This window comes from Loxodonta africana, chromosome 5, assembly GCF_030014295.1.
Source record: "Loxodonta africana isolate mLoxAfr1 chromosome 5, mLoxAfr1.hap2, whole genome shotgun sequence".
Classification (NCBI taxonomy): domain Eukaryota; kingdom Metazoa; phylum Chordata; class Mammalia; order Proboscidea; family Elephantidae; genus Loxodonta; species Loxodonta africana.
This window is the reverse complement of record NC_087346.1, coordinates 102,382,780-102,526,958: the sequence shown is the minus strand read 5'-3', so window position 1 is coordinate 102,526,958 and position 144,179 is coordinate 102,382,780. Positions and strand designations below refer to the sequence as shown.

At 38.1% G+C, this 144,179-nt stretch overlaps 2 protein-coding genes across 6 annotated transcripts; both read left to right on the top strand.

Moving 5' to 3' along the window:
- Window positions 1-19,141: 19,141 nt before the first annotated feature.
- Window positions 19,142-43,377, top strand: EXOC1L (exocyst complex component 1 like). Its single transcript, XM_010595724.3, has 3 exons — window positions 19,142-19,877; window positions 32,510-32,640; window positions 43,111-43,377. The coding sequence occupies exons 1-3, from the start codon at window positions 19,757-19,759 to the stop codon at window positions 43,375-43,377; spliced, it is 519 nt and encodes a 172-aa protein (XP_010594026.1). The 5' UTR covers window positions 19,142-19,756.
- Window positions 43,378-77,714: 34,337 nt separating this feature from the next.
- Window positions 77,715-141,816, top strand: EXOC1 (exocyst complex component 1). 5 transcript variants are annotated; one of them, XM_023555070.2, is made up of 20 exons: window positions 77,715-77,828; window positions 84,699-84,832; window positions 89,374-89,504; window positions 93,347-93,506; window positions 98,685-98,872; window positions 101,340-101,567; window positions 101,762-101,894; window positions 102,772-102,881; window positions 103,854-103,907; window positions 115,064-115,213; window positions 120,321-120,426; window positions 125,452-125,496; window positions 126,805-126,968; window positions 127,527-127,634; window positions 129,089-129,165; window positions 129,698-129,926; window positions 133,360-133,543; window positions 136,032-136,231; window positions 138,961-139,155; window positions 141,136-141,816. In XM_023555070.2, the coding sequence occupies exons 2-20, from the start codon at window positions 84,709-84,711 to the stop codon at window positions 141,286-141,288; spliced, it is 2,739 nt and encodes a 912-aa protein (XP_023410838.2). In that variant the 5' UTR covers window positions 77,715-77,828; window positions 84,699-84,708; the 3' UTR covers window positions 141,289-141,816. The 5 variants fall into 5 exon arrangements, with proteins under 5 accessions (XP_023410838.2, XP_023410840.2, XP_023410839.2 ...); XM_023555072.2 differs by lacking the exon at window positions 103,854-103,907; XM_023555071.2 differs by lacking the exon at window positions 125,452-125,496.
- Window positions 141,817-144,179: the final 2,363 nt, after the last annotated feature.

Below are 144,179 nucleotides of genomic sequence, written 5' to 3'. Positions count from 1 at the left end.
TGACTCATGGTGACCCCATATGTGTCAGAACAGAACTGTGCTTCACAGGGTTTTCAACGGCTGATTTTTGAGAAGCAGATGGCCAGGTCTTTCAAAGTGCCTCTGGGTGGACCCAAACCTCCAACCTTTCAGTTAGCAGCCGAGCCCACTAATTATTTGCACCAACCAGGGACTCCAGAAACTCAATAGATATGATTAAAACTGAAAAATCAAAAACTAGCAATTTAAGCATGTCAGTAGAGATACAGAGGTAAATACTAAAATAAATAATTATAGGAGTTGCATCTAGTTGCTTCTGAGGATGGGAAAATGACAAGGGTGTGGCTGCTGTTTTTCAATCAAGCTTTGTAAAATATTCATCTCTTTAAACCATGTGCATATAAAATTTAATAATACTATAAACCAGTGTTGCTCACTGGTCCAGTTGTGAGGATTTTAGTTTTCTTTATGTTGTGGTGAAATTCACACTGAAGGCTGTGGTCTTTGATCTGCATTAGTAAGTGCTTCAAGTCCTCTTCATTTTCAGCAAGCAAGATTGTGTCATCTGCATAACACAGGTTGTTAATGAGTCTTCCTCCAGTCCTGATGCCTTGTTCTTCTTCACATAGTCCAGCTTCTCGGATTATTTGTCCAGCATACAGATTAAACAGGTACGGTGAAAGAATACGAACCTGACGCAAACCTTTCTGACTTTAAACCACTCAGTATCCCCTGTTCTGTCCGAACAACTGCCTCTTGATCTATGTAAAGGTTCCTCATGAGCACAATTAAGTGTTCTGGAATTCCCATTCTTCGCAGTGTTATCCATAGTTTGTTATGATCCACAGAGTCAAATGCCTTTGCTAGTCAATAAAACACAGGTAAACATCCTTCTGGTATTCTCTGCTTTCAGCCAGGATCCATCTGACATCAGCAATGATGTCCCTGGTTCCACGACCTCTTCTGAAACTGCCCTGAATTTCTGGTAGTTCCCTGTCGATATACTGCTGCAGCCATTTTTGAATGATCTCAGCAAAATTTTGCTTGCGTGTGATATTAATGATACTGTTCTATAATTTCCACATTCAGTTGGATCACCTTTCTTGGGAATGGGCATAAATATGGATCTTTTCCAGTCAGTTAATTTTACATGGATCCACAATCAACAGCCATGGAAGCAGCAGTCAAGAAATCAAAAGACGCATTGCATTGGGCAAATCTGCCGCAAAGGACCTCTTCAAAGTGTTGAAGAGCAAAGATGTCACCTTGAAGACTAAGGTGCTCCTGACCCAAACCATGGTATTTTCAATCACATCATATGCATGTGAAAGCTGGGCAATGAATAAGGAAGACTGAAGAAGAGTTGACGCCATTGAATTGTGGTGTTGGCAAAGAATATTGAATATACCATGGACTGCCAGAAGAACAAACAAACCTGTCTTGGAAGAAGTGCAGCCAGAATGCTCCTTAGAGGCAAGGATGGCGAGACTGTGTCTTACATACTTTGGACATGTCGTCAGGAGGGATCAGTCCCTGGAGAAGGATATCATGCTTGGCAGAGTAGAGGGTCAGCAGAAAAGAGGAAGACCCTCAACGAGGTGGATTGACACAGTGGCTGCAACAATGAGCTCGAGCATAACAACGACTGTAAGGATGGCGCAGGACCGGGCAGTGCTTCGTTCTGTTGTGCATAGGGCCGCTATGAGTCGGAACCCACTCAACGGCGCCTAACAACAATAAACCAATAACAATAATAATAATAAATTTGAGATAAGTTTGTTTAAATCCCTCAATCTTATAGGTAGCCAAACCATGGAAAGGGTAGGACCTTTGACCAAAATAACCTAGATTAAGGACTTAAATCAACATTCTCTAAATCCAAGTTCAGTGTCCTTACCAACACCACACATCGTTCCCCATAATAACATCCTCCTCAATGACCTAAAATAAACTTTTTTGGGGAGTCCTGCTTTATGCCTTCTTAAATCACTTCATATTTTATTGAACACCTAATAACACTACAGATTTTTTCCATTTTGCCTAGCATAATTTGTAAATAATGATTTTTTTTCTGGTTCAAAACATATTGGAAATAACATATCTTCCCGAATTTTCTTCTCTGTCTGCATAATTCAGATTGACTGGGATTTTTGATTTCTTCATTGCTCTCTAAATGGTTGGTGAGTCTTTGCTATTGACAAATAAGATACTATCCTTTATCTCTTGTGTGAAGTATTTTGCACTGAGTCCAAAAACCTAGCAATGATCATCTTCATGGCAGCAAAAAGCATTTCAATTAAACTCAAGTGACCAGTCTGATATGAATTTTAATGTTTACTTTTTTCCATTAGAAATATAGTATAGTATGATTATAAAGAGCAGTTAGAATGAGCCATGATGTATAATTTACCACCCTTCGGATTTAGAATAAAATCCTTATGTTCACAGGGCTTCCAACAATATCCCATTAGTTATCAGTTGAACATATACTAATGGGCATCTATAAAATAATTTTTAGAGAATTATAAGGACCTGTCATAAGCATATTCTCCAACACTGACAAGATACCTTTTCCCAGAAGAATGTGCTTGATAAGTCATCACTCTCAGGACTCTAAGTAAGATTTATTATGCTTTTAAGATGCCACTCCTTATTGCAATAGAATAGACTACTGTGCATGCATTTCCAATCTTTTCCTATGTGACTGTCTCAACCTGTTTGTGTGCTTCTTGAGGTCAAAGTAGTACAGAGCTACACACATAATATGTTCTTGTTAAATACTTGTAGTAATTAAATGTAATAATTATAAATATTTACAGTGTGAAATGTTTGGATTGCAGTTAAGTTCAATGATGAGGGCCAGGAGCTCTCTCCCCTTTTAAAGCTAGATTTTTGTTACCTCTCTGATCCTGGAGGAGAGAAGGGACTTAACTGATAGAAAGAAAGGCTCAGGAGAGCTACGGGCAGCGTTGAGCCAGGAGGCTAGTGGCAGAGACAGGAGCATGTGGCTGTGGCTATCTAGCTCTGCAGGGCACCTCGAAAGAACTTAGGCAACGGGGCACCTGGTGTGGGCACTCCTGGGGCGATAATAGCTGCTAATATTTACTGGGCACTTCCTGTCTGACAAGCATTACTCTAAATGTTTTACAAAAGTTAACTTACTGAATCTTCATCACAACCCTGTTGTTGTTGTTAGCTGCTGTCGAGTCAACCCCTGACTCATGGTGACCCCATGCACAACAGAATGAAATGCTACCTGGTTCCGTGCCATCCCCCAATCAGTCGCAAATCTGACCATTGCGATTCATAGGGTTTTTATTGGCTGGTTTTCAGAAATAGATTGCCAGGCCTTTCTTCCTATCCCCAGCATAATAGCTTAGTCTGGAAGCTCTGCAGAAGTCTGCTCAGCATCATAGCAGTATGCAAGCTCCACTGACAGACAGGTGGTGGCTGTGCTAGAGGTGCATTGGCAAGGAATTGAACCCCGGTCTCCCATATGGAAGGAAAGAATTCTACCACTGCTCTGCATCACAAGCCTATTAGGTAGGTAATGTTATTACCCATACTTTATATATAAGGAAATTGACAGGAAACTGAGATAAGGAAGCATGGAGAGATTCAGTAACTTGCCCAAGTTCACTCAGCTAGAAAGAGGCAAAGCTGGGATTTAAATACAGCCAAACTGACTCCAGAATCTAATCTCTTAACCACTGTGATACTGTCTGTCAGACAAGCTGCAGAACCACCACCTTCACCCCAGCCCCATCCCCAGCATATGGAGGGGACAGAACAAAATCTCTGTCTGTGGCAATTAAGTTATTGTCTCTAAGCTTTAAACCCATCCTTCTATATAGGGCTTTGTGATGCTGGGGCTGGGACTCTGCAAACCACATTTTGGCTTTGCCAACTGACCCCTTATCAGGCTTGCCAATAGAGGGCACTGAGGGAGACTTGTAAGACTGGAAGAGAAGGAAGGGGCCTGCTCCTTCCTGTCTTCTTCCTGTGGGCTTCTTGCTTTTCTTTACCTTCCTGTTCAGTGAGAGTAACCCCAGAAATACCTTTCCACCCTGTCAGGGGAAGCAGGGGAAGTTCCTTTCCATAGCAGCAGCTGAATCCAGCCTGTAGTTTTTCCAGCACTGATAGAACCAGCCTCATCACACCCTCATTAGAGACTCCAGCACCAATCCTCTGAAGGACCTTTCTAGGAGGTCAGAAGCCCAGTCCTTAGGGCCCTCATTTGAACTCAGTAACCTAGCCCAGCTGAACAGCCCCCTCCTCAGATGCCCGAGTTTCATCTCCCTGGGGCCCCTCCTCTGTTTCTACGTTTTAATAATTTCAACCTCTTTCTTTTGTTTCCCCAGTCCAAGCGATGGTGGCTGCTTCCTGAGGTTGCTACTTCCATGATACAGAGTTCTTTTATCTTTCCAGTTAACAGTTCTTTAAACCTAGTTAACAATTTTTCTTATTAAATTTTTTTTATCAAACAACTGTTGTATCTTCTGTCTTTTGACTGGACCCTACCTAATACACCATCTTATGGTTCATCCTGGCACTCGGATTTGCATCAGAGTTTAATAATTTTATCAATAGCTCATGAGATATTGCCAAGTTTAGGGGTAGGGTAGGTTTTTTTTTTAGTAAACATTCTGGGAAAACAAAGAAATTCACATCAACTTGCAGTGTGTTATTCTCAAGAAAATAATGCTAAATTCCTCATATCTGCCAATTCTTCATCACACGCATCAAGAATATTCTAAATCTTCACTTTTTATTAAATCAATATTGGAGACATACCCAAGCATATGTTGTCAATAAAGGTCATGACACATTTCTAATCTTATGAAAATTGAGAGCATTCCAAATATATATATATATACATATTACATATAATGGAGAGTAAGATTTTTATTTTTTTAAGAGCTTGTGCTGTGAAAGACTTCTCAACAACACCTTTATCTTCCTAGCACAGAGGAATAACTTGGATATGTTAGCTATTATTGTGATGGTGGGTGGTGGAAAATACTCTGGAGTAGGTGGGTGGCAAAGTGTGTTCTAACCTCAGCTATGCCACTTCATTCTAGCATTGACTTCTTTGAGCCTCAGTTTCTATATTTGTCAAATGGTGTTATTAATACTTATTGTACCCATGGAAACCCTGGTAGCATAGTGGTTAAGAGCTATGGCTGCTAACCAAGAGGTCGGCAGTTCGAATCCGCCAGGCGCTCCTTGGAAACTCTATGGGACAGTTCTACTCGGTCCTATAGGGTCGCTTCGAGTCGGAATCGACTCTACGGCAGCGGGTTTGGTTTGGTTTATTGTACCTATCTTGCAGGCTTATTGTATTCACTAAATATTTACAGATTATCTATAATCTATAGATTTGACGAACTCACTGATGAGGGTAAAGGACTACAGCCTTCAGTATGGATTACATCTGAACATAAAGAAAATAAAAGTTCTTACAACTGGACCAGTTAACAATATGATGAATGGCAAAGAAATTGAAATTGTCAAGGATTTCATTCTTCTTGGATCAACAATCAATGCCCATGGAAACAGCAGTCAAGAAATCAAACGATATATTGCTTTGGGCAAATCTTCTACAAAAGGCCTCTTTAAGATGTTAAAAAGTAAAGATATCACTTTGATGACTAAGGTGCACCTGACTCAAGTCATGGTCTTTTCCATCACCTCATATGCGTGCAAAAGCTGAACAATAAAAAAGGAATACCAAAGAAAAATCTATACATTCAAATTGTGGCATTGGCAAAGAATACAGAATATTCCATGGAAGACTGTAAGAACAAACAAATCTGTCCTGCAGGAAGAACAGCCAGAACACTCCTTGGAAGCAAGCATGGCAGGACTTCATCTCATTTACTTTGGACATGTCATCAGGAGGAACGAACCACTGGAGGACATCATGCTTATTAAAATAGGGGGTCAGAGGAAGAGGGAGACCCTCAATGAAATGGGTTGACACAGAGGCTGCAACAATGGGCTCAAACATAGCAACAATTGTGAGAATGGTGTAGGACCACACAATGTTTAATTATGTTATACGTTAGGTACCATTAGTCAGAGCCAACTCGAAGTTACCTAACAACATCTATAGGCAAGGACTTGTGATAGATATTTCAGTATATACAAAGAAGCAAAATACAGTCCCTGCCCTTAAGGGGTTTATTATCTAGTATTTATATTTATTCATTCAACAAACAGTTATAGAACACCACCTACCGAGCAGTGTGCCAGGAGCTAAGAATACAAGGATGGCTAAGATACAGTACCATCCCTCAAGGAGCTTAAAATTTAATTGAAAAATAAGACAAGAACACAGATAATAAGAAGAAGGGGCAAACGGTGCAATGAGAGGTTGAGATAAATCAGTTGACGATTAAAGAAACAGAAACCTGCACATAGTTGGAGATCAGGAGAGGATTCCTGAATCTGGTGTTTGAACTGGCTATTATGAATTGAATCATGTTATCCAAAAAGATATGTAGTCCTGACCCCTGTACCTATCTATGAATGTGACCTGTCTGGAAATTGGGGTTCTCTTTTATTATGTTAATTAGGTTACACTGGAGGAGGGTGGGTCTTAAACCTAATCCCACTTGAGTGGTGTCTTATAAAGGAGAGTACAGACACAGCAACACACAAGCACACGCACACACAAGCACACACACGGAGGAGACAGACGCCCTATGACAGTGGAGACAGATGCAGCTACAAGCCCAAGAATGCCAAGGATTGCCAGTAGCTACCAGAGCTAAAAGAGTCAAAGAAGGCTGATCCCCTGAATTTGAACTTCTACCCTTCTGAACTGTGAGAAAATAAATCTCTGTTCTGGCAGCACTAGCAAACTAGACATTGACCATGAACAAAGACCTAAAGAAGGAAAGAAGGAAGTGACCAGAAAAAGTGAGCCTGGTGAAGATGTCACTGAGAGTCTGAATTGTAGTGGAGTAGGTAGAAATTAGAAAAAGGAATGAATGTAAGCAGTGTTAGATGTATGTAGCTTGGAAATCCATGGTGGGGAGCGGTGAGGATTACAATAGTAACTGAAAGCTACTGCTGAAGACAATGTTGGAGAGGCTTCGGGGAGATTGGAACACTTACGCACTGCTGGTGGGAATGCAAAATGGTACAACGACTTTGAAAATAATATGACGCTTCCTTAGAAAGCAAGAAATAGAAATACCATATGATCCAGCATTCCCACTCCTAAGAATACAAACTAGAGAAATAAGAGTCGTCACACGAATAGACATACGCACACCCTTGTTTATTGCAGCATTGTTCACAATAGCAAAAAGATGGTAACAACATAAGTGCCCATAACAAACGAGTGGATAAACTATGTTACATACACACAACCGAGTACTACGCAACAATAAAGAACAATGATGAATCTGTGAAGCATCTCACAACTTGGATGAATCCGAAGAGCATTATGCTGAGTGAAATAAGTCAATTACGAAAGGACAAATATTGTATGAGACCACCACTGTAAAAACTCGTGAAAAGGTTTACACACAAAAAGAAACAATCCTTGATGGTTAGGAGGGAGGGAAAGGGTGGGAATGGAAAAACACTAAATAGACAATAGGTAAGTGGTAACTTTAGTGAAGGGTAAGACAGTACACAATACTGGGGAAGCCCCCACAACTAGTACAAGGCAAGGTCATGGAAGCTCCAGAGACTTATACAAACTCCGAGGGACCGAATTACTGGGCTGAGGGCTGTGGGGACCATGGTCTAGGGGAACATCTAGCTCAACTGGCATAACATAGTTTATAAAGAAAATGTTCTACATTCTACTTTGGTGAGTAGCGTCTGAGATCTTAAAACTTTGTGAGTGGCCGTCTAAGACACTCCACTGGTCTCACCCCTTCTGGAGCAAGGGAGAATGAAGAAAACCAAAGATACAAGGGAAAGATTAGTCCAAAGGACTAATGGACCACAACTACCACAGCCTCCACCAGACTGAGTCCAGCACAACCTACATGGTGCCTGACTACTACCACCACCAATTGCTCTGTCAGGGATCATAATAGAGGGTCCCGGACAGAGCTGGAGAAAAATGTAGAACAAAATTCTAACTCACAAAAAAAGACCAGGCTTACTGGCCTGACAGAGACTGGAGAAACCCGGAGAGTGTGGTCCCCAGACAACCTTTTAGCTCAGTAATGATGCTACTCCTGAGGTTTACCCTTCAGCCAAAGATTAGACAGGCCTGTAAAACAAGATGAGACTAAAGGGGCATACCAGCCCAGGGGCAAGACCTAGAAGGCAGGAGGGGACAGGAAAGTTGGTGATTGGGAATGCAAGGTTGAGTAAGGAGAGTGTTGACATGTCATGGGGTTGGTAACCAATACCACAAAACAATATGTGTACTAATTGTTTAATGAGAAGCTAGCTTGTTCTGTAAACCTTAGTCTAAAGTACAATAATAAATAATAAAAGAAATCATTTTGATGAGTTGAATAAAATATACTTTAAGGAAAACAAAAAAGAATTCTCTCTCCATCTTCCTCTTATATCTATTTATTTCTCTGTGCATGATGATTTCATTCTTTTTTCGTTTTAACTGAAAGTAGCCTCCTTGTGATTTGGGAAAATGGCCTCAAGCAGCTCCAATCAACAACCAACCCACTGCCTCCCAGTCAATTCCGACTCATAGCGACCCTGTAGGACAGAGTAGAACTGCCAGATAGAGTTTCCAAGGAGCACCTGGCGGATTCAAGCTGCCAATCTCTTGGTTAGCAGCCATAGCACTTAACCACTATGCCACCAGGGCTTCCCAAGCAGCTTCAGCTTACCTTATCCTTACTGCTCTTGGTCCAGTAAGAAGAAAGAAACAATCTTTTTTTCAGAATCCTTATGAAAATTTTCACAAAGGAAATGAATGGCTCCTTATATCATTCAAGGTCTAGTCTGGAGACAGAAACCACACTGTTTACTTGAATGGTGTCTCGGTGTCTTAGTTACCTAGTGCTGCTATAACAGAAATACCACAAGTAGATGGCTTTAACATAGATAAATTTATTCTGTCACAGCCTATTAGGCTGGAAAGCCAAATTCACGGCGCCAACTTCAGGAAAGGCTTTCTGTCTCTGTCGGCTCTGAGGCATGGTCCTTGTCATCAATCTTCCCCTGTTCTAGAAGGTTCCCTTGGTCTAGAAGCAGGGATCTTGGGTCCAAAGGACATGTTCTGTTTCCTGTGCTGCTTTCTTGGTGATTTGAGGGTCCCCCTGTTTCTCTGCTGGACCCCTGATAGCACAGTGGTCAAGCATTCAACTACTAACCAAAAGGTTGGCAGTTCAAATCTACCAGCCACTCCATGGAAACCCTATGGGGCCAGTTCTACTCTGTCCTATAGGGTCATTATGAGACAGAATCTACTCAACAGCAACAGGTTTTGTCTCTCTGCTTACTTCTCTCCTTTATATCTCAAAAGAGAGTGACTTTAGACACAACGTAATCTTGTAGATTGAGTTCCACCTCATTAACATAACTGCTGCTAATCCCACCTCATTAATGTCATAGGGATAGGATTTACAACACAGGAAAATCACATCAGATGACAAAATGGCAGACAATCACACAATACTGGGAATCATGGCCTAGTCAAGTTGACACATATTTTTGAAAGACACAATTCAATCCCTGAGAAACAGGGAAATTTTAACATAAGTAGAACAGTAAAAGGTAGTTAACCATTAAAAGTTAACCCTCCTCCCCCCCTTTTTTTAAACTAAAAAGGATTTTAAAAAATAATAATAATAAGGACTTACCCATCCCAAACCCAATGCCGTCGAGTCGAAATAAGGACTTAATGGGTCCTAAAGCAGCAGGTGCAAAAGAGCAGCTACTAACTCTAGGCTAAGGACAAGGAAACAAACAAACAACAACAACAAAAAAAAAAACCCACTGCCTTTGAGTTGATTCTGATTCATATTGACCCTACAGCACAGAGTAGAACTGCCCACAGGGTTTCCAAGGCTGTAAATCTTTGTGGAAGCAGACTGCCACGTCTTTCTCCCATGGAGCAGCTGGTAGGTTGGTCCTTTAACCACTGTACCACCAGGGCTTCAAGTGAACAATAAGGGAATTAAATGCTCCCTTCCTCCCCGCCAAGGCTAAGATTCAGACATCTTTGAAAAGAGCGTGGCTACCACAGGAATTGGTGGTTCAGTGGTAAAATTCTCACCTTTCATGCAGGAGATCCTGGTTCGATTCCTAGTCAATGTACTTCATGTGCACACACCACCCACCTGTCAGTAGAGGCTTGCATGTTGCTATGATGCTCAGCAGGTTTCAGCAGATCTTTCAGACTAAGGTGGACCAGGAAGAGGGACCTGGCAATCATCTTCTGAAAACCCTATGGACCACAGTGGAACTAATGATCATGGGCATGGTGGAGGACCCTGGGCAGCATTTTGTTCTACTGTGCATGGGGCTGTCATGAGGCACTCAACAACCACAACAACAGAATTCTGTGAGAGAGTGTTGACAGGCTACAACTGTTATGTAGAAGCAGCCTGCTGTTGCCAGCAGGTATGAGTGAGCTGCAACTGCTTTGAAGTGGCTGTTAATAGGACACATATGTCCTAAGGGTACAGCTGGGGCTCCCCTGTATAAAAAAAAACAGAGGACCAGACCTGGAAGGGAAATGTCTTCTTGCTGCCATTGTCTTGCAGGGTCACTCCGTTGCCCTCTATTGAGGAAGTTTAATAGAATGAGAAATGTTTACTGGGCACAGCTCCAAGATCACAAAGCCAAGCAAAGAAGTATGGGTTTGGCACTAAGATGTAATAAGTTAATAACTGGCACAATCCTGCTTGAGTCATGTGCACAGCCCCGAACCAATCACTGTGGCCAGGGAAAAGAGGACTCTGATTAGCCAAGGCCAGGCTAGGATCCTGTACTCACTTCTGTGGTCAAGGGTAGGGGGAGCAGCTCCACCCCCACCACATGGAATGGCTCCCCCACAGAAAAGATGGTGTCTTCTACCAGAAGAAAGGGGAAGAATGCTAGGCAAAGAAAACAATATTCTCTTTATATCTTGAGCTTAAAATGTCTAGTTCCATTTGGGATTGTCACTACAGAGAAAGAAAAAGTAAGCCCTTTCTTTAAGCCTAGTAAAACTGTATTTGCTCATTTATTTAAAAAAGGTTTATTAAGTGAGGAACTGGTGACGCAGTGGTTAAGTGCTCTGCTGCTAACTAAAAGGCTGGTGATTCGAACTTACCAGTCACTCGGCAGGAGAAAGATGTGGCAGTCTGTTTTCATAAAGATTATAGTCTTGGAAACCCTATGGAGAAGTTCTACTCTGTCCTATGGAGTTCACTGTGAGTCAGAATCAACTCGACACCGACAGGTTTTTGGGCTTTTTTGGTTTATGGAAGAGTTCATTCCTATCAGTTGTTTTTGGTCCTAGGTCTGACTTAACAAAATACCACAAACTGAGTGGCTTAAAACAACAAAAATTTATTCTCTTACAGCTCTGGAGACTAGAAGTCAGAAATCAAAGTATTATCAGGGTTGTACTCTCTGAAGGCTCTAGGAGAGGAATCTTTCCGTGTTTCTTCTAGCTTCCAGTGGTCCCAGCTTACCTTGGCTTGTGGCGGCATCACTCCAATCTCTGCCTTCTCTTCACACGGTTTTCTTCCCTCTGTCTCTGTGTTTCTTCCCTTTATGAGGACACCATTTCATATTGGATTAGGGCCCACCTGACTCCAATACAACCTAATGTTTACTGATTACATCTGCAAAGACTATTTCCAAATAAGGTCACATCCAGAGGTACTGAGGGTGAACATATATTTGGCGGGGGAGGGGGGGGACAAATCAAGCCAGAACAGCAGTACTGAACTACTGGCATCTTTATAGACACAGGCAGAATTCAAAGTTCTAAGAATAAAAAGAGAATTGAATAAAATAGTTGAGACAGGAAAATAGTACCTTTAATTACAGATTCAACATCCTAAAAAATATGTCTACCATTTTGTAAAAAAGTTTTTTGTTTTTTTTTTACTACTATTCATGGTCAAATTAGACCAAAGCAATACAGCTCAGTGGCTAAGAGCACAAATTATGTAACGAGACTGTTGTTAGTTACCGTTGACATCAATTCCGAATCATGGTGACCCCATATGTGCACACTAGAACTGCTCCATGTGGCTTTCAAGGCTGTGGGCTTTTGGAAGCCGATTTCCAGGTCTGTCTTCCAAGTCTCCTCTGGGGGCACAGTAGTCAGTGCTCAACCATTTATGCCACCCATGGATTCCTCCAGCACCACCTCACTGTGACACTGGGCAAGTAATTACTAACTTGTGCCTAAGGTATCATGACCTGTAAAATTTGAATAACACTGATACCTACCTTAAAGGATTAAATAAATTAACATCTGTAAAGCTGTTAAAACAGCACCTGATTCATAGTAAGCCCTATACAATTGTTAGCTGTTATAATGAATCGGTCATTGCTATTTGGATGTCACATAATATGACTCTGTTAACTAATATGAAATCCCCTCCTCTCCAAAATAAGAGAGAATCTTGTATGAAAACATGTAGTTGCTATACGTATTTTAGCACCCTCAAAAGAGGGCATCCTATGGAAATAATTTTATTATTTTAATTACCTTATGACATTGAAGAAGCCTCTTAAGGAACATAGATCACGTATTCCATGGAACTAAACACACACACAGAAACTTTTTATGATATAAAACGAAAGATAGTTATAAAATTATATGAAAAGATTTTAAAACTTTCCTAAAAATAAATTCATGTTTATATTTAGTCATAGAAGAAAAAAATTCTTTTTAAAGGAAAATTGCCTCTGTAAATCTAGTGTTTTCAAATGACACTGGGACATTCTGAGCAAGAGATGTACTCCATCTCTGTCTGTGTCAGAGAAACCCTTTCTTAATGAGGACTCTTGCACTGGTTGCGAGTCACTTTAGCAACAGAATAGAACTGCCCATAGAGTTTCCAAGGAGCGCCTGGTGGATTTGAACTGCTGACCTTTTGGTTAGCAGCCATAACTCTCAGCTGAAGTTGAGATCTCAGCTGAACTCTGGGATAGCAGATATCTCAGGAAGTTCTCATCAGTGAATGCTGGAACATCAGGGAACAGTGATCACAAAAAGAAAACAGCATTTCTTTTCCTTTCAGGGATAGGGCTGTATCTCTAATATTTCTTAAAATAGTTAGAGTATGGAATTCTATGGAGTATCTGTAACATATGGAAGAAGATACCTCACAGAGTACCTCCATTTAGAATTTGACTTAAGTCATCAAAGTACGCGCATGTGCGTGCACGTGCGCACACACACAGAAATACACACACGCACACACAGAAACACACACACAATGTTCCTAAACTGGAATAACCAAGGAAATGCTTTTATTAAAGAACAAGTATTTCCTAGATTAAGTAAAATTAGGATATGATACAATAATAGAACATTTTGTGTGTATAGAAAATTAAATATTTAGATAATAACATCGTCCTAATTTCTACAAACAAAAATTTTAGAAATATAACCTAGAATTGGCATTTTTCAATCTGGTATATAATCATACAAGGAGTTCTGGTGGTGCAGTGGTTAAGCGCTCAGCTGCTAATAGAAATGTCAGTGGTTCGAACCCAACAGCCACTCTACAGGAAAAAGATGTGGCAGTCTGCATCAGTAAATATTAAAAAAAAAAAACAAACCTTGGAAACCCTATGGGGCAGTTTATTCTGTCCTTTAGGGTCGTTATGAGTCCAAATCAACTAGACAGCAATGAGTTTTTGGTTTTGGCCATATAAACCAAAAAACCAAACCCGTTGCTGTTGAGCCAATTCCAACTCATAGCAACCCTATAAGACAGAGTAGAACTGCTGCACAGGGTTTCCACGGAATGGCTGGTGGATTCAAACTGATGACCTTTTGGTTAGCAGCCGAACTCTTAACCACTGCACCACCAGAGCTCCTTTGGTCGTATAATCATACATAAAAACGTATCAAGTCCAGGACTTTGCTAAAAAGATTTCCTTACAATAACATTTTATTACTAAAAACATTATCAAAGGTAGAAGTGATAAATGTGGGACAGAAATGCATTCTCATTGTCAAGCCTTAGGGAGGCCTACCATGCTTCCATAAGGTACTCAGTTTCCTCAGAGGTAAATCCAGGCCAATGAGATCTACCTCTTATCTTTGTTGAAAGATTAGATGAATAATGTGCCTGGTATTGATTAGTGCTGGCAAACAGTGTTTTCCCTCCTCTACTGGACGGCACTGGGTTTGGTTTTACTGGAGGCCATTCCCTGACTCAGTGACTCAAGGCCATACAAGACCACAACCTTTTGCTTAGGCAAAAGGGCTTTTGGGTGTGGGTCTTAAAAAAGAAAACGAAGTTAGGGCCCAAACTCTATATGCACAGTGTCCACTGCCTCCTCAAGCACCCATAGACCAGCCCTGAGAAGAGCAGAACTTTGGTACAGCAAACTCAAAACTTCCCCCATTGCCATCGAGTCAATTCCAACTCACAGGCAGAGGACCAGATAACTGCCTTAGCCTAGAACTCTGTAAACTCATTGTTTCTGTAATTTGTGAAATAAGTTATGTACAAGTAGGATTCTCACTCACAAATTTCTTAAACATAATTCTATGGCTTCAAAACAATGGAAAATTTTGAAGAATAGGTTGGAAAGTGATTAAAGCAAGACTCAAAAACTTAAAAGGAAAATAGTTTCTTGGTCCCCGAAAAAAATCAGAATAAAATCTATCTAAACTGTTTATAGACTTAGAAATTATAGCTCACTCCTCTAGTTGTAGGCCTTTCAAGACACAGGCTTTAGTTTCTCAATGAATACAAAAGTTAACGTATAAGTCTTACGTGCAAGGTCTTTTCTTCTGAGTAATTTCTCTCCGCGTACACCAGCTGAGCTCTATCTACACAGACATCAGCTTCTCTTCCTTACTCAGGAGAGTGGACTAGGTGTGCCTCATTAGTGAAACAGGAAGTATTAAAATCAAATGCAATTACCTCCAGAAAATAAATTTTGGGAGTTTAAGTTTCTAAATCTTTCTAGAAAAAAAAAATGCCATTTTTTGGAGAGCTTCCTCCTCATCCCTACTGACAACCTATAGCATTCCAGAAAATAAATTTGCAGACCAGAATAATAATATGAGGAAAGAACATTTTAAGAGCTCTATTAAATATCTTTTTTTTTTTTTTTTAATATCTTAATGAAATCCTTCTGGAGCATTGTCATTTTCGTATAACCTATTTTGGTGTCATTAGTTTCCAAAAGTTTAATTCCATATTCCTCTTAACTAATGACGAAATTAGTATCTATAATGATCTATATTTCCACTCTTAATGAATTGTCATTTCCATTTCTTTCCAGACTGAATCCTATTAATTCTTTACCTTAGATAAGGTCTTCATAGGTTGTTCTTGTAGAAATATTTCGAACTTTTTAGAAAAACATTTGCTAGCATTTGACCATAGCTTTTCCCCTATGGCTTTCAATCAAATTGATGCTATAAGGATATTCAAAACAATTGGCAAATAGTTTCTAAGTATGCTTGTTTGATAGCAAACATTTCATTTTTAAACTAAAATATCACTATGTCTGTCAATTCCTGGTGGCGCGATCGTTACAGCAACCGCTAAACAAAAGGTTGATGGTTCCAACCCACCAGCCACTCTCTGGGAGACAGATGTGGCAGTCGCTTCTGTAAAGATTACAGCCTTGGAAACCCTATGGGGCAGTTCTACTCTGTCCTACAGAATTGCTATCAGTTGGATTCCACTCTTTACGTCACTAGGTTTTGTTTTTTAGTATCAGTTCAGGAGCCTCGAATTTAAAAGTTGCCCTAGACCATATTGAAGTACATAGCCACTCTCTCCTTAAAGACTTTCAATGAAAGTTGCAGTATTTCCTCCAGAAATGCATTTGAGATTCTCACAACTCAAGACCATGTATTCATAGCAATAAAAAAACAACGGATACTGAAAGAAGATATCTGATTGCTAAGACTAACAACTGGCTACTCTGTCAGTATATATCACTGCTAAGCCAGCTACAGAAACTAAAAACAGTTATTACAAGACTTACTGATTCAGTTATTTTAGTAAATATTTATGAATAAATTAATGAGTGAATAAATGAGCACAAGAATGTCTGTCACTTGCCAGGCATTGACATCATGTATTTTGATGTTTGGCAAGTGGGGAAAACATGGTTCCTGCTCTCATGAAGCCTACAGTCTAGCAAAAGAAGAAAACCATGAAACAAAAAAAATCAGTGAATAGGTATCTAATTACAATTTCAATGACACTATTATTGATCAGCTGCTCTATCATACCAGTCTTTTTTTTTTTTTTTCCTCTCCATATAAAGATTGAAACTAACATCAAGTGTAAAAGCTGGAAACCATTTCTTCTAAGAAAGCCTACCTCCAGTGATGTGAGCCCATTTATTCATTCCCTAGGTCGAAGTAGCAAGCAATTGTCATATTGACTCCCTCCTTCTTCTTTCCAGAAACTCTGGTAGCGTAGTGGTTAAGTGCTATGGCTGCTAACCAAAAGGTAGGCAGTTCAAATCCACCAGGAACTCCTTGGAAAACCTAAGGGACAGTTCTACTCTGAGTGGACTTGTGAGTCAGAATCGACTTGATGGCAATGGGTTTTGGTTTTTTTGTTTTGTTTTTTCACCTTTCACATCCAATTAGGCACCATGGCTTATTGAGCCTAAAATTCAGATATACTTTGTATTTATCTCCTTTCTCCATTGCCATAGCCAAAAACAGTACCAATTCTCTGGCCCTCTTATTCAAATTATTTTAATAGCCTCCGAGAATCACAGATAGAATAGGAAAATATTAAAGTTGGAAAGGACCCTAGAAATCACTCTTCAGATGAGGAAACTGAGACTTGGAAAGACAAAATGTCTCACCCACAGCCCCACAACTCAGGCTAGCCCGAGTATGTCACTAATTTTTCTTTGGAGCTGCCATGGGAGACACTATTGGTTGTCTGCTCATGGTCATTCCCATCCTTTTCCTTGTTAACAAATCTTCCCTCCCATAAATAAAACCAGTGATCGATGAGTCAATTCCGACTCATGGAGATCCCATGTGCGTCAGAGTAGAACTGTGCTCCATTGGGTTTTCAATGGCTGATTTTTCCCAGAAGTAGAGTTCCAGGCCTTTCTTCTGAGACACCTTGAGTGTACTCAAACCTCCAACTTTTCTGTTAACAGCTGAATGAGTTAACCATTTGCACCACCCAGGGACTTCCCCCACCAGCTCTGGTAGGAGCTAAAAATGGCAAATGCTTGTTTTCCTAGGGATGGTCTTGTGACTCCATTTTGGCCACTGAGTATAAAGGAAAGTCTGTTGGCTGGTTCCTGAAAAAGATTTTGCTTCCTGATACAAAGAGAAATAAAGAACCCTACTCCCTAGTTTTCTTCAGTCTTTGGATCTGAACTAGATGAGCCTGAGAAGAAACCGCCAATATCTGAGGACAGTGCATCACAACAATGGAAAGAGTTTGGGATCCTCCTCTATGAGCCCTGAGCTAACCCTGTTACCACCTACCTGCAGACCACTTGCTTATTATGTGAGATTGTTTAAAGTCTTTCCTATCCTATGTACCCCATATGTCATATATTCTGTTACTTGTAGCTGAATGTACTGCTGCTTTGCTTATTTCTTTATTTTTGTCTACCCCACCAAACTCCACGTGGACAAAGACTTGGCCTATTTTTTTCATTGCCATAACCCCAGTTCCTAGAACAGTGCCTGACACATAGTCAGCTCTTGATAAATATTTGTTGAATTAATGCTCGAAAACATTCATTGACTATCAGCTTCTATAGGATAAAGTCCAACGGATTAACCTAGAATTCAAGGCCCCCCATGATCTAGCCCCAATCTCTTTCCAGTCTTGTCTTCTACCTTCACATACCCTACCAAACCAAAACAAACCCATTGCCATTGTCTTAGTCATCTAGTGCTGCTATAACAAAAGTACCACAAGTGCATGACATTAACAAAGAGAAATTTATTTTCTCACAGTCTAGTAGGTTACAAGTCCAAATTCAGGGCGTCGGTTCCAGGGCAACTTTCTCTCTCTGTCGGCTGTGGACGAAGGTCCTTGTCCTCAATCTTCCCCTGGTCAAGGAGCTTCTCAGGCACAGGGACTCTGTGTCCAAAGGACACCAGGAGCGCTCTGCTCCTGGTGCTGCTTTCTTAGTGGTATGAGGCCTCCAACTCTCTGCTTGCTTCTCCTTCCTTTTATCTTCTAAGAGATAAAAGATCATGCAGGCCATAACCCAGAGAAACTTCCTTTATATTGGATAGGGAGGTGACCTGAGTAAGGGTGGTGTTATAATCCCACCCTAATCCTCTTAATATAAAATTAAAATCACAAAATGGAGGACAGCCACACAACACTGGGAATCATGGCCTAACCAAGTTGCTACATATATTTGGGGGGGGACATACTTCAATCCATGACAGCCATGAAGTCAATTCCAATTCACATCTGCCCTATGTGTTACAGAAGTGCTCCATGGGGTTTTCTCGGCTTCAGTTCTTCAAGAAAACAAATCACTAAGCCTTTCTTCCGTGGTGCCACTGGGTGGATTCAAACCACCAACCTGTAGGCTAATAAAAAAAAAAAAGGCTAATAGGCAAGTGTAAACTGTCAGGAAAACAAGGCTGTTCCCTGTCCTTCCAAACACTCCTTGTGCTCTATTGATACAGCGATTTGGCCCACGATGTTCCTTCCATGGAATATGTTCCTCCTCTTCCGTCTTTATACTTCTCTCTCATTCTTCAAGCCCCAGCTCATCTTCCATAGCACTTTCTCTGACACCTTCCAGGAGTAAATATCTTTTCTATCCTTTGTTCCCTTTTCTCCTCTGGCACATACCACTTTTAAAAATTTATGATAATTTTTTGGTGCCCTCATCACTACTGGACCATAAGCTCCTTAAGGATAGAAAATTTACCACCCCAAAGAACCCATACAATGCTTTGCCCCTGTAGGTACCTAGTAATTTTTTTTTTTTTATGGAGGAATAAATAATATCAAAGTGAGCACATTTAAAAATTCTGTTTTAAAAAGTGGTTTGGACCCAGGAATTGCTGCAGACTCTTATGGAAGCAAAGGTTTGAATGCATGGCAGGAGAGGAAAGGAAGGTAGGGAAAGAGACTTGGGAAGTGTCAGTAGAAAGCACGGATGCTTTTTCTCTTGCGGATGATAGCAAAGTTCTTAATGGAAGATGATCCCAATCAATAGAGCGAGACAGCTGATTTATGTCATGGAATCAAGCTGAAGTCGTGGTCCTTCTCTGCATAATGATGTGAAAGGGAAAAAGGCTACTAGACTGGACTCCACAAGTATACCTGCTGGTGTTCGTAAGTATGTTTTCCCATCCACAAACTGCAGGAGAGCTCCAGAGAGCAGCCTGCTTGAGTCTGGATGCTGAGGAGTGAGAGTGGGGCTAGTGCCGCTGCTGTTATTTGGCTGCTGCTGCCGCTGCTGCCACTGGGCTGATACCGCAGGAGGGGTCTGAGCACTCTGAGCATGCTCTCGGAAGCCTCAGTTCTGGAGTGGAATGAGAAGTTAAGAGAGAGGGCTGTGAGGTGGGCAGGACACACCAAGGAGCTGCAAACCCAAACAAGAAATCCAGTCAGCAAAAGGAGAGAAAGAGTGAACTTGAGCCAAGATATCGATCCAAGTGGAACTGAAGGAAATGTCATCGTTGGTAAAGGAGGACTTGGAGAAGAAACTGTTTAAGCCCCTCTCACAGAATCTGTATGAGTTTATCGAAATAGAGTTCTCCGTCCAGGACAGGTATTACCTCTGTGTGTCAGGTAATCTTTCTGTTATTTCAAAGAGCAAGTGACTCAGAAATGGCTTGGATGATAGAGGAAAATTTTTGTGTTTGTTTTTCCATACACTAACAGCACGTGTGTCTTCATGTGATAAAGTTTAACTACCTAAGTTTAAGAATTTCGGTTGTACAGAATGATTTAAAAAAAAAAAAATGAAAGAAAGAAAAAACATTGTATTAAGAATATTTCAGTTAGTTGTTCAGCCATGAAACTGGGTATGTACTTTCTCTAATGTGATTATCTTGTCTCTAATCTTTTCTTAATTCCCTTTTGTGGTATGCAATTTTATTGTGTAAGAGCTCATTTTAAAAAATTTAACACAAAGCTCTCTGTATATTTTTAATTCATTGGAGAATTGAATTATACGGCTCTCTTTCCATCCAATCTGGACAACTAGGGTTCTCTCATTCCGTGTTAGGAAAGAAACAAGACCTTAGGTTTTCTTCTGAGAGCTCATTTAGACTTCCTGGAGGTTTTGTTTTGGAAAGAGAAATGGTCTTTTAAAAATCCCTACTCTTACAGAAAACCTGGTCACAGAAATAATACTTGCATAGCAGAAATTAGAAATTAACTTCTATGGCCTCAGTGCTGACATCTCTGAAGTAGAAATAATAACACCTACATTTGTGCACAAGGTTTTCTTGTTAGGTCCTCAATAGAAAAAAATATCATAACTTATATTCAAAATAAATACAATAAGATAGTTATATTTTAAAATATGCATAAAATGAAGAATGAGTATATTACATTAAACATATTATGTTTGGAGCTTTAAGGATAAGGGAAAGTCTGCTAAACTCTTCTAACTAAAGGTTTTCCCTCATATTTCTAAAAATTCAAGAAAATTGTCCAAAAGTAGGAGTATGCTTCTGATTTAATTATGATTTGCCTAACCTGTGATTTTTCTGCTGAATTTAGATTGCAAGGCTTGGGCCATTACTGAATTTAGCATACAGTGCTTCCCTTCCCCACTCCATGCCTTTCAATACTTTTCAGGGGCCCCTTTTTCAGGCACACAACTAAGCATTTTCAGAAAACAACTTGTTATAATTCCCTTCCCGATAATTGGCTTAGAAGGACTTTCTAAAGGTATAAAGAGGGAATACTATCAGGGAAGTAGAGCATCTTTACAGAATGTGCAAAAAAAAAAAAAAAATAGAATTCTATCATTCCTGATAAGAATAACAATACCCAATAATAAAAGTAGTTCCAGTATTTATTTATTTAATACTTTACCTAGCACATTTTGCTATCTGAATGCAAAGTGTGGGGACTTGGCATACTAGCAATGTAAAAAACTTAATGGGTCCAGAAAAACTAAAGAAGTTAAATTACAGAAGAAGGTCAATAAGAACAATTTAAGTAAGAAAACTGTACTGTATCCAATTTATCAATTCATTATACCTTAAAGTACTTTCATATATTAGAAAACATTCTTATTCTAATGTTAAAGTTTAGTAATTTTCTATTTGTTGGAGATTCTCACTTTACAAAGTTAATTTCTCATTGTAATGTGAGTTTGTAAGTATTTTTAAAAACTTATGAAAAATCATCATAATGATGTTTATAACCAATTCATCAAATATGTTTTAGAGTCACCCTTCAACTTACATAATTAACTTTTTTTTTAATCTGACATTAAAAAAAAAAAAAGCATCCTAGAATTAAATTTTTCAAACCGAATGTGATTTATTCTCCTGTACCCCCTGAGTTCAGAGAAAGGTCATCTGCTGTCTTTTTCATAAATGACATGAATCCTTTTAATTAGGATTGGAAAGTCAAGGGCTTGGCTTGGTATTGTTAACATGTGCAAAAGCAGCTTCTTTAGGCTTCAATTTTCTCATCTGAAAAATGACACAGTAAAGCAGGTGATTACTTAAGGGCACTTTCATTAGTAAAATTCTATAATTCTATCACATACAAGCAAGGAGAAAAGATCCTCATAGAAACAGGAAGAGAAAACAATTTTGTGGTATTCGAGATAAACGTGGACATTATGGAGCGATTTCAGTTCGCTAGCTTTCTACAACTCCCTCTATTTTCCAATCATCAATTTGAGAGCACATGCCCTAAATATGTAAAAATAAGGCCCTAAATATAACACCTGTTTATGACAACTACAAATACATTATGACAGAAGCATAATTTAAAATAAGGTAAATGTGACCCTTGACAGTCCTAAATCTTTGACCGTGTTTACTCAGGAAAATTTCATTGATATGACTCAAACAGATCACATCTTAATGGTTGAGGCAGGTAACTCCATGCTCGGAATGTTGACCACCATTGGGAAGGAGAGTTGAATAACTATGGTTTCCTCTATGCCCAGCGATCCAGCAGCTCTAACTTGCTGTAGATCGTTAGGTCCAGAGTAGTCAAAATTCTATCATGCATTTTTCAAATTTAACAAGCAATATTTAAATATGGTCATGCCTTCTATTTATTTGACCAGAATCTGTCTTTTGCAGACTCTCACACCCAGAGGACTGTGATTTACATTAAATCTTCAAGATTCACCTGGTCAATGTAAAAATCAGAGATCATAAACACAATCTCCCTCTCTGTAGTTTGCTAGGTCTCACACTGGGGATTTCCTAGGATTTCACTCTCCTCCCACCTCAGGCTTTGCATGGTAATTTCTCCCTGAAATTAGCTTCCCCTAGCGGTTAAACGCAATGTTTTCTTATAAAGAAGGGAAAGAGTTCTATTATGTGGAGGCCCTAAGAAGTGATAAGTCATTTGTGCAACGATTGGAGTGCAAATGAATTAAAGAAATTCTGGATGACTTGAAAATAAAGGATTAGCCAAAATTGAACGGGAAGTTGTAGAGCATGGTGGAACGGACCTTGGAGTCAGACAAATTTGATATGAATCTGCTTTGCTTTGCTTTGCCTACCTGTTGTTCTTGGGTGCCATCTAGTCAATCTGACCCAGTGACCCCATGTGACAGAGTAGAGCTGCCTCATAGAGTTTTCTAGGCTGTAATCTTTATGGAAGCAGACAGCTAGGTCTTTTTCCTCACAGAGCCACTGGGTAGGTTTGAACAGCCAACCTTTTGGTTAGTAGGCAAGTGCTTAACCCTTGCAGTACAAAAAAAAAAAAAAAAAATTTTTTTTTTTTTACCAGCTAAGAAATTTGGGCAAGTTAATCAGCCTCTATGATCTCATTGTTGACATCTCTGAAGTGGCAATTATAACACCTACATTTATGTGTAATGTTCCCCTGTTAAATCCTTACTAGGAAAAAAACAAATATGGTAACTTATATTCCGAATAAGTAAAAGGTAGAGTTATACTTTTAAAATATACAGTAATATATATTGAATATATGTATAATGAAGAATGAATTTATTATGTTAAATATATTATATATAAACAAAACTCTAAGTATATTCAGACTCAGATTATTTTACATCTTTTGAAAAACATTTTCCATTCATAGACGCTAATTTGAAAATAAATGACATGTGCTAGAATTATGAAAACAGCCTATGTAAGTTCTCTACATATTTTATTTTTGATTGTTGAACAGAACTTCTCTGTGAACCAGAGACTCTAACAATTTTGTCAAATTATTTAAAATAATGGTAATCGTGCCAAATGCGAATAAGTTAACGATAAGAAGGAGCCAGCTAAAAGCCATTTAAAAAGCTTCATTTAGAACCACCGTTGCTAAATTTGTGAACTCCTAACGTCTTAATGACAGAGATCATAAGCTAAAGAGTTTTTTCTGAAAGTTTTTATTCCATCAGATAATATATTGTCTGGGAAGAGGTTCCTTTAATCTTTGCCCTCTCTAAATTGAGTACAGATTATCCTACTCACCTATTGTGTTTTGTAAGAAGAAAAACATGAGATGATGCTTTGAGACGTTTCCATACAATTAAAGATGTTATTAATAGCAGTGGAATAGCAACTGCTTAGCTCCGGATATATCTGAGCATAGTGTATATGCACATTCTTTTTTATGTTCTAAATGGTGGATTAACTCAAGGCTGTCTTGATATATAATCATTTAACATATTCACTTTCATAGCCTATAATATTTCCTTGGTAAATATTCATATGACTTGGTTCTGCTACAACGTAGAAATGCTGTGCTCAGAAAGAATACACACTGGGAAGAAATTCTAATGTGACTGCATTTGTCATTCTCTATTTTTAAAAATTAACATCAGATGAAATACAGAATTGATTTACAAAAGGTATATTTTATTAAAAATAAAATACATGTCTCATAAAATTTACTGCAAAACTTAGCTTTAAAGGAAGAGAAAACCCACTTGATTATTTTCACTCAAGCCTCTCTCTCTCGATTTCACACACACGTACACATAAACACACACTCACACACTAGCTAAATACATTTGTGGAATATTCCTAAACATCTCCATGGAGGGACTTTAAATAAAATGTTCTGACTCTCCAGATCAGAATAATTGTAGGTGGGGACTACAATATGAAATGATGAAGTGCCCGTTTGGGTCCTTTTGTTAGCTTGCCTTTTTTATGACTTCATTTTTAGTTCTTGAAGAGGGGGCTTGGATTTGGAATTGAACATTATCATTACCTCTAACTTCAGCAACCCACAACATCATCATTAATTAGTTATTCATGAGCCAGACATTCCCAGTGACTAATCTACTACTTTGGAGCCCTGGAGGCACAGTTGTTAAGAACTCAGCTGCTAACCAAAAGGGCAGCAGTTCAAATCCACCAGCCACTCCTTGGAAACCCTGTGGGGCTGTTCTGCTCTGTCCTATAGGGTCTCTATGAGTTGGAATCAACTCTACGGCAATGGGTTTAATCTACTATTTTGGACATATAAATGTGGAAATCATGATGATTTGCCAATTTTAAACTCCAAGCCAGATTATTTCTAGAGTGAATGGGAACTTTATAGCAAAGCTCTGATGGGGGGGCGGGGGGGGGGGAGGTAAACATTTTTCTTTATTAGAATGATATTTTGATAGTGGGATGGAAGGGATAGTTTACGGCATGCCTACTGAGTCCCAGGCACGAGTCTATTTTATCCTGATTCCACTCATTATCCCTTTTAATCTTCATGGTGACCTGATAAGATAGATAAAACTCCTGTTTTACAGATGAAGAATCCGTGGTTCACAGAAGTAACTAGCCCATGGTCACAGGTAGTAAGGTCTGATTCTAAAATCCAAGTTCTTTGTACTTTGCCACACTCTTTCTAACCAGTAAGAAAAGCCAGAGTTTTTTTAACGCAAGAACCAGGCACTATGTTAATAACGTCACATATATCACCTTTTGCTGCTTCTTATTGATGACAAAACTGAGGCTTAGAGTGGCTAAATAACTTGACCAAGATCACCAACTAAGTGATAAATCAAGCTTCTAAATGCAGGCCGTCTTGAACCTCTGTGCCAAATCACTGGGTTATGTTGCTCTCAGCAGGTGTACTGAGAATGTGCTAGATGGGAGCTCATGAAACCAAACCTTGCAGAATACTCATTGGATGTCCCTCCTTATTACTTTGGTACTTCTGTTCCCACAAAATTGCTTTCCTTCTTTTCTATTCTATTTTTTATTCCTGTAAGTACATTAATAATTCATGTCCGAATTCACAGCCAATCATTTTCATTTTGAAGACTATAGAATCACTATGAGTTGGAATCGGCTTGACAGCAATGGGTTAGAATAGCCCAAAACTTGATTTTATAAAAATATTTCCAGAAAAAAAATCATTTATAAATAATTTTATTTGATGAAATCGATTATGGTATTCTCAAAGATCCCAAGATATTATCAGTGCAACTGTAATATTTTTATTGAGGCTTCTTATCTTGAATACCTTGTGGTGATTTTCCCCTATTATTTGATTTAAATGATAAGAACAATTACATAACATCAAAATTTTAAAACAACAGTTATTCATTTTTTAAAGCATTTCTGTTCTACTTGCTAATGAGCTACTGTATTTCCTTTATTCTGCCAAAGTATATTGGTTCAATTGACCCATCTTCTTTCCATTAGCCTGGTGAATAATATTGGCTATGATAATCAAGGCATTTATTCTTTAGAAATTTTATTTAAAAATTAAAAGTGAAAACAAATAATTGGCATGAAGTTAAGAGAAGATTGTAATTCTGAAAATGCTGACTGAAGTATTAAAGCTGGCACAGATGAATTCTAAAATTCCCTGAGTCTGTAGATGTGCTAAAGCATAATTATATAATGGTGCCTCTGATGTTAGTGAAATCAACCCTCTAACATTCTGACTATATAAACACGTGTCTGTTTTAAGACAATGTGATAAGTTTCCTCTTTGCCGCTGCATTAATGTGGATATGGCCATTTAATTTTAGCTGGCAGCAGAACTCAAGCATGGAAATTAGGGATTGGGTTGACTCCAGCCTGACTAGACTTCTTTGGCTCTTGGCTAAGGACAATTCTTGGAGCCTCCTTGGCTCCAAAGTAGACTATCTGGCCAAATTAAGGAGGCTGTACTATCTCTGGAAACCCTGGTGGCGTAGTGGTTTAGTGCTACAGCTGCTAACCAAAGGGTCAGCAGTTTGAATCCGCCAGGTGCTCCTTGGAAACTCTATGGGGCAGTTCTACCCTGGCCTTTAGGGTCACTATGAGTTGGAATCAACTCGACAGCACTGGGTTTGGTTTGGTTTTGTTTGGTACTGTCTCTATGCGACATCATTTTATCAAAAGTTTAGCTTTTAAAGCATATGCTTTTCTTAGTTTGGCTTTAGTGGAACAGTGACCACCAATGTAAGAAAATGTGATGACTGCTGCCAGTACCAGTTGCCATTGAGTTGGCTCCAACTCAGGGCGACCCTAGGAGTGTCGGAGTAGAACTGTGCTCCATAGGGTTTTCAATGGCTGACTTTTCAACTATAGAAGTAGATCACCAGGTCTTGCTTTCCAGACACCTTTAGATGGACTCAAACCATCAACCTTTCAGTTAGCTGAGCACATTAATGGATTTCACCACCCAAGGACTCTTAATGGCTGGTAGATCCTACTTTCTTAATGTGTCTCTTTGCCACACACCTCCCCCACCGCACCTCCCAGCCCATCCTTATGGAATTGTCTAAATTTTTGGACAATTTAAAGCTTAGCTTGTCTGTTCACTTAAAACTCTTCAGTGACCCCTCCCCAGTAGCATTCAGGATAATGTCTGACCTCCATAGCCTAGTATTCCAGGCCCTTCAGGAAGAGTCCCTGCCTCACCTCCTATCATGTGTCCACACTCATCCTTCATGTCAATAATACAGAATAGTTTAATGACTCAAAAGTGTCTAGTATATCATGCCTTTGAATACATGCTGCCCCATAACTCCCTTTACCCTTTCTTCTTTCTGCTGACTCCTAACAATAACAACAAAAACCCCAAACCCATTGCCGTCGACTCATGATGACACTGGTGCCACCGGGTGCATTCAATCCTCCAACCTTTAGATTAGTAGTTGAAGGCAAACTGTTTGCACCACTCAGAGGCCTAGCTTCTACAATCCTTTGCAATTCAGATTACCTCATTCAGAAAGCTCCCCTGTCCCCTAGTCAGATGAAGATGCCTCTCCTTCATGTTCACAAAGCTGTGATCAAATATTTTCTTTCTGAAGCTCCCACTCACTGAGATCTCAGTGAGAGCAGAAAGGGTGTCTTGGGTATCATTTTTTTCAATGCCTAGTACAGTGCTGATCCATAAAGGACACTCAATACATATATATCAAATTGATGAAATGAATGAGTGGGCTTTATAGTCAATTACCTGATTATCATAATATGTAGATGAGGCTAATATAGTCACTAGCAGACAGTGGGCTTTTGCTTCAAATTACATTTTTATACAGGATCCAGTTACACTTCCATATCTCTTAGGTAGCCAGTGAGATAGTTAGCCACAACAAGAATATAGTGTTTGGGTTCTGAGGTAGAACTTTTGTCTAGGCAAACACAACTGTCTCCTAGAGAAATTAAATCCAAGCTCTTGTCCTCATGAGTAAGTATGACAATCAGCTGTGCCTCCACTTCAACATACCAACTTTATAACCTCTAATCCCTCTTCTGAAGGCAACATCTAGATCAACGGAGATGGACCTTTTTTTTTAAGGATAGAGAAGTGTACATGAGAGAAACCCATCAACTTCTGCACACAATTTTAGAAGGATCACAGACTCTGAGTCCGTTCATTGATCCCAGGTTAAGATCTGCTCCAGGTCCCCTCCAGGACATTCCCCTCAATCATTCCCTCTGTCCCCAAAATATGCAAATTTTCTTCCTCCAAACTCCTGGAATTTTTCATCTAAATCATAGCCTTTAGTCTTTCTCTATTGCATTTTTTACTCCTACCTAATCCAGAAACTGGAGAGCTGGTTGAGCAGTGGTTAAGAGCTCAGTTGCAAACCATCAGGTCGGCAGTTCGAATCCACCAGCAGCTCCTGGGAAACCCTATGGGGCAGCTCTACTCTGTCCTGTAGGGTCACTGTGAGTCAGAATCAACTGAACAGCAATGGATTTGGGTTCGTTCCTTTGTTTAACCCAGGAACTGGCACACACCGTACACTCAATATGTATTTGTTATACACATGAAGGAGCCCTCTGCAAGGTATCTTCTGCCGTCTCCGTTCTACTGAAACTGCCCTCAGGCAAAAAAATCAGTATCTTTCCCAAGCTAGGATCAGTGACAGAAAGAAACTCTGTTTTACCCAACAAGGTAACTTCATGAGATATCCCCCAAATTTTTGAAATTCTCTGTCCTCTTGATTTTCAAAACATTGCACAGTTGGGGAAACCCTGGTGGTGTAGTGGTTAAGTGCTACGGCTGCTAACCAAAGGGTCACCAGTTTGAATCTGCCAGGCGCTCCTTGGAAACTCTATGGGGCAGTTCTACTCTGTCCTATAGGGTCGTTATGAGTCAGAATCGACTCGACGGCCCTGGGTTTTTTTTTGTTTGTTTTTTTTTTTGGTTTTGCACAGTCCAGCTCGTCTCATTTCTGATGGTCCCTTCTTAGTCCTTTTTTTTTTTTTTTTTTTAGTTTTTATTGTGCTTTAAGTGAAAATTTACAAATCAAGTCAGCCTCTCATACAAAAACTTATATACACCTTGCTATATACTCCTATTCGTCCTCCCCCTGATTAGACCGTACACTCCTTCTCTCTACTCCTATTTCCGTGTGCATTTAGCCAGCTTCTGTCCCCCTCGGCCTTCACATCTCCCTTCCCACATAGTCTCATGTGTCTACTTGATCCAAGAGGCTCACTCCTCACCAGTTTCATTTTCTATCTTACCTTCTTAGTCCTTTTGGCTGGCCATTCTTTCTTCACCACTCTGTCTACCCTCTTGCTCTGCTCTTTTCCCTATCAACTCAGTCTAGGAAATCCACCTGCACACAAAAATCCCAAGTCTGTATCTCCAGTCCTAAACTCTAATCTTCTCTCTCATTCTCTTCTCAGATGGTTTGCAGGTACTGTATGTCAACAATTGAATTCATTATTCTACTCAACCAGCTCAATTTCTGTACTTTCCCATTCTGGTTAACATTCAGTCTCTCCAGGGCTGTCAATGCCTTGTTTGAAATCTTACTTGGATTTGCCACTTCTATGTCTATTACCCACATCCTATGCCTAGGTCAGGAGTCCCTGGGTGGTACAAAGAGTAAACACACTTGGCTGTTTACCAAAATGTTGGAGGTTTGAGTCTGCCCAGAGACACCTTGGAAGAAAGACCTGGTGATCTACTTCCAAAAAATCATCCATTGAAAACCCTGTGGAGCATGGTTCTATTATGACACACATAGGGTCACCACATGCCAGGGGCAGCTCAATGGTAACTGGTGTGCTTAGGTTACAACAGCAACCTCTCAAAACAAACAGAACAAAACACATTACCACTTACTATAAATCAGGCACTATCTTAAGTCCTTTATAGACTTTATCTATTTTAATCCTTACACTCTGTGAGCTTGTATCACTCTGAAGTCCTTTACAACATTTACTCTCTAGAGAGACTAAATTGAGCTTTAATTCTCTAGAGAGTAAGTGATTTATTCAGACCACTCTGTGAGTGGCAGTGTCATGATTTGAATCTGGAACATCCAGTGCCAGAGCACACTAAGCCATACTGCCTCTTCCAGGGTGCCCTAGTTCCTCTTTCCTCCTTCAGTGTATCCTGTGCATCATTACTGCCAGAAAAGTACCAGTTTAGCAGGCCACCATTTTATCAGTCTCTAGCTCAAGAAAGGAAACTTATTGAAAATGTATTATTGCATGAGCTTTCACTGAACAGCTGCCATAGTGCCCTCTTCTTAGATGGGTCAATCTGCTCAGACTTTTTCTTCAGGGACTGAATTCAGCTCTATCATTAACTCTGAGCTCAGCCCTTGATTCAGTATCACCTGAACCTTCAGGTAAGAGCTGCTGTCTTCACTGTACCCAGTTATGGAGCCCTTGCCCACTAATCCAGCTTCCCACTCCTCCTGCCAGAGAAGGAATTCACAGTGGTTTCTTTCAAAATATTTTCACAGCCTTCTCAATCTAGGTAATTCTATTGCCTACCATGTCCTAACACCAACCAATCTATACAATCCATTTTCATTCATTCTACCTGATGAAGTGTAGCTTCTATTGTCTCTTTGTTTCCTCATGTTATCCCTCACCTAGGAATGCCTTCAGTATCAACTCCACCTTTCCAAATTGGACCAATCATAAAGCCCTGTCTCAAATTCTATTTCTTCCATAATTCTTTCCTTAACTATTTCAATAATCCCCTCTCTTTCTGGGACTCCTATTGAACATATAGTCTGCTCCACACCATTTACCTATCACTACGATTTTTTTTTTATGATTATATCTACATAAATAGGAGGGCATGCCAAAGTGGTGTTTTCTAGAACTGAGAGAGAGTTTTTCCCAAAGACAAATTCCAGCCTCTCTCTTAGAAGACAGAACCAACCTGCAGTTCTCAATGGCATTATTCATCTTGAAAAACAATTTAAGATATTTGATCCCCACCTGCTAACCAAAAGGTCGGCAGTTCAAATCCACCAATCACTCCTTGGAAATCCTATGGGGCAATTCTACTCTGTCCTATAAGGTTGCTATGAGTCAGGTTGACTCGACAGTAATGGGTTGGGGCTTTTTTGGGTTGATGCCACCTATTAGTAATATGCTATTTTATGTGACTCATGTGCTTTAGCTTTGTCTCTCTCCCAAAAAATAAATAAATAAACATGAATTTGTAGAGTGCAGAGACCATGTCTCGTACTTGTACCCCTCTGGCGTCTGTAACAGTTCTCTCAGGCAAACAGTGGATACTCAGTAAATGCTCCTTTATTAACACATTGTTGATTTTCAAATTCAGGAGCTCTAAGCTCAAATGTTGATTCTTCTGATGTGTTTATATAAGACCAAAGACAAATGATTTTAAGGTCAGGAAATGATTTCCCTCATTTTGTTCACATAAAACAAGCAGTTATTTTCCCACTACCCCGAAAGTATAATACTAAAGCTTTTTGTGCAAGTGGCACATTGTGAAGACAAGCTTGAGAGGATTAAAAATCTCAAACAATACCACAGAGGTCGACAGTAGGTGTGATGCAAAAGCTCTACATCAAAAGTCTCACAGTGACTTTAAAAGGAAGGATTCACAATTACTGTGGTATTTGGTTCGTTACTCTTCAGCACTGTTGCTATTTGAGCAGGACTGTTGGCTTTCCTGACCTCGTTTTTTAATATTGTCATAAAGCAAAATTCCAACTTGTTCTGGTAGACACTTAGGCACTGATCACACGCTAACGCTAAACCTCTTACTCCCTGTCCCCAGTCTAACCCAATTCTCCACCACAAAGCTCAGTGTTCTAGCTGACAGTCATTACTGTGGCAATACGTAATCACAATTGAAGCAAAAATTAAAGTTACTGTGTTGACCAAATCTGATGGCTGTCTTAGTCACCTAGTGTTGCTATAACAGGAATACCACAAGTGGATGGCTTTAACAAAGAGAAATGTATTTCTTCACAGTAAAGTACGCTAAAAGTCCAAATTCAGAATGTCAGCTCCAGGGGAAGGCTTTCTCTCTCTGTCAGCCTTCCCATCAATCTTCCCCCAGACTAGGAGCTTCTCCTTGAAGGGACCCTGGGTGCAAAGGACTCACTCTGCTCCCAGCCCTGCTTTTTTGGTGGTATGAGGTCCCCATATCTCTCTGCTCACTTCTCTGTTTTGTAACTTAAAAGAGATTGCCTCAAGACACAATCCAATCTCATAGATTGAGTCCTGCCTCACTACCACAACTGCCGCCCATCCTCCCTCATTAACATCATACAGGCAGGATTCACAATGCATAAGAAAATCACACAATACCAGGAATCATGGCCCAGCCAAATTGATACACATATTTTGGAGGGGGGACATAATTCTTCCATGATAGTGGCATACTGTGTGAGGGTTCAGATGCATCAAGATTGAGAATTGGAGTGCAGATATAATGGTCAAGGTCATTATATGAGTGGATTCAAGGCCATTATATGAAAAGGGGAATCATAAATACCGAAGTGTGATCTGATGAATAATTTACTATCTTCTAAGAGTTTATACAAACTAATTGCTGTTTTTTTTTCTTTCATACAGTGACCAAAAATGAAGAAGTAAAAATAATTATGGTGAAACACTACAGAATAGGTTTAGATGAAAAATATGAAGTAACAAAAAAGTGGTCTTTGAATGATCTGCAGATGATTGATGGAAAAGAAGCAGATACTGTAAGTGGTACATTTTGTAAAGAAAATGTGGAACCAGTTTACTGGAGATCTTTATGTTCAATACCTTACTTCATATATTGTTGGCATACACTAAGTGTTAAGGTGATATTATATTGCTCTTAAGTGGTATGGTTTAGTTTACTGATCTAGTGGTATTTTTGTTTCATTTTTATGAGCTTGAATCTGAATTTTGTCTATTAAACTTAAAAGCATCTTTCCCAAGGGCTTCTTAAATTAAAGATAATCCAGCACTCAATCCTGAAACCATTTTTGCAAATATATGATGCTTCCACCACCGCTTCACCCGTCAGCACTAGCTTTGCCATCCTGAGCGATACAGAACCAATATAATCCTCCCACCACATAGTTACTGCTTTTCCACTATTTGAAGACAATTATACTGTTCCCTTAAGTTTTCTCTTTTCTAGGCTAATTGAACCCATCCCATTCTTTAATTTTCATATGAAAATCAAATAAGATAACACATATGACAGGCCTGTATAAACAGGAAGGGGTTCTTGTATTGTTGTTGTTAGTTTTTTCGAAGACATTGCTTGTAGACCCTTCACCGAATTATTTTCTCTACTTTGAAATGCTTCAGCTTTTCGAAAATTAAATATAATATTCTAGAAGTAGTGTGGGTAGTTCATATTTCCTTTGATCTGGATTCTTTAATTCTAGTAAAGACTTAGCCGAAACCCTAAGTCTTCCATGCATGAATTGCCATTTATCCTGACCTGCTATATACTCCACTTACGTAGACTACAACCTAAATAAGCCCCTTGATGTACTAGCTTCTTTATCTGTAGTCGTCCCTCCCCAAAACTTTATACATCTACAATGCTTAACTACTAATTCTTGAGGCTTAGAATGTCCCATCACCCCAACGTAGATGCCATTAATGGGTTTCCCTTTGGGTAGAGTCCTAATCCTGACTCCCCACCTTTCTACATCCAGTATATTGTGGATATAAATTTGTCGTAGCCATAATACTACCAACTACAATTGTTGGCTTACTCTGTCTCCTCTATGGATGAAAAGCCCCTTAAAAACTGGGACTACGACTTTTCATCTTTTATCAGCTTATTGCCTGAGATAAGCACTCAAGTATCTTGCATGAATATCAAAATTATCTAATGTGAATATTGAAATTTGGCCCCCAAAGTCTTTACTGATACCAATATACGCTATCTGCTATTACATTGCCTTATCACTTAGTAATCCTATTTTAAAATTTTGGTGAGTTTGGCGTGTGTTTTTGGTGAATGAATGCCAACTTTCACTGCTTTCATTCCCAAGTATTAACATTTTTCTGACAATATATTCTACCTGACTGTCCAGTACTTAGAAAATGGTTAAATATATTGCAGAATATTATGAAGCCATTGTAAATCACATTTCCAAAAGAATATCTAATAATACAATTGTTTACCATTTAATATATTTTTAAAATCAACCAAATAGAAAACTTTTCTAAAATATTATCTCAATTTTCCATAATTAGTGTACCCTATTATTTTAAATGGAAATCTTATTTTTTAATACAAAAACATTATTTTAAATGGAAATCTGATTTTTTAATACAAAAATTATACAGGCATATGTGTGTGTGTATGTACATATATAGGAAAGAAATACATACTTTAACCACAATTATCCTGCATAATGGGATTGAATTTTTTTAATTATTGTTTTTTTCTTTACGTTTTTCTGTATTTGTGTAAATGATTTTATCAATGTCAAGCTCATTAATCTCAACTTCAGGACTTTATCCTCCCCATCTCTTTTTTGGGCCCTTTTTTTTTTTTTTCCTTGAGTTCTCAAATATTACTAACAAATTTATTTTCTACAAGTTTGGTCAGTGCCTGAGGATATATTCAGCAGACCTGGAAACTTAAACTCATTGAAACAGCTAGCTATGCTCTCTTTTGTAGTTACCTTTTTTGGCGTTTAATTCCATTCTAACATTGTTAGTTCTCCCATTTCCAATATGAAGATCATTCTCTTTGATAGTGAACTAAACACAAAAAAAACACAAAAGGGACGCTAAATGTTTCTATTTTTCTCATCACTTTAGGAACTAAAATATTGAATTGCCCAAAGAAAAATGGTAATATACTAAGAGTAGTTCTGGTTAAGAGCTCAGCTGCAGCCAGAAAGGTCAGCAGTTAGAATCCACCAGCCGCTTCTTGGAAACCCTATGGGGCAATTCTACTCTCTCCTATAGGGTCACTACAAGTCGGAATCAACCTGATGGCAATGGGGTTTTTTTTGGTATGGGTAAAGTAAAAATATCCTGGTTATTCTGGGAATTTCCACCATTTCTCTCTCTTAAAATTGATTCCTCTAGAGTCAGCATTATTATATTCTTCTCAACAATAATGATGCAATTTTAAATAGAGCAGTTTAGAGCCAGAAAGCTGTCAAATTAAAACGGAATGGAATTGAAATTGAAGTCAATTTATACAGCAGAAATCAAAATGACTGGGGATTAAGAGACTGTTATGATGCAACAGGGAGGAGAGAAGATGATGTAGCAAAAAACAGAGTTGAGCTGATTGTGATCTCATTTGAGCTGACTGTAACCCTGGCTCTGCCAATAACTACACGTGTGACCAGAAAATTATTATCTCGCCTATATACAAGGGATTATGAAATGATTTGTGAGATTCTTTTAAGCTATAAAAATCTATTGGTATAGGAAGGCACATGTGAGTATATGAGTGTGCATGTGTAGGTGTATCTGTAGGCATATGTATATATAAATTTGTGTGTGCTGCATGTATCTTCATATATATATATATAATAAACTACATAGGAGGCACAGTTACAGACACTTCCTAGACATAACCAAACACCTCACAGGATTACGTTTACTGGGTTTGAAGGCTTGGAACCATAGTCTTGTGGAACAACTCAGTCAATTGGCATAACATAGCTCATAACAATAATGTTCTGCGCCTTAGTTTGGTGAGTGGCATCTGGAGTCTTAAAAGCTTGCAAGTGGCCATCTAAATACAACTGTTGATCTCTATTCATCTGAAACAAAAGAGAATAAAGGAAACTAGACTGAAAAAACTAGTCCACAGGACTAATAGCCCATGTGAACTGTGACTTCACCTAGCCTGAGACCAGAAGAACTAGAAGGTGCCTGGCTACCACTACTGACCGTTCTAACCAGGGGCACAACAGAAAATCCCAGGTAGAAGGGGAGAAAAATGTAGAACAAAACTCAAATTCCTAAAAAAAGGCCATACTTACTGGCCCGACAAAGACTAGAGGAAGCCCTGAGACTATTGGCCTAAGATAGCCTTTGAATTTGGAACTGAAGCCACTGCTAGCGGTTACTTCTCTGCCAGATTATAGATTGGCGTATCAAGTAATACTGTGCTTCCTTAAATAATCAACTATGTGAAAAAAAATGTCGACATTTACCACTAAAACAAAGATGAGAAGCTAAGGAGGGGCAGGCAAGCTGGATTAATGGAAACAGAACAGAGTGGAAACAATGAGAATGTTGACACATTGTGAAAAATGTAACCAATGTCACGGAACAAGTTGTATAAATTGTTAAATGGGGACCTAATTTGCTATGTAAACTTTCACTTAAAACACATAAATAAATAAATATATATTTGTAAAGTCTGTTGGAAGAAAGGAAGGGAGGGAGTGAGGAGGGGCAGAGAACAGGAAAGGGAGGGGGGAGGGACTCTAGATGCTTGCATGCTCAGACTGCAATTATTAAGCTAGAGGGAAAGACTAATCCTTTCCAAGTATCTCAAAGCCATGAAGGGTATTTTCTAAATTATGAGGAGCAAATACTTGGGAGAGAAAACTACGTAAGGACCATGATCAGTATCTGATGATAGAATAAGTGTGATTTCCTTTTACTGACATTCTCTGCAGAATTGTCTTTCAAGCTACAATATGCTAGCTAGGAAAAATTTGCAAACTGTGACTAGTGAGCGTTTCATTTAAAATCACATTACCCTAAACAAAACATGGTATATGCATACAATGAAATATTATTCAACTATAAAAAATAAATGCAGTACTGATGCATGGCACAACATGGGTGAACCCAGAAAATATGCTAAGTGAAAGAATTCAGACACAATAGGCTATATATTGTATGAAATGTCCAGGACAGGCAAATTCATAAAGACAAAAAGTAGATTAGTTGTAACCTAGCACTGGGGGAATAGGAGGGGTATAGTTTAGGGTGCAGATTTCTTTTTGATGTAATGAAAATGTTCAAAAATTGACTGTTGTGATGGTTGCACAACTCTGATTATATGAAAAAACTGAATGGTACACTTTAAACTTGTGAATTATATCTCAATAAAGATGTTACATTCAATTGATATTCAGTTCCTGGAGCTTTGTTTTTTGCCAATGCCTTCAGTCCACCTTGGATTTTTCCCTTCAGTACCACCGGTTCCTGATCATATGTTATTTCCTGAAATGGTTGAATGTTGACCAATCCTTTTTGGTATAGTGACTCCATGTATTCCTTTCATCTTCTTTTGATGCTTCCTGCATTGTTTAATATTTTCCCTGTAGAATCCTTCAGTATTGCAACTAAAGGCTTGAATTTTTTCTTCAGTTCTTTCAGCTTGAGAAATGCTGAGTTTGCTCTTCCCTTTTGGTTTTCTACCTCCAGGTCTCTGCACAGGTCATCATAATATTTTACCTTGTCTTCTAGAGCCACCTTTTGAAATCTTCTGTTCAGCTCTTTTACTTCATCATTTTTTCCTTTTACTTTAGCTACTTGACATTCAAGAGCAAGTTTCAGAGCCTCTTCTGACATCCATTTAGGTCTTTTCTTTCTCTCCTGTCTTTTTAATGACCTCTTGCTTTCTTCACGTATGATGTCCTTGATGTCATTCCACAACACGTCTGGTCTTCAGTCATTAGTGTTCAATGCGTCAAATCTATTCTTGAGGCAGTCTCTAAATTCAGGTGGGATATGCTCAAGGTTGTACTTTGGCTCTCATGGACTTGTTCTAATTTTCTTCAGTTTCAACTTGAACTTGCATATGAGCAATTGATGATCTGTTCCACAGTTGGCCCCTGGGCTTGTTCTGACTGATGATATTGAGCTTTTCTATCATCTCTTTCCACAGATGTAGTCAATTCAATTCCTGTGTATTCCATCTGGCAAGATCTATGTGTATAGTTGGCATTTATGTTGGTGAAAAAAAGATATTTGCAGTGAAGAAGGCTTTCGTCTTGCAAAATTCAATCACACAATCTCCAGCATAGTTTCTATCACCAAAGCCATATTTTCCAACTATTGATCCTTCTTCTTTGTTTCCAAATTTCACATTCCAACTACCAGTAACTATTGGTGAATCCTGATTGCATGTTTGATCAATTTCAGACTGCAGAAGTTGGTAAAAGTGTTCAGTTTCTTCATCTTTTGGCCTTAGTGATTGGTGCATGAATTTGAGTAATAGTGATATTAACTGGACTTCCTTGTAGGTACATGGATGTTATCCTATTACTGACAGCATTGTACTTCAGGATAGATCTTGAAACGTTCTTTTTGACAATGAATGCAACTCCATTCCTCTTCAAGTTATCATTCCCCGGATAGTAGACCATATAACTGTCCAATTCAAAATGACCAATACCAGTCCATTTCAGCTCACTAATGCCTAGGATATCAGTCTTTATGTGTTCCATTTTATTTTTGATGATTTCTGATTTTCCTAAATTCACACTTTGTACATACCAGATTTCGATTATTAATGAATGTTTGCAGCTGTTTCTTCTCATTTTGAGTCATGCCACAGCAACAAATGAAGGTCCCGAAAGCTTGACTCCATCCACGTCATTAAAGTTGACTGTAATTTGAGGAAGCAGCTCCTCCCCAGTCTTATTTTGAGTGCCTTCCAACCTGAGGGGCTCATCTTCTGGCACTATATCAGACAATGTTCTGGTGTTATTTATAAGGTTTTCACTGGCTAATGCTTTTTATAAGTAGACTGCCAGTTCTTCTTCCTAGTCTGTCTTAGTCTGGACACTCAGCTGAAACCCCTCTGACATGGGTCACCCTGCTGGTATTTGAATACCGGTGGCAAGGAATACACAGAGTTACTATACCAAAAAGAATTGGTTGATGTTCAACCATTTCAGGAGGTACCATGTGAGCAGGAACTGATGGTACTGAAGGAAGAAGTCCAAGCTGCGCTGAAGGCATTGGTGTAAAACAAGGCTCCAGGGAACTGACGAAATACCAATTGAGATGTTGAACAAACAGATGCAGCACTGGAAGTACTCACTCATCTAAGCCAAGAACTTTGGAAGACAGCTACCCAGCCGACTGACTGAAAGAGATTCATATTTATGCCTATTCCCAAGAAAGGAGGTCCCACCAAATGTGGAAATTATCAAACAATATCATTAATATCATATATAAGTAAAAGTTCGCTGAAGATCATTCAAAAGGGGCTGCAGCAATGTATCAACAGGGAACTGCCAGAAATTCAAGCCAGATTTAGAAGAGGACGTGGAACCAGGGATATCATTGCTGAAGTCAGAGGGATTCTGGCTGAAAGTAGAGAATACCAGAAAGATGTTTACCTGTGTTTTATTGACTATGCTAAGGCATTCGACTGTGTGGATCATAACAAATTATAGATAATATTGCTAAGAATAGGAACTCCAGGACACTTAATTGTGCTCATGAGGAATATGTACATGGATTAAGAGGCAGTTGTTTCAACAGAACAAGGAGATACTCTATGGTTTAAAGTCAGGAAAGGTGTGTGTCAGGGTTGTATCCTTTCACCATACCTATTCAATCTGTATGCTGAGCAAATAATCCAAGAAACTGGATTTTTTGAAGAAGAACAGGCATCAGGATTGGAGGAAGACTCATTAACAACCTGCATTGTGCATTCTTGCTGAAAGTGAAGAAGACTTGAAGCACTTACTGATGAAGATCAAAGACCACAGCCTTCAGTGTAGATTACACTTCAACATAAAGAAAACAAAAATCTGCAGGATGGGCCAATAAGCGACATCATGATAAATGGAGAAGAGGTTGAAGTTGTCAAGGGTTTCATTTTACTTGGATCTACAATCAACACCCAGGGAAACAGCAGTCAAGAAATCAAAAGACAAATTGCACCTGGCAAATCAACTTCAAAAGACCTCTTTAAAGTGTTGAAATGCAAGGATATCACCGTGAGGACTAAGGTGCACCTGAACCAAGCCATGGTATTTTTAACCTCCTCATATGCATGCGAAAGCTGAACGATGAATAAGAAAGACCAAAGAAGAATTGATAGTTTTGAATTGTGGTGTTGGTGAAGAATATTGAATACATCATGGACTGCCAAAAGAATGAATAAACCTGTCTTAGAAGAAGTACAACCAGAATGCTCCTTAGAAGCAAGGATGGCGAGACTATGTCTTACATACTTTAGACTTGTTATCAGGAGGGATCAGTCCCTGGAGAAGAACATCATGCTTGGTAGAGTAGAGGGTCAGTGAAAAAGAGGAAGACTCTCAATGAGGTCAATTGACACAGTGGCTGCAACAATGGGTTCAAGCATAGCACAATTGTGAGGGTGGTCCAGGACCGGGCAGTGTTTCGTTCTATAGTGCATAGGGTCACTCTGAGTCAGAAACGACTTGACAGCACCTAACAACAGCAGTAAAGATGTTACAAAAGAAAGGAGGAGGAAGAGAAAAATCACATCACCGTTGCGCACTTTTTTAAAAACATTGTTTTTTTCATTTTTTTATTTTTTAATATTATAAAGCAAGGTGGTTTTAACACCAGAATCAGAATCTTCAAGTACAGATTTAATAAACAGAAATACCATTTATTAAGTTCCAAACATTTCGGAGATAGCATATGATTTCCTTCTTCAGGAAGAAGTCCAAGCTGCATGGAAGGGATAGTAAAAAACAAGGTTCCGGGAACTGACAGAATACCAAGTGAGACGTTTCAACAAATGCATGCAACGCTAGAAGTGCTAACTCATCTACGGCAAGAAATTTGAAAGATAGCTGCCTGGCCAGTCAAGGAAGAGATTCACATTTGTGCCCATTCCAAAGAAAGGTAATCCAACAGAATGCAGTAATTATCAAACAACATCATTAATATCACATACGAGTAAAATTTTGTTGAAGATCATTCAAACAGGGTTGCAGCAGTACTTTGACAGTGAACTGCCAGAAGTTCAAGCCAGGTTCAGAAGAGGACTGGAACCAGGGATATCATTGCTGACGTCAGATGGATCCTGGCGGAAAGCAGAGGATACCAGAAAGATGTTTACTTGTGTTTTATTGACTATGCAAAGGCATTAGACTGTGTTGGTCATAACAAATTATGGATAACATTGTGAAGAATGGGAATTTCAGAATAGTTAGTTGTGCTCGTAAGGAACCTATACAAAGACCAAGAGGCAGTCATTCTAACAGAAAAAGGAGATACTACATGGTTGAAAGTCAGGAAAGGTATGTGTCAGGGTTATATCTTGCTTGCTGAAAGTGAAGAGGACTTGAAGCACTTGCTGATGAAGACCAATGACCACAACCTTCGGTATGAATTTTACCTCAACATAAAGAAAACAAAAATCTTCACAACTGGACCAATAAGCAGCATCATGATAAATGGAGAAAAGATTGAAGTTGTCAAGGATTGCATTTTACTTGGATCCACAATCAACAACCATGTAAACAGCAGCCAAGAAATCAAATGACGTATTGCATAGGGCAAATCTGCTGCAAAAGACCTAGTTAAAGTGTTAAAAAGCAAAGATGTCACTTTGGGGACTAAGGTACACCTGGCCCAAGCCATGGTATTTTCAATGGCCTCATATGTATACCAGAGCTGGACAACGAATAAGGAAGAACGAAGAAGAATTGATGCCTTTTAATTATGGTGTTGGCAAAGAATATTGAATATACCATGGACTGCCAGAAGAACAAACAAACCTGTCTTGGAAGAAGTACAGCTGGAATGCTCCTTAGAAGAAAGGATGGCAAGACTTCATCTCACATACTTTGGACATGTTATCAGGAGGAACCAGTCCCTGGACAAGGACATCATGCTTGGTAAATCAGAGTGTCAGCAAAAAAGAGGAAGACATGCAACAAGATGGATTGACACAGTGGCTGCAACAATGGGCTCAAGCATAGCAATGATTGTGAGGATGGTGCAGGACCAGGCAGCGTTTTGTTCTGTTGTACATAGGGTCGATGGGAGTCAGAACTGACTCGATGACACCTAATGAAGACAACAAGAAGCTCTATACTAGGCAGTTTATATGGCTAGGTTCAGGTAAACTTCACAACAACTGTATCTAGTATGAGGAGAAAAATGAGGGCAGATCAGACAAGTCCTTTGCCCATGATTACATGAGAGAGTCAAAATGGTTGCTTAAGTTCAAACCTCATATCCTTTGTCCTGCCTCCTGCAAAAATTTTCCTATTTAAAAATAAATCACAAATACTTAGATTGTTTGTATATATTATTTACACAATACATGCTAACAAATTATTAATACCCTTGTTTGATTTGTTCCTTCTCTGTCTCTTTGTCATTTAGGGGACTTTTTACCTCCACTTCTCCTTCAGATCAATTCAGTACACATTTGTGGAGAACTTAGTAGTTGCCATGGACAAGCACTAGAGATGCAAAGATAAATAATGCAAAATCTCTGCCCTCAAGGAGAGTTAGGAGTTAGGCGGAGAGTGAATGTGAAAGCATTTTATAAACTGAAAAGACTCTTTATGAATAAATGTAAGGCATGATTGTTACTGGTATTAATAGCACTAGCAGTTACTATTATTTGAACAGGTAGGAACTTGATCAGGCTTGATGTCCATTTTTTCTTAAAACATCTCCACTAGAAGTGTAGCAAGAGCCTAGAGCAATCCACTAAGAGGCAGCCTTCCGTCATTTGTCAGTTCCAGTCAAATGATTTAATGGTCCTTGCTATTACCTTCAAAGGCAATTCCTTATTATTAACTTCAAAGTCAGCAAGTTGATGATCTATAGTACACCAGAGGCTAATGAGCCATCTTGCATTTCCCCTGTGTATGTTCGGAATGACACAGGAAGCCAACTTCCTACTAAAGAAAGGAAGAACCTTTTCTCCCTTCCAGAAGCCTGTAACTGGGTTTATTCTCTTCTTCCATCCCTACTCATCCTCTCAAATCACTACATGGGAAAGACTTGAAAACTGCACATTCCAAGACATATTTTATTTGAACAGCTGAAAAAACACAAATGCTCCAAAAATCATCTTTCTTATTGCTGATATTTTTTAGAGGCAATTATATTTGAAGCAGGTAGCTTCAGAAAGCTCTTTTGTAGACTTTAGGAATCATGGTTGATACTGATACTTTTACAATCAATAACTATATTTGAGAGAATGTGGGTGAATCCAGGAAATCTAGCTACTTCACTGGCTACAAACTAAATTGTGTCTCTTTTTTCCTTTCCAGGATAATCCGTTTTTTGATCTGCACTTCAAGAAAGTGTACAGTTTGGAAGCCTATAGCTGTGCTTCTAAATATGCCTTTGCTCGAACTGTAAATAAGCTGAATCATACATATCTCAAGAAGGACTTACAGATCGTGAACTTTGATTCTACTTATATTAATGATGATTCCATTTGGGCCTCCAACAACAAGGATTGCTTGGTCCTTATGAGAATATGCTTTTATGCTTTCAATCTTGTGTGCTTGTCCCTGTGTCCCCTGCCCCTTTGAAAATCTCTTCATCAGTACTGTATGACAATGGTTCCCAAAGTATATATTGAGAGTTGCGATTTTGTTTTTTTCCCTTCATCAATGACTATTATTTATATGAAAATAAAATGATGCTTTGTGAATTGCAGTGATCAGTGTTTGAATGCAATCATTCAGCATTTAAAACTTTTTTTGCCTAAGTGTTCCTTGGTAACTTTGAAAGGAGTTGGTTTTGACTATATTAGCATTTTACTAAAGAGTACCAAAAAGTATTTTAAGTCTACTAGAAGAAAACATGGATGATTTTTTTTTTAATTGTGCTTCAGGTGAAAGTTTACAGCTCAGTTAATTTCTCATACAAAAATTTATACATATATTGTTATGCAATACTAGTTGCCATCTCTATAATGTGACAGCACACTCCCCCTTTCCACCCTGGGTTTTCCATATCTGTGCAATCAGCTCCTGTCCCTTCCTGCCTTCTCATTCTTCCTCTGGACAGGAGCCACCCATTTGGTCTTGTGTATCTGCTTGAACTAAGAAACACACTCTTCATGAGTATTATACTATGTTTTAAATTTCGGTCTAATCTCTGTCTGAAGCGTTGACTTCAGGAATGGTTTTAGTTCCAGGTTAACAGAGCATCTGGGGACTATGGCTTCAGGGGTTTCTCCAGTCTCAGACCATTAAGTCTGGTCTTTTTACGTGAATTTGAGTTCTTCTTCACACTTTTCTCTCTCTCCGTCAGGGACTCTCTGTTATGTTCCCTGTCAGGGCAGTCATTGGTGGTAACCACGCACTATCAAGTTCTTCTGGTCTCAGGCTGATGGAGTCTCTGGTTTATGTGGCCCTTTTATCCATTGGGCTGGGTGAATTCTTTATAAACTAAAAGTGGGGAAAGCTTTCCTACCTATGACTCAAAATCCAAAAACCATAAAAGAAAAAAATTAATTTGGCTCATAAAAATAAAAAGTCTTTGCATAAAAAAAATGAACAGTAAATGACAAACTGGAAAAATAATCATAACTTATATGACAAAGTGCCAGTATACTTCATATATAGAGTGCTCCTGAAATTAAGAAAAATTGCTGAAAAATTGGTGAAATGTATGAACAGAGAGTACATAGAAAAAGAAATGCAAATAACACTAAGATGATCAGTGTAACCCATAATAAGTGAAATGGAAATTAAATCTATAGTGTGATCCTGTTTCTCACCTATCAGATTGGTGAAAATCCAAAATTTGATAATATTCCATTAGTTAGACAATGGGAAAACAGGTCCTGGCATTCATTGCTATTAGAATGCAAAATCGTGTAAATCCTATGGGCACTATCTCAGAAAGCGATACATACATTTACCCTTTGACCCAGCAATCTCACTTCTAGACTTCCATCTCAAAGATAAATTAGCAAAGATATGGGATGACACATCCATTGTGGCATTATTTACGAGAGTAAAATATTAAAACAGCTCAAATATCCATCACTAGAGGAATAATTGAATAAAATATGGTGCATACATACAGCCATCCAGCAGTAAAATGAAATGAGATCCAATAAGATACTATTGCATACCTCTTAGAATGGCTAAGTTATTTTTAATGGACAGTACCAACTGCTGGCAAGAAAACAACAACTGCACTTCCCATACCACTTTGGAAAAGAGTTTGGCAGTCTCTTAGAAAGTTAAATGTACACTTGGAATATAAACCAGCACCTCCATCCTAGGTATTTACCCAAGATAAAAGAAAACACAAAGGCCTATATATGAATGTTTAGATTATCTTTATTCATAAACAGTCAAAACTGGAAACAACCCAAACATCCACAAATAGATAAATTAGTCATGAAATATCCTTACAATGGGATGCTACCCAGCAAACAAATGACTGATAAATACAGTGATGTAGCTGAATCTCAAAAGCATTAGGCTAAGAGAAGACAGAAACAAAAGGGCACATACTGCATGATTCCATTTATATGATATTCTGGAAAAGGCCAATTTTTATCAGCAATTTTGAACAAAAATCAGATTAGTGGTTGCCAGAGACTGGGCACATGGAGAGGAAACTGGCCATGAGAGGTCATGGGGAAAACTTCTTAGAGTGATGAAAATATTCTGTATCTTAATTGTGGTGTTGATTACACCACCATGTACACTTGCCATAATCTACCAAACTATATACTTAAAAAGAGTGAATCTTGCTGCATATAAATTAAGTCTCAATAAACATCAGTATAACAAGAATAAGACAAAAATTCGGAAAATCTCTATGGTGTGCTCTACAGAATAAATGATTAAGTAAGAAAAGCCAAGTGCACAACAATATTAAAACACACTACGTTTTGTATAAGAACGAGGAGAAATGTGTTTTCTCATATTTCCAAAAAGAATATAATAAAAAGACAAACCAAAATTAAATGGCTGTCTGTGTGAGAAGGGAAAGAAAAGCTTGGTGAGAATAGGAATAGAAGTGAGATTTCTGTGAATGTTATTTGTTTTTAGAGTTTTAACTCTGGTATCCTGTAATACAAGGAGCCCTGAAGGTAAGTAGGTCAAACTTTTGCCTGATAACCGAAAGGTCAGCAGCTTAAACCCTCCAGCCACTCCGCAGGAGAAAGATGTGGCAGTCGGCTTCCATAAAGATTTACAGCCTTGGAAACCCTATAGGGCAGTTCTACTCTGTCCTGGAGGGTCTGTAGGAGTCAGAGTTGACTTGATGGCAACAAGTTATCACATAAATAGTTATAAATAATGAATAATTAAAAACGAAACTAAATAAAAGGGGGGAATTTCCCTAAAAATTGAAAATGAAACAAATGACCAATTGTATACCAAGTTAGTGGCATAACTGTTACCAAAGGAGGGCTCTTGTCCTGTCCTATTAGCCAATCGAAATAAGACTGACGCCACACCACCAGTTGCAAGGGAAACAGAAAGTCGGGATTTATTGTCTGCACAGACAAGGAGCAATGTGGGGTCTAGTGACCATAAGGCCACGTGCTCACTGTTTAGGGGCTGGGGAGCTTTTTGTTTCCAGTAGTGTCAGGGGTTGGGTTTGGTACCCGGAACTCTCTGCCCTTAGCCTCCCCTGCCCATACTTGGAGGTCCAGATAGTAAATCATCTTCCATCGGATGTGCATGCTGGGAGACCCCTTGCTTCTAAAATGGAATCGGGTGAAATCATGGGTTGGGAAATAGCGTTCTTTCTGGTGACAGCCAGGTCCGGGGTGGGTTGAAGGACGTGATCTCTTCAATCTGCGCATGCTTCAAGGTGTAGCTTGGCTAGTCTGGCGGATGGAGCCACTACCTGTTGCGACTTCCTAAAAAATGTTGCTCAAAACAAGCTTGTGGTTAGCAAGACAAAGAAGGAGGGGAGGGGTGTCGATTGGGGTTTTCATAACCACACAGAGAAAAGAATTACTTCAACTGACTTTAAAACATAGGATGCTGACTATTTTCTCAGTGAGATATGTCATCTAAGGCAAAAGGAACTAGAAACAAATTTAAAATAATATTCAAAATATTATTGTTAGTAGTAATATTGGTTGAGTTATTTTGAAACTATTGCAGGAATATTGCAAGATAAAACGTGTCATCGTGTATAAGTCATTAGTAGTCAAGATAAAGCATAAGACAGACAGCATACAAGTACAAAATCAAAAAAGTTAAAACCCTGTAACACTAAATTTGAACTGAAGATATTAGTATAGACTCATTATAAACTCCTCTTATAAAAAATAAGCATTCGTTTCCTAGATTTGTCCACTGAGACATTGAAGCAAAGATATCTAGGAGCAACGAGCATTCTTACAGTGCAGATGTGGCCTCTAAATACTATTTTCCACTGAAAGAAATGAGAATTGCTTGAAGAAATTGTTGATTCCAAGTCTGGGATGGAAAATGTTCAAGATGAACATAGGATATCTTGATGCTTCAGGAAGTAAGGAAGCTATCAAAGTCTACCGTGGTGGGTCAAAAAAAAAACACAGGAGCCAATTTGAAGTAGCTTCCTCTGGCCTCCAAAAAAGAGGGGACCATTTGTGCATCACAAAGAAAAACAACTATAATAGATGAAATGTAACAAATATATATAAGTTCATGAATCTCATAATTATACTAAAAAAAATCTAATTTGTCACCATTGGAGGAGCCCTAAGGGTTTAATGGTTAGGAGCTCGGCTGCTAACCAAAAGGTCAGCAGTTTGGATCCACTAGCTGCTCCTGGGAAACCCTATGGGGCAGTTCTCTCTCCTACAAGGTTGCTATGAGTAGGAATCACCTTGACGGCAATGAATTTGTTTCTGTTTTGTTTTTTTATCACTATTAGAACATTTAAAAATTGGCAAATAGAGAATCAAGCATGTATCTTTCCTTTTCTGTATAAGCTGTATTTCAGGTAACAGATGAGGAAAGTTTTAAAGAAGAGTTCCAACTAATAAACCCAGGAGGAATGATCCCAACCCAGTGCTGTCGAGGAGTGATAGAACTAGTAAATTCTCATTTTGCAATCTCTGATGAAATGATGGATGTAGGCAACAATTATCAATGAATGCTGAAACTACTAGGTGAAAAATCATGGGAACTTGATGATGTAGAGACCAGACTGACACCACCTGAATTCAATGATCAATCTTGGCACCATTAGAAGTGATGCCTTAAGTATTCACGTCATGCACTAAGAAGTACCACCAATGAAAGATTCTTACCTAAAAACTGAACCTGAAGGTACAAGCTACTGGTCTACCTGCTGGTTTTTTCAGGAAATATGGAAAATGAAGCAATAAGTTAACAAGCTAATGAATGAAAATAATAAAGGAATAAGCTACATGACTCCCTGAAGAAACAATTAGCCAAATACCCAAACAACAAAACCCAGTGCCATCGAGATAGCCAAATACAGAGTATGTGAAATTCAACAGGACCAGTGACTCAGTTTTTCTAACAAATCAATGACATAAAAAAGAGGGAATAAGCACTGTTTAGGATAAAAGAGAATTAAGAAATAATAACAACCAAATACTACACGTGGACCTTGTTTAAAACCTGATTTGAACATAATGAATACTAAAAGACAGTTTTTAGACAGTCAAGGAAATGTGAATTCGGAGGATATTAGATGATAATGTTTAGGAATGACTTAATTAAGTGTGACAATGGCACATGGGTATGGTTTTTTTGTTTTGTTTTGTTTTTCAAGTTCTTGTAAGTTATGTAAGATAGTTATATACTGAGACATTTACTGGTGAGATGGCATGAAGACTAGGGTTTGTTTTAAATTCTCCACAAAGAAAAAAGGGTGCAATAAAAATAAAATTGGCAAAATATCAATCATCATTGAAGACTTGGTGATGAATCCACAGGAGATTATTGTATTAGTCTCTCTGCTTTTGTGTATGTTTGAAATCTTTCATAATAAAGAGTTTTAAAATACCTAGTTCTATCATTATAAAACAAAATGAAGGTTGAAGGTCATTTTGAAGTACCATTCTCATGTGAGAGGAGCCAGAGCTCCTTGAGAAGGGTTGGGGGAGGAAAAATACTAGATGACCCCAGAACATGTTGTGGTGACAGAAGATAAGGAAGTGCTCAAAAAAAGGAAGAAAGAAAGAAAAACAAACAAAAACACAGGCATATCAAAAGGACACAGGAGGCAACCTGAATAGTTCCAGTTCTCAATTGCCAGGGCTGGAACGATTTGAGCAACAAAATAAATATACCTTCTCTTCACTCTCTGGCAATGGGTTTGATTCACTTATCGACTATCTTCTTACCCGACATTTTGCACTTACAACGATAGTAAATCTACTGACTATTTTGCACATTAACGACGTAGGTCTGGCAGTAATGAACACTGAGATGCGAGGCGAGAGTAATGCTGGCTGTGATGATTAAGGTTATGTGTCAGCTTGGCTGGGCCATGATTCCCAGTGGTTTGGCAGTTATGTAATGATGTAGTCAGGATGATTTTGTGATCTGATGTGGTCATCCTCCATTTTTGCATAACAGGTCCACACAATGACCTGGTCTTTGGAACCTAACCATGTCAATAAGTGAGGAGAGGGTATAATGAACAAAGTAAATATCCCTGATAGACACTGATAGAAATAAAATGGGAAAGAAGGAACAACTTTTCCTTACAGTAGAATTCCAAATAATAAATGTAGAGAGAATGAGGGAAACTAATAAATGCAGAAAAAACTAAGGAAAATAGAAAATGCTACAGTAACAACTGCTTCAGGCAAGATCAACAAAAAAAAATACTAAAATTAATGGGTGAAAGTTTAAGGAGAAACAAGATACTTGCATAGTCTCAAAATCTCTCTCTAAAAATATTTGTTGACTTTTATAAATGGAAAAATAGTGACTTTACAGTGGCAGGCATCTGGTAGACACCACCATATCCAAGGGATCAAGATTAACATCACCAGTAATAGGACATAACAATGCCACATGCTCCCAGATACCGTGATCTGAGAAGGGCACATCGCCTCTGTAGTATTCTTCCCCAAAATCCATAACTTTAGAGTAACTGTGGGGAAGCATTAGACAAACAGTAACAGAGGGATATTCTACAAGTACCATGCTTCAAAAGTGTCAGTGTCATGAAAGACAGTGTGGCACAAAGAACTAATTTTGGCTTATTGTCTCTGGTTTCTGAAAACAGCCTGAGCAATTAAGGTGTTCTTTGCTTTCTAAAATAGCCAGGTAAGTAGGGGCTATACATGCCTCATGCCTGGCAAACTAACTTCAGGTAAGGAGGGGCATGATGCAGTCAATCATGCATATTCTTTGAGTCATGCATATTCATTGAGGTCCCAGTTACTAGGGGACCCTCTTTTTGGAGGTTTCTTTCTTTGGAGGCTTCTCTCTTTGGAGGCTTCTAGGATTAATGAGAACATCCACACACAGGAGAGGGAGCAGTAAGTTAATGGAAACCTCCTGCCAGGACCTCTCCCAGATCTTGCCTTATGCTTCTCTTTGCTTTTATCCTTTCTGATAAATCATAAATGGGTAACTGTAAGTATAGGTAATATAGGAGCCCTGGTGGCACAGTGGTCAAAGCACTCAACTGCTAACTGAAAGGTCAGTGGTTTGAAACCACCTGCAGCTCTGTGGGAGAAAGATGTGACGGTCTGCTTCAGTAAAGACTTAGAGCCTTGGAAACCCTATGGGGTAGTATGAATTGGAGTTGACTCAACCTCAGTGGGTTTTAAGTATAGGTAATAAATTTCTGTGAGTTCTATGAGTCATTCTAGCTAATTATCGAACACACTGGGGGCGGTGAGAATTACCAGAGAGGCTAGTTGTCTTAGGCTAGGTTCTCTAGAGAAACAAAACAAATAAAGTGTATAAATATATAGAGATTTATATTAAGGAAACGACTCACACAATTGTAGAGACTGGAACGTTCCAAGTCCATGGATCACGATAGAGGCTTCTCTCAGTTCACATAGCCACAGGTGCTGGCAAACCCAAGATCTGCAGGTCAGAGAGCAGGCCTCCTGCTCACTGGCTGTGAAGATGGACAGATTCCAAGATCGGCAGCTAAGCTGATAGCTCATGTCCCAAGAACTGAACAGAAGACAGCTGCAGGATCCAGAGCAAGCAAAAAGCCAGAATGTCTGAGAATATTCTGATGCAGGCCATACCCCCAAGGAAACTCTGTTACAGCTGATTGACTACTCACAGTAGATTCCATCTTCGGAGGGATCACCTATAAACAGTAAGAATCATGGCCCAGCGAAGTTGACACACAATCTTAACCATCACACTAAACCAAAAAAAAAAAAAAAAACCCAAACCCACCGCCATCTAGTAGATTCCGACTCATAGCAACACTATAGGACAGAGTAGAACTGCTCCATACAGTTTCCAAAGAGTACCTGATGGGTTCAAACTGCCGGCCTTTTGGTTAGCAGCCATAGCACTTAACCACTATGCCACCATCACACTAGTGCTTGCCTATTTGGCAGGGACTTAGAAGGACAGAGTCCTAACTTGTGTTCGGGTCAGAGAGAAAGAGAGTGCCGTGGGAATAGCTGGTGTTAGAATGATGAAGTGGAAAAGTGGGGTATGAGTTAACTTTACATTTTTGGCCCTGTGGTGAATTTTATTTATGTACAAAGGAAGACCAAGAACTGTCACAGATTGGAACAGGCTAAGGAGACACGACAACTAATTGCAATGTGGGATCCTAGATGGAATCCTGAAACAGAAAATGGACATTGGTGGCAAATCTGGTTAAATCTGAATAAGGTCTGAAATTTAGTTAGTGATATTACACCAAGGTTAAGTTCTTAGTTTTGACAGTTGTACTAGGTTAGCATCGGGGGAAGCTGAGCAAGGAGTGTGTGGGAGCTCTCTGTACTGTTTTTGCAATTTAATAAAAAATTATTAAAAAATAAACTTATTCAAGTAGATTTCCTATGAGGTAGCTAAAAGATAGAGAAGGCCACGTTTGCCTCAAAATGTGAAAAAGATAGGAGTTAATTGAGTCTCACTCCCGAAACCAAGATGTGTAGTTGTGTTGAAAATTTTTGCTGTTGTTGAGAATTGGCAAGAGCAACAAATAATAATACCTTTTTCTCAATGTAGCCAGTACAAATGATGATATGCCAGAAGAATCTTACATACCATATGCCAAGCCTTGCATTACCCTCTCCAATAAAAACCTATCCATTTGCTCATGTGTCTAGTTCTTGGGTAAAAACTTTAGACTGTGGTTAACAAAAATGAACACTTTATATATTGGAGTGACTTTATTGTTAGGTGCCTTGAGTCGGTTCCAACTCATAGCGACCCTATGTACCACAGAACGAAACACTGCCCGGTCCTGTGCCATGGTCACAATCGTTGTTATGCTTGAGCCCATTGATGCAGCCACTGTGTCCGTCCATCTTGTTGAGGGTCTTTCTCTTTTCCACTGACCCTGTACTTTACCAAGCATCATGTCCTTCTCCAGGGACTGATCCCTCCTGACAACACGCCCAAAGTATACAAGACACAATCTCGACATCCTTGCTTCTAAGGAGCGTTCTGGTTGTACTTCTTCCAAGACAGATTTGTTCATTCTTTTGGCTGTTATGGTATAGTCAATATTCTTCTCCAATACCACAATTCAAAGGCATTAATTCTTCTTCAGTCGTCCTTGTTCATTGTCCAGCTTTCACACGCAGATGATGTGATTGAAAATACCATGGCTTAGGTCAGGTGTACCTTAGTCTTCAAGGTGATATCTTTGCTTTTCAACACTTCAAAGAGATCCTTTGCAGCAGATTTGCCCAATACAACGTCTTTTGATTTCTTGACTGCTGCTGCCATGGGTGTTGTTTGTGGATCCAAGTAAAATGAAATCTTTGACAACCTCAATCTTATCTCCATTTATCATGATGTTGCCTACTGGTTCTGATCTGAGGATTTTTGTTTTCTTTATGTTGAGGTACAATCCATACTGAAGGCTGTAGACTTTGATCTTCATCAGTAAGTCATTCAAGCCCTCTTCACTTACAGCAATAAAGCTTGTGTCATCTGCATAACACCGCAGGTTGTTAATGATTCTTCCTCCAATCCTGATGCCCCATTCTTCTTAATGTATTGGAGTGATATCTCTACAGAAAAAAGTAGAGTATCTTACTCATCTTTGGAATACACACAACAGACACTCAAGATATATGCGTTTAATTTTTTTTTTTTTTGGCATGCATTCTTATAAAGGAAATCTGACTTTTTAGATACTTGTTGAAAACCTGGTCACATTAGCATTATTTTCTCTGCTCTCCTTTTGCCTTCCTCTCCGTGTTCCTCCCCTCTTCCCACTCTTTTTAAGTTTAATTCTTCTGTAAGCCAAAATGTCTTTACTTCTTTTTAATAGTCAGTTGCCATAGAGTCAATTCTGGCTCATGACGACTCCATGTGTGTGAGTAGAACTGTGCTCCACAGAGTTTTCAGGGGCTGATTTTTTTGGAAGTAGAGTACCAGGTACTTCTTCCAGGGTTCCTCTGGATGGACTCAAACTGCCAACCCTTTGGTTAGCAGCCGAGCCTGTTAACCCTTTACACCACCCAGGGACTCCCTTATTTCTCTTTACTCTTTCCTTTTTTTTCTCTTCAACTTTTCCCTTATCCCCTGCAATGGTTTGAAATACCTAGGGCCTAGGAGGCAACACTGGCACAATCAGCCACATACACATTCAGAGTATACACTACACAACAGCATCACATCTAAAGGAGAATTATTACTGTCATAGACACCAACTGACTTAGATGAGAATGTACAGAAGATCACAATTCCAGGCCAACTGATTGAGTTCTGGGGCAGTGGGGAAGAACTTCCTCTTTAATGAGCCCTCACCTGCACTCATGGAAAGCACCTATGAACATACTCCAGCAATTGTCTGTACCCTCTCTTGACCACACCCTGAGCATCCTCTTGTATCAGCTAGCCATTTTCACAATAATGCCATGTAACAAACAACCACAAAATCTGATTGGCTTAAAAACAATAAGCTTTTAGTTTTTGCCCAAGCGTGTGTAGATTGACTGGGATATGACCGATCTAGGCTGGGCTCAGCTGGGCTGGACTCCAAGCTGCAGCAGGTAGAATCTGGATTTACTCCACATCACATTTCCTCCTTAGACCAATGATTACTCAAGACTTGTTCTTCTCATGGTCGAAGACAGGAACATAAAAGGGCAAATCCAACTATGCAATCACATTTCAAGCTTCTGTTTACAACATGTCCACTAACAATCCATTGGTCAATGCAAGTCACTAGGCCAAGTCCAAAGTCAAAGAGTAGCAAAGTATGAGGTTGTGACAAAAATGTAGACATATATTCAGGGAGCTAACAGACACATGAGGAAACACTCGATACTGCTAGCCATTAGAGAAATGCAAATCAAAACTACAATGAGATAACCATCTGACCCCAATATTACTGACAAGAATCAAAAAAACAGAAAATGAATGTTGGAGAGGCTGCAGGGAGATTGGAACTCTTATGCACTGCTGGTGGGAATGTAAAAGGTATAGCCATTTTGAAAAATGATATGGCACTTCCTTAAAAAGCTGGAAATAGAAATACCATATAATCCAGCAATCTTACTGCTAGGTATATATCCTGGAGAACCGTCACAGAAATAGACATATGCACACCTATATTCATTGCAGCATTGTTCACAATAGCAAAAAGGTGGAAACAACCTAAGTGCCCATCAACAGATGAATGGATAAACAATGGTAAATACACATAATGGAATACTACCCAATAATAAAGAACAACGATGAATCTGTGAAGTATCTCACAACATGGATGAATCTGGAGGGCTTTATGCTGAAATAAGTCAATCGTGAAAGGACAAATATTATATGAGACCACTATTATAAAAACTCATGAAAAGGCTTACACACAAAAAGAAACAATCTTTGATGGTTATGAAGGAGGGGAAGGTTGGGGAGGGAAAAATACTAAATAGACAGTAGATAAGTGGACACTTTGGTGAAGGGTAAGACAGTATACAATACTGGAACAGCCAGCACAGCTTGTCCAAGGCAAGGTCATGGAAGCTCATAGACACATCCAAACTCCCTGAAGGACTGAATTACTGGGCTGAGGGCTGTGGGGACCATGTTCTAGGGGGACATCTAACTCAACTGGCATAACATAGTTAATAAAGAAAATGTTCTACATCTTACTTTGGTGAGTAGCATCTGAGGTCTTAAAAGGTTGTGAGCAGCCATCTAAGATACTCCACTGGTCTCACCCTTTCGGGAGCAAGGGAAAATGAAGGAAACACAAGGGAAAGATTAGTCCAAAGGACTAATGGACCAAAACTACCACAGCTTCCACCAGACTAAGCCCAGCACAACTAGACTGTGCCTAGCTACCACCACTGATTTCTCTGACAAGGATCACAATAGAGGGTCTCAGACAGAGCTGGAGAAAAATGTAAAAAAAAAAAAATTCTAACTCACAAAAAAAGACCAGACTTACTGGCCTGACAGAGACTGAAGAAACCCCAACAGTACGGCCCCCAGACTTCCCTTTAACTCAGTACTGAAGTCACTTCTGAGGTTCACCCTTCAGCCAAAGATTAGACAGCCCCATAAAACAAAATGAGACTAAATGGGCACACCAACCCAGGGGCAAGGAGGAGAAAGCAGGAGGTGACAGGAAAGCTGATAATGGGGAACCCAAGGTTTAGAAGAGGAGAGTGTTGACACTGCAAGGGGTTGACAACCAATGTCACAGAACAATATGTGTATTAATTGTTTAATAAGAAACTAATTTGCTCTGTAAACCTTCATCTAAACCACAACGAAAAAATGTGTATGTATAATATGAATTCAGGGGAATAGTGTTGTTAGCTGCTGTTGAGTTGGCCCCTGACTCTTGGTGACCCCAAGCACAATGGAACAAAATGCTGTCCAGTCCTGCACCACCCTCATGATAGTTCATAGATCAGTCCATTGTGATCCATAGGGTTTTCACTGGCTGATTTTCAGAAATAAATCACCAAGACTTTCTTCCTAGTCTTTCTTAGTCTGGAAGCTCTGCTGAAACATGTTCAGCATAGTAGTAAACATGCAAGCCTCCGCTGACAGACAGGTGGTGTCTGCACCTGAGGTACATTGGTGGAGAATTGACCCTGGATCTGCCAAATGGAAGGCAAGAATTCTACCACTAAATCTCTCATGTTGCTTCTTTTGCTTACTTGCCACTCTCCGAAGCCTGAGTTGTACCTAATTTTGTGTCTTCACCTGGTTGTGCATTGAGAGAATGGCTGGCAGCGCAGAACACATTCTGCCTGCCTGGGCTCTGGAGAACTCCCACAGGCACAGTTATTCAGGTTGTGCTGTAATGTACTATTCAAAATTTTATTTTTTTACTTTTAAAAAATGAAAGGATATGCTTCATTCAAATTCATACCAACATATTGCATGGGCAAGTGAGTGGTAGTTCCAAAAAAAAAAAAAGGGTGGATATATCCAATGGTCCTCAGTTTTTATTTCAAGGTCTTTGAAGACGTGGCTATAGCCAGTTCATCTTTGGGTTCCTCATGACACATAGTATGGTTTCCCGCCCCAATAAGTTTTATAAATACTTGAGTTGCTTGAGATAAGTGAGACTTTATTTGGAAGACCAGGGTTTTTTTTTTTGTTTTTTTTTTTTTTAACAAAAACACTTAAAATTTAAGGTATATCTTTGATTGATATTTACCACTCATCCCATTTGCAAAATACATAACTTTTTTTTTTTTTTAATCCTTAAACAAGTAGCAAGTAAGCCCATCATTCTGCAAGTACATTGGCTGAATTTTTTTATTTTAAAAACTATTACCCTTAAAGGTTGGTTGTGGGAAAACCTTGAAGACTTTCAGTTCTTGAGTAAGTGGAGCCAAGTCCTGATAAGGGAGAACTGATGGACACTTTGGTCACTTGTTTCCACAGTTTCTGAGAGCAGCTTGTTCACTATTTAAGACCAGCCTTTTTTTCCTTGTTGGGGAGTTTGAGCCAGGAAATTATGAAGTAACATAATTGTTTCACAGATGCTACAGGGTGCTTAAAAAGACAAATATTTATCTTATGTGATATTTTAACACCATCTAATTTTCTACCAAAATATATTTCTTTTAAGAAAATATTTCTAAAAATAATAAAGAAATGATCTGTGTTTTCAAAGTTTTTTCCACTCTTAAATAACTAGGCAGTATAAACACTGTAAGTTGTCCTGTAAATTAACCCTGTAGAAATACTAACCCAAGAAAAAATACTTCTAAGTCGCTACCAAAGCAGGATTAAAATAGTTTCATTTATGTTTCACTGTCAAAGAAACATAAAGTGAATTTTCTAGATATCTGTTGCTTTCAGAGATGAACCTTTTATTTTAATCATGCTGATGGACATTTGTTCCAGGTGCCAAGAAAACCTATGGAGCAGTTCTACTCTATAACATACAGGGTCACCTTGAGTCAGAATTGACTCCGTGGCAACGGGTTTGGCTTTGGTTTACACTAACTTACCAAATAAAACCTAACTTTTTATTGACAACTAGTTCCGAATATCAGTTATTTTAATGGTTGTATTACGACCATTTCAGAGCAGAAGACTTAATGCTAACGCTGATACAGCAGTTCTTCAGAGAAACAGAGCCAACTATACATATATATATAACATGTATATATATAAAGAGATTTATTTTAAGGAATTAGGTCTCACGATGGTGTGGGCTGGTAAGCCTGAAATCTATAGGCAAGCCTGCAGGCCAGAAACTCAGCAGGAGTTGACATTGCTGTATTGAGGAAGAATTTTTTCTTCTCCAGGAAACCTGTTTTTGCTCTTAAGGTCTTCCAACTGATTGGATGAGGCCCACGCTCATTATTGAGGGTAATCTCCTTTACTTAAAGTCAATTAATTATAGATGCTAACTACATCTATAAAATAACCTTCAGAGCAACACTTAACTTTGTGTTTGACTAAATAAATGGCCTACTCAAGTTGAGACATGAAACTAATCATCATAACCACTTTTACTCAATTTCTCCTAACAATTGTGTTTTCCTATTTCATAATTTGGCTCTCCCTTTTTTGTTCACTGCCAACTTTAAATATATTTCCTGGAAGACTGAAAGCTCTATAGAAAAATGAATTACAAGCTTTTTACAACAGTACCAGATTTTATATAAAATTCTAAGGCAACAACAGTCTTAGGGACTCATTGTAACTGCTCGAGGATCTTCCCATGCCTCTCCTATGAATCCTTTGTCCTCAAGCACCTTCATTAATGGTAAAAATGAATTACAGACACTTGTTAGCTGCTGCTGAATGGCCTCTGACTGATGACGACCCATGCACAATGGAATACAACACTCCTTGGTCCTGTACCATCCTCATGATCAGTTTCGGATCAGACTATGTAATCCACAGGGTTTTCATTGGTTGATTTTTGGTAGTAGATCTCCAGAACTCTACCACTGAACCACCAATCACTGTAAGTTTATATACTACCTGCCACTGTTTATAACAACGATAGCCTTATCTTTGTACAGTTTAAGTGCTACTTACCAAAAAGTTACTGACTGTTGTTCAAACACATATGTAAAATATATCTTTCTATTAAATTTTACACATACAAAGGGTAAACAATTTAATAACTCGTTGGGATAAAGGAAAAGTATAATTTTAGAGCAGTTGGAGCATTCATCATTAAATCTGATTTTTATTTAAAAAGAATAAGGTCAAGTCTGAGTTCATTTATATTTTTCTTGGTTTGCTTACACTTCTAGGGTGCAGGTTGAGACTTGCCAGTGGCAATCGCTCTGGCATTCCGCAAGTGCAAAGAGGGAAAAAAGCTGTGTCTTGTGGTTGGCCCAGGCTTATTAAGGAGGTCATCCTGAGACTCACTGACCTCCACTTAAAGCCAAAACATTCATTTAATGTCCATGGTGGCCAGTTCCCAGGAGGGATTCAGAATTACTTGAGAGATGATCTCTGCACACCTGAAAGAATCTCCCACGGTGGGTATAGGAGCTCAACACTGCATTATGGCTGCTTCCTCTGCCTGGAACATTCCTCCCCTGGGTCCTCCAGTGGCTGGCTCTAGTTCATCATTTAGGTCACGCCCCAAATGTCAGCTGCTCAGTGAGTTGCTCCTCTCCCTTCCCACCGCTTTGCTCCATTTTATTTTCTTCACAGCACTTATCACAGGTTGAAAACATTTATTTATTCATTTGTTTACTGATTTATATTTTGTTTCCTTCCACCCTAGAAGTAAGCATCATAAAAATAGGAACTTTGTTTTGTTCGCTGCTGCATGCTATATCTTCTAGTACCTAGAAGAGTCCCCAATATATAGCAGATAGGTTCTCCGTCCGTTTTTGTTGAATAAATGAATATGAATAATGTGGAGAACTTTCCTGTAGAAAAAGAGCGAGAAGGACAGGGAAAAGGAGGAAAAGACAGCACGTTCCTCTACAAATATATATATATATATATATATATATATATATGCAAATTCACCAGAATTAAGAGGAAGAGTAGAAGTCATAGCCCCACAGCCCTTCCAGAATAGGAGCACTGCCCTGTTAAAAAGTAGATAGAAATCTGAGGTTACAACCTCAAGTAGGCAAGAAATGGGACTTTCTTTATTTCTTTAGTTTCTGTATTTGATTTCCTTTTTGGCTTCTATTCTCCTGGGTGGTAGACTCTTACTTAATATCAGCTAATTCAGGGTATCCCTCTCCTTTCCCTGAGAAAGTTATTGAGGGCCAATATAGTGATATGAAACAGCAGAAAAGGCATCTGATCCTTAATGTTCTCTCCTATCCTTGATGCTGTCACCAATCTCATCGGTATCAGCTGAGGCCCCTGTTCCTCTCTGGCCCAGAATCATCTGTCCATGCAGGTTACTGCTATGTTCTACTTGCTCTGGCCACCAAACCAATTGCCATCAAGTCAATCTCAACTTATGGTAAACCCATGTGTGTCAGAGTAGAACTGTGCTCCTTAGGGTTTTCAATGGCTTCTTTGTTGGAAGTAGATCACCAGGTCTTTCTTCCAAGGCACCTTGGGTAGACTCAAGCTTCCAACCTTTTGGTTAGTAGCTGAATACGTTAATCATTTGCACCACCCAGGGACTCCCTGCTCTGGCCACAAGCCCTTTGGAACCTGGGGCTTTCTGAGCCACATCCATAGAGGTCTCAGGAGATGGGGAAGTTCTTTACTGTGACTCCATCACCCAGGGCATGCAGGAACTCAGGAGAGACTGCCCTAAACCGATTTGCCTGAAGTTATTTGGCCATTTCCTCCCTGTTCTTCCAGCCCATGGAGAATGTGCGGAACTCTGTGGTCTTGAGATCTTTCAGAGCTCTAATTATGGGCTGTTGTAGTTCAAACAGTTAAGCATTCAACTGCTAAGGGATGGTTGATGGTTCAAACCTACCCAGTGGCTTCAAGGGAGAAAGACCTGGCAATCTGCTTCCAGCCAAGAAAACCATATGTGGCAGTTCTACTCTGTCATATGGGATCAGGATGAGACAAAATAAACTCAATGACACCCAACTACAGGCCAGGGGCTAGGACCCAAGATCCCTCATCTGCTTACTCTTAGACCCACCTAGACACAAGGGCAAGGGGGAATGGGGGCACCTTCTCAAGGACCCTCCATCATCAAAGATCTTCTCTAGTCTCAGGAGCAGGAAAACCTGAATGTTCCAGAATGATTTTCTTTGCCTTAAGTATTCTAGAGCCCTACCTCTTGATTCTCAAAAGTGGCCATCTGCTATAACAACCCTTCCCCAATCTAAAGGGCAACTGCAGGCCTAGTTTGAATGGTGGAAGGTTCCAAGTGTAAAAAAATGAATTGCTGGAATGAAAAACATTGGTGAATATATCAAAATATGCATTTACTAATTAAATATTAATACCCAAGATGAGAGAATCAATTCTCCACAAAAACAAGAGTCCAGGGAAGAACATGCTCTGATGGTTGAGAGACAGAGAGAGGCTAACTTCTATTGTAATTTTACCCAACAATATGTGTATTGAATAAAGCAGACAGCTGCATTAAAAAAAAAAGGTTTGAGATGCAATGTGATTCTGCAAGCCTACCTATGCTTCCCTCATATTTGTACATATGTACATCTCGTGCTACTTTTCCATGTTGTTCAAAATATGCATAAATATCTATGCAATATTTATTTTAATATTAACTTAATTAATATCGATGCAACCAACTGTCATCTTCCCTTAGTGGCTAGAGATCCCTGACTTTCCCCTGAAAAGCTACAAAGAAATATAAAGTATTATGCAGGCATATTTACTCTGTTTCTAACAATACCTTAAATAAACACCAATTGCTTTATGTGTGTGACAGTAGAGGCTCTTTTTCCTGCTGTGACTAATTAAAGCCATTTATAAATAAAGAATCTGGGAAGTGGAGCACTGTGAGTCTCATTGTTCCCCCCAAAATTACTTGGTGTTCTTTGTGTGGATACTTACGGTGTCACTTCTCTGAAAAGACGGTCTTCCTTCCTCAAAGAGGAATGTGCATAATTGAATCATAAAAAAACATTGCTACGTGCCACCACCTCAAGTTGCTGTGGAGTCGATTCCAACTCATGGCAACCCCATGTACGTCCGGGTAGAATTGTGCTCTATAGGGTTTTCACTGGCTGATTTTTGGACATGGATCACCAGGTCTTTCTTCCTAGTCACTGTTAGTCTAGAAGCTCTGCTGAAACCTGTTCAGCATCACAGCAACATGCAAGCCTCCACTGACAGACAGGTGGCGACTACACATGAGGTGCATTAGCCAGAGTTGAACCACAGTCTCCCACATGGAAGGCAAGAATTCTACCATTGAATCACCAATGCCTCACAAAGACCCCTTAGCCCCATAAACCAAAAACCCACTGCCGTTGAGTCAATTCCGACTCATAGCGACCCTATAGGACAGAGTAGAACTGCCCTATAGAATTTCCAAGGAGCGCCTGGTAGATTCGAACCGCCGACCTTTTGGTTAGCAGCCATAGCACTTAACCACTACGCCACTAGGGTTTCCCTTAGCCCCGTATTCAAATTAAAATCAATTAGATTTAAATTAAGGTCCACTGTGGCCCCTAGTAAAAATGGGCCATGTGAAAGCCCACTAAAGATATGGGTTTTCTCACTAAAAGACTTCCATAAAGTCAGCTGAGCTACCGCCCATCATCACTTCATCAGGCAGAGCCCTGGAGGCAGCGGGACACTCTGTCCTTCCTCCCTCAGGGCTTTCAAGCTGAGGGAAGGGGTATCTTCTCCTCCAAAAGGTGCTAATATAGGGCAGGTTACTCTGAGTGCTCTGTGAAGATCGTGAAGTCACCGCCACCTTCATGCCTCTGCCTCACCGATGCACAGTAAGGAAAGCAATTTCTCTGAGGAAAGGATTAACTTCCGTAATTCTGCCACTACTGTAAAGTCATCCATATTCACTAGCATTGGCCATTCAGAAGAGGCTCTTTTCACTTGGAGTTTGCTAATAATGGAAAAATTACTTCATGCTGTCTAAATATATGAGGTTATCTTAGGCATAATTTATGTTAATATATGTCTACTTCCTTGCTATGAAACGGAAGCAGGACCTAAAGGGCGGGAAACTGAGTGACTGTTGCACGTTTTTCAAAAACACAATCTACCTAATTTGATCTTCTAAACCAATCTGGTGACATAGTGGTTAAGAACTCAGCTGCTAACCAAAAAGTCAGCAGTTCAAATAAAAAAGCTGCTCCTTGGAAATCCTATGGGGCAGTTCTACTCTGTCCTGTAGGGTCACTATGAGTGGGAACTGACTAGATGGCACCTAACAACAACAACAACAACAACAAACCAACCTGCATGTAATAATAACCAAAACTGTTGCCATTCGGTCAATTCTGACTCATGGAGGCCCCATTTGTGCAGAGTAGAACTGCTCCACAGGGTTTTCAAGGCTGTGACCTTTCAGAAGCAGATCACCAGGCCTTTCTTTCAAGGCTCCTCTGGATAGATTAATTATCATTTATTGAGTGCTTACTCTGTGCCAAGCAATGTGCGCAAGTGCTTTACAAGAAATATCTCAGCTAATCTGCAGGAGTCCCAAAAGATAGGGATTGTTATTTTTAATTTACAGATAAGGAGGAAACTGAGATTCAGACGGTTAAGCAACTTGCCCTGTAGTCACTGAGTTAGTAAAGGGTATCTTTTTTAGAGGCATTATCTAAACCCAGATCTGTGTGACTCCAATGACTGTGCACTTTCTGCTGTTATATGTTGCTTGCAAACACAAAACATTAACGTAGTTTGTCTGTTATGCAGAGGATTGTGGTGACATAAAAAGACATCCATTGAAAGAACACTATGTGCCTATCATGCATCCTTGAGCTGAGTAGTTAATTAATCTGGGCCTCAGTTTTCTAACATGTAAAATGGGGGTAATAATGCCTACCTCATAGGCTTGTTATGAGAATTAAATTAGTTAATAATGTAAAGTGCTTAAAAAGATGGAAACGACCTAGATGCCCATCAGCAGATGAATTGACAAGCAAACTATGGTACATACACGCAATGGAGTACTACACAATGATAAAGAACAGTGATGAATCTGTGAAACATCTCACAACATGGATAAATTTGGAGAGCGTTATGCCGAGTGAAATAAGTCAATCACAAAAGGACAAATATTGCATGAGACCACTATTATAAACACTCATGAAAAGGTTTACACACAAAAAGAAACAACCTTTGATGGTTAGGAAGGAGGGGAGGAGTGGGAATGGAAAAACACTAAAAAGACAATAGATAAGTAGTAGCTTTGGTGAGGATAAAACAGTACACAATATTGGAAAAGCCAGCACAACTTGTCCAAGACAAGGTCATGGAAGCTTCACAGACACATCCAAACTCCTTGAGGGACCAAATTACTGGACTGAGGGCTGTGGAGACCATGGCCTAGGGTAACATCTAATTCAATGGGCATAACATAGTTTAGAAAGAAAATATTCTACATTCTACTGTGGTAAGTAGTGTCCGGGTCTTAAACTCTTGTTAGCGGCCATCTAACATACTCCACTGGTCTCACCCTTTCGGGAGCAAGGAATAATGAAGAAAACCAAAGACACAAGGGAAAAATTAGTCCAAAGAACTAACGGACCACAACTACCACAGCGTGCACCAGACTGAGTCCAGTACGACTAGATGGTGCCCCACTACCACCACTGACTGCTCTGACAGAGATCACAGTAGAGGGTCCCAGGCAGAGCTGGAGGAAAATATAGAACAAAATTCTAACTCATAAAAAAAGACCAAGTTCACTGGCCTGACAGAGACTGAAGAAACCCTGAGAGTATGGCCCCTGGGTGCCTTTTTAGCTCAGTACTGAAGACACTCCTGAGGTTCATCACTCTTAAGCCAAAAATTAGACAGGCCCATAAAACAAAATGAGACTAAAGGGGCACACCAGCCCAGGGGCAAGGACTAGAAGGCAGGAGGGGACAGGATAGCTGGTAATAGGGAACCCAAGGTCAAGAAGGAGGGTGTTGGCATGTCATGGGATTGGTAACTAACGTCACAAAACAGTATGTGTACCGATTATTCAATAAGAAGCTAGTTCTGTAAAACTTCATCTGAAGTACAATAAAAAAATTAAGTGTTTAAACAGTGTATGGCACACGATAAGTGCTATATAAGTGTTACCTGCTACCCTAGTGATGCAATGGTTAAGCGCTTGGCTTCTAACCAAAAGGTTGGCAATTCAAACCCACCAGCTGCTCCAAGGGACAAAAGACCTGGCAATCTGCTCCTGTAAAGATGACAGCCTAGAAACCCTATGGGACAGTTCTACTCTGTCATATAGGGTCACTATGAGTTGGAATAGACTCGACAGCACACAACAACAATGACATGTGTTCTAGGAACTAAAGATAAATCTCTGGGGAAAAAAAAAGATAAAAATCCCACCCTCATAAAACTTCTAGAGGAAGAAAGAGAGTAAGTAAATAAACAAGCAAACAACATATATAGTATATCCAAACGTAATAAGAGCCATGACAAAAAACAAAGTAAAATAAAGAATGCCAGGAGGAGGGGCATTCATCAGGGAAGACCTCATTGAGGTAATATTTGAGCAAAGATCTGAAGGGCGTGCAGTGGTTAGCCATGTAGATACTTGATGAAAAATCATTTCAGTCATTGGGAACAGCAAGCACAAAGGTCCTGGGGCACTTCCCTGACATTTTCAAGGAACAACAAGAAGGCCAAAGTAACTTAGTAGAGTGCTCAGTGGGGAACAGTAGATGAAACCCTGTAAGGTGGAAGGGGCAGATTGTGTAGGGTCTTGTAAGGATTTAGACTATTACTCCGAGCTATTGGAGGGTTCTGAGCACAGGGCAAAATAATTTGTCTCATATTTTTAAAAGGGTCACTTTGGGAGCTGTGTTAAGAATAGACTGTTCATCAAAAACTTAAACATAGAATACCATTAAAAAAAAAATCCCATTGCCATCAAGTCAATTCCAACTTATAGCAACCCTATGATCCAGCAATTTCAGTCTTAGGTATACGCCCCAAAGACTTGAAAGCAGGGACTCGAACAGAGATACCTTGTATACCAATGTTCATTGCAATTACTCACAATAGCCAAAAAATGGAAATAACCCAAGTGTCCATCGATACACGAATAGATAAACAAAATGTGGTATACACACACACAATAGAAAATTTCTCAGCTATAAAGAGAAATTAAGTTCTGATATATGCTATAACATGGATGAACCTTGAAAACATTATGCTAAGTGACAGCTACCTGGTCAACCGACTGGAAGAGACCCATATTTATGCCTATTCCCAAGAAAGGTAAAACCGAAAGTACATCGACAGGTAACTGACAGAAATTCAAGCAGGATTCAGAAAAGGACATGAAACCAAGAATATCATTGCTGATATCAGATGGATCCTGGCTGAAAGCAGAGAATAACAGAAAGATGTTTATCTGTGTTTTATTGACGATGCAAAGGCATTCCACTGTGTGGATCATAACAAATTATGGATAACATTGGGAAGAATGGGGGTTCCAGAACACTTAATTGTGTTATGAGGAATCTGTACATAGACCAAGAGGCAGTTATTCAAACAGAAGGGTGGTTTAATATCAGGAAAGGCATGCGTCTGGGTTGTATCATTTTACCATACCTATTCAATCTGTATGCTGAGCAAATAATCCAAGAAGTTGGGCTATATAAAGAAGAACAGGGCATCAAAATTGGAGGAAGGTTCATTAACAACCTGCATTATGCAGATGATACAACCTTGCTTGCTGAGAGTGAAGAGGACTTGAAACACTCACTGATAAAGATCAAAGAGCACAGCCTTCAGTATGGATTGTACCTCAACATAAAGAAAACAAAAATCCTCACAACTGGACCAATGAGCAACATCATGATAAACGGAGATAAGTTTGCAGTTGTCAAGGATTTCACTTTACTTGGATCCACAATGAACAGCCATGGAAGCAGCAGTCAAGAAATCAAAAGGTGCATTGCATTGAGCAAATCAGCTGCAAGGGACTTCTTTGAAGTGTTGAAAAGCAAAGATGTCTCCTCGAGGATTTAGGTGCATCTGACCCAAGCCATGGTGTTTTCGATCACCTCACATGCATGTGAAAGCTGGACGATGAATAAGGAAGCCTGAAGAAGAATTGATGCCTTTGAACTGTGGTATTGGTGAAGAATATTGAATATACCATGGACTGCCCAAAAAAACGAACAAATCTGTCTTGAAAAAAGTACAACCAGAATGCTCCTTAGAAGCAAGGATGGCGAGACTACATCTCACATACTTTGGACATGTTGTCAGGAGGAATCAGTCCCTGGAGAAGGACATCATGCTTGGTAAAACAGAGGGCAGCAAAAAAGGGGAAGACCCTCAACTAGATGGATTCACACAGTGGCTGCAACAATGGACTCAAGCATAGCAATGATTGTGAAGACAGTGCAGGACAGGGCAGTGGTTTGTTCTGCTGTGCATAGGGTCGCTATAAGTCGGAATTGACTCAACGGCACCTAACAAGTGACATTAGTGAGACCCAAAATGACAAATATTACGTGATCGCACTTACATGAAATACCTAGAATAGGCAAATGCATATTGTGATGGTTGATTTTATGTATCATCTGGGCTAGGCTATGATTCCCAGTAGTTTTGCCAAACACTAGACTAGTTGCTATTCCATGATGTAATTGAATGCAATATAATACAATCACCCTCCATCATGTAATCTAACGCAATGTGATCAATCAGTTGAAAGAAGGGTTCCTTAGGGTGTGGTTTGCCTTCAGACTCTAAGTAGGTATTTTGGTAGATCTTTTTCTCTCTCTCTCTCTGGCCAGTTCTACACTCTTCCCATCACCCGACCTACAGATCTTGGGACACAACCCTGCAGAAGTCTCCAGCTTGCCACCTGACCTACAGGTTTTGGACTTGCAAATCCCTTCCCACCCCGCAATCCCACGAGTTAGCAGGAGTCTCCAGATTGCTTCCAGACTTACAAATTCTGAAACTTCCACCATCACAATTTCACAAGCCAATACCTTCAATGTTGTCTCTTTTTCTCTCTCTTTCTCTTCGTGTGTGTGTGTGTGTGTGTGTGTGTGTGTATCTCACTGGTTCTGTTTCTCTCGAGAACACTGACAAAGACACACAGAAACAAAAATTTATTCTTGGTTACCCGGGGCTGGGGAAAGAGGAGATTGGGGAGTTATTGCTTAAGTGATACTGAATTTCTTTTTGGGTTGATAAAAAAAGATTTGGAAATAGTGATGATGGTTGCAGAGCATGGTGAATGCAATTAATGTCACTGAACAATATACTCAAAATGGTTAAAGTGGCAAAAATTTTTGTTTTATATATATGTATATGAATATATATATATGACCACAATAAAACTTGGGAAAAAAAAAGAATAGACTAGACAGGGATTGGGGGGAAAATGAAGAGTAGCAGGAGCCTTATGCAACAATTCAGAAAAGGGATGATGTCGGCATTAATTCAGGATAGGGTGCAATGAGAAGTGGCCAGATTCTGGATACAACTTGAAGGTAAAACCAAGAGAATTTCTCGAAATATTGGATGTGGACTGTGAAAGAAACAGAAGAGTCAGGACTGACCTGAGCAATTGGGAAAATGGGGGAAGAGTAGTGTTTGGACATCTTTGTCATGTTATTTTATTATTATTATTCTAAGTGCTGCCACAATGACCAATTCTGTGCAGGTATTGACCTTCTTTTCTCAGGGCCAGTATAACAGCACCTTGCCTCTCTTGCTCCCTGCCCTTAGCATGGGATACCTGTAGAAACCAGCTCTACACACACGTGCAACTAGAAGTATGTAGTGCGATCTTGACCAATAGTAGACAGGAGCCAATGAATAAACGCTTTCCTCTTTCTTCCCTCCAGAGCAGAGTTATGAGACATGTTCCATAAGGCTTAGCAGAAGGTCTCATAGGATCAATCAAGCAATCATCCCCACACACCTAAAATACCCATTGCCATCAAGTCAATTTAGACTCATGGCGATCTCATGTGTTATAGAGTAGAACTGCTCCATAGGGTTTTCTTAGCTGTAATCTTTACAGAAACAAATTGCCATGGCTTTCTTCCACAGTGATGCTGGGTGGGTTTGAACAACCAACCTTAAGGTTAGGAGTCAAGCAAAAACCATTTGTGCCACCCAGGGGCCTGGCATAGCAAGGATGAACTTAATAATGCATCCTTGTATTGGCTTTTCCTTCTGTTTTATTACCCTGAATACCAATCTTATTCCCTGAAATAATATTCCCAAATAAACTACCAGCACATAAGCCTTTGTCTTGGGCTCTGCGCTTAGGGGACTCCAGGCACCAGAAGTGGCTCTGGAAACAAATCCTCAGTATAGGATTTTGGAGCCTGATTCTAGGACACAGACAACAGTACAATGAGGCAACCTGCTGCTGATAAGGAGCCCTGATGGAACAGTGGTTAAGAGCTTGTCTGCTAACCAAAAAGTCAGCAGTTTGAATCCAGCAGCCACTCCTTGGAAATCCTATGGGCCACCTGTTCTACTCTGTCCTAGAGGGTCATTACCAGTTGGAATCGACTAGACAGCAACAGGTTAACGGGCTACTGATAAGTGGTTGGTGGTAAATTGTAAGTGGTGGTAACACTTCGAAAGCAGTAACAACACAATTACTAAGACTCTCACCTACCCAAACCAAATCAAAGCAAACCCATCGCCGTCAAGTCAATTCTGACTAATAATGATCTTATAGGACAGAGTAGAACTGCCCCAAGGAGCAGCAGGTGCATTCAAACAGCTGACCTTTTGCTTTGCAGCTATAGCTCTTAACCACTGTACAACCAGGGCTCCACTCTCACCTACAGTGGGTTGAAATGAGGTGCATACAGAAGTTTAAGCATTGGATTATGTGATGGCTACTGTACTTGAACATTATGGAAGCCAAGAGAATTGTAACAAGGGCTGACTTTAACTGCTTTAGAGATCTTAGTAAAAGAAAATGACAGGCTCAGTTCAGCCAACTATCAAGAAAGCCAGAGAACTTCTAGGAAAGTGAAGCCGCTGAGCAGACTGTAGTAAATATCAACCGTAGCATCTAATTGTTAGGGTGGCAGAGTTGCAAAGGAGTTCTAATGCACAGCCTTGAAAATTCACCATGTCAAAGCCAGGGTTCTAATAAGAAAATAATGGAACTTGGTGATCTAGAATGGGGACATTTGTGTGGACATTCCTTATAATCTTAAATCCCTAAATTTTTTTTCATCCTCTGCACCAACAGTTTCCTTCCTCTTGATAAAGGATAGCAGCCTCCCCTTGTCCGGAAATGCCGCAAAGAATATATGTGAGGCAAGTGCCCCACGTTATGCCATATGTTCCTCAATAGTCACCCCTTCATCACCCTCTATTGCCTCTAGCCCATAACAAAGGTCAGATCTGAACCCAACCTATGTGGGGAATTACACTCCCTGCTCTAGGAAGAACTGTTGTTGTTAGGTGCCATCAAGTCAGCTCTGACTCATAGTGACCTTGTGTATAACAGAAAAAAATGCTGCCTGTTTATGGATAGGGAGAACAAGATCAGGGGTTTTCAACATCAGTACTGATAGTTTGTGCTGAATAATTCTTTGTTGCATGAGGATATCCTGTGCATTTTGGGTTGTTAAGCATCATTCCTAGCATCTAGATGCCAACTAGATGCCGGTACTACCCTTCTAGTTATGACAAATAATAATGTCTCCAGACATTCTACTGATGTCCCCTTGGGGTCAAAATTGCTCAGTTGAGAAACACTGAATTAGATCAACTCAAAAGGAATTGCAGAACTGAGTCACATGTACCACCATGAACCAGGGGAATATGTGGAGGAGTGAGTATTTAGAGGGTTGGGCCAGAAGAATCAGATTATTGGGCTAGTTAACATTGCAAAGAACGGGAATGCCACAACGCTTAATTGAGCTCATGAGGAACCTGTACATAGACCAACAGCCAGTCATTCAAACAGAACAAGGGGATATTGAGGGGTTTAAAATCTGGAAAGCTGTGTTTCAGGGTTGTATCCTTTTACCATACTTAATCTAGATGTCGAGTGAATAATCAGAGAAATTAGATTATATGAAAAAGAATGCAGCATTGGGATTGGAGGAAAACTCATTAGCAACCTGCAATATGCAGATGACACACCTTGCTTGCTGAAAGCAAAGAGGACTTGAAGTACTTACTGATGAAGATCAAAGACTATAGCCTTCGGTATGGATTACACCTCAACATAAAAAAATCCTGACAACTTGACCAATAAGCAACATCATGATAAATGCAGAAAATATTGAAGTTGTCAAGGATTTCATTTTACTTAGAGCTACAATTAATGCTCATGGAAGCAGCAGTCATGAAATCTGCTGCAAAAGAACTCTTTAAAGTGTTAAAAAGCAAAGGTGTCACTTTGAGGACTAATGCATACCTGGCGCAAGCCATGGTATTTTCGATCATCTCATATGCGATTGAAAGCTAGGCAATGAATGAGGAAGACCAAAGAAGAACTGATGCCTTTGAATTATGGTGTTGATGAAGAGTATTGAATATACCACAGACTGACAGAAAAATGAACCAATCAATCTTAGAAGAAGTACATCTAGAATGCATCTTAGAAGCAAGGATGGCGAGACTTTGTCTCACATACTTTGGACATGTTATCAGAGGGACCAGTCCCTGGAGAAGGACATCATATTTGATAAAGTAGAGAGTCAGTGAAAAAGAAGAAGACCTTCAATGAGATAGATTGACACAGTGGCTGCAACAATTGGCTCAAACATAGCAACGATTCTGAGGATGGCACAGGTCCAAACACTGTTTCGTTCTGTTGTACATAGGGTCACTATAAGTAGGAATTGACTCAACAGCACCTAACAACAACAACGTAGGGCAGAACTTATGAAATGGGCCTATTTACCTGTGATTCTGGATTTAATGCTTTGGTGAGGGCACCTGAAGTCAGTCCTAATACACAGCCTTGATGACTCCTTAAAGCTTGGATATGATGATAAGGCTTAATAAATGGGGTTAAGATGCTAGAACTACTTCGGCTGAGTATTGAGAAAGGGATCCGGAGGCTCAAGGAATGTTAGAATGTTAGAATAAATTTATTATGTGAAACTGAAGAACCCACCACTAGAATATGTTCCCAGAAGTAAGGCAGTTAAAATTATTGTGGGACTGAAGTACACACCACTTGGAAATGTTTCAGCTATTGATCTGAGGATTATACTCTTCTCAATCCATGACAATAAAGAATAAAAAGCAGTTGACTTATACATGAAAAGATGAACAGTACACATTCACTGCATTCCCCGCCCCCCCCCCCCACCGAAAACCCAATGGCATTGAGTCGATTTCAACTCATAGCAACTATATAGGACATAGTAGAACTGCCCCATAGAGTTTACAAGGAGCAGCTGGTGGGTCTGAACTGCCGACCTTTTGGTTGTTCTTTGTCACAACAGAGTCCACAGGGACCTTAATTGTTTTGACATTTCCTCAGAATATCATGGTAGGCTATTCCACTGATGATGTCATACTAACTGGACCCAGTGAGCAGAAAATGGCAAATACTCTAGATGCCAAAGGGTGGGAAATAAACGTCATGAAGATTCAGGGTCTGCACATCAATGGAACTCTTAGGGGGCATCCTCTTTAAGGTAATGGACATAGTACATACTATGTACCTAGTACCTACTACCACTAAGAAAGAGGCACAGAACTTAGTGGGCCTCTTTGGGTTTTGGCAGTAGCATATATCATGCCTGGGAATATTGCTCTCACCTGTGTAACAGGTACCAGTTTTGAGTGTGGCCTAGAGAAAGAGAGTGCTCTACAGTAGAACCAGGCTGTGGTGCAAGTTGCTGTAGTGTTCAGACCATTTGTCCCAATAGATCTGATGGTGCTAAAGAAATCTGTGGTGGATAAAAGTGTTTGTAAAATCTCTGGAAAGCCACAGTAAGGGTGTTTTAGCACAGATCCCTAGTGTTCCACAAGGCCAGGCCTTCTGAGGCAGAGAACTATTCTCCATTAGGAAGACCAGAGCTATCTATCTATCATGAGCTAGATATGATCAGATCCACAAGTCATAAGTCCATGGGCCCAGCAGTGATCTCTTGAAGTAGGGAAATGGTATAGCATGGAGCCTAAGCATGTTCAGAAAACACAAGTAAATGACATAAATGGGTGGCTCAGACTCACACGGCACTTATTTCTATAGCATGGGCATCCCTTCCTCAACTAACTCCTATGGCTCCTTGGGAGTTCCTTATAACCATCTATTAGAGAATGGGAAAAAAAATTAAGCCATGTTGACAACAGGTTGGCACATTACGTTGGTTGGTAGCTAAAACTGGACTGCTGCCACACTATAGCCCCACTCAGGCCCAGCTCTAAAGAACAATAATGAAGGATAATCTTCCCAGTTGGTACAACTGAAAGCAGTGCATTTCGTTGTTCATTTTATGTAGAGGGTGAGGTGGTCTGAGGTAAAAACATTTACCGACTCCTGGGTTTGCCTTTCTTGACTGCAGTGCATCTGCCAACATTCACAATTACAGGAATTATAGCATTCCTGATCAACATTATCTCACTGTTGATATTGTTGAATCAAGTTCATTCCAACCCATGTTGACACCAAGTGTGCAGAGTAGGACTGTGCTCTATGGGTTTCCAAGGCTGTGATATTTTGGAAGCAGATGACCAGGCCTGTCTCTGAGTGTCTGGGTAGGTTCAAACTGCCAGCCTTTCAGCTAATAGGATAGCACTTAGCCATTTGTACCACATAGGAACTTATTTTATCTCAACTAAGGAACCCATTTTCAGGGAAAAATAAAAAAGTATGACAATATACACATGATCATGGAATCCATAGAAACTGCCATATCCCTCATCACCCAGAAGTATCCAGCCTTATAAAATGGTGGGATGGTCTGTTACTGGCTTAGCTAATGTGCCTGCCTGCTTAGGACAACACCCTGTAGAAATGGAGTGTTGTCTTACAGGATGTGGTAAATGTACTGAACCAGCCAATAAAGAGTGCCCTCAACAGCTAGAAGACATGGCTCCAGAAACCCAGAGGTGGAAGCAGAATTGGCCCATCTTACCATCACCGTCAAGTGACCCACTCATAGAATTTGTTTCCGGCCTCTCAAATTTGGGCTTTACTAAATCAGAATAACTGTTTCCTCAGGGATAGTATAGGGAATGCTTCTACCATGATACACAATATGGATTTCCCTGAACTTGAAATTCTCACTAACACATGGTTACTTTGGGCTTTTTTTGGTGGTAAACTAGCTAGCAAAGAAAGGAATTACTATAATGATGGGAGTAATCAACTGAGATCAGCAAAAGGAGCCTAGGATTTTTGCTACACAGTAACAGTAGACAGTACCGTATCTGGTATCCAAGAAATTCACTGGGGCTTATCTTGGTGTTTTGTACTCAAGGATAAGTTGAAGGCAACTGCAGCAACCATGGCCCAACCAGAGTAAGGAAAATAAAGATAAAGGTCTGGATTACCTCACCAGGGAAGCAACCTAGATTAGTTGATATGCTGGCCAAGGGTGAGGGGAAGTTAGGATGGATAGAGGAGGAGAGAGTTAAAAAATGTACATCTGCCCTTGGCATCAGCATAGCAGCAGGGACTGAAGCCTGTATTAACTCTCTTGTATTAAGTCCTTGCAGGAATCGTGGCTGGCCACCACTCTGAAGTAGCCTCTGTGAGAGAATAGACTTAATGGAGGGCACAAGCAGATCTGAATGGTGTAAGAAATGGCCTGAAATGGACACCCTCTGTGCACTACTTCAAATCTCTTCAGTCTCTTATTTCAACCACTGCTCCAGCTACCTGTTCTGAGCAAGGTTTGATGAGCTTTCAGCAAGTGTAACGTGACAGCACCTCTCCTCTCGCTTCCTGCCCTAGGACTTCTCTGATGTGGAAGCCAGTGTAACATGCACAATTGTGCATTTTGGAAGTGTGGTGTAGTTGATGACCAGGAGCATTATCCTTTGATAAAGGAGTACCAGAGCCAACAGGTAAAACCTTCTTCTATTTTTTCCCCCATTTGGACAGTTCAGAGACTCATTTCACAAGACTTCATAGAAGGTCATACAGGATCAAGAAAACATTCCAACATGCTGTTAGCCAACTCAATAACACATCCTTATGTTGACTTTACTCATTCTTGTTTCACGTACCCTCCTCCTTCCCTCATTCGTGCTCTCTGGGTTCATACCCCCAAATAAACTACTAACACATAAGTTCTTGTTTTGGCCTCTACTTTTGGAGGAAGAGGAGATACAAGGCTTTCATTTTTGTACACATTAAGTGTCAGATTTTATTAGTCCAAAAAAACAAACTCATTGCTGTCAAGTCGATTCCAACTCATGGTGACCCCATGTGTTACACAAGAGAACTGTTCCACAGGGTCTTCTTGGCTGTAATCTTTACAGAAGCAGATCACCAGGCCTTTCTTCTCAGGTGCAACCCTTAGGTTAGCAGCTGATTGCAAGCCACTTGTACCACCCAGGTATGCAGTGAGCCTGAGGCACTTACTGGATATCTAAATGGAAATATCAGGGGGGCAGTTGGATATACAAATCTGGAATTCAGGAAAGAAGTTCAGACTACATAAATAAATGTGAAATACAATTCATTTCCCTGCTTTGAGAGGGCTGTAACCGTACAGGTAAATAAAAGATAGAAAATAGAACAAAGTAACACATGCAATTGTCACATAAAGAGTGTCCACAGTAAGTGTTTGGAGATTGACTAAGCAGGGACAGAGGCGTTTTTATACAGAAAGGACTCGATAGAGATCACACTCTTGAAACGGAAGTCATTCCATGAAAGTGAAAAGATTCCAAGCAGCATTGATTAGACCATATTATTTTCAATAACAAACGGATCTCTACAATTTCTGTGGTTTTTCCCACCAAATAGTATCTTCGGATAAATAATGAAAGACATTTTGCACAGCTGATTTGTCACTTTCTCAGTGAATCCGTCCCTGGCAGAATGAATTACTACCTCTTTTGCATATCTACAATGTTATGAATTGAATCGTGTCCCCCAAAATTGTGTTATAAACCCTAATTCCAGAACACTTAATTGTGCTCATGAGCAACCTGTACATAGACCAAGAGGCAGTCATTCCAACAGAACAAGGGGATAGAGTGTGGTTTAAAGCCAGGAAAACTGTGTATCAGGGTTGTATCCTTTCACCATACTATTTAATCTGTATGCTGGGCAAATAATCTGAGAAACTGGACTATATGAAGAACTTGGCATCAGGATTGGAGGAAGACTCATTAACAACCTGCAATATGCAGATGACACAACCTTGTTTGCTGAAAGTGAGGAAAACTGAAGCACTTACTGGTGAAGATCAAAGACCACAGCCTTCAGCATGGATTACACCTCAACATAAAACAAAAATTTTCACAACTGAACCAATAAGCAACATCAAGATAAACGCAGAAAAGATTGAAGCTGGCAAGGATTTCATTTTACTTGGATCCACAATCAATGCCCATGGAAGCAGCAGTCAAGAAATCAAACAATGCATTGCATTGGGCAAATCTGCTGTAAAAGATTTCTTTAAAGTGCTATAAAGCAAAGATGTCACTTTGAGGACTAAGGTGCACCTGACCCAAGCCATGGTATTTTCAATTGCCTCATGTGGAAGACGGGAGAAAAATTGATGCCTTTGAATTATGGCATTAGTGAAGAATACTGAATATACCATGAACTGCCAGAAGAATGAACAAAATCTGTCTTAGAAGTACAGCCAGAATGCTCCTTAGAAAGGAGGATGGCAAGCCTTCTTCTCGTGTACTTTGGACATGTTATCAGGAGGGTCTAGTCCCTTGAGAAAGACATCATATTTGGTAAAGCAGAAGGTCTGCAAAAAAACAGGAAGACCTTCAATGAGATGGATTGACATAGTGGCTGCAACAATGGTCTCAAACATAGCAAAGATTGGAGGGTGTCACAGAACTGGGCACTGTTTCCTCCTGTTGTGCATGGGGTCGCTAGGCATTGGAACCAGCTCAAAATCACCTAACAACAAGAAACTAAGACACACAGTATTTCATCTCTTTTTTCTTCCTTTGTTGTTGGGTTTATCTCACTAGGGTACAATTTATGCATCTATTTGACAGGGTCACTATAAGTCAGAATCGAATCAACGGCAACGGGTTTTTAAGGGTTTTTCTCCAATGATAGTATGACCCCCTTGTGGGTGGGATCCCTATCTTTGTGTCTCTAGCACCTAACACAGTGCCGAAGATTGATTATTAAATAAACGAACACATGCATGAATGGATTTCTACAGCAACTTGCAACGACATGCTCCTTTGAACTTCCAGCACACTTATCTGACCTGTACCTCTCTTCAGTCACTTATTTTGTATCCTCTTTTATATTTATTTGTATCTACATCTTGTCTGTCCTACCATACTCTGAACTCCTTCAGGGCAGGATTCATGTCCGAATCACCTCTGTACCTGGTATCAAACTGTCTGGCTTAAAACAGGTGCCAGGGATATGGAATCAAGGAATCATTTGCCTTCCCACCAGCAACACTGGCAACACCCGTGCTTCTCAAATGTAAATGTGCGTAGGAGTCATCCCCTTAAGATGAAGATTCCGATTCAGTACATTTGAAGTGGGCCAAAGAGGCTGCTTTTTCTAAAAAGCTCCCAAATGGTACCCACGCAGCAGGTCCGCGGACCGTACTTTGAGTAGCAAAGTCATCGGAGCAATGATTCTCGCCCTTAAAGGTGTATTTAGAATAATCTGGGAGCTATCGAAAGTGCTAGTATCTGGGTCGCATCTCCAGAGTTTTAACTTATTTAAACTCTCCACGCTTTTAAGTAGCCAGGAACAAGACTTAAGCACCACAAACGCAAAAAATAAAACACTTCAGCTGATACCCTCTTAAACGAATTGCTGAAACATCTGAGTAAATAATTCTTCTCAAAAGTAAAACATCGGGCGGCACCAAAGCCTGCCGTTTCAAGTCAGCGCGCGGTAGCGGCCGGGTCCCTGCCCCTCCTTGGCGCAACTCCTCCGGCGAAGCCCCGCCCCGCCGCGCCCTGCCCCGCCGCGCCCCACCCCACCGGTGGCGCCACGCCCCTGCGTCTATTGGCCACTCCCTTTTTCCCTCCGTTTTTTCCTCCTCTACAGGGTTGACTTCCGGCTCGGAGCTTTGTCACGTGCCCGGATATGGGAAGTGGTAGGGAAACGGCTGCTTCCCGTTCACCGCTTAATTGAGGGGCGCTTTCCAGTACTGGTCGCCGCGTTGCCGCGTGCTGTCTCGGTCTTGGAGGGCCCGCCTCGGCGCAGCCGGGCTCGGTCCTGTCCTGCGGTAAGCCTTCGGTCGCGGCTGCCCCGTAGTCCCGGCGGCAGGCAGACGATCGGGCGGGCGCCAGGGCCTGAGGCGGCACTTCTTTCCCACTGCTGGTTCGGCGACCGGGGTCAGGGCACAGCTCCCTCCGACGACAGTCCCTCCTTCTTTTCCCGGCGTCGCTGTGTAGGGCGCAAAGTCTGGGCCGAGCTTCCCCCACTTGGCCTGGGGTCTGGGAGAAAGTGGAGCAGGGAAGGCAATCTTCACACATCCGTTTCCGGCTCCGCCTTTGGGGACCAGATTTCATTTTTATCCTTGATTGTTCGAGCTTTGGAGTGGACGGGAAAGGAGGGTGTGGCAGTGTCTCCCCGCTCTCTCTTTTTTTTTTTCTCCCTAAGTCTATATTTTCTTCTAAGTTTCTTAAGTACATTCCTGTCTTGGTATGCCGTTCTCTTCACTGCATGACGGCACTCCACGCGCTAAAGTGTGTCGACAGCATGCGGGGCTCCACCCACATGGACGCTCACTGACAAGCTGTCACCACAAGCCCACCACAGAGTGGAATGGTCCAACTGAATTTAAGGAAACAAGAACGAAAACACAGAGTATGCAGTGGCTGGCTGCCTCTGGAACGTAGTCAGACACAGGTTCTTAGAGCTGGAAAATAATTTTAGAGAACCTCTAATGATTTATTTACTGCCTTCCAGAAAGTATTATAAAGTGGAGAGTAGGTTACTTAGCTCTTAGAATGTAAATGCCACGAAGACAGGGGCGTCTTCGTGTCTTCATGAACGTGTTTATCACGTCCAATAGAGAGATACCTGGCCCTTCATAGGCATCAGTATTTGCTGACCGAATGAGGGGCCACACAGTGCTTTTCATTTATGTCTCACATCTTTATGAGGTATACCCAATCCTCTCTTGTTTTACCATTTACCATACATTGAGTCCTTGCTTTTGGCCAAAGAGGGATCATGTGGTAAATGTTGGCCACTATTAGTCATTCATTTGACCAGTTTTTACTAATCAATTTAGATGGCTCAAGAGGTGTTTGTCGAGTACCTACTATGAATTCAAAACACTTTGACAGAGTGTGTGTTTGTCTCCCTCTCTCTCCCCCTCCTTTTTTTTAAATTTTTTCTTTAAAAGAGTTCTCCAGATCCAGGAGCGTATGATGTCATGAACCAATTAGACAGCCAGTGCTTGGTTGTTTATTAAGTGCAGCTGAAATTGAGAGTAGAGATCAATTTGTACTTAAGATCCTTACTGAGTCAACATCATAAAAACCCTGAAGTGTAATTACATTCCCTGTATGGAAAAGCACCTAAGCGAAGATTTAAAGCCTGAAACTTGGAGTAGGAGGTTCGGATATAGAAGCGTTAGGAAAATCTTGAATGAGGGCATGGTGTGATGAAGCTGTGTTTTAACATTATCTGCTTATTGGAGTTTTGGGGGGTTATGGAAGTTTGCAAAGAGATGGCCTGAGCTATAGTATTTAAATATCATGGATGATGTGAGTCTGGTTTAGTGTGGTGAGAATGGGAACAGAAAGGAAGGCATGAATTATGTGTGTCAGGGGGGTAACAAAATGTGGTGACAGATGTTGAGAGTGGAGGAGAGGAATCAAACAGGGCAGATTTTAAACCTGGGCATTTGCGTACAGGTGTGAGAGTTGGAAAGAGGGAACTTTTTGGAAGCCGTAGTTGTTAAATTATTTAGTGCTATCATTTTAGTTGATTTAAGTATTTGTTAAATGCTTACTAAGTGCCCTTTGCCAAGTTCTAGGAATACAGAGATGAATATGACATGATCCTTACCTATAAAGAGCTACTTTTAATGGAGAAGAGAAGAGAATGTAGCTAGCTGGAAAATACAGTTGGTAAGTGCTGTGCTAGTGTAGTAGAGAGTTAGGGAAGTAGAAGAGGAATTTTTTTGGGGTGGTGGTGGTGCTAATAGTCTAGCATGATCTTAAGAGGGGAGTTAGAATTTCCTAAGGAGAGAAGAAAAAGATATTGCAAGAGCATAAGCCCAGATATAGAAAAGTAAACTGGCCAGTGTTCGACATGGTGTAGGGTGGAGTAGAGCTTGTGAGCAAGTGTTTAGGCCCTGGAACATATTAAGGAATTAGTAATGGGCATTTTGTAATAGGCAGAAAAGAGGTTAGGATGGGTGAAGATGTAGAAAGATGAAGACAAAAGCAATTGGGGAGAATTATACTTCATGGCCTCTATATTATCTGCAAGTCAGTGATACAGTCATCTGTGGAGAGTGAGGGGGCCCACACCATTTGGGATCTAAATCAGAAATAGTAAAGATTTGTGACAACAGTGATGGCAGATGGGAAAAGGAAGCATTAAAGGAAGTGTAAGTGTTAAAGAATTGCTGAGCAGCATTGAAAGTCCAGGTTTGGATGAATTTTGATATTTAAAATGCAGTCAGTGAGCACAGATATGTGGCTTTCTTAAGTGGCCTATATTGTTGTTGTTAGGTGCCATTGAGTCGATTCCAACTCATGGCAACCCTGTGTACAGCAGAATGAAACCCTGCCAGGTCCTGTGCTATCCTGACTGTTGTTGCTATGCTTGTGCCCATTGTTGCAACCACTGTGTCAGTCCATCTTGTTGAGGGTCTTCCTCTTTTTCACTGACCCCCTACTTTACCAAGCATGATGCCCTTCTCCAGTGACTGATCTGTCCTGATAACATGTCTGAAGTATGTGAGATGTGGTCTTGCCATCCTTACTTCTAAGGAGCATTCTGGTTGTACTTCTTCCAAGACAGATTTGTTTGTTCTTTTGGCAGCCCATGGTGTATTCAGTATTCTTCGCCAACAGCACAATTCAAAGGTGCCAGTTCTTCTTCGGTCTTCCTTATTCATTGTCCAGCATTATGCGTATGAAGCAATTGAAAACACCATGGCTTGGGTCAGGCATACCTTAGTCCTAAAGGTGACATCTTTGCTCTTCAACGCTTTAAAGAAACCTGTTGCAGACAATTTGCCCAATGCAATGTGTCTTTTGATTTCTTGACTGCTGCTTTCATAGGTGTTGATTGTGGATTCAAGTGAAATGAAATCCTTGACAACTTCAATCCTTTCTCCGTTCATTATGATGTTGCTTATTGGGCCAATTGTGAGGATTTTTGTTTTCTTTACGTTCAGGTGTAATCCATACTAAAGGCTGTGGTCTTTCATCTTCAGTAAGTGCTTCAAGTCCTCTTCACTTTCAGCAAGCAAGGCTGTGTCAGTCTGCATATCAGTTGTTAGTGAGTTTTCCTCCAACGCTGATGCCCCGTTCTTCTTCATATAGTCCAGCTTCTCGGCTTATTTGCCCAGCATACAGATTGAATAGGTATGGTGAAAGGATACAACTCTGACGCACACCTTTCCTGACTTTAAACCACGTAGTATCCCCTTGTTCTCTTGATCCATGTACAGATTCCTCATGAGCGCAATTAAGTGTTCTGAAATTCCCATTCTTTGCAATGTTATGCATAATTTGTTATGATCCACATGGTTGAATGCCTTAGCATAGTCAATAAAACACAGGTAAACATCTTTATGGTGTTCTCTGCTTTCATCCAGGATCCATCTGACATCAACAGTGATATCCCTGGTTCCATGTCCTCTTTTGAATCCACCTTGAATTTCTGGCAGTTCCCTGTTGATATACTGCTGCAGCTGCTTTTGAATGATCTTCAGCAAAACTTTGCTTGCGTGTGATACTAATGATACTGTTTGATAATATCGGTGACCTATGGTAACCCAATAAAAGTAGAGAAAAAATATGGTTTACGGAGATGGGTTAACTAGGGCGAACTGGTCAACAGAGTAGGATAATTGAAGGGGATAGTGTAGGTGTAGGAAATGACCACTGCCTCCAGGCTAGGTGGGAAAAGAAATTAAGCTAGAAGGGGCTAGACAGACTAAGAGAACAGGGAGGAAGGGGAAGTTAAAAGAGGTTGAAATAGGTTAAAGAGGGATGGAAGAGGAAGAATGAGTGATTTTTGTGAGGAGCGATTTTTGTAATAAGTGCAGAGATAAACATTTCACAGATTGAGTAAAATATAGCAAAGATATTACAAAAGTATCAAATGTGTTATAAAAATTCATTGTAAGTCATTTTTAAAAAACTCACAGTTCATTTTCCAGTAGAAACATTGTTACATTGTTATATGTTGAAATTAGTTTCCTAGGCAAGCTCACTTATGAAATACTGCACATTGGCAATGAAAAATAATTATATGTACACATATACAGATATATACCACAAAAGTAAAATTAAAGAGTTTTTTTTTTTTTTTATGTTGGTGTTTGAAAAAAGCTTTTGAGTTGGAGGAGAAAAAAAGAGATTAAAAACAAATTTTCTAACAGCTTTATTGAGACGTAATTCACATATCATAAAATTTACCATTTTAAAAAAGTATACAATTCATTGATTTTTTAGTCTATTCACAAGGTTGTACAACTATCTATAATTCGAGGACATTCTTATAACCCCCAAAAGGAATCCGATATATTAGCAGCCACTCCCCCTCCCCTCCTTTTCCAGTCCCCTGGCAAGCACTAATTTATTTTCTGTCCTAATGGATTTACCTATTCTGGACATTTCATGTAAATGGAATCGTACAGTGCCTGGTCTTTGTGACTGGCTTTTTTCAATTAGTCTAATGTTTTCAGGATTCATCCATGTCGTAGCATGTGTCAGTACTTCATTTCTTTGTTTATGGCTGAATAATATTCCATTATATGGACATCACAGGAGAAAGATGTGACAGTCTACTTCTGTAAAGATTTACAGCTTTGGAAACCCTATTGGGCAGTTCTACTCTGTCATATAGAGTCGCTGTGAGTAGGAACCGACTCGATGGGTATGAGTATATGGATATATCACATTTTGTTTATCTCTTCATCAGCTGATGGACATTTGGGTTGCTTTCACCTTTGGACTATTGTGAATGATGGTTCTATGGACATTCATGTACAAATTTTTGTATGAACATATATTTTTAACTCTCTTGGGTATATACCTAGGAATGGAATTGCTAGGTCATATAGTAAATCTGTGTTTAACTTTTTGAGGGATCATCAAACTGTTTTTCAAAGTGGTTTCATCATTTTACAATCCCACCAGCAGTGTATGAGCATTCCAGTTTCTCCACATCCTCAATAACACATGTTATTGTCTGTCCGTATCTTAGCCATCCCGGTGGATGTGAAGTGTGAAGTGGTGTCTCATTTTGGTTTTGATTTGCATTTCCCTAATGACCAATGAATAGAGGTCCCTGAGTGACACAAACGGTTTGTACTCAACTGCTAACCTAAAGCTTTGCAGTTTGAACCCAGTCAGTGGTACTGCAGAAGAAAGGCCTTGCAATCAGCTTTCGTTAAGGTTACCAGCAAGAAAACCTATAGAGCAGTGCTACTCTGTAACACGTGGAGTTGCCATGAGACAGAATCAGAATCAGCTAGTGTCAGATTAGTCACTGGGAATGACTAATGATGCTGAACATTTTTTCATGTGCTTTTTGGCCGTTTGTGCATCTTCTTTGGAGAAATCTCCATTCAAATCCTTTGCTTGTTTTTTAACTGGTTTATTTGTTTTTTTATTGTTGGGCTGTATATAGGGTAGCTATAAGTTGGAATTGACTCAGTGACAAGGATTTTTAAGAGTTCTTCATCCCTTTCATTACTACATGTTTTCTTTTTTTTTTTTTTGACGGCATATGTTTTCAGTATTGGAATGCATGCTTACTAATTGAGTGTGTTTAAATTTTTGGTTAGTAATGTGGATTTTGAGAAATATCTGGTAATAAAAGCCACCAGTAAGATGAGTGGCACTCTGATGCCACCAATCTGTGATATACTAATGAGAACTAGATAAGTAATTTATTGCAGGTGCCTTTCCATTAGGTTTGGAGCCCTGGTGGCACTGTGGTTAAGTGGTTGGCTGCTAACCAAAGGTCAGCAGTTTGAACCCATCATCAGCTCCTTGGAAACCCTATGGGAGCAATTCTTCTCTGTCCTGTAGGATAGCTATGAGTCGGAATCAATGGCAGTGGGCTTGGGATTCCATTAGGTTACATGGCGAACCTCTAGTTTTCCAAGTATGACACAGAAAAACCAAAACAGAGCCATCAGGGTTCCCTAGCGGGAAAGCCATAATTATGCTCGCAAGCCTTATCTCACAGAAATAAAGGGAAAAAAGGCAAAAGTTTACAAAACTAACCCATTCAGGAAGCATCACCTAATGGAATGCTCAACAGGCAGAACAGTGAGGCTCCGACTCTGTTCTGCTGAGCTTCATGCATTTCAAAAGGGACTCATCTACAGTCTGGATTGATTCCTTACTTCTGAGGTCCTGGGAGCCATGCCAGCGCAGTGGTTAAGAGCTACTGCTGCAAACCAAAAGGTCAGCAGTTTGAATCCATCAGACGCTCCTTGGAAACCCTACGGGGCAGTTCTCCTCAGTCCTCTAGAGTCGCTGTGAGTCAAAATCAACTTAACAGCAATAGGTTTGGAGTTTTTGTTGTGTCTGAGGTCCAGAGGCATAAAAAGTGACTAGTATACCATTTATGCGAATGGTAATGAAAAGGTTAAATAGGATTCTTATTTTTAAAGATTGAGCATGGGTTTAAAATTTTTTTAATCTTTTTTTCGTATTATAGTACTCATTAAGCACTTCAGATTTTAAAGTTTGGTAACACTGGTTCTTCTGTAAACTTATTTTTAAACTTAACAGCTTTTGATTTTTATGCTGCAGCCCTGTTAATGTATTAAACATTTTCCCTAAGCTTGTTATTCATAAATAAGATCATTTTAATCATAAATGGAAGATGTAAAGTAGCATGATTTTCAGAATGAGCTTAATATTTATACTCTGAATTTTTTCAGCTGAGAAAAGATGACAGCAATCAAGCACGCGTTACAAAGAGACATTTTTACACCAAACGATGAACGCCTGCTGAGCATTGTGAATGTCTGCAAAGCAGGAAAAAAGAAAAAGAACTGTTTTTTGTGTGCCACAGGTGGGTATTTAGTAAGAACAAGTATTTGCTTAGCATTCTTTTGTTACTTAGGGAACTTTCTTATTTTAAATGTTCTCGTCTCTATAATTGGAAAATTTGGGGAGGGGGGTCAACAAATTCATTTTTTAAATTGTTCTTTTAAAATACTGAGTAGATAAAAAAGAATTTCCATACTATACAGCAGTATATCAACAGGCAACTGCCAGAAATTCAGGCTAGTTTCAGAAGAGGACGTGGAACCAGGGATATCATTGCTGATGTCAGATGGATCCTGGCTGAAAGCAGAGAATAACAGAAGGATGTTTACCTGTGTTTTATTGACTATGCAAAGGCATTCGACTGTGGATCATACCAAACTATGGATAACACTGAGAAGAATGGGAATTCCCAAACAATTAATTATGCTCATGAGGAACCTTTACATGGATCAAGAGGCAGTTGTTCGGACAGAACAAGAGGATACTGATTGGTTTAAAGTCAGGAAAGGTGTGCGTCAGGGCTGTGTTCTTTCACCATATCTATTTAATCTGTATGCTGAACAAATAATACGAGAAGCTGGACTCTATGAAGAAGAACGGGGCATCAGGATTGGAGGAAGACTCATTAACAACCTGCGTTATGCAGATGACACAACCTTGCTTGCTGAAAGTGAAGAGGACTTGAAGCCCTTACTAATGAAGATCAAAGACCACAGCCTTCAGTATGGATTACACCTCAACATAAAGAAAACAAAAATCCTCACAGCTGGACCAATGAGCAACATCATGATAAACGGAGAAAGGATTGAAGTTGTCAAGGATTTCATTTTACTTGGATCCACAATCAACAGCCATGGAAGCAGCAGTCAAGAAATCAAAAGACACATTGCATTGGGCAAATCTGCTGCAAAGGACCTCTTCAAAGTGTTGAAGAGCAAAGATGTCACCCTGAAGACTAAGGTGCACCTGATCCAAGCCATGGTATTTTCAATCACATCATATGCATGTGAAAGCTGGACAATGAATAAGGAAGACCGAAGAAAAGTTGATGCCTTTGAATTGTGGTTTTGGCGAAGAATATTGAATATACCATGGACTGCCAAAAGAACGGACAAATCTGTCTTGGAAGAAGTGCGGCCAGAATGCTCCTTAGAGGCAAGGATGGCGAGACTGTGTCTTACATACTTAGGACATGTTGTCAGGAGGGGTGAGTCCCTGGAGAAGGACATCATGCTTGGCAGAGTACAGGGTCAGCGGAAAAGAGGAAGACCGTCAACAAGGTGGATTGACACAGTGGCTGCAACAATGAGCTCAAGCATAACAACGATTGTAAGGATGGCGCAGGACCAGGCAGTGTTTCGTTCTGTTGTGCATAGTGTCACTATGAGTCGGAACCGACTGGACGGCACCTAACAACAATAACATGTAAGGTATAAAGGCTAACCATACCTCAGACACTTTTGTACCTACCACCAAGTGTAAGAAGATTACTGTTACCTTTGAAGTCTCCTCTGTGCCCTTCCATGATTCCCTTCCCTTCCCTCATCCGTTGAGATAGCTAGTATCCTGAATTTTGGTTCACTGTTTTCTTGGTTTTTTTTAATCATCTTACCCTGTGTATAATCACAAACAATATATTGTTCAGTTTTGCATGTTTTTGAAGTTTACATAAATTGAATCATCATGCATTTATATATTTGTGACTTTTTCCGCTCAATGTTATGTTTGTCTTCATGAGTTTTATCCATGTTTTTTCATATACCCGTAATCCTTCTTCTTTTCACTGCTGTGTAGTATTCCACTCTATGAGAGTTCACAGTTTACTTACCATTCTACTAGTGATGAACGTTAGGTTTGCTTCCAGTTTTTGCTATTTCAGACATCACTTCTGTGAACCATGTTTGTCCTTCTCTCCTGATAAACACAGGCAAGGGTATGTACCTCGATGGGGAGTTGCTGGGTGTCTTAGTTTCTTAGTGCTGCTGTAACAGCAATACCACAAGTGAATGGCGTCAACAAACAGAAGTTTATTTTCTCATGGTTTAGGAGGCTAGAATCCCCTCCGTTTGTGCTTCCTGGCTTCTGTGCCCGCGTTGCTCTTTTTATATCAAAAGTGACTGGCTTAAGACGTACCCTATGCTGCTTATTCTCACTAACAAAGAAAACCCTTTTCCCAAATGGGATTATATCCACATATATAGGGGTTAGGATTTACAACATTTATTTTTGGGGGGGACACACTTTAGTCCATAACACTGGGTCATGAGTACGTGAATGTCCAACTTTACCATAACACCAAATAGTTTTCCAAAGCTGATGTACTAACAGTAGATGTGTTTTGGGTTCTCTACATCGCGGTCAGCACTTGGTTGTTGCCAATCTGGTGGGAGTGAAATGGTACCTTATTACGGTTTTAAGTTGCGTTTCCCTGATTAATCACGAGATTGAGCACCTTTTCATGAGTTTGTCAGCCTTTTGGTTTCCTCATGTATAAAATTTGCCTGTTCAAGTCTTCCGCTCGTTTTTCTATTGCTTTGGTTGTCCTTTTACTGATTTGTTCAAGCTCTTCATATAATATGTGTGTTAATCCTTTGTGGATTATATACATCCCAATTTGTAGACTGCCTTTTTATGGTGTATTCTTTATCTTGGTTTTTTTTTTTTCCCCCTTGGCTTTTTATTCTTTATCCAATTTTTGAATGAGCTTGTCAGCTCCAGATTTTGTTGAGATTTTGATTGGTATTGTTTTGACTCTATAGATCAATTTGGAGAAAATGTACATTTTTATGATATTGAGTCCTATCCACAAACATGGTACAGTTCTCCATGTATCTATGTTTTTAATGCTTTTCAATAAGCTTTATAGTTTTCTCTAATGGCTTTGCACATAGGTTGTTAGATTTAGTCCTAGGTATTTATTTATTCCTAGGTTTTTAGAAATTATTGTGAATAAAAACTTATTGGTATTAATATGTTTTTAATCACGTATTGCTTGGAAATAGAAATGCCATTCGTTCTTGATCCTGGTTTGTGTTATCTGTCGGTCTTGCTAAACATTCTTAATTCTAATAATTTATCTATAGGCTCTTTTGAAGTAGTGATATTTTTCTTCTTTAAAACCTTCATACCTGTTTTTTTCTTGCTTTACTGTGCTATTTAGGGCCACCAATCAATGTTGATCTCAAAGGGAATGGTTTTACCTTTAAGTATGGTATTTACTGTAGGTTTTTTGTAGCTGTCCTTTACAGTGTTAAGGAAGTTTCTTCCTATTCATATCTTCTCATACTTTTTTGTTGCTATTTTTTAAATCACAAATACATATTGAATTTTATCAAATGCTTTTTCATCTCTTGAGATTATCATATAATTTTTCTCCCTCAATTTGTTAGTGTGGTGAATAATCAACTATACTTGGTTTTTCTAATAATAAATTATTTTCTAGAATAAACCCAATTCACTTGTGATGTACCATACCTACGGTATGCTAGCAATTATACTATTCTATTTTATGTACTGCTTAAAAACAAAAAAACTGTGACATTGCATCGATAAGACTTATCCTGATTTTACAGATTTTAAAATGTGAAAAAAAAGAGTACATTTTAGGATTTGTGAAATAAAGTATCATCTTTTATTTATACCCTTGGATTAAGTTTGTCAATCCAAACTTAAGATATTTGTATCCATGTTTATTAGGGGCATCGGCCTGTAATTTTCCTTTTTCAAACTACCTTTGGCTTTAGAATAAAACTGTAAAATAAACTGGAGAGTGTTCCCTGATTTTATGTGCTTTGGAATAGTTGTGCAAGTTTGGAATTATTCATGCCCGGACAGCTTGCAAAAGACACCGGTAAAACTGTCTGGGATGTGTATGCTTATTTGGGGAGTGGGAGAATGGAGATTTTTAGCTACTGAAATAGTTTCGGTGATGGTTATGAACTTTCTGTATTTTCTATCCTTGAGTCAATTTTGGCGAGTTAAATTTTTTTGTGTGTGAGGGTAAGGGGCATTTCACCACTTCTATCTAAGTTTTCAAATGTATTAGCATCTACTTCAATCCATCCTCGATTCTGCTGCCAGAGTACTTTTTAGAAACGAAATGAGAGCATGTCATTTCCGTAATTAAAATCTTTTAAGGGTTCCCCCATAGCTGTCAGAGAAAGGCCATTTATTATCTGAACTCCATCTTTTTTATTAACTTCATTTCCATCCACTTAATTGCATGTACTGTCCATATTACTATTCCCTGAAATGATGTTATGCTCTTTAAAGCCTCTCTGGCTTGACATGTGTCAATCACTCTTTTAGAGCTCTCTTTATGTACCTCAGCTACTTCCTTTAAAACTTGTCTGAAGCTTTAATTGTCTAGGAATCTTCCTCTGACCTTCTACTCTGATTTATATGCTTTCATTAGCATTCTGTTCATTGCTCGGTCATACCATTTGTTATGAAATATTATTTCTATTTTAGTATCATGTACCAGGCACCTGACAGCTGTCTTTGTAATGAATGGGTGAGTGAGTGAATAGTCTTTCTAATGAAAATGTGTCTTTCACTCAACAGTGACAACCGAACGCCCTGTGCAGGTGAAGGTGGTTAAAGTCAAGAAATCTGATAAAGGAGATTTCTACAAAAGGCAGATTGCTTGGGCCCTTCGAGACCTTGCTGTTGTAGATGCCAAAGATGCTATTAAAGTATGTTTGTCTTAGTTCTTTGAGTTGTGTTCAGAAAGTGTCTTTCATTTTATACATAGGTTTATGTATTCCAAGATGATCTAAGCTTGTTTTTATGATCTCTGACCCACAAACTCTAACCAAGAATTAGTCTAACGTGTACTGTTCAACCTTCCATGCTTTGTATACCCTCCCCAAGCTACAAAAAATAAGTATGTGTTTATGTTTGTTTGTGTTTGCTTGTTTTAAGCTATAGTTAATGTTTGTGCACAAGCTGTGTAAACTAGAACAATATAACCTTGACTGTATACATTTAAATACATTTCTGTATTTAGGTCAGGTATACTTAAACCATTGTAGATTTTAAAGTGGTGTGTTGTGTGAGTTGTTTTTTTTTTTTTTTTTATCTTCATTATATTGGTAAAATCTGGTTCCAAATCATATGATATAACCGAAGTGAGTCTTCTTAGTTCTCATGAATTAATGTCCAAGCACCAGCTGAGGTGATCTAGCTGGCTTTTCAAGCCCATGACTTTGAAATGTGGCTCAAGTTGGAAGCAGTAGTGGCATGTAGTTGTGTGCTGTGAAATCGATTCAGACTCGTAGCGACCTATATCACAGAGTAGAACTGCCCCATAGGGTTTCCAAGGCTGTAATCTTTACAGGAGCAGAATGGCAGGTCTTTCTCCCAGTAGCAGGTTACACACCTTAATTTTAAAGTAAATGTACCTTACACCCACATAAAACACACACAAACCTTAAAGAATTTTAATAACGTGATGGTCACATTAAAGAACCACTACATTCCTGACATTTCAAGGCTTTTCCCAGCAGTAATTTTTTCAAAGAAATCAAGTAGAGCTCCTGTGGTTGGATTAGATGCTTCCTCTGCGTCATCTTCTTTAACCTGTTCCTCATCCTGTTTGGCAATCCAAAGGCACCTCCAGAGCTCTAGGGAATAGTTTGCAACGTGTCTACTTGTACTGTGGATGAGGTCGCTTCAGTTCTATTAGACTACAAACTAAACCAGTTAGTAATTCCATCCAACTTGTACTATTGATGAGGGTAATAACAAGGCTTACATTAATGTAATTATTGGTGTGCTTTGATTTGACTGTCTAAGTCTTATATATTTATTCAGAAGGCACAAAACCAAAAACCAAACCCACTGCCGTCAAGTCAATTCTGACGCGTAGCGACCCTGTAGGACAGAGTAGAACTGCCCGATAGAGTTTCCAAGGAGCACCTGGCGGATTCGAACTGCCGACCTCTTGGTTAGCAGCCGTAGCACTTAACCACTACACCGCCAGGGTTTCCTCGGAAGGCACATAAACCTCTGAGGAACTAAAAGCTGGAAAAAGTGACAGGCAGTTGTATCAGGTGCAGAAAGAAATGAAGCAAAAAACAGTTTTAAGAGAACCATGTTTATCTGTAGAATTCAGATTTCTTCCAAATGCAGAGAATGCCTTTCATTTAAGAAATTCAGGCAGACTGTAGCCTTTGCTTTATCCCTAAGAAGCACCCAATTTTTCAGGAAATGTGGAAGGAGCCCTAGTGGTGCAGTGATTAAAGCAATCAACTGCTAACCAAGAGGTCAGTGGTTTAAACCGTCAGTGTCTCGGCAGGAGAAAGATGTGGCAGTCTGCTTCTAGAGATTTACAGCCTTGGAAACCCTGTAGGGTTGCTATGAGTCAGGATTGACAGCATTGGTTTTGGGTTTTGGGGAGTATTTTGTTGAAAGAGAATTAGAATGGAATTTTTTAAAACACTTTAATGTATTACCATGGGGAGGAGTCATAAGTAGGAACTTTTTTGCCAGGTTTCTGTTTAATGGAAAATACTTAAAGGGCTTTTCAGAAATGTACCTTTATTAAAAAGCCTTTGTCCTATGAACAGTTTTGCACTTCATAACCCTGTTGACTTGCATAATTCACTGACATTGCTGAATGCTTATCTGAATGTTTTCTCACAGCTGATGCCTCATTGCTGACTTGCTTAATGGATTTTATTTTCATTTTATGTAAGCACCTTGGTGTGTGTACTCTATATATGGATATAAAATATGAAATTTTTATACATAGCCTAACATTAGCCATTTAGTATCACACATTGATTTGTGTGGATGTTGCCACTGGAGCACTCAGCTTCTTTTATGGCATTATGGGAATTATTCCCAGGGAAGAGATCATTTCCCATCAAGTTTCATATCAGTTGCCAATACAATTAGTTTTTTTTTTGTATAACTAATGACACAATTACTTTTTCATTGTAAATACATGTTTTTAATTTTTTGACACTTCAATTCTATTAATTAAACTACAAATTAAACTAATTAGTAAGTCTGTACTATATATGATTGTTATACCACAGGACAAGAAGCCCTGATCCCTAAAATATCCCAACTCTTTACAGTAAAAAGTCTTCTATAATGTCTCTCACCTCTAAGGTCTTTGTTTACTTTGTTCCCCTAAATAACACTTTAAATGAATTGACTATATTATTGCCCTTCTGGAAACCCTGGTAGTGTAGTGGTTAAGAGCTACGGCTGCTAACCAAAGGGTTGGCAGTTGGAATCCACCAGGTGCTGCTTGGAAACTCTATGGGTTAGTTCTACGCTGTCCTGTAGGGTTACTATGAGTTGGAATTGACTCAGCGGCACTGGGTTTGGGTTTTGGGTTATTGCCCTTCTACCCTATAAAGAGGAGCCCTGGTGGTACAGTGGTTAAAGAGGTCAGCTGCTAACCGAAAGGTTAGCAGTTTGAATCTACCAGCTGCTCTTTGGAAACCATAAGAGGCAGTTTTACTCTGTACTATATGGTTGCTATGAGTCGGAATTGACTCAACAGCAGTGGATTTGACCCTATAAAGCATTAAGAAAATTGATGAAACTTTTGAGCCTATTTTTTAATTCATTGGATGTGAAGAAAAGTGTACGTCTGTATGTTTTCATTTTTTATGTAGTACTCAAGTAGTTTTATATTCAAGGGAAAAATACTACCCTGGCGTGAAATTATTGCTGAAATGTAACCTAAGAGATGTGACTTAAGAGATACGTAGAGAGCATAGTGTAATTCTCTAAGACCTGTTGAGCTTCTTTGTCATTGGAAAGAACTTTAAGGCCCACCAGCATTTTTGGCTTTTGAAACACCTTTAATCATGCTACATTTTTGGTTAAGCGTGTGGCTCCTAACCAGAAAGGTCAGCAGTTCAAATCCATCAAGCTACTCCTTGGAAACCCTATAGAGCAGCTCTGCTCTGTCCTGTAGGGTCTCTATGAGTTGGAATCGATTCAACGGCAGTGGGGTTTTATTTTCAAAATAGAAAACAATTAGAAGTAATCCTTGCTTTTTACCGCATTTGTTCTTGCAAACCACACCAAGATGTACATTGTCCTTTTTCTTGTATAATTAGGAGGTATATTCCTTATCAAGGAGTTAGTATCAAATCACAGTTATGAATAATAGCATATTACCAAAGAAAGGATGTAGCTTTAAAACTCCATAGCCAATTTAAACAAAAATTAGGTGCAAGTTCAATTAAAGATCATCTTATTACAGACCAGAAAGCTGAGACCCAAAGGCATTTTGTACTTTGACTCCTAGATGTAAGAGGCATAAGAAGACTTTACCAAAGCAGTATGTTACGGTTTTTCATTTGTTAGTTTTGGCTGGTAAACAAAGTTTTTGTTGTAAATTGAATTCCCGGAGCCATTCTCTTCAAGTCACTTTGCAGATTTTTAATGGTGATTTTTTTTTTTCAAGAACAGCTTGAACTTCTTTTTGTCTTATTGAAATATAGATTTTACATTAATAATGAAAAAGAATATGATCACAAACAATTTCTTTTGTATGTTTTTATTATAGGAAAATCCTGAATTTGATTTACATTTTGAAAAAATATATAAATGGGTTGCCAGCAGCACTGCTGAGAAGAATGCATTTATTTCATGCATTTGGAAGTTGAATCAGCGGTATCTCCGGAAGAAAATTGATTTTGTCAATGTTAGTTCACAGCTCTTGGAAGGTAAAGTTAGTAAAAGCGTATATGTAAATCAAGTGTATCTTTAAACGAATAGGTAGTTGGATATTATTAAATTAAAACACCGATATTACATCATAAAGGAATTTTAAAATAACTTATTATTGCAGAGATAATGCTTGTTCATTATAGAAAATTGATAAAGTTAAATAAATAAAAATTACTTATAAATCTGTTCCCCAGAGATAACCACTATTAACGTTTTGTTAAATATTCTTTTATTCTTTTTTATGCGTAGTTTTTTAAGACATATACATTCTGTTTTCTACCATACTTTTTCATATGATGTATCATGAGCATTTTTCATGTTCTTAAATACTTACCCCAACATTATTTTTAATGGCGCCATAATATTCCATTGTATGAATGTACGTTAATTTACTTAATTAATCATTTATTTTTTATTTTCTAACTTTTGTTTATTTTAAACAGCTCTAGGATGAATATCCTTACAGCTGTATTTCTATACAGAATGTAGGTATGGTTAAGAACATGATTCTGGAGTCAGACTGCCCAGGTTCAAATCCTGGCTTTGCTGTTTACTTACCTGTGTGACCTTTGGTTGGTGACTTAATCTCTGTGTGTTGGTTTCCCTTATCTCAGAAATAGAAATGACTATGGTATTTACCTCATAAGGTTGTTGTGAGGATTAGACTACTTCATGTATGAAAACAGTTAAGAACAGTGCCAGGTGTATAGTAAGTACTCAATAAATTATTAGCTACTATTATTATTATTATTTTATTATTATTGTCAGTATAAAAATCCTTAAACCTAAAGTTAATTAGGATATTTTCATCAATATATCACCAAGAATGTTACTCATTATGGATTATTGGTTGTTGCAAGACAAAAACACATTTGTTAATTACTAAATGATGACATTTTATTCTTTTAAAGTATCTTTGCATAAAGATATACACAATATAAAATAATGGTTCTGTATGCTTTATGGATGCACATTTGTGTTGTATTCATTATCTCAGAGAAAGCAGTTGAAATAAAAGCGAGTATATAGGTAATAAACAGAGAGCTTTTATAAGTTTTGCTTCTGTTATTAAGAAAACTTACATATATCCCAAATTATGTATCATAGAGAAAACTTATATTTGTCCTAAGCTGCATATTAAAATTTAAAATTTAGAAGGTTTCTATTAATTCAAACCACCTGGAATTGCCAGTATTCCACCATTTGACCTATAAAACTGGCAGTTTAAATCATTCAAGTTATTTATTTAGTCACATGCCTCTGTCCCTTCCCTATCTTGTTTTACCCATTTCTTTTCTGTTTGACTGTACACCTTTCTCTCCTTGAATGTAGTATTCTTTCACAACATGTGTTGCAATACAACCTCCAAAAGCCAGAACCTGTATAAGGCAAAAATCTGTCAAAGAAGGAAAACTCAAATATTTTCCACTAAAACGAGCTATAGAGAAGTGGTAAGACTGCACTCTGTCAAAGGGGAAAATTTGTGAGACTCAGGAAAAGAACACAGTCCCATGGAGTTGCAGCTCTCATAGGCTTCATTGTAATGTGTGATCTATTCTGGTTTGGGCCTTGATACTTGGAACTGGCAGAGGCAAGCCACATTTGTCAGGCCCTGTGCTGCTCACTTCCATGGGACTGGTCTTGTGTCAGAGCCCCCTTGGTTGCGGTCTCACCAACATTAGTTCCTGGGGTCTTGGCAGTGGTGTTGAGGAGATGACTTCCAAGAAATTTTATGGTAGTCTTTCATGCCTTAAAGAGTGGTTTAGTTTAAGTAGCTTTTATTTCTGTTTCAGGATTGAACATTATAATAATGATTCACAAACTTCTGTTTTCAAATATTACGTATTTCTAGATGTTATTTATTGCCTAAGATATGTTTTAAACCAATATATTTCACTAGGTCAACAGTATTGGAAAATACGTATCCCACCTGGATTCACTTCATTAAGAAATACTGCCAAAATCAATGAGAAGAAAATTGCTGTTTTGAGAATGAGGTGTCTAGCTTTAAAGAATAAATAACCATTTACTTTCTCAGGGCCTAAAACAAAAGTGTAGACATTTTCATGTTTATAAGCATTATAACCCTGATTGAGACCAATTTTGAGAATACCAAGAAAATTCTTAAGGTTCACACTTTCTGTAGATCAGTTACCATTGGTTTTGTATAGTGCAGTTCAGGGAATAGCTTTATTATGTCTACAAACTTGTTTTAATGGACCTTGAAATCATGGCAATTAATTCCTGTTTTTAAAAAATAAATACATCTGTAAGCTTTGGACAATGCCAGAAAACAAATTATCACCACCTCCGTTTAAGAGAGAATTATTCAAATAGATAAGACTCTTCTTAATTGTGAATATTAGCAGTAACAGCGTTGGTAGTTTTTCATGGTGGCAGTTGGATTTTTATGGTAAATAATTACGGCTTCTCTTCTTTGAAAGAGAACTTTGTTAGCAGCTGAAGTAGAGTGAAGTTTCTCTTTTTTCCCTTTTTTTAATTTTTTATTTTACTTACAGCCAGATTTAAAAAATAATCTTTGACTTGGATACTTAAAAGCCAGCCTGAACTGATATTGTCTCAATCTTGTCATTTCTAACAGTGTTTTGTAACTAACCCATCATCAGGGAGTAGCTGGCTAAAGCTTTTAGGCCTTGACTTGACTAAATGCATGAGTCATAACTGACCTAAAAATATTTTCCAGGAGATCATCTGTTTCCCAGTTTTCTCTTCCAAGGATAAGCCAGGTTTGATTTCTTAAAAGGCTAAGAGAAGATAGCAAGATAAATAAAAATTTAGTTATTATCAGAAAATGGAGCTCTGGTGACGCAGTATTTGAAGCACTTGGCTGCTAACCAAAAGGTCAGTGGTTCGAACCCACCAGATGCTCTGTGAGAGAAAGATGTGGCATTCTGCTCCTGTAAAGATTTACAGCCTTGGAAACCACGTGGAGCAGTTCTACTCTGTCCTGTAGGGTACTGTGAGTTAAAATTGACTCGATGACAATAGATACCAGAACATGAGTAAGAAAAATGAACCCTGGAAATTTAGCTTCTTATTGATCTTTCCACTTTGTAGTTGATTTTGATGTTGTCTTTTAAACCTTAATTTTAGCATGAAGTTCAAATGTGGTATAGATAGTATTTAAAAAAAAAAAAAAAAAAACCTGTATACTTTTCTACCCAGCTAATATTCTTTGCTTACTTTCCTCTGCTTTTTTCATACCTTTTTACTCTCCAGAACTGCCTAAAGTTACAGAAGGTGCGTAACACCTTTTCTTCTTATTCTATTCAGTTTATTCTTATTACTTGCCATTGTTATGTACTGTTGGTTGCATATTTTGTGAAATTATGCACAGGGACAAGTTTATTGCTACAAAATCCATAGTGTAATAAAATTAATGATGGTATTCATTATTGGCTTCCAAAGGACTGTTTCACTGGGGAGAAAATAATTCTGAAGCAGTTATTATTATGATCATTTGAAATATTTATTATAAAGAGCAGTACAGAATGATTTGGGCAGTTCCTGCCCTCCAGTGGCTAATAAGCCATCACATATGACAGTTTAACATTTCCACAGTGAACTAAAAATGGACTTATTCAAATGATAAGGAGGTCTATGATGCCTCTCAACAGAACTCTGTATTCCATAATCTTTAATTGCCTGTAGCAAGAGTTTTAGTTCCTCTGTTTTTCTTTCTTGGAAGTTATCTAAATAGTCTGATTTATTATCATTCTAAAGAGTGAATTCTTTATGTTACTTTGAATTAGATATTTTTTGTTCTAAGACAAATGAACATGTCAGGTATTAAAGCCATGCTGAATGTAAATACTCATTTTTATACAAAATAATATTAAAAGCATCCAGATTTAAATCAAGTGTCCTATGAAGTCTGTGAAAGTCTGTTTATTTAGAGTGCTAACGTAATCTTTTAGGGCTTAAAAATTACCTCTTTCATTTTACCTCTCCTAACCTCACATTAGGACTTAACCACTTTGCCACCAGAGTTTCCAACCTTACGGTGGAAATCCTGGTGGCATAGTGGTTAAGTGCTACAGTTGCTGACCAAAAGGTCAGCAGTTCAAGTCCGCCAGGCGCTCCTTGGAAACTATACGGGGGAGTTCTACTCTGTCCTATAGGGTCGCTATGAGTTGGAATCGACTCGATGGCAGTGGGTAACCTTAAAGTGGAGGAGCCCTGGTGGCACAGTGTTTAAAGCCATCAACTGCTGACCAAAAGGTCAGCAGTTCTAAACCACCAGTGGCTTTGCAGGAGAAAGATGTGGCAGTCCACTTCTGTAGATATTTACAGCCTCAGAAACTCTCTGGGGTCACTATGAGTTGGAATCTACTCGATGGCAGTGGGTTTTGGGTTAACCTTAAAGTTGAATATTTGGCTTTATACAAAATGCCCATGTGCTAAGTATATTCTCTAAAAAAGTTGAACAAAACATTTATCCAGAAAGCATTTCGGATTTGACTTCTTGGTCTCTTGTTAAGAAACGTGAAGACCATTTAAATTTTTATAATTCTAAACAGTCATATTGTTGCCCCTCTTGCTGTGGAGTTACTGAGAAAGTTTCTGTAGTTTATCTGTAAAAATTTTGTCAATGCATGTGAGATTTTCGTAGACAAAGAAATATTTTCAGTGCCCAAAATAAATTGTGACTTGTAGATGCATCTTTTTCTTTCAATTAAAAGTTGTTTTAAAAATGATAATAAAGATGAAAAGAGCAAAAAGAAAAACATTTCCTGAAAGGAAAGGAAAGCAAATTGTTTCCATGTGTCCTGAATACATAATCATGTTTCCTCAAAAGAACAACAGAGACCTCAGGTAGGGAATGAAAAGCTAGGGCATCTCCACATGTTTTGCTTTTGTTTTTTAGCTTAATTGTATTTTGGGGAATTGTGACTAAAGCCTGTTTAACACAAATCATTGAAATGGACTGCATGCTTTTTATGTGTTATAAATTTTTAATGCTTCATTTCATTAACACGTAGTTTTTTAGGTTTTTTGAAAATATATTTTGAATCATCGTTTCCTATTTTTCAGCCCCTAAATGTGACCTGTGCTTATAGCTGCTCTTACCTAGCTATAAGTACCATGATGTAATTAGTCGTTCGTACTTTTTGACTAGTCCGTTTTGAATTTTTACCTTTACCTTCTTTAAGAATCTGTTCCAAGTGGAGAAAATCAGAGTGTGACAGGAGGTGATGAAGAAGCAGTCGATGAATACCAAGAGTTAAATGCAAGAGAAGAGCAGGATATTGAAATAATGATGGAAGGCTGTGAATATGCAATCTCTAATGCTGAGGCCTTTGCAGAAAAGTTGTCCAGAGAGCTGCAGGTGCTGGACGGGGTAAGACTTTCTTGTCCTTTATAAGTGAGCAGTGTGTAGTTGATTGAGAAGACTGGCGATGTTCATATTTACTGCCTCAGCACTTAAGCAGTTATAGTGTGATGACTGCTGTGTTTATCTGTAAGCACATTACTAGCTGCCATCATTCTTTCCTGTCGTCTTCAAAAGACAGGACCATTCCCATTAGGCCAGTGGAGGCAACTGAGCTTTTGGATTTTGGGAGATTCTTAATGTGAAGTGATTCAAGTAAAAAGGGACTAACCAGAAACCAGCTTGTGGTATGATTCCCCCAGCCTCTAGAATACCTTAGAATAGTTCAGTGCAAAAGAATAAAATTTTTTATGACTTGAAGAGGAAAAAAAGTACAAATTAGAAACAAGGAAATTAGGCTGAAAGAAGTGACTAAATAACCAAAAGGAGCAGAATAATTATGGTAGAAACATGAGCTGTCATTAGTTGCCAGTGAGTCAGCTCTGACTCATGGCGACCCCATGTGTTCCAGAATAGAAGTGTGCTGCACAGGTTTTTAAGGCTGTGACCTTTCAGAAGCAGATCGCCAACCTTTAGGCTGGTAGTTAAGCATTTAACTGTTTGCACCACCCAGGCTCTTTAGAAACAGGAGAGCCAGGGCAAAAGGATGCTTGATTTCTCTGCTAAAATGTCTGGGGATAATCCCCAAATCAAACCCACTACCGTCAAGTCAATTCTGACCCATAGCGACCCTATAGGACAGAGTAGGACTGCCCTACAAGATTTCCAAGGCTATAATCTTTACTGAAGCAGAATGGTACATCTTCTCCCATGAGGTTGCTGATAGATGTGAACCACTGACCTTTCAGTTAGCAGCCAAGCACTTGACCATTGTGCCACCAGGGCTCTTTATGTTTTAGAATACCTGGAAAAAAACCAAACCAACTCAGAGCTACCCTGTGGGAAAGAGTAGAACTGCCCCCATAGGGTTTTCAAGGAGCGGCTAGTGGATTTGAACTGCTGACCTTTTGGTTAGTGGCCAAGCTCTTAACCACTGCGCCACCAGGGCTCCAAATCCTATTACTGTCAAGTCGATTCCAACTCATAGATACCCTGTGTGACAGAGTAGAACTGCCTCCAAAGGGTTTTCAAGGAGCGGCTGATGGATTCGAACTGCCGACCTTTTGGTTAACAGCCAGGTTCTTAACCACTGTGATCCTCTTAATTTATGTGCACAGTTTCTGAGTCTATAATCAAAATGCACATCTTTAGAAAGGAAAGAGTTAAAAAGCACCGCTTATGTGAGGCTAATCAAAAACAAGATCCTTTGTTGTTTTGTTTTTAAAGATAAGCATTTAAGAAAATCACTTTAAAGACTTAAAGATTTTTGGCAGTTTATATCTGAAAAGTACAGAAATTACAAGATCTAACTCAGGCCCAAATAGATTATATAAATTGTCCAAGCTTACAAGTTTGCAAAACTCATTGGAAGCAAAGTCTAGAAGAAACCTCCGTATGTTAAAATTGAAATGTCCTGGACAAGTTCAGGCCTCTTGCTCTGCCACTTAAGAGATGTCAGTGGATCTGTGCTTCAGTGACTCTTAGAGTTGGGTTACATGTACAGTTGAGTTATTGTGAAAAGCATAGGAAATCATGTGTGAAATCACAGCGTCAACTGTACAGTGATATTCTTTGAATTCCTTGTCTAGGTTTTTTCATCATACCATGTTACTGCTGTCTTAATGTAGCTTAGTGATTTATATTTTGTTTTCTAATTGATATTGTATACATGCTCCAAGCCATCAAAGTGCTTTGCAATTTACTTTTGAGTTTTTCAGCTCTTACATTTTCAGGAATTCAGAATCAGTAGTTGGAATCATTTAGAAAACAGTGGTAAGGGATGGTGGTTTGTTACTGCTTCACATAAGAAAGACATAGTTATAATGAAAGAGAAAAGAAGGAAGATGATAGAAGAAGCTGTCTTTGGCCCATATGCTCTTCCTTATCCTATTAGTACTAATCATATTACACGTATAAATTAATTCCATGTGTCCTTCCAAGACTGGTATACCACTGCTACCCTCTTGGCTAAGCCCTGTTACATAGGTAATTACGCTTTTATTTAGTGTTTCACATAAATATGCATAGAATATTTTTGTAACTAGTAGAATTAGAAGAAATGTTAGAGATGTTATAGTATAATGCCTCTCAATTTATACAAATGGGAATATACCACTACTGATGATACATTCTGGGCCAGAACCCTACTTCAGCAGTCTATAAAAATACTATAAAATAGGGAGACTTGATCCCTAACCTTGATACAGAGGCAGATTTTACTCTCATGACATACTATAGAATGTAAATAAAAAGCGATACATTAAAGTAGATATATATCAAGCTTTGTTACCCTGCTTTCAAGAAGATTTAGCAACATTTCATCTTTAAACTTCTTTTATACATTCAGTAAGTGTTATTTTTGCTTTTAACTTTGTAGGCGAACATCCAGTCAATTATGGCCTCTGAAAAACAAGTGAACATCCTGATGAAGTTGCTGGATGAGGCTCTAAAGGAGGTGGATCAGATTGAATTGAAACTGAGCAGTTATGAGGAAATGCTCCAAAGTGTAAAAGAACAAATGGATCAGATCTCTGAAAGCAACCACCTAATTCATCTTAGTAACACCAATAATGTAAAACTCCTATCTGAGATAGAGTTCCTTGTGGTAAGTATGATTACAAATTACCAACAAAAAAAACTAGTGACAATGTATCAAACCCATTTATAAGCATTTTCTATTTTCGTTGTGAGTTCAGGATTTAAAATAATTCCAAGGACCTGATGATAGGATTGAATAACATCTTACCTATAAATTTTCCAAAATTACATGTGTAAATGGCATATTTACGTATGTTTCAGAACCACATGGACTTGGCCAAAGGTCACATAAAGGCCCTTCAGGAAGGAGATCTTGCTTCTTCCAGAGGCATTGAGGCCTGCACCAATGCTGCGGACGCCCTTCTGCAGTGCATGAATGTAGCTCTGCGACCAGGTAGACTCACTGGTGATGATGAATTCTGACCGAGAATCTAAGACTGAGCCTCTAACTCCGTGTAAAGATCTTAATGAGAAGTATATGAGCCCATGGTTTAGTTTTATTAACTGCTCAAACAAGTTTCACTTATTTCGAAACATATTTCTGTTGGTGCTAAGAGTTTCTTTTTTTTTTTTTCATTTCAGTCCCTTTTGATTGACTTTCAATGATTCTGATCAACACCATGAATTTTATTTAGTACTGTCCAAAGAGCCTAGCACAAGATAGATAGTAACCTTTGATTAGACCAGACAGGTTTTGCTAGATCAAAAAAACAAAAAACTAAAGCGGTTGCTGTCGAGTTGGTTCAGATTCATGGAAACCTCATGTGTTATAGAGTAGAACTGCTCCGTAGGGTTTTCTTGGCTGTAATCCTTACAGAAGCTGTCCACCAGGGCTTTCTTCCACAGAGCCGCTGGGTGCGTTCAAACTGCTAACCTTCAGGTTGGACGACTGCAAACCGCATACGCTACCCAGGGGCCTCTTTGCTAAACCAGTGGTTCCAAAACTTGAGCAGGTATCAGAATCACCTGGATCATTTGTTAAAATAGATCGCCAGGCCTCACCCCTAGATTCAGAAAGTCTGGGCTTAGACCGTACGATCCACGTTTCTAACAATTTCTAGGCGATGTTGGTGCTGGACCACGCTTTGAAAACTGCCGTGCTAGATAATTTTTTCTCCTGTTTACCTTTCTTTTAGAAAGCAAATGTATAAATTAGTGAAACAATGGGTTCTTTAAAGCTTAAACCAGGAGTACCTTTGTAAATGTGTGCATTAAACATCAAGGGAAGTATTTTAACCCATTAAACCAGTGAAATGTTGTTCTTATTCCAGGCCATGACATGCTTCTGGCAGTCAAACAGCAGCAGCAGCGTTTTAGTGATTTGAGAGAGCATTTTGCCCGGAGACTGGCCAGTCACCTCAACAATGTTTTTGTTCAACAGGTAGTTTTATTGTTAAAACTGGCATATCCCTTTAGCTTACTTGTGTTATTATCTTAAACTTTAAATTCCAAAAAAACATTTAAAGTATTTCATTGGGGTCATGATATATTCTGTCACACATTTATTTGATTTGAAGATTTTGAAATATGTGTACATTTGGTCATAGGTGAATTTTGGGCCTCAGCTGCCACCTTTACTAGATAATCTGGTTTGTTTCAGCTCAAGCTCTCTGATTCCAGAAATCAGATAAATAACTGTGCTGATTTATTGCATATGCCATTTTGTCGTGTGGCATCAAACCTATCCTGACTCATAGAGACCCTATAGGACAGAGTAGGACTGCCCCATAGGGTTTCCTAGGCTGTAGCAGATTGCAAAGTCTTTCTCCCGCAGAACTGCTGAGTGGGTTCAAATTGCTGACCTTTCAGTTAGCAAGCAAGTGCTTACCCATTGTGCTACCAGAGCTCTTTTAGATGTTCTTATTTATATAAGTGGGCCCAAACTTGCTACAGGTTTACAGATGGACTTGTTTACTTTTTAATATCTTGAGGTAAGAACCAGGACTTGATTCAGTGTTTTGAATGTTTCGTAGTTTCTGTGTACTTAGATAGCATACAAGTGAGAAAAATTACTATATTCCAATGGTAAATTTCAGATGGTTTAATTTTCATAGAGACCCTTTATATTTTTATATAGAAAGGAATGTTAGAAATAAGGTCATGGCAGTAATAATATTAAGAGTACTTTAGAGGGGTTTGAGGAGAAGGCATTTTAATATCTTAGGCTTCTTATGTTTTCCCCTCTTTTTTTTTTTGTTTTGTTTTGTTAGGGTTATTGGGTGAAAACATATTTAGGAAAAATCTGGTGGGGAAAATCATCAAGAGATGTTGTGTGAAACGTTGGATTCTTATTTTGTTTTCACTTTGCAGTTTCCTAAAACATTTGTATTTACTATATTTTATTTCCGATTAGTTTACTCAGGCCCTCCTTCAACTCTGTAACAGGTCCTACTTTCTTTCGGTTCTTGTGAGTACATCAAATTTGGCTCGAGCATCTCTGATTTTTTTTTTTGCCAATAAAATTTACTAAACTTAACAGCAACAGAATCTTTACAGATTATAACTTATCTTGCTGATTTAAACTACTCGTTAACCATATTTGTAGCAGTTTTTAATGTCCCAGAGCAAAGAGTTTATTTTGGCATAAAAAGGGCATTTAATCTCATTCTGCTTGCCTTTCTTCCTGTCGTTCTATTATTTACTCATTTACTCTTTCATTTATTTAATAAATGTTTTCCAGGTGATAGAGATGCATACCAGACATTGACTTCGGATAAATGAGAGCCAGTCTCTGCCCTCAAGCAGCTCATAGTCTGGGGAGGAGAGATAGACAGATATTCTCAGGAAGGAAAATGTTATGATAGTGGTATTGGGGAGCATAAAAGAAGACCTCCTAACTAAGCATGGGAGTTGGGGGAGATCAAGGAGGAGTCTCTCAATATTTCACTTGACCTGAAAAATATCAAGAAAAAAGTAAACTCAGAAGTCATATAGAAAATACTAATTCATATTTTTCTTTAATTATTTCAATGGCAATCATTTCTACACTATTAGTGTTTTAAAATTACACTATCGACTGTGATGTTACCCACATTTGTAGATGGTATTGAAAATACTAGGTAGTACAGTAGTCCTTTCTGCACTCTTAATTGTTTGTTGTAACATGCAATTATTTATGATTTTGCTTTTTTGCCTTGTAAACTAATGGCTTCATTCAAAATTAATGCTCCCTGTTTCTGAAAGTCTAATATATATTGTTATATATGAGTGATGCATGTTAAAAACCAGAATGTTGCAACAACCTGGGATGTGCTGAAGAAAGTGGAGGAGGGTTCCCGAGTACAGGCAAGAGATTTGCTGTGTGCTAAATTACAGTTCATCAGGTTATCTTACCTAGTAAAAGAGTCAGGAGACATGGGTATTTCTCTTTCTGGCCATGGAACAAACTAGCTGGGAAAATCTGATTAACATATCATGGTACATCTCATGTCAATCACCACATTTTCATTGTATGCCTATTATGCACTTGTTCTCTTCCACATGGAAGAATAAGAAATAGTTCCTTCTTTCAGGATGCTCGTAAGGAGGAGTTAAGACTGATGTACTTAGAGCTCTATAACAATATTTATAATCAATTGCTGGTTGTAGAACTATGAGTTATAACTACAGAGGTTTAATCAAAAGCAAGTTTACTAGGGGGACATGGGGGATTCGTTCTCTAAACAGTAGTTACTTTTTATTTAAGGTAATGGAAAAGGTAACACTGTATGTGGGAGACATGTGCACAGCTTAATTAAGGTAACTGATGCCCCTAGGTTATACACACACACATAAAAACACACATAAAAGATGTTTTGGTAAATGCTATGTTATATATAGTTTTACAACAGCAACATCCAAAATATGCATGTATGTTTTTTTTTTATAGGTGGGTATGCATATATAACATGTGTGTATGTATGTATGTATGTGTGTATATATATGAACTTATATATATATATATACACACACACAATAAAACAGATAAGGGCCACAGAATCTGATACTTTTTAGCCATAACCAGTCACCTTATGGGATTAGCTTTCTTGGTTTGAATACAGAGTCATAGTCTTGTGGGACACCTCAGTGAATTGGCACAATATAATTCATAAAGTTTATGTTCTACGTCCTAGTCTGGTGAGTAGCGTCTGGGGTTTTAAAAGCTTGTTAGTGGCCATCTAAGATACAACTATTGGTCCCTACTCATCTGGAGCAAGAGAGAAAGAAGGAAACCAAAAATTCGTAATGAACCGTGGCCTCCTGTAGCCCAAGAACAGAAGAACTAGATGATACCTGGCTACTACTACCATACATTCTGATCAGGACCACAGTAGATGGATCCTAATAGAAATGGAGAAAAATGAGGAACGGAACTTCACGTTCTCAAAATTTGACTCACTGGACTCACTGAGACAGGGGAAGCCCCCGAGACTATTACCTTTGAGCCAAAACTTTCCCCTAAATTCACCATATAGGTGAATAGCAGGTTTGCTCATGAAGTAATGAATATCATCTTTAAATACTGCACTCTTTTAAAAAAATTAAGACGAGTTGGTCAAGAGATACTCAAAAGCATAGATGAGATGGTTGTGGGTATGTGAGACTAGGTAAATGAAACAGAACAACTAGAATGGAAATATGAGAATGTTGATACCATGTGAAGAATGTAACTAATGTAACCAAACAGTGTGTAGAAATTTTTGAATGACCACTAGGTTATTTTTTGCTATGTACATTTCCACCAAAAATATAATACTTTTTTTTTTAAAGCCAGTTTACTTAGGCTTTAAGTAACCACATATGACTTTATGAATAACATAGGACTTGAACAGAGTTCATGCAATACAGATTATAGTAATGTATAAAAAAAAAAGTATAGATATTGCAAAATTTATAAATATTGTATAGACGAATCCAGTGGAAATAACCTATTGATCACAAGATAACAGTAACTTAAGAGCCTTAGTCCCAGTCTTCTTTAAACACATCAATTAAAATTCAAAGATAAGATTTGGAGACTGTCTTAGTTATCTAGTGCTGCTATAACATATACCACAAGTGGGTGGCTTTAACAAACAAATTTGTGTTCTCACAGTTTATAGGATGGAAGTCCAAATTCAGGGCACCAGATCAAGGGGAGGGCTTTCTCATTCTGTCTTTGTTACATTAATGAGGCAGGATTAGTTTAGGGCAAATCTTGAATCAATCTCTTTTGAGATATAAAAGAGTTTGAACAAGCAAGCAGAGCACAGATAGGGAAAGAGAGATGCCAAGCCACATGAAGATTGCCCAGGAGCAGAAGGTGAAGAGACAAGGACCTTTCACCAGAGCCAGTGGAGAGGGAAATCCTTCCCCTAGGGCCGGCACTCTGAATTCAGACTTCTGGCCTCCTAAACTATGAGAAAATAGATTTCTGTTTGTTAAAGCCATCCACTTGTGGTATTTCTGTTATAGCAGCACTAGGTAACTAAGACATCATCTTTGCATTTAGAAACCACTAATCTGGAGCATGCTGTCTATAAAGCAGCTATCATATTAATACTTAGACATATCTATATTCTAATGAAACTTGAAATGCATTTTTATTTAATACCTATAATATGAGAGTAATATTTTTAAAGTTGGCTAGATTCTTTTTGGTTCTTTTAGATCTTCTTACATACTCAGCTTCCATTGAAATTATAGACTCTGTTCTGTAATTTTTATATTGACTAGGAATTTATACTCGGCTAGGTGAATCAAGCCAGTTACACTAATTAGGATTCTGATAATTGAAAGCAGGCAGTCAAATTAAGGCTAATGAAATTGAGGAATATTTGCATTAAAAATGTCCTTCAGAAAACTTCTTGGGTTGTTTTTGGGAAGATTTGTTTTAAAAAGATAACTGCTCTCTCCTTTTTTTTTGCTTTAGTTCTACAGAGATCTCATGATTCTGAACCTTTGCCTTTGACAACGTGATGAGACCAATTATGCTAATTCAGCTAAAAACTGAAGTGAGGGTTTTTTGCTGTATGCTTAAGTTTGAAAATTTTTCTTCTCTCAACATATATTTACAGAAAACATCAGCATATAGTAAAATAAAACCACCAATATTCAATTCATGTCACAAAAACTGTTTCCTTAAGCATACCTCACGCTTTTCTAAATATACGTTATTAATCTCTGGTTAAAAGCTTAGAAAGAATTATGATTATTTAAGATAAATTTTTGTGATGTTTGTTGAAACTTTTCTCAGATTTTCTTCTTTCTTTAAGAAGATAAAAATAGACATGTCATAACATACAAGGAAAGAGTTCCCAAATCTTAGAAATCTAATTGACATTTGCCATGAATTTGTCATTTGTGTTAGAAAATCAGTATACTAAAGTGGTTAAGAGTGCCAATGCTTGGACTAAACTGCTTTCGTTGAAAATCCTAACCTGACACTTCCTAGCAGGGTGACCTTGGGTGAGCTAATTAACCTCTCTGTGCACCTTAGTTGCCTTATTTTATTAGGTAATAAAAATACCTACCACATAGGGTTGTTAGGAGCATTAATTTTTTTACGTATGTTTAGCTCTTACAGCAGTGCTTGGTTGTAGTATTCAATGTTAGTTTTATTATAAATTATAGTGACTTATGCACTAGTAAAATTTTTTAATACTAAGATTTTGCAAAATGTATTTCAGGTTAATTGGAAAAAATGTAAACACCTAATATATTATTTTTAAATTGTTAATAGTTTCCCTGTTTTTAAAATGCGGGGAAATATATTTTGCAAGGTTATTATGAAGATTAGAATTTATGTCTATAAAGCATCTAGCACGGTATTGGCATTCAGTAAACTTACTGTTCTTAATTTATTATTTATAATAAAAATTTTAATATTTTAATTTTTTAAATAAAGAATAAAATGTTATATGCACATTACTAGGTGTTACAAAATTATATTGTTGATTGAATTAAACAATTTCAATGTTTAATCATCCTATTTTCTATATTTATTTGGAAGCATTTTTTCTAAAAGTAAACCCTTTTTGTTAACACTAATAACATTTAATCTGTCTTAATAGTAATGATTTGAAGGTAATGGTATTTTTCATATTAAAAAAAACCAGTTGGCATTGAGTCAGTTTTGTCAGAGTAGAACTGTGTTCCATAGTGTTTTTAATGGCTAATTGTTCAGAAGTAGATCTCCAGGTCTTTCTTTTGGGCCACCTCTGGGTGGACTAAGCTCTTCAGCCTTTCAGTCAGCAGCCAAGGGTGTTAACCATTTTGCACCACAGAGGGTTCTCCATATTAGAGTTGAGTTTCTCAAATGATGAGGAATTTAAGGTGTTGTTTGCAAAAGAAACTTTGAACAGTAATATATGTGGAAAAAACTTTGTAAATTTAAAATACTCTACAAATATTAATAATTAAAATTACTCTTTCATTTTCAGGAGAAGGATATAATGATTAAAGAGCTTTCCTGCCAATAAAGTCAATAATATAGGTTAATGTGTAATAGCCTCAGTGAACAGTTGTAGAAGAACACAAAATTATTTTAAGTCTTGAATCATTGAGAAAAATTAATGAGGAAGATTATTTTGGATAACAAAGATATCTGATATTGTTATTAATAAAGACAGAATATTTGGAAAACATGTATAAGCCCTAATAAGCCTGTCAGATGTTCTTCTTTTTTAATCAGTACAACTAATAAAGATATACAATTTGAAGACATTATTAAACCCTGTATCTATGTATGCCTAGTTTCTAGTATCTGTGGTTCTATAGAATACCAACTATCTTTCTGTATGGAAATTAAAACACATTTCTATAATGCCAGTGTAATGACCTTTGTGAACTATAAGTAGAGTTTAGACAATAGACCAGGGGTAATACCTATGTATTTTATGTACTGTTATTAATTTTGTTCATATTTGTTGGTAGCCTTTACTTCATGAAGCAGGTGCAGATCCCAGGCATTCCAAATATACAGAATTGTTCAATTTTTTGAACATGGTAGCTCTTGGCCCTTGATGGTTCTGTTGGAAGACATGATTGTTTTATATTCGCTTGGGAGGTTCACACACCCTTACCCAAAATTCTTTAGAGTCAGCTGTGTTTTTAGGATTTTTGAAATTTTGGAAAAGTAATATAGTGCATTTGTTGTTAGATTCTGTCAAGTTGGTTCCGACTCATAGCAGCCCTGTGTGCAACAGAACAAAGCACTGCCCGGTCTTGCACCATCCTCACAATGAGCCTGTTGTTGCAGCCACTGTGTCAGTCCATCTCGCTCAGGGTCTTCCTCTTTTTTTGGTTACCCTCTACTTTACCAAGCATGATATCCTTCTCCAGGGACTGGTCCCTCCTGATAAAATGTCCAAAGCACTTAAAACGAAGTCTCCCCACCCTCTTTTCTAAGGAGCACATTCTGGCTGTACTTCTTCCGAGACAGATTTGTTTGTCCTTCTAGCAGTCCATCCAATACTCAGTATTCTTTGCCAACACCATAATTCAAATGCATCAATTCCTCTTCGGTCTTTTGTATTCATTGTCTAGCTTTCACATATATATGAGGTGATTGAAAATACCATGGCTTGGGTCAGGCATACCTTAGTCCTCAAAGTGACATCTTTGTTTTTTTAACACTCTAGAGAGGTCTTTTGGAGCACATTTACCCAGTGCAGTGCATCATTTGATTTCTTGACTGCTCCTTCATTAGGCGTTGATTGCGGATCCACGTAAAATTAAATCTTTGACAACTTCAGTATTTTCTCCATTTATCATGATGTGGCTTATTGGTCCTGTTCTGAGGGTTTTGTTTTCTTTATGTTGAGGTGTAATCCACACTGAAGGCGGTAGTCTCTGGTAAATGCTTCAGGTCCTCTTCACTTAAGCAAGTAAGGCTGTGTCATCTGCATATTGCCCGTTATTAATGAGTCATCCTCCAATCCTGATGCCCCATTCTTCTTCATATAGTCCAGCTTCTTGGATTATTTGCTCAGCGTACAGATTGAGTAAGTATGGTGAAAGGATACAACTCTGACACACACTTTTCCTCGTTTTGAACTACACATTTTCCCCTTGTTCTGTTGGAACAACTGCCTCTTGGTCTATGTACAGGTTCCTCATGAGGACAGTTAAGTGTCTGGAATTCCCATTATTCACAATATTATCCATAATTTGTTATGAGCCACACAGTTGAATGCCTTTGCATAGTCAATAAAACACAGGTAAACATCTTTCTGGTATTCTCTGCTTTCAGCCAGGATCCATCTGGCATCAGCAGTGATATCCCTCTTTCTACATCCTCTTCTGAATCCTGCTTGAATTTCTGACAGTTCCCTGTCGATGTATTGCTGCAGCTGTTTTTGAATTATCTTCAGCTAAATTTTACTTGCTTGTGATCTTAATGATACTGTGTTCAATGATTTCCTCATTCTGTGGCATCACCTTTCTTTGAAATGGGCACAAATGCGTATCTCTTCCAGTCAGTTGGCCAGATAGCTATCTTCCAAATTTCTTGATATACAGCAGTGAGCGCTTACAGTGTTACATCTGTTTGTTGAATCATGTCAGTTGGTATCCCGTCAATCTTGGAGCCTTGTTTTTCACCAATGCCTTTGGTGCAGCTTGGACTTCTTCCTTCAGTACCATCAGCTCTCGATCATATGCTACCGCCTGAAATGGTTGAATGTCAACCAGTTCTTTTTGGTACAGTGACTGCGTATTCTTCTGTATCTTGTCTTGATGCTTCCTGCGTCATTCAATATTTTTCCCGTAAAGTCCTTCAGTGTATTTCATTATAAATTTACTTTGTCTTCTGGAGCCATCCTTTGAAATCTTCTATTCAGCTGTTTTACTTCATTCTTTTGCTTTAGCTACTCTACGTTCAAGAGCAAGTTTCAGAGTTTCTTGTGACAATTCATTTTGGTCTTTTCTTTCTTTGCTGTCTTTTTAATGATCTTCTGCATTTTTCATATATGAAGTCCTTGATGTCATCCCAAAACTCATCTGGTCTTTGGTCATTTGTGTTTAGTGCATTTAAATGTATTCTTGAGATAGTCTCCAAATTCAGGTGAGGTACACTCAAGGTTGTGTTTTGGCTCTTGTGGTCTTGTTTTTTCTTCAGCTTTAACTTGAACTTGCATGTGAGCAATTGATGGTGTGTTTCACAGTGGGCCCCTGGCCTTGTTCTGATTGATGATATCAAACTTCTCCATCATCTCTTTCCACAGATGTAGTCACTTTGATTCCTGTGTTTTCTATCTGGCCAGGACCATGTGTATGGTCACAATTTCTGTTTTTAAAAAAAGTGTTTCCAATGAATTGGTCATAAAAAAAAAAAATAGGCCTTGCAAAAATTCTATCGTGCAATCTCTGGCATCGTTTCTATCACCAAGGCCGTATTTTCCACCTCCTGATCCTTCTTTGTTTCCAGCTTTCACATTCCAATCACTAGTAATTATCAGTGCATCTCGATTGCATGTCTGATTAATTTCAGACTGCAGAAGTTGATAAAAATCTTCAGTTTGTCTTTGATATTAGCAGTTGCTGCATAAATTTGAATAATAGTCATATTAACTGGTCTTGTAGACATATGGATCTTATCCTATCACTGACAGCATTGTACTTCAGGATAGATCTTGAAATGTTCTTTTTGACACTGAGCGTGATGCTGTTCCTCCTCAATTTGTCATTCCCGGCACGGTAGACCATGTGATTGTCTCATTCAAAAAGCCCAGTGCCAGTCCATTTTAGCTCATTAATGCCTGGGTTTTCAATCTTCAAGCGTTCCATTTCATTTTTGACAACTTCCAATTTTACTAGATTCATACTTCATACATTCCACATTCCAATTACTAATGGATGTTTGTAGCTCTTCTCATTTTGAGTCATGCCATATCAGCAATTGAAGTTCCCAAAAGCTTTACTCCATTCACATCATTAAGGTCGACTTTGGGCAGGCAGCTCTTCTCCAGTCGTGTTTTCAGTGCCTTCCAACCTGAGAGGCTCATTTTCCATTACTCTATCAGACAGTGTTCTGCTGCTATTTATAAGGTTTTCACTGCTCATTTTTTTCAGAAGTAGATTGCCAGGTCCTTCTTCACAATCTGTCTTAGTCTGGAAGCTCAGCTGAAACCTGTCTGCCATGCGTGACCCTGCTGGCATTTGAATTACCAGTGGCATAGTTTCCAACAATCCAGCAACACACACGCCCCCACAGTAAGACAAACTGACAGATGAGTGGAGGATAGTGTTTTTACTATACAGTCTATCACTGGGTTACAAATGTGTAACGTACATAGAGCCTGTAGTTACGAGCCAATCCCCGTAAAGCCTATTATATTTCAAATTCAAGGTACATACAGTGGTTCATCATAACAGGTGTTGCTTTGCGACATACATCAAAACATTATTACTGTATTACTATGTTAAAGATGTTTTAGCATATCTGGAAATGTTTCTTTAACGTCTTTTATCATAGAAAGATACACTATGTTCTGTATAGTAATATAAACATTTGACTAACTGACAAACCTTACCTAACAGCTTCCATTTAATTTGACTTAAAGACAAATTTAAGAATAGAACTCAGTCTTAATCCCGGGACTGCCTTTTTTTTTTAACCAGTATCTAGTAGTACATAACACACCCCAGCAGAGTCTGGGGCAGGACCCCACAATCAAACATGTTAATGTTTCTGCAGCAAAAAAAAAAAAAGGAATAATTACCCTAAACAATTCAGTTCAGATTTTACTATCAAAATAGCTTCAGCATCAGACTTAGAAACTGAGTTTTCAGAACTTGCTGGGTTTTAGAATTGCAGATAAGGAATTGTGAACCTATGCATAACATACGCTGTATATAGCATCTATAATGTGAACTTTGTTGCCATTATATTCTGATTCTTGTTATGTTGAAAAGGTCCTGTTTTGTGAGTACTTCTTTACGATGTCTGACCCAGTTTCCCAAGTTAATCTAAGTATATGTCAGCAAGATGAACCTTAGAAGTATATTGGTTGTTCTAAACAGTTTTACATGTAATTTCTGTACAATAGGTCCTATTTTTTAAAATAATTTTTATTGTGCTTTAAGTGAAAGTTTACAAATCAAGTCAGTCTCTCACATATAAACTTATATACACCTTACTACATACTCCCACTTACTCTCCCCCTAATGAGTCAGCCCTCTCCGTCCTCCCAGTCTCTCCTTTCGTGACCGTTTTTGCCATTTCCTAAACTCCTCTACCCTCCCATCTCCCCTCTAGACAGGAGGTGCCAACATAGTCTCAAGTGTCCACCTGATAAAAGTAGCTCACTCCTCATCAGCATCTCTCTCCAACCCACTGTCCAGTCCAATCCATGTCTGATGAGTTGTCTTTGGGAATGGTTCCTGTCCTGGGCCAACAGAAGGCTTGGGGACCATGACCACCGGGATTCTACTAGTCTTAGTCAGACCATTAAGTCTGGTCTTTTTATGAGAATTTGGGGTCTGCATCCCACTGTTCTCCTGCTCCCTCAGGGGTTCTCTGTTGTGCTCCCTGTCAGGGCAGTCATCAGTTGTGGCCGGGCACCATCTAGTTCTTCTGGTCTCAGGATGATGTAAGTCTCTAGTTCATGTGGCCCTTTCTATCTCTTGGGCTCATAATTAGCTTGTGGCCTTGGTGTTCTTCATTCTCCTTTGATCCAGGTGGGTTGAGACTCGTTGATGCATCTTAGATGGCCGCTTGTTAGCATTTAAGAGTAGGTCCTATTTTTATTTCCATTTTAAATTAAGGCGTTAATCTCACAAGAAGAAAATTCTCCAGCATACTGATTGGAAAACTTTGATGAAGAAGGGACTCAAATAATGATGGAGGCTTTAGTACTGTGTGTGTTTTTATACCTTACGTTTCTAACCTAACTCTAAAAATACTTTTCAATTACTAGGAAACTCCTTATTCCCCTAGATCAGGGATTTTTCTTTATGGATACTATATATTTAAAAAAATTATTTTTTTTACTGTATAACTACTACGTTCTTATTTTGCATATACAGTAAAGCATATAAATTAGATGAAAGAAATTCCTTTTAAATGCGATTTTAGTTTTTTCATTAAAATCACATTATTATTAGGGATTATCTTGAAAAATCTTGAATATAGTTATCTATGATTCTTCCTCTCTAAAAGTCTACATGTTATGTATTTTATCTGTCGAAAATGTTATAGACTTTAATGGGAATACCTTAATGTAGAAATTCTGTTATGAATGACTTCCCTGTTTTGTGTTTCTTAATACAGATTGTATTATAAAGTTTATTTGCTTAGTGATTTTACAGTGATATGGTATGCTAGAGACATGCTCAATTAAAACATTTGTTCTTAACCCGATTTGAAGATAGAATGAGTAGTTGGTTTATCCAAGTGCCATTCTTACCTGTTTGTGGTTATTTTCTGATGGTGGTGTTCAGTTGATGTTCAGAGGATGGTAAAAGAAGACAAGTAAGTACTTGGTTTTTAATTTTATGTGCTCTGTTGGTTTCGCTTGGACACATATGGTTGTTGTTTAGAATTTTCAATTATAACAATGTTTCTTTGTACTGTCAGTGATACTTAGTATTTACTCATTCTAGGGCCATGATCAGAGTTCAACTCTTGCCCAACACTCTGTTGAACTGACTTTACCTAATCATCATCCATTTCATCGAGACTTGCTCCGATATGCCAAGCTAATGGAATGGTTGAAGAGTACGGATTATGGAAAATATGAGGGACTAACAAAGGTATGGAGTTGACAGGAATTGCTCACTGAGTATATACAGCATAGTCTTTGAATCAAGAGGTCATGTATTCAGTTCCCCAAGTGACATTTGAAATATTGTAGTACGTTCTTTGCAAAAGCAGAACATAATTTCTGAGTGCTCATTAACCTGTGATAACATTTCTTTTATTTGCTGGGATAAAGAAGAGCTAAATTTTGAACTTCTGTATAAAATGTATTAGTTAAATGCTGTAATTATTCCTGAGTTTCTTTAATATGCAGTGTGCAAACAGAAAACTGTAGAGACTATGAAGATGTGCGAGTGAAGTATTTGTCTTCTAAGAATTTACAGTGTGTTCTGTTAAACACATATTAAGTGCTTCCTTATTAAGCAAGCATTCCACTATTCCAGGCCTCTATCTCTGATAAGCTTTAAGTCTAGCTGGGAAGAACAGTCATAAATAAAACAATCAGCAATAAATTAAGTGCTAAACTGGAAAAGTTTAAGTACAGTATATGACAGTTTACAGAATGGAGAAATCACTGTTCTGAAGCCATCAGGGAAAACTCTATAGAAGATAATGAACTTGAATTGGGTTTTAAATAATGAATGGTATTAGATAAGCCAGAAATAAGAGGGTGATTATTGCACGGGTGGGGAGTAAGATGTACAAATAAGGGCAGGAAAAGTATGCTATTTTCTTAGGACAATGAGGAAGCAAGCCTGACCAGAGCAGAAATTTCACATTCTTCAGCACTGAAAAATGATGAAAAAGATGAGCCATGAGACCTAACAGCATCTTTTAAGCAGGGGAAAAGACTAGATAGGGTAAATTAATTAAGAACCTGGTGTAATAATTCAGATGAAATGAAGTCTTGAACCAAGAACATGTAGTAGGAATAGAGAGAGAACGTAAATCGAAACAGAGCCTCCAGATGCAGGAAGAGCAAGGTGATGCCAAGAATGCTAACATTCCTTGCCTTCTTAGAGTGCACGTTCCGGTGGAGAAGGCAGACAGGATAGTTAATTATGCAGAGTATCAGAAGGTACTGAGTGCTATAGAGAACACAGAAGCAAAGGAGGGGAATGCGAGGACTGGAGAAAGGTTGCATTTTCAAATGAGGATGGTCAGAGAAGGTGGCTTCTGAGCACAGATTTAAAAGATAAAGGAGAGTAAGCAGTGTGGGTTTTGGGGAGAAAGCATTCCAGGCATGGCACAGTGCCCTAAGGCAAGGGTGAGCCCAGTGTGTTTGAGGAGCAGTGATGAGCCCAGCATGGCAGGAGCACAGTGAACTGGGATCAGTTGCTTAGAAGGGCAGATCAGAAGGGCTAGGGCAGGGTAGAGCAGATTGGGAAGGGCCATAGACCGTTGTAAGCATTTGGCTTTTACAGCGAATGAGCTGGGGAGGCCATTGGAGGGCTTTGAGCAGTAGAGTGACATGATCTGACTTAGATTTAATAAATGACCATTGTAGTAGGACGCACTAAGGTACAGTGCCCTACTGGCACTTGTGCTGGGACCTTTACTATAGGAATTGGCCATGTCACTTTTTTTTTTTTAAGTGGAGCTAAGGATTGCCTCCTATCTAACTCAAATATATAAGTAGCTAATAGTATTCTGGATATTCCTGGCTGAAGAAGCACTTTAATTAAAATTCTGAAGTGTATGAGGAAACATTTAAAAGCTTTTATTTGTAAGTTGTTATGAATTTGGAGTTTAAGAATAAAAATCCAAGTAATGAATAAGCTGTTTTAATAATTAGTATGAATTTAATTATATGGGCAATATGACCCTAAAAGATGTTCTTGAATTTGAAAGACCAATATATTTGTCTCTGTGGAGTAAGACTATTAGAATTGTTGATGTAAAGGCTCTTCTCCTACACCCATATGCTTGTGACCAAGAATTTCCTAACCGGGAATTTAATAACAAAATCTTCCCGTTTTTTGGCTAGTTTTGCCACTATTTTGCCACTTTTATTCAAAGAGAAACACTCTTTTTCAGAGTGTTTTATAAATGTAGATTACCCTCGCAAGGATTACTTTTATACATGAACCCATTTTATCTTTATTCTTAATGAAATAATTATTACAACAACTTTCAGGCATCTTAGGTACATGTTTCAGGTGAAAGCAAAAGGTTAGGTAGGAATTTATGAGAAGGGCGGTGGTAAGAAAAATACAGATTCTGCATTGCTAACAATGTAGTGATATCAATGTATTTGCCAATAGGATATTCTTATATATCCCAGTCTCCCTGGATTTTCTCTTCGAAGTGTCTTTGCCTGTTTAAAGTAAAATCTCATTCCCTCTTCTTCTAAACTGCCATCATAGGAAAAAGAGGACGTAAACTCTAGCAAAATTAATGTTATTAAAAATAATATTAAATCACAAGTATGAATATAAAAACTATAATAAAAATGCTTTCAAAATGAATGTTCATCTCCTGAGATGTTTATATACATAGTATCTGGCTAGTCATTTTAGATAAGATTCTTTTGTTCCTCAGAATTAGTCTTTTAAGTGTTGCGCAACTCTACTGTTGTATTATATTTTGTTTTGTTTTGTTTTCATTCAACAGAATTCTGATTTGGAGATATCTTAAGGAAAAACATTTACATTACTGGAATTCTTTGCCTTTTGAAGTTTAGGAGGATTAATGTTTTGAATAATTAAACATAAATTTTATCTCCTTAAGAGTTTTGTGCCAACAAGTGCTTTGTCCCCTAGTGAATATTCAAATAAGTAATCAATAAGCTTTTTGCCTAATTGTGTTCTCAGTGAGTATATTGCCCTATCTTTATATATAATGCAGTATTCATGGATGTAATTTCAAGTGAAGAAATAAGACTATAGCCAACCTGGAGATGATTTATAGAGTCATTCTGTGCTCAGAGTATATTTTTGGTGGATAATATTAATGATCTTTTCTGTGAAATTGACATTTCCCAGGAATGTTACTTGATCCTGTGGTTTGAACTTTTGACAGACTGTGTATTTTATACCTCGTAATCTAATTTGGTTCTTAAAGTGTTGTCAGAAGCAGGAACTTCATTTTAAAATTTTCTTAAAGAAGAAAACAAAGAAAGATGGAAACAAACCAGTGTTTCTTTAGTAAGAAATAATAATTAAATCCAGGGAGCTATTTGCATCTTGGTTGGATGTATACAGCTTACAGTTTTGGGCAGGAATAGGAAAAGCCATCCTTCTCCACTTTCCAAATTCTTTACGGATAAAAATCAGTAGCCACAGCTCCAGCTGTACTTAGGCTGAATCTAAGCAGAGCCCTAATTTGGGGTATGCATAATTAGGGCCTATGGAAAATAGGGATGCCTTGGTCCTGTAGCTCAACTACTGGGAGAGTCTCCTCCCCAGGACTGTGACAGGTACATGCAAGATATCCTCCTCCCCGAGCCCTTATCTGTGGCTCTTGGTTATGCAGGTAGGGCAGTTAATAATAGAGATGAGCCATCCATGCTTGGGTAGAAAATGAACCTTCCTCTTTTAATAACCTCCTGGGGTTGATGGTCAAACTTGAAGATTACTCCGACATCTTTCAACCTTAGTTCTGCGTTTGTAGAATTTGCCTTACTGTATAAAAAAATGTAAAACATGGAGGTATATGTAAGAATGTACAGTCAGCACGAAAGGAAATTTAAAAAACAGTTCCCAGAATACTTAAACTCATGGTAGTTAAAATTTAAGTTAGGTCCTGTGTAACATCTACCTGTGGCCTTTCCTATCAGTGAATTCTGTTGAGTGCTTGGGGAAAAAAGGTATCCAGTCATTTGAGTACCATTGAAAAAGGAGACAGCTCAATGAAATAAGAATTAATTTTAGGGTATATTTTCATTTATATTTGCTTTTAAAGTTATCCAAAGGTCACAGGAAAGAATTGCCCCTTTAACTTTTCTTGTAGAGACTATGTGGGGAAATGTATATTTCCCACTAATTGAGAAAGCGAGGATCTGTATTATGCTTGGTACAAATAACTACAAGGATAGATCTATATAATATCTAGGAAAATCAGTGATGAACTGTGAGTCAGTACTCAAATATTTACATTATATGTACCTTTTGAAAAGGGTAACTGATATTTAAAGGAAGATAAACCTGTTCTAAAAATGTGGATATATTAATTAGAAATAATAAAGGAAATTGAAACTCAGATTCCATGATATATATGAAAGAATAGCCAGGTACAATTTATTTAAATTTAGTTAGACTTCGTCTGTAGCATTTAACTTAGGACTTAGAAAAATGAATGGTCTCGCACTGTTGAGGAGCCTTCCTGGTGGTATAAAAGATTTTTGTGTCACGATAACCAGATGACAAATATATGTGTTTGTATGCCAAAGAACAGATGTTTTCATTTAAGCTAGAATGAATCAAATTTGTTTCAAGAAAATGAATTATTTATGAAAATAGTAAGGTATACTAATTAAATTCTTATTGGAAATAACCTATTTTGGGGTAATACCCTGTGCTGACAAGGGCTCAGTGAAACTGAACGTGCCCCTTCGTTGCCACTGACACTGTGTATTAGCATGGCCGTTTGTAAAGCAGAACGGCGGCATGGAGGAAGACTCACAAACATTCCCGTACTCCTCGGCCCTAGAGTTTCACTCTTAAGAAATTTTCCAAGGAAATAATTCAGTAGAGACAAAAAGCTTATTGTAGCATTGTGTACCATAGCAAAACATTGAAAACACTTAAGTGTCCTGTCTTAGGGGTTTAGTTCACTAAATTGTAGTATATCAAACAAAGTACTGTGCAGTCATTAAATTGTAGAGACTGAAGAAATGTCTGTAGTGTGTATGTGAAAGGAGCGCCAACTCAAATAGCCTGGACAGTATGATTGCAACAATATTAAAATTATGTGAAAGATAATATGATAAACTGAAAGTACAGTTGAGATTGTTTGCTCTTATATTTTTGTAAATTATTAATGTTACGATGCCTATTTAATTTTTTTTAAGACAGAAAATATCCTGCTTTTTATATCCTATGAAATGCATCAGTGTTTTAGATCACAAAATTTAAAACAAGCATGAAGGATTTGGGGGGTTTGAAAAATGGAAATTGTTTTATTTGTTTTATTAATAAGAAGTACATGTTTTATTTTAAGAATTACATGGATTATTTATCACGACTGTATGAGAGAGAAATCAAAGATTTTTTTGAAGTTGCAAAGATCAAGATGACAGGCACAACTAAAGAAAGCAAGAAGTTTGGTAAGCCTAGGCACCTCAGTTCATTGTCTTCTTTTTATATAAAAATGGTTTTATTAATGAAAGTAGGTCTAACTACATTGGTTTGATTTTTAGGTGCTTCACAGAACAAATGTTATGTATATCTGCAAAGGTGTTTTTTACCAGTTAAAATTCTACAGTCTGTGACTCTGACAGTTACTCAGTTGTGTATTCACACTATAATTAAAATATATATTTGTGGGACCATCAGTAGACCAGAAAATGAAGTGCAGCTGGTAGAGAAAATATTAGACTAAGAGACATGCTGAGAGTTCAGTTTCTGACTCCCTACAAGATCTTTTCTAACAATTTGGGGGCAAGTCACTGGTCTCTTAAGTCATTGCAGGGAAATAAGTGATTCCTGACTTCTCCTTACTTTTCACTGGCTGTTTTGAATCACAAAAAAGAAAACTTAAGTGTTTTCTCCCCTGCTAAGGGGCTATAAAAATGTCACCAAAATTTCTTCTCTGAATGTCTTATTTTTCCAAAGAGAAATCTTAAAGCATGTTTTTTGTTGCTTGTAAATATGTTAAATAGACACACACAAAAAAAATGTCATTTGAAAGTCTAGCCAGTGAAAGTATCGCGTCGTGAGGACAGTGATTTGCCGAGGCCACATTCTGCTCTTGCATGCACCTATCCCTGGAGTTCCTTTTGGATGGAGTTCTGTGCCTATTGAAGTCAAACCTGGCCTTAAATGGCTATGATGTGTACTCCTCAGTGTGTCTGCATATCTCCCCTTTAGAATAATGAGTTTAGCATTTGCTCGTTGAAAAGAGCCTGTGCCCTAAGTAACTTCGATAATCAGGAAACAGGATTTAAAATTGATAGCACATGTTTCCTTTTTTTTTTCTTTAGGATGAAGAAGGCTGTCTTTAGTACAAAATTATTTTGTAATTCACAGTTTTTTAAAAATGCAACCCTAATATATTGATTCTGCTTGTCCAGACATTTGGAATGGTTTGAATCTGGGTTCAAATGTGCTACACTTTGGTAAAGATGCTGATTAAGAATCTTGGGACAGTAGGCTGTTGGAAACAGAAATGCTAACTCATCCTAAAGGTTAATTGTTCTTAAACAGCGGTGTGTTTATTTATATCCTCGTTAGTGTTTTCACTGTGGATATGTTATGCTTTTTTTGAGTAAACAGCATATTATTAATGCAGTTACATGTTTAATGTTTTCATTAAGTATATTTGTCATCACTTGTTGGTAAACCATTTTATTTTGGGAAAACTCTTCTTCAATATATGAAAAGTGGAAGTAAAAGGGAAATTTTTCTAGAATTATCTCCTGAGCAAGTCATAAATTCCAGTAGCATAATAGTTTACCAAGCCTAAGATGCGTATTAAGATAAATGACATAATAAAAATATCATTTAAGTCAAGTGTAATAATGTCTTAATGATATTGTTGCATTAACCTGTCAGGCACATAATTTTTTTGTTTTCTTATCTCTTGAGAAGTTTTAAAATTACCTTGTTAAAAAAATATTTTTAATTACCATAATATAGGTTTTAGAAGGTAGTTTTATAGTTTTAAAACAGTTAAAATTATATCTTTTATATATCTGTTAAATAATGTGGTAAGGAATAGGAGAGTGATAATTGATGGGACCAGAAAATTACAGTTTCAATTATTTTGATAGGATCAGCTGTAAGAAAAGAAAAACTAAACAATAAACAGAATTCAGAGTATTAAAAAAAAAATTGATTCATCTTAAAGATCTGACTCTATTAGGTAGGATTTTAAAGATAAATATAAATGATTTGAGAAGTTCTGAATAAGGCAGAATGTACTTTTTTTGAAGTTTCTTTTCAATGATTAAAATTAAGTGAATTTTTAATAGTTAAAATAAAAACTTGAAATTTTTGGAAGGATAACTTATCAATGAATTAAAATTGATTATAAATAAAATTTGTTTTTTAGATGCCCTGGGAATTCTGGGTCATAGATGCTGATGAGAATAGAAAGTCAGTTTGAATGTATTTGTGTAGTCAGAGAAATTCAGGGGAATGTTCCTTGTTTTGAACCACTCTTGACTAAAGTCTTTAACATCTACTTAAAAAAAAAAAAAAAAAGACTCATAGTGACCCTATAGGACAGAGTAGAACTGTCCAGCACGGTTTCCAAGACTGTAAATCTTTACGGAAGCAGACTGCCACATCTTTCTCCCATGTAGTGGCTGGTAGGCTCAAACTGCCAAACTTTTGGTTAGCAGTGAGTACTTAGCCACTGTGTCACCAGGGTTCCTATAACATCTATTTAGATCAAATAATCAAAGTAAATTAAAGCTGCCTGGTAATAATATTTTCTTTGTGACAAGTTCTTTATGTAGGTCATTATTTTTTGATTAATATATCTACTTTGATATCCTGAATTGTAGGGTTTTTCTATCAGTATTGATACTTTATTTATTTATTTATTTTTTTCTTTCTTTGTATTCTACAAATGTACTTAATGAAATGGCAGGTAAAAGAAATTTAATAATTATTTTTAAAATCATGTTTTTTTTTTTCCTACAGCTAAATAGAACATATATATGATTTTAGTCCATTTGTTGATTTTAAAATACACTTATATGATTACCCCCTCTCCTATTTAGTATTTCAAAATCTTAAAAATGGTGGGTCAAAATAATTTTTTCATTCTTTGTTTCTCTACTAAATTAAGAAATCTCACTGATTCCAAAGGAAGTCTTGAATATGTAACTGAACCCAGGGCTAGCTGGAAGATTCATTTAGTTACCTACTCTGCAATAAGCACAGTGACCAAAGACCCTATTCTCACGAAGCTTATATTCTAGTGGGGATTATTTAAAGATATTTAAAACTTTATGTTGAGTATTGTTTTGTTACTCATTGCTGGTAAATTATATGACCTGTTTGTATGAGCCCCAAATTATAATTAATGGGTGCTACCAGTACCATCACATGCATATGAGGCGATTAAAAATATCATAGCTTGGGTCAGGCACACCTTAGTCCTCAGAGTGACATCTTTGTTTTTTAACACTTCAAAGAGATCTTTTGCAGCAGATTTGCCCAATGCATTATGTCCTCTGATTTCTTAACTGCGGCTTCCATGGGCGTTGATTGTGGATCCAAGTAAATGAAATCTTTGATGGCTTCAATATTTTCCCCATTTATCATGATGTTGCTTATTGGTCCAGTTGTGAGGATTTTTGTTTTCTTTATGTCGAGGTTGAATTGATGCATTTGAATTATGGTGTTCATGAAGAATATTGAATGTATCATGAACTACCAGAAGTGCAAACAAATCTATCTTGGAAGAAGTACAGCCAGAGTGCTTCTTAGAAGCAAGGATGGCAAGACTTCGTCTCATGTGCTTTGGACATGTGTCAGGAGGTACCATTCCCTAGAGAAGGACATATCATGCTTGGCAAAGTAGAGGATCAGCAAAAAAGAGGAAGACCCTTAATGAGCTGGATTGACACAGTGGCTGCAACAGAGGGCTCAAAGATAGCAACGATTGTGAGGATGGTGCAGGACTAGGCAGAGATTAATTCTGTTGTGCATAGGATCGCTGAGTCAGAATCGACTCCATGGCACCTAACAACTTCAACAACACTAGTACGATAGGGAGCCCAGGTGGTGCAGTGGTTAAGCGCTCAGCTGCTAACTGAAAGATTGGGGGTTTGAACCCACCAGCCACTCCATGGGCGAAAGATGTGGCAGCCTGCTTCTGTGAAGATTACAACCTTGGAAACCCTATGGGGGTGGTTGTACTCTGTCCTACAGGGTCGCTATGAGTTGAAATTGACTCAACAGCATTGAGTGTTTTTTGTTTTTTTTAACTAGTATCATATACTTTATTGGCTATTAAATAAACTATGTGAAGTATTACACTTTGCTCTGGAACTGGAGAACATACCACAGTGACACCTTAAGGCCAACTGAAGGTACTGTTCAGATGGCTAGCTGGTAGCACCAGCATGATCTCTGTCACTACAACTAATGTTGAGCTTTATTGTTTCATGTTCCCTTGAGCTTCAGGTGGCCAAGGATGGGAGGATATACATGTCTCTGGTGTGACAAGTTAGTAGCTTATGCTTTGACTTTTGCCTTTAAATGTGCTTTTGTATTGTAGGAATAGTGTTAGTTGACACATTGTTCTCAGTTTTAAAAAATATTTTTAGGTTATAGTTACAGTGTTCTTTAATACTCTGCTTCATTCTGTGATTTTCTTCTTACCTTTCACATTAATTCATAATTAAGTCTAGAATGTTTCACAAGGTGATCTCTAAAATTGATCTGATAAATATATTGAGAGAAGTTTTAGAATAAGAGAAATGCCAGATGACCCTAAAAGAACTCAAATTATTTTACCTTTATTATACCCATTCCCTTAGTTTTACCCTGCTATTCGCCCATCTTCTGATGATTGGTGTAATGATAGATGCCTTTCATCCTGGGTGTTTACAAAGCTAATTTCTAAGTAATTCAGCTTGATATTTAATTTTTAAATGGCTTTAAAGCCCTGTTCACATAATTGTTTATCTGATATAGTATGAAATCATTTAGTACAGTGGAGATTCATTTCTGGAGCATTCAGGGAATATGAGACCATTGATGCATTTACTGTCTAAATGTACGACTTCATTCTAATGAATTTCTACTGTATTAAATTTATTTACTTGAACTGTATTTTCTCAAAAAACCAAAACTTCCAAATAAGTGTACTACTTTCATAAACATTAAAAAAAAAAAATTTAAATGTGTGAGGGGTCATGGTTACAAGTATAGACATTTTAGCTGAATATTTAAGTAAAAACAATACATTAAAAGACTAGTAAACTTTTTTCTCATGATTTCTTGAACAGTTGCTGGCCATCTAAACGTGTTCACACCACTCATTACTCAATGCTCATAGTTCTTTGCATGTGTCTTTTAAACTAGAGCTTAACTTCCTCTTGTGCATGGTTTGTGCAAAATGCAGTTTATTAACTTGTCTTTGTCTTTGATGCTTGCAACCTAATCCATCACAGCTACACTGCCTCGAAAAGAAAGTGCTGTCAAACAGGAAACAGAGAGTGAGTATGCTTAGTGTATTAGTAGGTATTCTCAATCCATGTTTGTTTGTTAAATGTGTAGAAATTAGTTCTTTGTCTTAAAAAAAAGTTGACACCAAAAATATTGATTGCTTTGAGTTTCCAGGTATTGGTGAAAGAAAACCAACATGATGGTAGTGGCATGGCTGTATCCAAGAAATATGTCCTAGAGTTAAAATAGTTAAATTATATGTCGGGTGGGAGAATGTCGTGTCAGAAATGTATGAAAAGGCTTAACGGTTATACTTCTATTTTCAGGCTGTGTTTAAAAACTCTTTAAAATTTTGTATAGATGTGGTCAGATTTTACACACTGAAGCCAAAGTTTGCCTTTTATTCTTCTGTTATGTCATCATAATATATGTCCTTTCTGACCATCAACAAATAATACAGGTTAACTGAGAAACATTCAAGAAGATTAAAAAATATTTTATTGATTATTTGTATTTAATTCTGAATAAAAGCATCACATCTTCTTATAAAAATTGAATCCTTTAATCCCTTGATGTATGTAGGATATGCTAGCCATCTTTTTTCCATTTTTCCTCATGGCTATGATAGATTTTTTTTTTATGATAGAGTATACCCAAATACAGATGTCCCAGACTGATATGGTTGGTGATGTATGTATTTACATTTTAGTTGTACCTTAAAGAGGTTTCCAGGGTATTTTTTCTCTTTTTTTTAGTTTGTAAAGAACTGTTAGGTAAGTAGTTCACTTATAAAGACAGAATCTCTGGCTTCAGGAATGTATTAATTTGAACCGTATGTAATTGACTTTTTGATAGGACAAGAATGATCAGTTATTGTCAGTTTCATATGGCTCAACCTAGTATATTGATTTAATGTGGAGACAAGTAATATTGGGATATGGAAGTTTTTCTTCGGAAATATAACAAAGTCGTGTTAGTTTGTGTACTAATGGGTCACTGACCTTCATCCATATTCATGTCTTTTGAATGAAAAAGAAACCCGGGTCTACTTTAGTCTCAAGGTATCACCAGGCAACTTTATCTTTATAACTGAGTGGGCTGCAAGGACTGTCTGATCTTTAAGGTCCCTTTCAGTCCTATTCTATGTATCTTTGCAATTTTCAGTTCTGTTCACAGTATGCTCAGGAATAGGACACAAATGTTAATGAAAGATAAGGACACTCTTTAACATGTCCCACCTGGTAAATAACATTACATAAAGCCCTGGAAGACCAAAACAATGGAAGATAGCTCCTAATCTGTGCTATGACTCTTTTATTCATGGAGGTCACAACTTTCAAAGTTTTCTTACATCTTAGGTCTTCATGGAAGTTCTGGGAAATTAACTGGATCTACTTCTAGTCTAAATAAACTCAGTGTTCAGAGTTCAGGGAATCGCAGATCTCAATCCTCTTCCTTGTTGGACATGGGAAACATGTCCGCCTCTGACCTTGATGTTGCCGACAGAACCAAATTTGATAAGGTAAAGTAAAAGAACAAATAAATACTTAAACATTAATACTAGTTTTCTAATAGCAGTTTGTTACTACTTAAAATGTGTTCAAAGATGTGGGCTCTGTTGGCTTTCTTAAACATTAACTTTCTAGTTCTGAATCTGAAAAAGAATACTAGTAAAATGGCAACTAAAATGTGAATTACCAATTAAGTAACAAAATATTTACTAAAGTTTATTTGTTGCCATTCATAAAGTGCCTGCATCTAAAATGTAAGTTCTTTGAGCATTTACAAAGAGGAAATAACAGATTTTGTGAAGCTAATTCTTCTTTGCATTGCCTAAAATAAGTTTAAAAAGCTTATCTTTGTAGTCCTCTTTCCAGATTTAAAGTGAATAACAGTGAGTTTTATTTTAGGTATGTTCATGGCCTTGTTCTACCTCATTAATACCTCATTTCCTTGCCAATTAGCCAGTGTTAGAAGAGTTTGTAATTCTATTGAGATTGAAAAGTGAATAAAATGTAGAATGTCATTTTAAGCATTTAGCGCAGTTCTTTCATTATAGGATCATTTTGGTTTTCTTTAGATATTTGAACAGGTACTGAGTGAACTGGAGCCGCTGTGTCTGGCAGAACAGGACTTCATAAGTAAATTTTTCAAACTGCAGCAACATCAGAGTATGCCTGGAACTATGGTATGTTTCACATTTATTTTTGCCAGTATTATAATTGGAAACCCTGGTGGCGTAGTGGTTAAGTGCTGGCAGTTCAAATCCGCCAGGCGGTCCTTGGAAACTCTATGGGGCAGTTCTACTCTGTCCTATAGGGTCGCTATGAGTCAGAATTGACTCGACGGCAGTGGGTTTAGTGGGTTTTTTAGTATTATGATTAATATATATGGTCACAATTTCAATATCCGAACAGAAAAAGAAGGAGTTTACAATATAAGGATTTTTAAAAGGGTTTTTGTCATACCACAAGAGAATGAAAGCAATGATAGTTGGAGTTTGGAGTTCTAATTTAATATTCTAGAATGTTTTAAGCCTAAACTTTTTTTTTAGTGGGGGGAAGGGAGTTAAGAAATAATACATTAAAAAACTAGTAAAGTTTTTTCTCTCATATGATTACTCATGTAAGTAGCTGACCAACTAAACACGTTTATACCTCTTATTTCATAATATTCACGGTTCATTGCATACATCTTTTAAACCAGAGCTTAACTTCCTCTTGTGCATGATTTGTCCAGAAAATCGCTATTTAAATAACAATTTTCACACTTTAGTAGTTACCAAGAAACATTATAATTAAAAAAAAATGATGTTTAAGTGCATACCCCATGGTCTAGCAAAAAACCGGAATCTAGTGAAACTCAGAAGGTGTGAACCTTTGTTCTGGCTTTTTCACTATCTAGTTATGGGACTTTTAGGCCAATTATTTAATTCCCAGGTTTTCTCATCTGAAAAATGGATGGAATAATACCTGTTCCTTATGCCTCCCAGCTAGCATAAGAGAGTAAATTAAGAGATTTGCCAGAATATTCTGAAAAACTTAAAAGCATAATACAAATAGAGTGATTTTTAAATTAAGATCATCTCAAAAAATTATGCCTCAGGGAACAAACATTTAAGTCATAAAGCAAACGAGAAATTAATTGAAATTGCAAATAATTGGAGTTTGTTGTTACGGTTGTAGACTTTGTTTACTTATTGGCCTCTAAGAATTTTTTAGAGCATTTTTTTTTTTAATCCTGAAGTTCTGTTAGAATGATTGATGAGATTTCCTTCATTTTTTATTCTCTCCCGAAAGTTGATACTAGATATTTTCTATATTTTGCTGAGCTGCCCACCCCTTCCTGCCCCACCTGAGCCTCCTGCACCTTTATGTGTCTCCCTCCCTCCTGTCTCCTTCCTCTCACCTGCACACATACACAACTTCTCACTCCACAGTAATTCTTGGCTAGCATTTAAGAACAAAACATTTCATGAACATTCTTAAAGAACATAATTATATAGCTTCATCAGTAATACTACCTTTAAAAATCATTATTTTTCATAATGTATTCTCTCCTAGGAATTTTAAGACTGAGCAGGCTTTTGCTTTATAAACTAGTCAAACTGTTGGTCTTTTATTACCTGAATAATTTTTACAGACTGAAGCAGAAGACCTGGACGGAGGACCATTTTCACGGCAATATAATTCTGGCACACCACTGCCTGTTTCCTCTGAGTATGTGTTGGTTATTATCTACTGTTTACTATGGGGGAAATAATTTAAGTTGGACATGGAGGGGTGCTGCTCATTTAGGGGTCTGGATGACTTTCTAACCTGACAGCACTCAGAGCACCAAGGCACACATCCATGGTCTTATTAAACATTTTACTTACAGTGTTTAGATAAGGAGATAAAATGGTCTTTGGCTTTTCTTTGCTTCAGGAATCACAAAAAATGCAATCAGTTGTGATGTTTGCTGGTAGACAGTAGCCTTTGAATTGCAGTGTGTTTCTCAGAAATCAGAATGCACATCTCAGGACCCAGCTTTACAAATGCTATAAAGTTATTTTGAATGGCAAAACTGAATTTCAAAAAAAAATGCTTATATTGAGAACTGTTGTTGAGTGATTAGTTCATCATATTTGGAATTTTTTAGTTTGAAATCTAAAATGTTACTCATTTTGTGTGTACCAAGTGGATTAAAATTAAAGATGAATTCACCTGAAGCTTATAATAACCTTCTATATTTTATATGATTTCTGAACAGGAAAGATATGATCCGCCAAATGATGATTAAAATATTTCGTTGCATTGAGCCAGAACTAAACAACCTAATTGCATTAGGAGACAAAATTGATAGCTTTAACTCCCTTTATATGCTGGTCAAAATGAGTCATCATGTATGGACTGCACAAAACGTGGACCCTGCTTCCTTTCTAAGTACTACATTGGGAAATGTTTTGGTGACTGTCAAAAGGAACTTTGACAAATGCATTGTAAGTTTTTAAAAATAACTTAGAATTCGAATTAATATTTAAAAAAAAAAAATAGGTAAATGTATTAAATAAAGAGATCTCCAGCTATCTTTTGGGAGACCTGCTCTTCATGTCCCCTTAAAACAGTGAAGCAGGGTGTTGGCTGCAAGATCACTGAGCAGAGCTAGTTTCCCTTCTACACTGTGAATCGGCAGATTCTGGGATAGGTGGCTTGGCAGAGGAGCTGCTTAGAGATCCACTGGGTCGTTTACCCACACTTTGGTTTACTGATCAGTGACCAGTGATTTAATGAAACAACTGAAACTATCACTTGGATTTATTGTAGTTATTCTTTTAATATATTCCAATAAAAAAATTAATAATTGGATTATTTTAATTATTTTGGCAATTTCAGTTAATTATTTAACTAATAACTTTGATAATTGTATTGCTTTATTTTAAGACTCAATTGTTCTTAAAAGAGCTTCCAACAATCATTTTCCCTGATCTAATAGAAAAAGAAGTCACTAACAATTCGTTATTGTCTGTTAGCTTTTGGTAAGGTCTGTAGGCATAAGTTGAGCTGGGCCAGGTCCTAAGAAAATGTTTCATTTTATCTGTTACTTAGTATGTAAAAGAGAATATGTATCTTTTGAATGTTTCTGCTCTTAGAAGTGAAAACATAATGAAATCACTAAAATCTCTAGATAACCTCTACGTTGTATTCAGCTCTTACGTATCCATAGGGTAATGGGAGGTAAAAAATTAAGAGCAATTAAAATCCATGTAATTCTTTATACTTTTTGAAAAATAGTATTTATTGGGTTTTTGAATGTGTAAAAGCAATCTGTGTCCATTGTAGAAACTTAATGTCACCTTAATAGGTTTGTTAGTCCTCCTTCCCTACGGAAGTATTTTACGTGGTATTTGAAATACTGTGAAAATTTGATCATTTCAAGTTTTTTCCTGTTTTCCCCTCACTTCTTCAGAGGTGGTAGTCACCTAGAAGATGTAACTGCAGGCAAATAGCCAAAAGGAAAGGAAGAGCTACCAAAGGCTAAGATAATGAGTCCAATGTGACATAGATGGAACTACACATTTCTAGAATATAAAGGCCTAATTGATTTTACCAGTAAAATAAAACTTTGTATAATACCTCTCCGCCCAGTAGGACACCATTGTTAAAAGCAAAGGATATGGTGTCAGGTAGATGTAGACATGGGCTCAAATGAAGCGCTTAGCACATTGCCTGGCACAGAATAATGGCTTAATAACTGATAGCTAGTAATGGTGGTGGTGGTAATAATAGTAGTAATTAATATAGTTCATTAAAGAATGTTAATCTAGGAAAAGGAATAAATTCACATTTTCTCCTAAATTGCATATATTTCTAAAGGACTTAACCTGTAGCCACTAAAGAGAAGGATGATTCCTTCTGCCACCAATCATCCCTCTCTGTCTCTTACTTTAACTCAGGTCTTCTCACAGTGTCTACTAGATCGTATGTGCTCAGTAAGTGTTAAATGTTTTAGTGTTTAGGACAAGAGCGGGGCCTGGGGCATGAGAAAGTTCAAAAGTTAATGGGTTAGCTGACAGAGACTGGAGAAACCCCAAAAGTATGGCTCCCAGACACCCTTTTAACTCAGTACTGAAGTTACTCCTGAGGTTCACCGTTCAGGTCTGTAGGGCCAACAATAACACGTGAGGAACGTGCTTCATAGTTCAATCACATATATGAGACTAATGGGCACAACCAGCCCAAAAGCAAAGACGAGAAGGCAGGAAGGAACAGGAAAACTGGGCAAATGGAAACAGGGAACTGGGGTAGAGAAGAGGAGACTGTTGACACATCTGGGGTTGGCAACCAGTGTCAAAAAACAATTTGTGTATTAACTGCTTAATGAGAAACTAATTTGCTCTATAAACTTTCACCTAAAGCACAATAAAAAAAAAAAGTATGGGTCTGTGTAGTGAGCAAAAAGCATGAATGTCACATTGTTACAGAAAATGGAACAGATAGCATTTGAATTTAGCAGTTTCATCTGGTGTCTAAGCTCAGCATTATCTATTCGGTAAAGAACCGAGTGAAGAAAGCTAATCATACCTGAACTAGAGCTCAGGTTCAAAATTAACATACACGTTAAATGCTACCAAGCTCGACCCTCCGGTCTAGTACATTCCTTACCTGTGTGGAGTTTGCTTTTCAAGATCCCTCATACTGTAGTGACATAGATTTGCCCCCTTAAGCTTTTGTAAATGGTATGATTTGGTTAAAGCACATGGACAGAGCATGGTAGCATCTAGGTTGTGTCTTAAATAGTCTTAACTATACTCCTGTGTCCTTCTGGTGATAGTACTACAAGTGGGCTACTAGCTGGAAACCCTGGTGGCGTAGTGGTTAAGAGCTACAGCTGCTAATTAAAGAGTCAGCAGTTTGAATCCACCAGGCGCTCCTTGAAAACTCTATGGGGCAGTTCTACTCTGTCCTGTAGGGTCGCTATGAGTAGGAATTGACTCGACGGCACTGGATTTTTTGGTCAATTAAGAGAATTTTGGATGTCTCTGTCACAGAATGATTTCACTGATGACTCTTTTCTTAAATGAATACATTCTTTCTACCCCACCAATGACAGAGCCAGAGAAGGCAACTGTCATTTAGAACATTTCCTATTAATGTTGAATTATATTCAGATTATAATCTGTATCCTGTGCGTTTAAATGCCACACAGAACTCTAGACCCCCTTAGTACACAAAACCACAATTGATTCATAACTGAGTGGATCTTTTTGAACTTAGATGTCTAGATTCTGTCTATATAAGCATCCCTTTTGTACTTTGCCACCATTATGTACAAGCACTTTGATGTGAACTAATTCTTGACTAATAAACATACAGAAAACCATATATAAATGCAAATTCATAATAGAAATACTGACCCTCCCTTCCCCCTCCGAAACAAACAAAAAAACAATTTGTCTATCCAAACAAATTTTAGACTGATGAAAATAGAAAATGTCTATGGTTCTCAAACTTGGCCACATAGTCACTAACTAGAAATAACCTGGAGAGATCCTGTGTGTTCTCTGGTTTGCTCTGACCTGAAATGGGTAGTCGCCTTGGACTTTTCTTTGATGAGTGATAGAAAGGTTTATTAGTTGTTTTTACTTTGAACAGAGATTTGAGGCTTATAAGCCTTGATTGCATTTTGTTTTACAGAGTTTGGGCTTTTTCTTTGATTTTTTGATTCTTAGATGAAACATTTTTATGTATTTTTAAGTCTATAAAAGTAGTTTTTCTTAATTAGCCCTGTTGTGATTCGTCTTCAATTAGTAAGCGTCCAAAATGTTCTAGGTTCTGAATTATGTCCTGCCCCTATGATATATGCAGTTATTATAACATGTAGCTTCTAAGTTGCTTAGCTGTCTCTCTCCCTTGCTTTTTGCCTAACTTTAGAGTAACCAAATAAGGCAGATGGAAGAAGTAAAGATCTCAAAGAAGAGTAAAGTAGGAATTCTTCCATTCGTTGCTGAATTTGAGGAATTTGCTGGACTTGCAGAATCAATCTTTAAAAATGCTGAGCGCCGTGGAGATCTAGATAAAGCGTACACCAAACTTATCAGAGGAGTGTTTGTCAATGGTATGCTTTTGTTGTATACTAAGGAATTTTTTGGGTTGATTGTTTTCATTATTTCTGGTCACTTGGAAACTGGGGATAGAGATGTTTGTTAATTCTATATTCTACAGTCTTTGTTTTTTAGGTTTTCTGAAATTAAATTAAACTTGGAAAATAAGTAGTAAATGCAACCTTTTCATAATCATAAAGAACCACTTTTAAGTCTTAGCACTATGTAAAATTGAAAGTCATATTATTAATACAAAAAAATGGACCTCCCAGATTACATTTGCGTTTAACAAGAGACTTCTGGGCACAATGTGCAGTGGTGTCTGTGTAACTCTAAGCAAATCAGCTCACCTTTTCAGCCCTCAGTTTTCATATCTGTTACATGAGGGCGTAAATTAGATGGCTTCTTTAGTCTTTTTTAGACTTTATTTAGATTTTAAAATACTTTTTTTTTTTTTTTTTTGTCATTCACTCTCTTCCTATGTCATATCCCACTATTTAGTTACAGAAACAGTTTGGGCATGTCCTTTAATTTGAAATAAGCAACCTGATTGCACATATTCAGAAATTTTAAAAGCTAAACAATTGACAGTGAGTGGAATTGTCTCACTGTAACATACTTTCAGTCGAAGCAAGTCTAGGGAAAAGATAGATAAATGTCATAATTGATTATGTGCTTGACTTTTTTTATTCAAAGTAGCTTTACTTTATCTGATTGTACAGTAATATATGCTCACTAAAAAAAAAAAATAACCAAACCCATTGCTGTCCAGTTGATTATGACTCATAGCGACCCTGTAGGACAGAGGATTTGAACTGCCGACCTTTTGGTTAAGCAGCCAAGCCTTAACTACTGCACCACCAGGGCTCCATATGCTCACAAAATCAGAAAATAGGTTTTAAAAAAATCAAGAAAAAAATTAAGATCACCTATAATCTCATTGTACAGAGATAACATTTTTATCCTTCCATACTTCTCAATATATGCCCCTCTCCCTCTCCCATTGTGATTAATATATTGATAGAAAAATATACAGCATGTGTGTGTGTTTGTGTTCTTTAATATAAAAATTTTATCATACCTTATATATGGTTTTGGAACATGCTGGGCTGTATAATCCTGGTGTCTTCCCTTGTCAATAAATGCAGATAATCGTAGTCATTTTTAATGATTTATAGTATTCCATGTATCATTTTTTTAATGTATCATTATTTATTTACCAAATCTGCTATCAATACACATTTAATTTGTTTCTAGTTTCCTGTATATGTCTTTGCCTACTTGTCTGATAATTTCCTTAGGGAAAATTACTAAAAATGGAATTACTGGGTCAAAGGATTTGTGTGTTTCTCAAGGCTTTTGCCAGATTGCCATTCAGAAAGGTTATACCGGTTTAGTGCCAAGAGCAGTCAGTAAAGGTTTCCATCCCACACACACCAATGCTAGATATTCCTGGGTATTATCAATGTTTTTATTCTTTGACATCCTAATAGGCTATATAGTATATCATCATTTTGAAACATTTACATTTCCTTGGTTACTAGAGTGAACATTTTATTGACCAGTTGTATTTCCTCTTTTGCTAATTTCCATTCATATCCTTTGCCCATTTCTCCCCTACTGATGTGTTGATCTTTATCTCTGAGTTTTTTTTATATAAAAAGGTTGTTGACCCTTTATCACTAGTGTTCCACAAAGATATGTTTCCAGTTTGCCTTTAATTTTGTTTATGGTGTCTTTCTGTATAAGAGTTTTCAAAATTTATGTCAGATTTACCCACCTTTCCTTTTATGGCTTTTTCTAAGTTTTAGGCCATGCTTAGAAAGGCCACACTATCACAAAATAACTTTTTAAATTATCTGTAATTTCTTTAGTAGTTACGATTTTATTCGCTTATTTATTTGTTTGGCGTCCCTGGGTGGTACAAAGAGTTAACGTGCTTGGCTGCTAATGGAAAAATTGGAGGTTTGAGTCCACCCAGAGGTGTCTTAGAAGAAAGGCCTGACAGTCAACTTCCCAGAAAATCAGCCATTGAAACCCTGTGGAGCACAGTTCTGTTCTGACACACGTGGTGTTGCCATGAGCCAGAATGGACTCCGTGGCAACTGAGGGTTGTTGTTGTTGTTGTTGTTCATTACATTTTAAATTCTTAAGCAATTTAGAATTTGGTTTGCTAAAAGACATAAAATAAGAATCTCAGTTGAGTGTATTCAGAAGGGCCAGCTAGTTGTCCTAATATATTTGAATAATACATCATTTCCCCCACTGATTTGAAATGCCACCTTTATCACATAATACATTTCCATATATATATGAGGCTATTCTTTATTAGGCTTAGGTGAATGTGAAGAATTCTCCAGTACAGTATATTTTATTAATGTCCAGAAATATGCTTAATTCTTAAACTTACAAATGGAAAAAAAAAAATCTATCATATAAATAATTTATACCTAAATGTAGCCATATCAGAGATGTTACATTTTTTTCCTGTTTTTATTTTAGTGGAGAAAGTAGCAAATGAAAGCCAGAAAACCCCCAGGGATGTTGTTATGATGGAAAACTTTCACCATATTTTTGCAACTCTTTCTCGTTTGAAAATCTCATGTCTAGAAGCTGAAAAAAAAGAAGCCAAACAAAAATACACAGACCACCTTCAGTCTTATGTCATTTACTCTTTAGGACAGCCACTTGAAAAACTGAACGTAAGTATATTTTCAATGAGTTTGTTTTTCCTGGTTCAAAATACATCTGTTTACATATGAATAACACTGCAAACGTTTATCTTAAATCTGCTCATATATTGGTACAGGGGGATATGGGAGAAGGGATTCAGCTATTGAAGCTGCTAGTGTGCCAGACACTGCTAGATTCTTTATATACATTATTTCTTTTAATTCCTATAAACAATGGTGGGAGGAAAGATGGTGTTCCCATGTTATAAATGAAGAAACAGAAAGTAAATAAACTTGCTTGAAGTTATAGTAGCTTGTAAATAGCAAAACTGGGATATGAACCTAAATTAGGCTTTTTTAAAATTATATCAGACCCGAAAAAAAAAATTTTTTTTTTTTCTTACCTATTTCTTATATCGTGAGTGGTCAACCTTTATCTGTAGGCCAGGTAAAGTTTTCAAAAATGTTGTCAAGAGGAAACCAAAAATTGCTTTGTTTGTTGCCATTTCCTCTTTTTTTTCCCCCGGAGAGTCATTTCCTGGGGCAAGTCTGATAATTAAAATTAAGAAAGGGCGACTTCAGAGAACTTAACATAACGAAAGCGTAAAGGGACCATTCTAACTTTGCCCAAAATATGGCTAGTCATCTTTCTTAAATTTTTAACTTGAAATTAGAGTCAAATAAAGAATATGTATCTGTTATCAACAGTTCAAAGAAATAATTAAAAGACAGCCAGTCAAATGTAGAACCAATTCTTATTCCTTTGATAAGATAAATGGCCTGCCTCAAACCTAAAGCCTATATGGTACTTGACTATAACATGAGAAGTATTTCCTCATAAATCAAAAACATTATTAGATCCTTTATTATCTAACATTCTTACAGAAGCTCTGATGAGTGTAATAAGACATGAAACATAAATAAGAGCTACAGAAAGAAGAGTCAAGATTATCATTACCTGTATATATGTTGAAATTATTGTTCTCCAATAAAGTGGCAGGATTCAAAATAAATATGTAAAAGCCAGTCTCCTGTATGTCAGTAATGACCAGTTAGAAGCTTATGTAAAAACAAAAGCACCAGGAACTAACCTACTGAAAAAATAATAATTTAATGAAAAATAAATAATAATTGGTAAGAAAATTCTACAGAAAATTAATGAGAAGGAATTGGGCTTAGCCAAGCCCAAGCCCCTTGCCATCAAGTCAATTCCAACTCATAGCGACCCTATAGGACAGAGTAGAACTGCCCCGTAGGGTTTCCAGGGAGCAGCTGGTGGGTTCGAACTGCCGACCTTTTGGTTAGCAGCTGAGCTCACGACCACTGTACCACCAGGGCTCCAGGAATTGGGCTTAGCAGTGCTAAATTCTATTGTATAGTATGCAGGTATAGGCATATCAATCAATAAAGCTGTTTTAAGTAATTTTCAAATAGATGCCACTGTATACGTAAGAATTTAATACAGGATAAAGAAACCTTCACAAATGAGTAGCAAATGGCTGGGTTAACACGGTAAGTGGTTTTAGAAAAATTGCTTGGGGAAAAGGAGGGTAGAAAATTAAAGGACTGCATATTAAAGATGAAAAACATTAAAAAGCTAGAAGAAAATGAGTTAATAGGTGATCTCTAAAAGGGATATTGTTGTTGTTAGTTGCTGTCGAGTCGATGCTAACTCATGGCGACCCCATGCATGTAGCGTAGAACTACTCCAGGTGGTTTTCAAGACTGTGACCTCCCAGAAGCAGATTGCCGGGCCTTACTTTGGAGGCACCTCTGAGTGGGATTGAACTGCCAACCTTTCAGTTAGTAGTTCAGTGGTTAACCATTGTGAGACCCAGGGCCCCCCAAGGGTCAGAAGCATATAAATCTTGAAAGCAATAGAAAGTAAAGGGATGTTTTATTTACATAAAAATTTTAACTTCTCCATATTAAGAAAAATATACCTAAAAAACAACTTGAGTATTTGTAACAATACAACAATCAGTATATTTAATATAAAAGATCTCTTTAATCCTTAAAATCAGTAAGAAAAGCACAAAGACCCCAATGTATATAAATGGGCAAGGATTCTGAATCACTACTAAATCTATGAAAACATGTTAACTTCATTTATAATCAAAGAATTGTGAAATAAAACAAACTTTTTTCACTTGTCAAAATGGCAAGGGTTGTTTGCTGATGATGGTATGGGTAAGGTAGCGTTCTCATACACCACTGATAGAATTATAAGTCCATGACACTTTCCTGGGAAGCAATATGTATATGTGAAGGATCTTCAGAATACTTGAAGTTATTTATACTCCTCAACTGAGTAATTATAGTCCTAGAAATTTTGCTAGAATGTAATCACAATGTGGGTCAATACTTAACGTCCAAAAGGTGTTTATGATTACTGTACTTAAAAATGTAAAAGTATTAAATATTCTATACTATACTCGCAGGGTGGGATATTTTGTAGCAATTTAAATTTATACTTAGGAAAAAATACATTAAATGGAAAAATGCAGGATACAAAATTACAGTCTCATCTGTGTACTCATACATCAAAAGACTAGAGAAACTCTAAAATGTTAACAGTGGTTATCTCTGAGTGGTGTGATAATAAGTGGTTGTTATTCTCTTCTTTATATTTTCATACATACATTGCCCAGTTTTTATACAGTGAATATGTGCTATTTTATAACCAGATTTTTTTTTTTTTTAATTTAAGTGGTTGTAAGAGCAGTTTTTAGCCATTATTTCTTTTCATTTCCTTGAAGCATTTCTTTGAAGGTGTTGAAGCTCGTGTAGCGCAAGGTATAAGAGAAGAGGAAGTAAGCTACCAACTTGCATTTAACAAACAAGAACTTCGTAAAGTTATTAAAGAGTATCCTGGAAAGGAAGTGAAAAAAGGTCTAGATAACCTCTACAAGAAGGTTGATAAACATTTGTGTGAAGAGGAGAACTTACTTCAGGTATGCTTAGTTCTTTTTCATTATATGAAGTATTATACAGCCATTAAAATTAAAATTTAGGAAAACCTTGAAGACCCTTGCGTGTATTTTCTCCAAAATATTCTCCTAGAAATGCCACAGGTTTTCTAACTTGAGTGTAGGAGAGAAGTTCCATAAATTACAGAGTAGAGTCATGAATTGTAAGGAAGAAAGAAATAATATTTCCATAAGTTTACATGGCTGTTTTCTGCTCCTCTTGTATTTTCATTGTGGTGAGATTTTTGGTGTTTGGTCGTCCAGATTTTAGGGAGAGTAAACAGTACATAGTACAGTACGTATTGTAGAGTGGTTCTGAGCATGGGAGTCGCTGTTAGGATGGCTTCATAATCTAGACGGAGAAACCGGCATGGCTTTGGGACAGTTACTTCATCTCCTTGAGGCCCAATCTCCTTATTTGAAAAGTGGAAATAATACCTCTCTCATACAGTGGGCACTGCTGTTATTGTTACTGCAGTTTTATAGATGAGAAGACCAAAGCTCAGAGAAGTTAAGTAGTATGACCAAGATCCCATTGCTAACTAGTGGTGGAGCCAGATTTAAACTTCCAGTTGAGCCATCATTCTTTATAAACTATACTGACAGGCCCAGAAATGAGTGAGAGTAATTCTGATATCATGAAAGGCTTCATGAAGGATACTGCTTTTGTGTTAGCCTCAGAAAATCAGGTAGTATTTTAACAGTTAAAGTAGAGAGGATAGTGTTCTAGGTGGAAGAAATAGCATGAGCTAAAAGATGAAAAGCAAAAAGTGTTAATATTGTTTAGGAACTAATGATAAGTCTAAGATGACAGGAATTTAGGATTTATGAAATGTAGCAAGAAAAAAACCTGAAAGAATACATTTCCTCAGCTGTTTGATAGGGATGATGATCTTAGTACCCACCCTGACCAGGCTGTCATTAAGCACTTTGCACTGTGTGGATGTAGAATAAGCTTCAAGAAATATAATCTAGTAACTATTACGTTAATGAGTCTGTCACATTTTCTCGATGTTCTTATTATTGTGGTGTTGTGTGTTGTGGAGTCGATTCTGACTCATAGTGACCTATATTGACAGAGTAGAACTGCCTCGTAGGGTTTCCTAGGCTATAATCTTTATGGGAGGAGATGACCAGGTCTTTTCTCCCTCAGAGCTGCTGGTGTGTTCTAACTACCAGTCTTTTAGTTAGCAGTGAAGCACTTAACCATTTGCACCACCAGGCTTCTTTCTGTCTAGATACCAAAAAAAAAAGCCAAACCCATTGCCATTAAATCAATTCTGACTCATAGTGACCCTGTAGGACGGAGTAGAACTACCCCATAGGGTTTCCAAGGAGCGGCTGGTGGATTCGAACTGCTGACCTTTTGTTTAGCAGCCGTAGTTCCTAACCACTGCACTACCAGACAGTTGTCTGTATATTAGTCTCCACTGCTGGGTTATAAATTCCTTGATTGCAGATGCTGGGTCTGACACTCACCTTGGTGTCCTCCACAGCAACATTTTGCATAATCAATTTTAGATAAAGAAATTTTTTAACTTTTATCTGAAATACAAGCATTAAATGTTGCATTTCGTTTAATCACTAGTTGCATATGTAATTGTGAAATAACAGGTTAAATGTGGGGGCAGATATAATAATAGCTAAAACTTAGTAAGCACTCACTTGTGTCAAATGCTGTTCTAAGCACTTATCATACATTCACTCATTTAGTCCTTACAAGAACCTTATGAGGGTGTCATTATTACTCCAGTTCACACATAAAGAACTTGAGACAGAGCAGTGATGAACATACTCGAGATCACAAATCCTGAAAGTGGAAGGAGCTAGGATTCTGACTCCAGAATGCATATTCTTAACTGCTATACTATGGCAAATTCTTAGACTATGTCTTGACATTATTTCTGTGTACTTGATAGTGTATTATTTCTATTCATAGTTGAATGGCTTTTTTTTTTCTTTAAGGTGGTGTGGCACTCCATGCAGGATGAATTTATACGCCAATACAAGCACTTTGAAGGCTTGATAGCGCGATGTTATCCTGGGTCTGGTGTTACAATGGAATTTACCATTCAGGACATTTTGGATTATTGCTCCAGCATTGCACAGTCCCACTAAACCTTATGAAAGAAGAATTGATAAACTAATAAAGCACTCTGAGTACACAAGACACTATTCAAAAATATCAAGCTACTGCTTTGAGAGCCCAGACTTAAAATTTTATGTATTAAATGTCAAGTAAATGGGTAATACCATACTATAAATAATTAAGTACAAACCTGTATGGCAGCTATATTTGGCCAATAGGTTGTACACTAACTGAAAACATTTATCTCATCATAAAATGCTGTTAGCGTTTTTTTTTTTCTGACTGAACAGGAACATTTCCTTTTTTAACCTAGCTCCTTGTGTGTTTGAGAGTTGTTACCCTATGTGTAAAACACTGGGAGTTCTTACAGCTTTCACTAACTAACTACTACTATTACGAATCATGTAACTACTAAAATATTGTACAGAGTTGTTTTTTCCCCTCTGCCTAGTATGTATATGGATAAGGAAGCTCATGTGATGACCAGTTGTAAACTTGGATTTTGAGGATTATGTGACTGTGTAGCAATGCCAATAAAGAAATTTTCAAAACAGTTACACCTGCTGCTCATATTACTCTTCGGTCTCTTATGAGCTACCTTCTGTAGAAAAGCAAATTCTTGCAAATGAGTATACAAAAATTAATTACATGTCCATACACCAGAAAACACTTAAAATGCAATAATAAAAAAAGGTGCCATTTATAACAACATCAAATATATTTAATATTTAGTAAAAAATTTTAACAAAATAAGGGTAAGACATTCATGGAGAAAATTTTAAAACTATCGAAAGATAGTAAAGAAGGCCTAAAAATTTTGAAACTATCGAAAGATAGTAAAGAAGGCCTAAAAATTTTGAAACTATCGAAAGATAGTAAAGAAGGCCTAAATAAATGGAGGAGTCCCTGGGCGATGCAAACAGTTAACATGTATGGCCGATACCTGAAAGATTGAAAGTTTGACTCCACCCCAGAGGCACCTCAGAAGAAAGGCCTGACAATCTACTTCCAAAACGTCAGCCATTGAAAACCCTCTTGAGCACGGTTTTACTCTGACAGACATGGAGCTACTATGAGTCAGAGTCAACTCAATAGCAACTGGTCGTTAAGTGGAGGAGTATCTAATGTTCCCAGATAACACAACGTGGTAGAAATGTCAATTCCCAAACTGAAAGATTCAATGCAAGTCCAGTGAAAACAAAACTTTCTGTTTTGTTTCTGTGGAAGTTGACAAACTGATTTAAAAAATGTATCTGAAAGAACAAAATGCTAATAACCAAGACACTCCTGGAGAACAAGGTGGAAGGGGTTGCCTCATGAAGAATTAAAAATAATAAAGCAGAACCCAGATATAAATCCATCCACCTATAGTCAGCTGATCTTTGACAAAGGCCCCAAGTCCATTAAATGGCGGAAAGACAATCTCTTTAACAAATTGTGCTGGCAAAAATGGATGTCTATCTGTGAAAAAAAAAAAAAGGAACAGGACCCATACCTCACACCACACAGGAAAACTAAAATGGATTAAAGACCTAAATATAAAACCTGAAGATCATGGAAGAAAAAATAGGGCCAACATTAAAAAAAAACATTAAGGGTCCTAATATATGGCATAAATAGGATACAAACCATAACTAACAATGCACAAACACCAGAAGATAAACTAGATAACTAGGATCTCCTAAAAATGAAAAAAAGTGCTCATCAAAGGACTTCACAAAAAGAGTAAAAAGAAAACTTACAGACTGGGAAAAATTGTTTGGCTACAACATATCCAACAAAGGTCTAATCTCTAATCTGTAGAATACTTCAACACCTTAATAACAAAAAGACAAATAATCCAATTTAAAAATGAGCAAAGGATATGAACAGACATTTGCCCAAAGAAAACATTCAGGCAGCTAACAGACACATGAGGAAACGCTTGTGATCACTAGCTATTAGAGAAATCCAAATCAAAACTACAATGAAAGCCATCTCACTGGACAATACTCGCACTAATAAAAAAAATGTTGGCAAGGTTGCAGGCAGATTGGAACACTTCACTGCTGGTGGGAATGTAAAATGTTACGACCACTATGGAAAATAAAATGGTACTTCCTTAAAAACCTAGAAATAGAAATACCATATGATCCAGCAATCCTACTCCTTGGACTATGTCAGCTAGAAATAAGAGCTGTCACACGAAAAGACACATGCATACCCATGTTCATCAGCATTGTTCACATTAGCAAAAAATGGAAACAACCTAAGTGCCTTTCAACAGATAAATCGATAAATTATGGTACATACACACAATGGAATACTATGCAACGATAAAGAATGATGAATCTGTGAAACATCTCACAACATGGATGAATCTGGGTAGCATTATGCTGCACGAAATAAGTCAATCACAAAAGGACAAATATTGTATGAGACCACTGTTATAAAAACCCAAGAAAAGGTTTACACACAGAAAAAAAAAAAAAAAAAATCTTTGATGGTTACAAGGGAGGGATGGGGAGGGGAAATCACTAGATAGTAGACAAGTTAACTGGTGGAGGGAAAGACAACACACAACATAGGAGAAGTCAGTACAATGTGATCAAGGCAAAGTCATAAAAGCTTCATAGATGTATCCAAACACCCTGAGGGACCAAGTTGTTGGGCTGAGGTCTCTGGGCACATCTAGGTCAATTGGCATAACTTAGTTCATAAAGAAAATTTTCTACATATAACTCTGGCAAGTAACATCCGGGGTCCTAAAAACTTTTTGAGCGGCTATCTAAGATACATCTACTGGTTCTATCCTGTCCAGAGCAAAGTAGAATGAACAAAACCAAAGATAAAAGTGAAATGTTAGCCCAAAGGACTAATGGACCATGGATACCACAGCCTAGAACAACTAGACAGTGCCCAGCTGCCACCACCAACTGCT

What these genes read in the sequence shown, in the direction of transcription:
- EXOC1L (XM_010595724.3), top strand. Translation starts at nt 19,757, where the DNA reads ATGTCATCGTTGGTAAAGGAGGACTTGGAGAAGAAACTGTTTAAGCCC. An exon ending in GTATTACCTCTGTGTGTCAG is followed by an intron (nt 19,878 to 32,509) that starts GTAATCTTTCTG and finishes TCTTTCATACAG; the next exon opens with TGACCAAAAATGAAGAAGTA. An exon ending in ATGGAAAAGAAGCAGATACT is followed by an intron (nt 32,641 to 43,110) that starts GTAAGTGGTACA and finishes TTTCCTTTCCAG; the next exon opens with GATAATCCGTTTTTTGATCT.
- EXOC1 (XM_023555070.2), top strand. Translation starts at nt 84,709, where the DNA reads ATGACAGCAATCAAGCACGCGTTACAAAGAGACATTTTTACACCAAAC. An exon ending in TAGTTCACAGCTCTTGGAAG is followed by an intron (nt 93,507 to 98,684) that starts GTAAAGTTAGTA and finishes ACCTTCTTTAAG; the next exon opens with AATCTGTTCCAAGTGGAGAA. An exon ending in AAGAGGAGAACTTACTTCAG is followed by an intron (nt 139,156 to 141,135) that starts GTATGCTTAGTT and finishes TTTTTCTTTAAG; the next exon opens with GTGGTGTGGCACTCCATGCA.